The sequence below is a fragment of the Papio anubis genome, chromosome 9 (genome assembly GCF_008728515.1).
Source record: "Papio anubis isolate 15944 chromosome 9, Panubis1.0, whole genome shotgun sequence".
Taxonomy (NCBI): domain Eukaryota; kingdom Metazoa; phylum Chordata; class Mammalia; order Primates; family Cercopithecidae; genus Papio; species Papio anubis.
Window position 1 is genome coordinate 12373533 of NC_044984.1, and position 134977 is coordinate 12508509.

At 45.0% G+C, this 134977-nt stretch overlaps 3 protein-coding genes, 1 long non-coding RNA gene, 1 other non-coding gene and 1 pseudogene across 7 annotated transcripts; 4 read left to right on the forward strand and 2 right to left on the reverse strand.

Moving 5' to 3' along the window:
* Positions 1-9804: 9804 nt before the first annotated feature.
* On the forward strand, positions 9805-30981 carry GPRC5A (G protein-coupled receptor class C group 5 member A). The gene is made up of 4 exons (XM_009180249.4): positions 9805-10683; positions 25759-26687; positions 29406-29464; positions 29777-30981. The coding sequence occupies exons 2-4, from the start codon at positions 25766-25768 to the stop codon at positions 29861-29863; spliced, it is 1068 nt and encodes a 355-aa protein (XP_009178513.2). The 5' UTR covers positions 9805-10683; positions 25759-25765; the 3' UTR covers positions 29864-30981.
* Positions 30982-56330: 25349 nt separating this feature from the next.
* GPRC5D (G protein-coupled receptor class C group 5 member D) lies at positions 56331-68286 on the reverse strand. Of its 2 annotated transcripts, XM_003906025.4 has the most exons (4): positions 68192-68286; positions 65627-66566; positions 57991-58058; positions 56331-56605 (listed from the first exon to the last, which is right to left on the reverse strand). In XM_003906025.4, the coding sequence occupies exons 2-4, from the start codon at positions 66519-66521 to the stop codon at positions 56534-56536; spliced, it is 1035 nt and encodes a 344-aa protein (XP_003906074.1). In that variant the 5' UTR covers positions 66522-66566; positions 68192-68286; the 3' UTR covers positions 56331-56533. The 2 variants fall into 2 exon arrangements, with proteins under 2 accessions (XP_003906074.1, XP_009178514.1); XM_009180250.3 differs by lacking the exon at positions 57991-58058.
* Positions 68287-88591: 20305 nt separating this feature from the next.
* LOC116269065 lies at positions 88592-88682 on the forward strand. Its single transcript, XR_004176384.1, has one exon. It is a non-coding gene; the product is annotated as a small nucleolar RNA SNORD88 (small nucleolar RNA).
* Positions 88683-91104: 2422 nt separating this feature from the next.
* On the reverse strand, positions 91105-117922 carry HEBP1 (heme binding protein 1). Its single transcript, XM_003906026.3, has 4 exons — positions 117662-117922; positions 106492-106630; positions 104331-104511; positions 91105-91705 (listed from the first exon to the last, which is right to left on the reverse strand). Exons 1-4 carry the CDS (start codon positions 117737-117739, stop codon positions 91534-91536), a joined length of 570 nt encoding a protein of 189 aa, XP_003906075.2. The 5' UTR covers positions 117740-117922; the 3' UTR covers positions 91105-91533.
* On the forward strand, positions 96245-101455 carry LOC108580901. Its single transcript, XR_004176007.1, has 3 exons — positions 96245-96381; positions 96493-96887; positions 100160-101455. It is a non-coding gene; the product is annotated as an uncharacterized LOC108580901 (long non-coding RNA).
* A 1202-nt stretch (positions 117923-119124) lies between the features above and the next one.
* LOC101005643 lies at positions 119125-122470 on the forward strand (annotated as a pseudogene). The gene has a single exon (XR_634479.4). The product of XR_634479.4 is annotated as a 5-hydroxytryptamine receptor 7 pseudogene (transcript).
* The last annotated feature ends 12507 nt before the right edge of the window (positions 122471-134977 follow it).

Sequence of the window (134977 nt, forward strand, 5' to 3'; positions counted from 1 at the left end):
AGTACTTTGAGAAGCTGAGGCGGGTGGATCACCTGAGGTCAGGAGTTTGAGACCAGTCTGGCCAACATGAAACCCAGCTCTACTAACAATACCAAATTAGCCAGGTGTAGTGGTGCACACCTGTAGTCCCAGCTACTTGGGAAGCTGAGGCAGGAGAATCTCTTGAACTTGGGAGGCAGAGGTTGCAGTGAGCCAAGATTGCACCACTGCACTCCAGCCTGGGTGACAGAACGAGACTCTGTAAAAAAACAAAACAAAACAAAACACCAAAACCAAAACAAACAAAAAAAACCGAGATAGAAAATATTGTCATTTGTGCTTCTGTGATATTTTCCCTTTTTGGATAAATGATGATTGATTTATTCTCTACTCTGGGGATTGGCAAGCTTCATGTTAACTTCTATATCCTAACACTTGATATGTCACCAAACTCTTGTCTCACCATCAAAGTATTCCATTCCATCCCACTCAGTCACGCCAGCACAAGTGATTAGACCATGAAGTAGGAACGAGAATTATTGAGAAATCATTTCCATAATTCTGTTGGTGAAAGTAAGAGGTGTTTTTTTTTTTTCTTTTTTTTCCCTTTCTTTCTTTCTTTTGAGACAGAGTCTCGCTCTGTCGCCCAGGCTGGAGTGCAGTGGCATGATCTCAGCTCACGGCAACCTCCGCCTCCCGGGTTCACGTCATTCTCCTGCCTCGGCCTCCTGAGTAGCTGGGACTACAGGCGCCTGCCACCACGCCTGGCTAATTTTTTGTATTTTTAGTAGAGGCGGGGTTTCACCATGTTAGCCCGGATGGTCTCGAGCTCCTGACCTCGTAATCCACCTGCCTCGGCCTTCCAAAGTGCTACGATTACAGGCGTGAGCCACCGTGCCCCGCCAAAAGTAAGAGGTTTTAAAATTTTAAGGGATCATCCCAGTTTCAAATATTCACTCCAGAACTGATCCCATAAGCCTTTACAATGTTGCACCTTTTTTTTTTTTTTTTTTTTTTAATAGAGGTAGGGTTTCGCTCTGTTGCGCAGGCTGGTCTCAAACTCCTGGCTCAAGCCATCTGCCCGCCTCAGTTTCCCAAAGTGCTTGGATTACAGGGTGAGCCACAACACTGGGCTCAGTCTCCCAGAAGTTTTGATTTTTAGGTCTCTTTATCTTTGAACTGCTTCTTGCCCTTTGAGCGTGGCATCAAAATGATTTGGTAGTTCACACCATCTAATCTTATATTTTGAAATATGGTCATTTAATTTAGAGGAGAATTTGGTAATAAGGGCCATAGTTTTTTCCGATAATAAATACATAACAAAAAGAATTTTCAATGATATTCAAAGTCCCCGAAATTTTGGGATTGGCCTGGACTCTTCTTTCTTTCATATCCCACGTTCTAAGCCATTAACAAATTCTGTGGGCTTTATCTTCGCAATGTAACCGGAATCTTGGCACCTTTTATTAGCTCCAGGTACCGCTTTCTCCAAACAACCTTGGTCCCCAGCAAGGCGGCCTAGGCCACCCTGCGGGAGCACACCGCCCCTCCCCATCTGCTCTTAACACTGGAGGACGGAGAGGGAGCTTCCTAAAGCCTTAGATCACATCATTCCTCATCCCCTAGTGGCTTCCCGCCTCACAAAGAGGAAAAGCCAAGCACCTTTCAATGATTTGCAAGGCCTGCCTTGATGTGAACCCGTACCTTCCCACTGCCTCTCTCCACCCGCTCTCCTCCCACTCTCTCCCTCTACCCTCCCCTCCCTTTTCTAGGGCCTTCTGGCTGTTCATAAATACAACAAGCACAGGGCCCTGCACTGTGGGTCCTCTGCTCCGGGTGCCTCACCCTAGATATTTGCAAGGCTCTCTCCTCTCCTGCCTCCAGGTGTCTGCCTAAGTGTCGCCTTCCCACCAAGGCTTCACAGGCCACCCTGTGTAAAACAGCACCTGTCCCTTCAACCCTGCACTCCCTTTTCCCCCTGACTCTGCTTAACATATTTACTTGATTATTGTTTTCTTCCTTCCACTAAAATGTTAGCTGCATGAGGACAGAGACATTGTCTTGTTCACTGCGGAATCTCTACCTCCTGAAGAAGGCTCGGCACGTAAAGATTTTCAAAATACAGTTATTGAATGAATACATATCCTAGTCTCAAGCCAGGGAGTGTAGAACAAACAGGGAGGAGATAAGTAACCACAGAATCCTAAATATTCAGGTGTCTAAACCACATTTCCAAGACAGCTTCTTGCCCGGGTGCGGTGGCTCACACCTGTAATCCCGGCACTTTGGGAGGAGGAGGTGGGTGGATCACTTGAGGTCAGGAGTTTGAGACCAGCCTGGGAAACATGGTGAAACCCCATCTCTACAAAAAAACAAAACATAGCCAGGCGTGGTGGTGTGTGCCTATAGTCCCAACTGCTCAAGGGGCTGAGGTGAGAGGATCGCTTGAGCCTGGGAGGTCGAGTTTGCAGTGAGCAGAGATCATGCCACTGCATTCCAGTCTGGGTGACAGAGTGAGACCCTGTCTCAAAAAAAACAAAACCGGGGCCGGGCGCGGTGGCTCAAGCCTGTAATCCCAGCACTTTGGGAGGCCGAGACGGGCGGATCACGAGTTCAGGAGATCGAGACCATCCTGGCTAACACGGTGAAACCCCGTCTCTACTAAAAATACAAAAAATTAGCTGGGCGTGTGGTGGGTGCCTGTAATCCCAGCTGCTCGGGAGGCTGAGGCAGGAGAATGGCGTGAACCCAGGAGGTGGAGCTTGCAGTGAGCCGAGATCGCGCCACTGCACTCCAGCCTGGGCGACAGAGCAAGACTCTGTCTCAAAACAAAACAAAACCGCTTCTTATGCCTGGAAAGAACACCAACTAATTTTCAGACTGGAACCTTCTCCTGAAATGCTTCCCGTAGTCTGTTTTGTCATCCTTCAGCTTCCTTAGAATTAATTCTACTCTGAGTGCTCTTAGTGATTATTTTATTTTATTGAGATGGAGTCTTGCTCTGTTGCCCAGGCTGGACTGCAGTGCTGTGATCTTGGCTCACTGCAACCTCTGCCTCCCGGGTTCAAGTGATTCTCCTGCCTCAGCCTCCCCAGTAGCTGGGACTACAGGTGCACCACACCATGCCCAGCTAATTTTTGTATTTTTGCAGACATGGGGTTTTGGCATGTTGCCCAGGCTGGTCTCAAATTCCCGACCTCAGGTGATCCACCTGCCTTGGCCTCCCAAAGTGCTGGGATTACAGGCATGAGCCACCACACCCAGCCTTAGTGATTAATTTTTTTGTATTATATATCAACCTCTTTAATAGACCTTTTCTGAAAAAAACAACTTTATTGATGTATAATTTATATGTAATAAAATTCACCCACTTTGTTGGGTTTTGACAAATACATACAGCTGTGTAACAACCACCACGATAATGATACAGAATATTTCGATCACCCTGACAAGGTTCCTTTGTGTCCCTTTTGCAGGAAATTCTTAGCCCCCGCCCCAGATGCAGACAACCACTGGTTGAATTTCTGTGATCGCAGACTAATTTTTCCTATTCTTGAATTTTATATAAGCAGAAGCATACAGTGTGCAATCTTTTATTCTCCACGCAGCATGGGAGATCCATGCTTTTATTCTCCTGCTCCAGCATGACAGTTTTTGAGATCCATGTTGTGTGTATCAGTAGTTCATTCCTGTCTATTGCTAAGTGGAATTAATTGGCCCTTCTTTAAATGGAAAAGCCTCCCAGAAGGAGTCATAGGGAATCCTTTCAGCCCTTGAACCCTCTGGTATGAATGAGTTTTTTTGGTTGAGCAACCTATGAAAGCACAGGAGGCCGGGCGCGGTGGCCCATGCCTGTAATCCTAGCACTTTGGGAGGCAGCGGTGGGCGGATTGCCTGAGTTCAGGAGTTCGAGACCAGCCTGGGCAACACAGTGAAACCCTGTCTCTACTAAAATACAAAACGTAAGCTGGGCGTGGTGGCGTATGCCTGTAGTCCCAGCTACTCGGGAGATTGAGACAGGAGGATTGCTTGAACCCGGCAGGTGGAGGTTGCAGTGAGCCAAGGTCTGGCCACTGCACTCCAGCCTGGGTGACAGAGCGTGAAAAAAAAAAAAAAAAAAAGAAAGCACAGGAGTGTTTGTGGAGGCGGTGAGGCCTGACCAAGGGGAGAGGCTGGAAGGCAGTTTTGCCAGCTCCACCGCCTGTCTTTATGTGCCAATTCACAAAGCTACCTTCCTTCTTGCCTTTGGTGCCAGAAATCCAAGAGTGGGTGAGTAAATGTTATTGAAAATCTCCTAGGCCGGGTGTGGTGGCTCACACCTGTAATCCCAGCACTTTGGGAGGCTGAGGCTGGCGGATCATGAGGTCAGTAGATCAAGACCATCCTGGCTAACACGGTGAAACCCCATCTCTACTACAAGTGCAAAAAATTAGCTGGGCGTGGTGGTGGGCGCCTGTAGTCCCAGCTACTCAGGAGGCTGAGGCAGGAGAATGGCGTGAACCAGGGAGGCGGAGCTTGCAGTGAGCTGAGATCGTGCCACTGCCCTCCAACCTGGGCGACAGAGCGAGACTCTGTCCGTCCATCTCAAACAAACAAACAAACAAACAAAGAAAAAAGAAAGTCTCCTGAGTGCTAGATGTAAATTACATTTGATGCTCACCACAACCCTGTGAATTCATTGTGGTGAGTGCCCTTTCCTTAGATGAGGAAATAAACCATGATGCTGTTGAGGAGGGTTCAGGCCACTTCTTCCTAACTCTAAGGTTCAAGTTCACTCCCAATTACTTCCTCTAGGTCAGGCAAAGGCTTTTAAGCAGCAAGAACCAGAAGAACAGACTGATTTATGAGGCCTGATCAAAAATGAGGCTGAGGTATGAGCCTTCCTAGCCGCTGGCTCCCCTCCCTGCCCTGAGGCAGCCTCAGACAGAGGGCGAGAGAAGTCAGGGGAGATTCACGGAGCGGGAAGGAGAATCCCACAACTGCACTGGGTTTCATGTCACTGAACCAGTCTGGGTACTTCATGGGATTCTCTAACCCAGGCTTGGGGTTACTGGTAGCCCCTCTCTGGTTTCAGCGTGGGGGCTTCGGTTTATGAATTTCCTTGGAATTAAGACCCTGGGAATGAGTGCAATCTTAAAGTCCATCCCAGAAAAGGTAAGGAAGGCTGAGCTGTAACCACGGCGTTTTTAAAATAGGCTGATAACAATGAGAGGCCCCCTGAGAGGCAGCGCTGGGGCTGGCCAGCCTGCTGACTGCACGCGTTCCCTACAGACTGCATTCCGGGGCTTCAGGTGTCATCCCTCACTCTGCAGGCACGTGTTTGCCCTTTGCACATGCCACTCCTGTCCCCATTCCACCTGGGGGCGGGGGGAATGAAACCAAGGCATTGGAGATGAAGCCCTAGAGACTCCTGCTGTGCTAGGTGGACTCTTTTTAGCATGTCACATACTGGCATATGCAAAAATTTCAAAGGTGTACATTTCAAAGGTGTGTTGTTGCCGTAACAAAGTACAAAAAACAGGGCAGCTTGAAACAGCAAAAACACGTATTGCCTCATAGTTGTAGAGGCTGCAAGTCCAAGATCAGGGTGTAGGCAGGGTAGGTTCCTTCTGGAGGTGCTGAGGGAGAAGCATCCCATGCCTTCAGTCTTGGGTTCCTCGGCTTGTGGCAGCATCACTCGAGACTCTGCCCCTGTCTTCCCAAGGCCTTCTCTGTGTGTCTATCTCCTCTGTGTCTCTGATCTCTCTTCCTATAAAGACACCAGTTATTGGATTTAGGGCTACAGGAATGGCTCTTCCTCTCACACATGGCACTATGACCATCCCTACTTCATGCCTTCAGTGCCCTTCTGTTTCTAAGATGAGTCTGGGGTTCTAGACTCAAGCTGGCCACTGGCCACTGGCCAAAAAACCTCAAACTTTCTTTTTTTTCTTAGAGTCTCGCTCTGTTGTCCAATCTGGAGTGCAGTGGCACCATTATAGCTCACTGCAGCCTCGACCTCCTGGGCTCAAGTGATCCTCTTACCTTGGTCTCCTGAGTAGTTGAGACTACAGGTGTATGCTACCAGGCCTGGCTGATTTTTTTTATTTTTATTTTTGTAGAGATGAGGGTCTCACTGTGTTGCCTAGGCTGGTCTTGAACTCCTGGACTCAAGAAGTCTTCCTGCTTCAAAGTCTAGGATTACAGGTATGAGCCACTTTGCCTGGTCTGTGTTCACACTTTCTTAACAGGCAGGGCTGACACATGCCTCCGGGCATCCCCCTCTGCCTGAAATGCCCTTCCTGATCCTTACCCCTCTTCTCTTCTCCATCTGAAAAGCCTTAACTCATCCTTTAAGCTCCCCCTCCTCAGTAGGGGCTACTCTGAATTCTGGGGTGAGTAGTGACTGCAGCTTTTTGTGCCTGACCGTGGTCCCTGTGCATTTTCCTCGTGTGACACCTAACACAATGCGTTGCTTTTGTTTGATTACTGCCCATCTCTCCACCAGACTGAGCTTTTTTTTTTTTTTTTTTTTTTTGAGACGGAGTCTGGCTCTGTCGCCCAGACTGAAGCAGTGGCCGGATTTCGGCTCACTGCAAGCTCTGCCTCCGGGTTCACACGCCATTCTCCTGCCTCCAGCCTCGAGTAGCTGGGACCACAGGCACCGCCACCAGCCCAGCTACAGGCCCCAGGCTTCTTTTTTTTTTTTTTTGGGAGGCGGAGTCTAAGCTCTATCACCAGGCTGCAGGTGCAGTGGCGGATCTCAGCTCACTGCAAGCTCCATACCTCCCGGGTCACGCCATTCTCCTGCCTCAGCCTCCCGTGGCTGGGACTACAAGCCCGCCACCTCGCCCGGCTAAGTTTTTTGTGAAATTTTAGTAGAGGCGAGTTTCCTGTGTGTTGTAGCCAGGATGGTCTCGATCTCTCCTGACCTAAGTGATCCTTGATCTCGGCCTCTAAGTGCTGGGATTACAGGCTTGAGCCACCGCGCCCGGCCCAGACTGAGCTTCTTAAAGGCAGTTTTCTTTTGATTCTCCAGCATAGTTACATAGAAGACCATCTATAGTTGCTAAATGACTCACTCAATAAACGGACATTCCCTTCAGAGGATAAAGATCGAGTATGATCTTTCTCCTACTTCTGTTATATTCCCTATAACGCATGGTGCATAGGTGGCTCTCAAGTGAGTCCAGTATTGTTTAGTGATTGAATGGAAGAACCATTATTAGCAGGAACCTGGTGGGAGCTGTGGTTCACTCACACTAGCAGCTCCAATAAAGTAATAACCTAAGGAAACAGAATTCCCCTCCACCTTCCTCCTGCCAACTCAGGTACTTCTTATATGAGATTTAATTGAGGTCAGGGAGGGGAACAAGTAGCACCTTCCTCCTGCCAGTAAAAAAGCAAAGGGAGAGAAAGGGGAAGCCCTAGGCCTGAGATTCTGCAGCCAGGAATTCCAAGGCAGCATTAGGAAGGGGGTCAGGATCAGGACATTGGCAGAACTGTCTGTGTTCTTGCTTCATTCCTGCAATCAAGAGTGGGGTTCATGGTAGTGATGGTTGATGGGTATCAGAAGGGAAGGGGTCAGCAGGGATTGAGTTCTGGGACTTCCTGAATGAGGCAGACCCAGGCCCATGATCTTGGGCCATAGGCCCCCTAACCCCTGCCCACACTTTGCTGGCCTTGGAACTGAATGAAGGTCCTCTACATCATCAGACCAGCCTCTCTTTTTGGGGGAACAAGGCACCCTTATTGCAGGGCTGTCTCTTCTCCTCTCATTTCCAGTCTGGTGAGCTTTCTTCTGTGTTGCTCAACAAAGCTACCTGTCACTTTCAACCGGGTGACACTCTAAGGATGATAACTAGAGTTGAGAGTGAAACATGGGTCTCCAGACCCCTGTCCTACTGTTTCTTTCATTGATTCCCAAGAACCCTCAACCTTGGTCTCCAGACCATTTTAACAGGATGAGAGACCTAGGAAGTGAATGATTCCATCTACTGGTCCAGTCTTTCTTCTCCTCTGGGGCATCTCAAAATCACTCAGATACCCCAGAAGCACTCAGCTGTTCCACCTGCCCTAGTCCTCCCTGTCTTCTTCCAGAGAGCCAGCCCCCAGGGACACAGGTGCAGGGCCGGGACTAGGAGAGGCACGCAAGGGGCCTAGAGCTCAGAATTTAAAGGGGCACCCATTCTTAAAGTTGTGGAGCGCCTCCTTGAACTCTGTGCTCTGGGTGTGTCATGGCCTCATCTAGTCCTGGCTTTGTGCAGGCAGGTGTCTCCGTAAAGGGATGGGAGGAGAACAAGAGATTACGAGGAGAGTAAAAAGAGAGTACTAAGAGGACAAGGTGGGACATCCAAAGTCAATGGCACTACTCAGGATGGCTTGAGCCCAGGAGTTGGAGGCTGTAGTGAGGTATGGTGGCCTGTGAATAGCCACTGCGCTCCAGCCTGGGAAACATAGTGAGACACTGTCTCTAAGAATAACAACAACAACCAAACAAACAAACAAAGCCAATAGCAAAGTGAAGAACAATGACTGAAGACAGGTTTGGAACAAGCATCCCCACACATGCTCTCTCTGTCACACACCCTGGACCTGCCAGACAGACACCATCCAGAGAACAGTGAACAAAGGAAAGATCAAATACACTCACCACATTCTCATTAGGAGGACCTATGAGAATTAGATCCTCCTAATTAGGAGGACTCCTGGGGAGGGGGTGTAGAGATCCTAGCACTTTGGAAGACCAAGGCAGGAGGATGGCATGAACCCAGGAGTTTGAGACCAGCATGTGCAACACAGCGAGACCTTGTCTCTATAAATAATAAAAAGAATTACTTGGGAGGCTGAGGCTGGAAGATTGCTTGAGCCTGGGAGGTAAAGGCTTACAGTGAACCATGATGGTACCACTGCACTCCAGCGTGGGTGACAAAGTGAGAGTGTCTCAAACAAGATAAAAACAAACAAAAAAATTAGCCAGGTGTGGTAATGCACAGATGTGGTCCTAGGTACTTGGGAGGCTGAGGTGGAAGGATAGCTTGAATCTGGGTGATTGAGGCTGCAGTGAGCCGATGGTGCCATTGTACTCCAGCCTGGGTGACAGTGAGACCTTGTCTAAAAAAAGGAAAAAAAAACCCACAAAAAAATAAAAAACAAATGTGGCTTATGTTTGTGGCTTGAATTATAGTTCTATTGTACAACGGTAGTCTAGTTCAACTTCCTCCTTGAACAGATGAGAACCCCGGGGTCCAGAGAGAAGCCCTGACTTAGTGGATGGCACATGCTATAAAACACCGTCATTTGCAGTCCCACCAATCTCTCAGTGCCCACCTCACCTCTGCCAGACACACCCCTGGGAGCCCTGGGTGTGAAAGGGGTGGACTCGCAGACCCCTGGGCTGCGCATCTCAAAGGAGGTGTTCCAACACTCAAGGCACTGCCTGTGTTTTTTTGGGAGTGAAATAAAAACCTAACAACAGTGGGGTCACAGTCTCCAGTAGGTCACATTTTAAAAGCACTTTAGCCTCTGGAGACTTGGGGTGTGGGGAGAAATGGGGAGAAAGCTGGGGAGTCCTGGGTCTTCCCCCGTTTATTCATATGCAGAAAAATCCGGATTAGTTTGCCAAGCCCGCTGATAACCACCTTAAAAGCAGAGTCCCTCCTACCTCCCGCGAGGCATGGGGTAGAACCTGGCCTGAGCCCTGACACAGGCGGGCAGCCACTCCAGGATTGTTTGACACGTAAACAAAGCCAAGTTTCGGTCCGATTGGCTTGATCCTGGAAGAGGAGTGGGCAGTGGAGGGAGGGGAAACCGGGCGCCAAAGCAAATTTCTTCATTTCATAATTTCATCTGGCGCCGCGTTCCATCAGCCTGCAGTGTCGAGGCTTTAGGAGAGGCAGTTAGAAAAGGAGAGATACTTATCTCTCAGCCCCAGAGCAGCACTCGTGGTGCCTGTCTAGACTGTGACAGGTGGAGCTGCTGGGCTAACTACGGATCTGATGGGGAAGTTTTCCTTGGCTTTCACGTGGCTTTGGCTGGGGAGCCCTGAGAAAGTGGCTGCCTCCTTTTTCTTAAGCCTGGCTTCCCATAGGGCAGTGGCTGGGGGAGAGTGATGGAGAGAAAGGCTAAGTTAAGGGCCAAAGAAAGTGGAGGAAGGCTGGCTTGTCCCGCTGGACTTCACGGCGGAGCTGCTGCAATCTCGCAGGCTGGGCTCCTGCCCCAGGTGGATCCGAGTGCCTGCGGGGAGGCGGGTGTGGCTCCTCCGGGAGGTGACAGCTGGCGGGGCCCGTACGGATCTGGTCTGCTCCGGCTCCTCTGTCGTAGCCGGCGCCCTGGGACCAGCGCATGAGCACGTCTCAGAGGAGTCCGATGCGCTGGGTAGGGCCGGGTGGTCACCCCCGCCCCGCTTCCAGGGGTGACTGTGCCTCTGACGTCAGACGGCTTTTGGGTCATTCCTTGGCACCAGGACTTTATTTTCATAACAGCATGAAGTGCCGTGAAACTGGAATAGGCGTGTCCTCTGCCTGGACCCTCCCCCGCCCCTTGTCCCTCTGCTCACCCCTCGCTCCTTCCCTCCCTCCGGCGAGGGCCGCCTTTATAACAACTGCTCGTAGCGGGAGAGCGGGATAGCTGTCCGAGGGCGCCCCCAGCACTGAGGAGCTCGCCTGCTGCCCTCTTGCGCGCGGGAAGCGGTACCAAGTTCACGGCCAACGCCTGGGCGCTAGGGTAAGTGAGGCGCCAGGAGCGCAGAGTGCTCGGGCCTCCGGATTTAAACCGTCTGGGGAGAGCGGGGCCTTGGGAGGGGTGGGATAGAAGAGGAGAGAAATCTTGGTAATGGAATACAGTTGGCTATGAGAAGAAAATTCCCTAGGAAACAGTTCCTCTAGTTTAACAACTTAGTTTTTTTTTTTTTTTTTTTTTTTTTTCCTTTGCGGGTTTCCCAGACTAAGATAGAGGCGGAGAGCAAAGAGATGATCAGGGTAATAGTTTCTGCTCGGACACATTCTACAAACTTTGAGTAGGTGGAATCCGGCCAGGCAGGAGGTGAGCAGCTCTGGGATCACTCTGAAGGAAAAGAATAGAGGGAGAGAGATCTCAGAGGACCCAAAGGAACTGGGAGTGGAGGGGGAGTGGGAAACAAGGGGCAGGGGCAGGAGGGAGGACACGGTGACAGCTGCTACTTTACCCAGATACTGCAAAAAGCCCTTCTGAGTTTTGCGAATTAGATCTGGAAGCCCATCCCTTTTCTCTTGATGTGTGTGGCGGTCAGTTCCACTCTGGCGTGCCTTGAGTTGCTCAGGAACCTGGGACAGAAGGAAGTTGAATGTGCACTAAGAGCTCACCTTCCACCCACAACATTATAGAAAGGACTTGGGAATAGCGTAGATGCTGTTCAATCTGGTCCCTTAAACGTCCTTGGGGAAGGCTGGCAAATAGCTTTATTTTATTTTATTTTATTTTATTTTTTGAGACCATCTTTCCCTCTTGTTGCCCAGACTGGAGTGCAATGGCCTGATCTCAGCTCACCACCACCTCTGCCTCCTGGGTTCAAGCGATTCTCCTGCCTCAGCCTCCTGAGTAGCTGGGATTACAGGCATGAGCCACCACACCTGATTGATTTTATATTTTTAGTAGAGACGGGGTTTCCCCATGTTGGTCAGGTTGGTCTCGAACTCCCGACCTCAGGTGATCCGCCCACTTTGGCCTCCCAAAGTGCTGGGATTACAGGTGTGAGCCACCATGCCCGGCCACAAATAGCTTTAAACATCCGTGGGAAAGGCTAGCACACAGCTCTAAACATCCATGGGAAAGGCTAGCCAACAGCTGAAACCTGTTCAGAATCAAGAAATTTGAAGGACTTTCAATTCCTAACTTCTTTCCAGGCTGATTTTCTCCTCAGAGGCTTGTGTAAACAACACACCTGTTGAGGGGTTCGGCCGAATCAGCCACTGCTATGGGTTCATTCCTGACGGGGAACACTTCAGTCACTTCAGATACAATGGGCTAGGGACCACTGGAGGGGTGAGGGCAAAGGGGGCATACAATCTCCAGGTTTGAATGCCGGTGTCTGCTAGGTGAGGGAAGAAATGAGGAGAAGGAATGGCCAGGAGAGGGGCTACCTGGGAGACAAGGGGCCCCTCCAAGGGTGTGGAGAGGTGAGTGCTTCAAGGGCAGAATAGAATGAGCAGAACCCTTTTGTTTCCTGGGAAGAGCTCTCAGCCTTGAGTTAGGAAGACTGATTTCTCCTCCCAGGTCTGCAGGAACAGGGAACTGTGATCAGCCAAGGGGCTGGGCCTGAGTTCCTCATAGGGATCTTGGGGAGGCCCCCAATTTCCTCTCCTGTGTTTAGATTCTAGCCCCTCTCTGTCTGCACATGTCACCTTGGAAGTCCTCTTTAGAACTGGCTTTTTTGTATTCTAGTCTTTAATGGTAATCAAAGACTACAAGGTATGAAAAACAATTGTGACGGCGTGATTTTATTCTTCTCATTCTGAGTCCACTACTATTTAAAGTCCACAGATTAAGCTGAGGAATTCATATGGTGGTATAGTAAACAATAAATTGAATAGCATTTTTGCTTGAGGAGTCTTTGATTTCCTGAGTAGTTCAGGGTGTTAGTTTCTTCTTTTATTCTTATTTTTATTGCACTGTGGTCAGACTATATGGTCTGTATATGTTTTATTTTAGAATTCCAGATTTGCCTTTGTATTCTAAATCTGCTCATTTTTTGGCAAATGTTCCATTTGGCCCATGGACCATAGTTCCTATTAAGTAATCATAATAGAGTAGGGATGGCAAACTGTGGTCCATGGACCAAATATGGCCTATAGCCTCTTTTTGTAAATAAAGTGGTTTTTTTTTTTTTAAATTGTTTTTGCTTTTTTTGTGATGGAGTCTCGCTCTTATCTCCAGCGCAGGCTGGAGTGCAGTGATGAGATCTCGGCTCACTACAACCTCCGCCCTCCGGGTTCAAGCCATTCTCCTGCCTCAGGCTCCCAAGTAGCTGGGATTACAAGCGCTCGCTACCACGCCTGGGTAATTTTTGTACTTTTAGTAGAGACGGGGTTTCACCATGTTGGCCAGACTGGACTCAAACTCCTGACCTCAGGTGATCTGCCTGCCTTGGCCTCCCAAAGTGCTGGGATCATAGCCATAAGCCACTGCCTGTAATCCACTATTTTACTGAAACACAGCAATGCTCATTTGTTTATGTATCATCTATGCTGCTTTCATGCTACAAATGTGTGGCTTGCAGAGTCTAAACTGCTTCTAATCTGGCCCTTTACAGAAAATCTACGCTGATCACTGATATAGAGGATGTGAATTATATATGATTAGTAATGGAGATCTAATAAGATATGAAGACAGAGAATATTTCTATTAAAGTATCCATAGAACATTTACACAATTTTACCATGTTCTTATTCATATTGTATATTTTATCTTCAGTGTAGAGCATCCCTAATTATTGTAAAACAAGCTTTTTGGTCAATATAATGCCTTTTTACTTTGATTACAACTTTGTATGATATGAAAACCTCAACTTCTGCTTAATTATTTTACCTTGAATAACCTATTTAACTTTGTGTCTGACACATAATACTTATTAAATAAATATTATCTGTTAGTATTTCTTCTTTTTGAATTTATTTTCATTTCTTTCTGTTCTTTTGCTTTTAACTCTTGTGTATCTTTCTGTTTTAGGTTAGGTTCTTCTAGGTATGATATAGTTTAGTCTTTTTTTTTTTTTTTTTTTTTTTTTTAGACAGAGTCTCGCTCTTGCCCAGGCTGGAGTGCAGTGGCAAGATCTGCAAGCTCTGCCTCCCGGGTTCACGCCATTCTCCTGCCTCAGCCTCCCAAGTAGCTGGGAGTACAGGCGCCCGCCACCTTGCCTGGCTAATTTTTTTTTGTATTTTAGTAGAGACAGGGTTTCACTGTGTTAGCCAGGATGGTTTCGATCTCCTGACCTCGTGATCCGCCCGTCTCGGCCTCCCAAAGTGCTGGGATTACAGGCTTGAGCCACTGCGCCCGGCCTTTTTTTTTTTTTAAATAAAACAGTTACCATTTACATTTCTTGTAATAATAGTTACTTGTTATTATCATCTAATTTTAGGCCATATGGTTTGGTCATCTCCATCTCCTTCTACATTACATAGTATATTTCATATTTTTAGATATACTAGGCAACTGAGTAGATGGTAGTGCCATTCTTAGGGCTTGGAAAGATAAGCTTGTAAGGAGAGGTGATCAGTTTAGCTTTGAACTTGTTGGATCCAGTGAATATTACCCTTATGTATCAGAATAAGATATTTAAATGAAGGGATCTTTGAGAGCCTTAAGATAGTATACTAGTAGAGGGCTGGCATGGAGGTTCACACCTGTAATCCCAGCACTTTGGGAGGCCAAGGCAGGCTGATCACAAGGTCAGCAGTTCAAGACCATCCTGGCTAACACAGTGAAACTCCGTCTCTACTAAAAATACAAAAAAAAAAAAAAAAAAAAAAATTAGCCGGACATGGTGGCAGAGGCCTGTAGTTCCAGCTACTCGGGAGGCTGAGTCAGAAGAATGGTGTGAACCCGGGAGGCGGAGCTTGCAGTGAGCCAAGATCCCACTGGGCAACAGAGTGAGACCAAAAAAAAAAAAAAAAAGTAGTATACTAGTAGAGGACTTCACTTTATTTTCCTATTTTCTGGAAATTTCATTTCTGTGAATTCTGGGCATAAGAGATTTAGAAGCTATACTCAAAATATTAAGCTTTATTTTTAAAAAATGATTTCCAGTATTTCACTTTACATTCACATTACTCAAGTCTACATGCTTTGTTTAGAGTGACAGGAAGATGGTAATACGCCTAGGGAACTACCTGGAAGTGTAGAAATTAGAATGAACACCGTGGTTATACTTGTTTTGATCTGTCTGTGGTGCTATCATGACTTATTTTCTCTCATTATTACATAGAAACTCAATTCATGTTATTCAGATGTTATTCATAAGTTATTGCCATGATTAATCACTTTGATGTCATCAGAATTGGGATGGCTACCCAGAATAGGGGATCCTGGAGATTTCCCTGTAGACACTTTGCATTTATAATTAACCCTTTATCAAGGACAGAGGGATTTCTGTGGGACTTCTCCCTTAAAAGAACTCAGCCTGAGTAGAAATATGAGGATTAACATCAGCACAGATTCATCTTCAAAAAATTTTCCTCGCCATTACTCACACTTGCTAATAAATAACTTGCTTTGGGTAAATATTCAGCACTCAGTCTTAGTCCAAAGCATTTGATCACGAGGTCAGCAGTTCAAGACCATCAGCAATCACTGCATAGAGTACAGAGTAAGGGGGATACCAACAAATACAAGTTTGCTCTATTTTCTTAAGAAGCTTGTTTTCTGATAGGCAGCTCAGCACTGATATTAATTTGTAATATATAATACAGATATGGAAAAACTTGAGTGCCAAGAAATATTTAATTGTAAAAACTATGAAGAGATCGACACATTTAGAGTGCAATAGGATTTCAAATCCAGGTGTGATGGCTCATGCCTGTAATCCTAGCACTTGGGGAGGCTGAGGCGGGTGGCTCACTTGAGCCCAGGAGTTCGAGACCAGCTTGGCCAACATAGCAAAACCCTGCCTCTACTAAAAATATAATAATTAGCCAGGTGTGGTGGCGCATGCTTGTAATCCAAGCTACTTAGGAGGTTGAGGCACAAGAATCACTTTAACCTGGGAGGCAGAGACTGCAGTGAGCTGAGATCGTGCCACTGCACTCCAGCCTGGGCGACAGAGCAAGACTTTGTCTAAAAAAAAAAAAAAAAAAAAAAAAGGCTGTAGGATTAATAGTAATAATAATTCAAAAAACTCATGATAGAGGTTAAATCTTGGGCAAAGTTTTGCAGAAATACGGTAAGTGGATCATAAACAGGAGGGAGAGGATCTTTCTGGTTAGGAGAATAATTCATGTGTTGAGGCAAAGAGCACGAGAAGACCTTAAATGAACCCAAATTCCCTTCCAGACGGAAAATACAGAACTCCAGGAAGGTTTGCTCGCCTTGCATAGAGGTGGAGGGTTGCTTGTTTTGGAGACTTCTCAGCAAGCCAATGCTTGAATATATGGTGGTTTACATGGAGAGAGGTTGGGGCCAGGGAGAAAAGCTCTAGAGGTGATGACAGTGATTTAGAGGTGAAAAGGAGGATTGAATTATGATGATGACTACTCACGAAGAGCTATTCTTCCTGACCATGTGACACTGGACATGTACCTTACTCTCTCTCAGTTAGGTTTCTCACCTATAAAATGGGCTGTAGGAATGTTAAATGAGATAATGGTTGTAAAAGCATATAAATGACGGAACATGTGTAAAAAACACATAACTGCTCAGCATAGTGCCTGACTCATAATAGGACTCAGGAGGTGACCGTGGTTGTCATTATTCTTACTCATAATTACATCATGACTGTTATTACTACTGACTGAATGTAGCAATTCGAGAATACAGAGAAAATGAACATGCTAGCAAGTCACACATTTTCAGGGCTGGGCTGGTGCAAAGACACATTTTGACAGAATGGGAGAAATCCCATAGGAAGGGGGAAATCTCATAGGAAGGAAGACAAAGTCAGTTTGTCTTTGCAAGGTTCCAGGCCCTAGGTAGCTGGGATTACACCTACTTGGGAGGCTGAGGCAGATGCTCTGGGAAGGACTGCATAGAATCAGCATGGGCAACCTTCCAGGCCTAGTCATAAGCAACTCTAGACACTTTTCCCATCTCTCTGGTCATGAAGAGGAGTCTCAGGTTAGAAACCCAAAGCGGGAGACTCATCACATGTTCACGTTTGTCCCTGCACAGTGGTCAGTGCTGTGTGTCAGTCAAGGCCACGTCTAGGGTCAGCGCTGCTCCAGGAGCCTCTGGCTTTGTCCTTCAGGCGAGCAGTCCCCTGGTGTGCCTCTTCTTTCGACCCTTCAACCTTACCTCCAGCCCTGGCTTTTAGTTTGGATAGGAGTTTGTGGCACATATTCTTTTAATGACAGGAGATGGGGCAAGAGTGAGGATGAGGGGGAGAAAGAAAGATCTGGAAGTTTTGTACATGAAGCTCCCTATGTACGATGGGTGAACGGTGGAGCTGAACATGAGCTCAGACCACGTAGTTCAGCAGCGCGTCCTGCATTTTATAGATGAGAGGAGGCTTTGAGAGGTCAAGCGACTTACTTGTTCACACAGCCTGGCAGCTGAAGCCCCTTCTCCCTAAAGGGGAGGAGGAACAGAGGGCTTGGCGTTGAGCCCAAGAAGTGACTTATCCCTCATTTTCCTTTCCTCCCTCTTCCTCTTGTTCTTATTCTTCCCTTCCCTCTCCCCCCCTGGTTTTTTAAAGCCTTTCTTTTGAGGCTGGGCATGGTGGCTCATGCCTGTATAATCCCAGCAATTTGGGAGGCCGAGGTGGGTAGATCATCTGATGTCAGGAGGTCGAGACCAGCTTGACCAACATGGAGAAACCCCATCTCTACTAAAAATACAAAATTAGCTGGGTATGGTGGCGCATGCCTGTAATCCCAGCTAGTCGGGAGGCTGGGGCAGGAGAATCACTTGAACCTGGGAGGTGGAGGTTGCGGTGAGCTGAGATCATACCACTGCACTCCAGTCTGGGCAACAGCAGTAAAACTCTGTCTCAAAAAAAAAACATCAACACCCCCCCAAAAAAAAACCCCCAAAAACACCTTTCTTTTATGCCTAGATTCATTCCAAAAGGGCTTAAGACAGCAACAAGTGACTCCAGGGTCTCAGCTGTGGGCATCTTTGTGTTACTGGATGGCTGTGTGTTAACTGTTAGCAGCTGGAATAAGTGAAGAGGGTCTCGTTCTAATATTCAAAGTCCTTTGCTCATGCCCATGGCCAGAGGCTACTCATGCTGAAACATTACCATCTCCCTCCAAAGTGCAGGGTTTAGTCACTGAGTACTGGGTGGAGCACATGACTGGATCCCAGTTAATCCCTTCCTGCTTACCAGTAAAACCTCAGGATTCATGCTTTCCTGGGAGCCACCTGTGGCCACTAAGATAGGAGCGGGATGCCGACATGGCCAGGCGCTCCTAATCTCAGACCCAAAGTGCAATTTTTGGCAGCCCATGTGAGAAGGAGGGTGGGAGGAAGGGTGTTTAGACCTAAGGATAGCAGCCTGAGGGTTTGAGAGGAAACCAGGCGCAGCCCATCCTATCCTATCTCACGAGCAGCCCGTCCTCCTCCTGACTCCCCTTACGCCACACACCGAGCGCCATTCTCTTGCTGCCTCATCCATTCTGGTTAGGTACTTACTGAGCATCAGGTGCTAGGCAAGTGGCTGGGGAGAGAGAACTTTTAATGACTCAGTCTCCAGTCTCCGCCTGCACAGAACCTTTGAGTCTGGAGGGAAACACAGACTTACTGACAGACTGGGTTGTGTAACAAGCGCTATGGGAGGAAAAGCTGAGAGTGTCTGAGAGTTTATGAGATGTGTGTCTCATCAGACTTGGGCATCAAAAAAACCAAAAAACAAAAAAACCATCCTGGAGGAAAGGACATCTAGTCAAGTGGAGGGGTGGGGTCCATTTGGTCTTTATAGGAGCAAGTTCTTTGTTGACTGGACTCTAGATCTCCCTTCCTTTGACTTTGGTTACAAATAATATCCAAACCACACCACTAGTCTCATTCTCTTTTCTCCTTCCTGCTCCAACCCTTTGCTGCTCTCCCAGGCTGTTTCTCTAGCTCCAGACAGTTCATATTCCTAAATGCTGATCGCTTCTCTTTTCCCTCTCATACGCTGCTTTCTAGAAATCCTTTTCAGTTGTTCAGAAGCCTGTCCTTCTCTTCCAATCCCCTGGTGTCGTTCCCTTACGTGGGTCATTCTCTGGGCAACACAGTAACCTTTCAGTGCGGACTCGCTTATTAATAACTCCAGTGAGTTTTATTTTCCTCTGACTAAATTCAAAGTACTCAGAACATTTTAGACTTGTTAAGCAATCCCTGTCAGCTTAGGGATGGGGTGGGGGAGGCTAACAGAGGTATATTAAGAATGATAATTCCGGGCGTGGTGGCTCAGCCTGTCTAGCAGGGGAGGCTGAGGCCGGGGAAGTGAGGATCAAGGAACAGGAGATGGGGGCCATCACAGGCTAACAGTGAAACCCTGTCTCTACTAAAAATACAAAACTAGCCGGTGAGGTGGTGAGGCCTGGTAGTCCCAGCTACCAGGGAGGCTGAGGCAGGAGATAGAAGCCAAACCTGGGAGGCGGAGCTTACAGTAGAAGCTGAATCAGCGCCACTCTCAATCTGAGAGACAGGGCAAGACTCCGTCTCAAAAAAAAAAAAAAAAAGGCCAGTTTCAAACTAATTGGTGCATCAGTTAAAATTTACTAGAAGTTTCCAAGAGCAACTATGGAATAATTAGAAGATGTGAATCCTAGCTGCATGGTTGATGTCAGGGATTCTTGCAGATTTGATGAAGAGTATGGTTAAGGAGGGTTTGCTGTGTTTTGAGACATTCCCTAGGCTGGACGCAAGGCTCACACCTGTAATCCCAGCACTTTGGGAGGCCGAGGGAGGAGGATCCTTTGAAGCCAGGAGTTCAAGACCAGCCTGGGGAACATAGCAAGACTCCATCTCTACAAAAAATAAAGATTAAAAACATTAGCCAGGTGTGGTGGCATGCACTTGTAGTTTCAGCTTCTTGGTGGGGTGCTGAGGTGGGAAGATACCTTGAGCCCAGGAAGTCAAGGCTCCAGTGAGCCACAGTCACACCACTGCACTCCACCCTGGGCGACAAAATGAGAACCTATCTCAGAAAAAAAAAAGGGCCAGGCATTGTGGCTCACGCCTGCACGCCTGTAATCCCAGCACTTTGGGAGGCCGAGTGGGGCGATCACCTGTGGTCAGGAGTTTGAGACCAGCCTGATCAATATGGAGAAACCCTGTCTCTACTGAAAATACAAAATTAGCTGGGTGTGGTGGTGCATGCCTGTAATCTCAGCTACTCGGGAGGCTGAGGAAGGAGAATCGCTTGAACCTGGGAGGTGGAGGTTGCGGTGAACTGAGATCACACCACTGCACTCCAGTCTGGCAACAAGAGTGAAACTCTGCCTCAAAAAGAAAAAAAAAATACACATACTATTTATAGATAAAATTATATGGTGTCTGGGACTTGCTTAAAAATAGTCTAGGGAGTGGGGTAGGGGATGCAGACGAAACAAAATTGGCCATATAGGAATAATTTTTGAAATGAAGTGCTGGATACATGGGACTCTATTATAAAACTTTCTATAATGAAAGCAAGTTTTTTAAAAAAATGTTTAATATTTTAAAAATAGAGACATGGTCTTATTCTATCTCCCAGGCTGAAGTGCAGTGATGTGATCATAGCTCACTGCAGCCTCAAAATCCTGGGCTCAAGCAATCCTCCTACCTCAGCCTCTTGAGTAGCTGGGACTACAAGTGTGCCCCACTGCACCTGGCTAATTTTTACATTTTTATTTTTCTAGAGACAGTGGTCTCATCATCTTGCCCAGGCTGGTCTTGAACTCCTGGGCTCAAGAGATCGGCCCGCTTTGGTCTTCCAAAGTGCTAGGATTAAAGGCATGAGCCACTGCGCCTGGCCTAAATAATGTTTTAAAGCACTTCAAGAACTGTTTCTCCATTCCCGCTTGCATGATTGGGAGGTGGGAGGTGGAGGTGAAATTTGGGGAAATTGTTTACTTCTTCTCTTTACACCCACTGCCATTGCTCTTGTTGGATCCTGGTCTGTGGGTGCTGTAAGACCCCGAGACACAGCACCCTCTTCCGCAGCTGCACAGGAAGAGGAGCCTGTAGCTTCTAGATGGGGGCTCTGCCTTACTGTCTGTCTGTCCAGTACCAGAACTGTTCTTGAGGCAAACACCACATCAATCTCTGTCAAGATTTAGAGTCATCAGGTTCAAAGTCCCTCCTAACGACCAGGTAATTATGATTAACAGCTACTTGTCCACCAACAGTAATACCTGATGGGTGGGGAAGGAGCAGTTGGTAGGGAGGGGCAGGGAGAGGGAGAGATCAAAGGGAAGAGGGAAATACCTTTCCTGCTAGACATCGCCCTGGTGATTAATCTGCCGGGGTGTGGAGAGACTACAGTGAAGTGCACAGGGCCTGAGTTCCTTCCCCACGCGGCCCCTGAGTGAGGCAGTGTCTTCCTCTTCCACATTCACGGTGTAGCCTGGGAGAGCCCTCATACCTCCCCTTTCCCATGTCAAAGAGGGGATCAAAGAGGGGACATTTGTAGGCAAGGCGGATCAGACTTGGGCGCTTGGATTGCAGGGGCTGCCTATGTCTGAACCTCATTTGCCTTTTTCTCCTGTTTCTCGTTCTGCACTGCCCTGTAGAGGTATAGCCCATTCTTTGTGCTCTGCTGGTGGTAGCGATGGCTGTGGTGTAGATTCCAGGAGGCCAGACTGTGCAGGTGACAGACCCACTGTGAGGGAAGGTGGGGGGAGGCCCACGGCCATAGTGACAGGTGCCATCCGTCTCTCTCTTCTACTGTGGTAGGGAACGTGTCTGTTTCCCCCTTTGCCATTGAGTGCTTAGAGCAATGATCAGCACAGAGTGGCGCTTGGTGAATATCTGTTGAATGAATATTTCACACATACAATGAGTTAAAAACTTGGAAACCAAATTTATTAAAATTCAGGAAGATTGATTTAAGCTATATCTGGTGTCACTTTAAAACCTAACACACTATACATATTGTGATAATATATATTCATATGATATTCTTATGTGTATAATACATATTTATGCATATGCATATATTTTATATATGCATATATTATATATACATATGTGTATATTTTATATATATATACATATGTGTATTTTGCATGTATACATATACATATGTACAATCTTTTCCTACTTGCTATGTGAATTAAATAATTTTGGTAAGATGACTATCTCTTCCAACGGAAAAGATAATTTCGTGGGTTTTTTTTTGTTTTTTTTTTGAAGTGAGTTTCATTCTGCAATAAGCCCAGGCTGGAGTGCAGTGGCATGATCCCTGCTTACTGTACCTCCGTCTCCTGGGTTCAAGCGATTCTTCTACCTCAGCCTTCTGAGTAGCTAGGATTACAGGTGCGTGCCACTATGCCCGGCTGATTTTTGTATTTTTAGTAGAGACAGGATTTCACCATGTTGGCCAGGCTGGTCTCAAACTCCCGACCTCAGGTGATCTGCCTGCCTCAGCCTCCCAAAGTGCTGGAATAATAGGCATGAGCCACTGTGCCCGGCCAAGAAGGTTGTTTTTTCTGCTCTAAGGAAAGAGGCAGGATTCAGTGGATGCTTTGTATCTTTTCCTGCTTCCCAACCCAGTTCTTCCTCTTGTTTTGGATTTCTTGCTGCATCATCTCTGTCCCTCTTTAGGGCTGGAGGTGACCTCTGCGAGCCTTCTCTTCCTCTAACTCTGGCCTCTTTCCTGCCACACCATAGTTCTCTTCTAGTCCATTCAAAACTTTTTAATGCCACGTGAACAATCTCATTGGGAAACAAAAAAACTCAAGAAAAAATATTCCATGCATGGAACACAACAAAAGCATGGAACACAACAAAAAGAATAGTGTAGAAGACACTTAAAGAAGCAATAAAATAATTTGAATGACATTGTTGAGAAACTGGACCTAGAGCTATGTCTAGCCTTGTTGAAGCTCAACATCTTATTCAACATTGACTTTGGAATTTGCGAGCCACCTGTTTTGAGGAAATGGGGTCACTCCTTTCTCTTTTCCAATTTCCCAATTTATCTTCCCACTTGTGCCCTGAATCCTGAGGATTTAGATTTCCTAGGGGTATGCTCAAGGAGCTGGGTCTACAATTCACACGAAGGTTGTAGGGGCAGAGAAAGAAGCCTTTCGCCTGACAGATTAAGGACAGATATATGGGAAGTAAACTGTTACACGGCCAGTGGATTCCTGATGATCCGAGTAAGTAGATTTCTCGCTTTGTAGATGGTCTATTACTGGGATTTCCTATCCTCCTGGGCTGAACTAGGAGGATGGAACCAGGGTCATAATGAGGCATCTGATGAGGGCAGCGATAGGGAGAGAGAGAAAGAGAGGTAGAGAGGAGAGAGAGGATATCTCAGATCTCATTTTAAGGCTAATTTGAGAGGAGATACCTAGAATACTTGAGAGCTTGGGTCCTGGCACCAGACGACCTGGATTCAGATCCTGGCTCTGCCATTTCCTGGTTGTATGATATAGGGCATGTAACTTGACTTCTCTCTGCCTCAGTTTCCTCATCTGTAAAATAGGGATAATAGTTTTACCTCATAGGGTTGCTATGAAATGAAGTAAGTAATGTATACATAGAGTGATGAGAAGTCAAAATTCGAGGCTGGGCGGGGTGACTCAACACCTGTAATCCCAGCACTTTGGGAGGCCGAGGCAGGAGGATTGCTTGAGCCCCGGAATTTGAGACCAGCCTGGGTAACATGGTGAAACCCCATCTCTACAAAAAAAACACAAAAATTAGCTGGGTGTGGTGGCGCATGCCTGTAGTCCCAGCTACTCAGGAGGCTGAGGTCGGGGGAGGATGGCTTGAGCCCAGGAGGTGGAGGTTGCAGTGAGTTGAGATCGTGCCACTGCACTCCAGCCTGGGTGACAGAGCGAGGCTCTGTTCCCCCCACCCCCCCAAAAAAGGAGTAAAAATTGGAGCCATACTAAAAATGAGCATGTTAGCTATGAAGATTATTTTTTGTTTGATTACCTGCTGTTTATGTGCTATCCAGGACTTTCCTCTTTACAGGTAGCCAATTTAGAGCTGGTTATGACAGACGAGACCCCTTTCATAACTTTTTGGAATTAATGGAGCCATCTTTTTTTTTTTTTTTTGTGTGTGGCGCGGGCTCTCGGTCTGGCGCCCAGGCTGGGGGTCTGGGCTCACTGCAAGCTCCGCCTCCCGGGTTCACGCCATTCTCCTGCCTCAGCCTCCCGAGTAGCTGGGACTACAGGCGCCCGCCACCTCGCCCGGCTAGTTTTTTGTATTTTTTAGTAGAGACGGAGTTTCACCGTGTTAGCCAGGATGGTCTCGATCTCCTGACCTCGTGATCCGCCCGTCTCGGCCTCCCAAAGTGCTGGGATTACAGGCTTGAGCCACCGCGCCCGGCCAATGGAGCCATCTTTATACATCTTAAGGAGGAGGCGGGCGCGGTGGCTCCCACCTGTAATCCCAGCACTTTGGGAGGCCGAGGCGGGTGGATCACCTGAGGTCGGGGGTTTAAGACCAGCCTGGCCAACATGCAGAAACCCCGTCTCTACTAAAAATACAAAATTAGCTGGATGTCGTGGCGCATGCCTATAATCCCAGCTACTCAGGAGGCTGAGGCAGGAGAATTGCTTGAACCCAGGAGACGGAATGCCCAGCCTTCTGTAGAAAAATCTACCATTCAGGAACCATCCTAGGAGCCACGGAGTGAAACCCCATCTCACTAAAAATACAAAAAAAAAAAAAAAAAAAAAAGATTAGCAGGCGTGAGTGAGTAGAAAATAGTACCAGCTCCCTCGGGAGGCTGAGAACAGGAGAATCACTTGAACCTGGGGCCGGGCTTGCAGTGAGGCGAGATTGTGCCACTGCACTCCAGCCTGGGTGACAGAGCAAGACTCCATCTCAAAAAAAAGAAAGATACATCCAGATGACTCTGGCAGGAGACTAGGATGCTTACAAATAACTGGATCCAGGGGCCCAGGTAGAACAAAATTATGATTAAAGTGTTAACTTCAGGCTTAGATAGTTCCATGTTCACTAATTCCTAAGAAAACACTAGCAAAAAAATATCAGGATCCTGGCAGGTATTTGCTTAACATCTCTACTATATATATATATATATATATATATATATATATATATTTCAAGAGACAGGGTCTTGCTCTGTTGCCCAGGCTGGGGTGCGGTGATATCATCATTACTCACTGCATCATCCTTGAACTCCACAGGCTCAGCGGTCTTCCCACCTCAGCCTTTTAGTGGCTACAGGACTACGAGTCGCGTCTTACCATGCCCAGCTAATTTTTTCTTCTTTTTTTTGAGGTGAGGTCTTGCTCTGTCGCCCAGGCTGGAGTGCGGTGGCGGATCTGGCTCACTGCAAGCTCACCCTCGAGGTTCAGCCATTCTCCTGCCTCAGCCTCGAGAGTGGCTGGGACTGCAGGCCACGCCCGCCTCGCCAGCTAGTTTTTGCTTATTTTTGTGAGAGCCAGGGATTTCCATTGTTAGCCAGGATGGTCTCGATCCTCACAGCCTACGCTTGATCCATGGTCTGGCCTCTGAGGTGCTGGGATTACAGGCGGGCCATCCCGGCCCTAATTTTTCATATAAAGATGGAGTCTTGTTACGTTGCCCAGTCTGGTCTCAAACTTCTGAGAGCAAATGATCCCGTTTCCTCAGCCTCCCGAGGTGCTGGGATTATAGTAGCATGAGCCAGCTTGCGTCAGCCTGTAGAGTTTTTGAAATTAAGCTTTAAGAGGATACCTCTTCAGAGTGTTCAGGTTCTCTGGCTTTAAGGTAACTATTAAGATAATTCAACTGGGGGAAGGGACACATGAGATTTCTTCCTGTTCTTCAACAGGTTTTAGAATTTACTACAGGAGATAGGGGAAAGTTAGTAGCTTTACTTAATGTAGTAAGCTCAAAGTCAAAACCCTGGCTAAACATGCAAAATTGGTTTCCTAATTCTTTTTTAGTCTTCTATGTCTGAGGACTGTGTTAGGAGACTCACCACCTTCTCCCCACACCAACATTCCTTTTCTGCAGGTCCAGAATGGCTACAACAGTCCCTGATGGTTGCCGCAGTGGCCTGATATCCAGGTACCACAGACTTTGTGATAAGGCTGAAGCTTGGGGCATCGTCCTAGAAACGCTGGCCGCAGCCGGGGTTGTGACCTCGGTGGCCTTCATGCTTGCTCTCCCACTCCTCGTCTGCAAGGTGCAGGACTCCAACAGGCGAAAAATGATCCCAACTCAGTTTTTCTTCCTCCTGGGTGTGCTGGGCATCTTTGGCCTCACCTTCGCCTTCATCATCAGACTGGACGGAAGCACGGGGCCCACACGCTTCTTCCTCTTTGGGATCCTCTTCTCCATCTGCTTCTCCTGCCTGCTGGCTCATGCTCTCAATCTGACCCAGCTCGTCCGGGGGAGGAAGCCCCTCTCCCTGTTGGTGATTCTGGGTCTCGCCGTGGGCTTCAGCCTCGTCCAGGATGTCATTGCTATTGAATATATTGTCCTGACCATGAATAGGACCAACGTCAATGTCTTTTCTGAGCTTTCCGCTCCTCGTCGCAACGAAGACTTTGTCCTCCTGCTCATCTACGTCCTCTTCTTGATGGCGCTGACCTTCCTCATGTCCTCCTTCGCCTTCTGTGGTTCCTTCACGGGCTGGAAGAGACATGGGGCCCACATCTACCTCACGATGCTCCTCTCCATTGCCATCTGGGTGGCCTGGATCACCCTGCTCATGCTTCCTGACTTTGACCGCAGGTGGGATGACACCATCCTCAGCTCTGCCTTGGCTGCCAATGGCTGGGTCTTCCTGTTGGCTTATGTTAGTCCTGAGTTTTGGCTGCTCACAAAGCAACGAAACCCCATGGATTATCCTGTTGAGGATTCTTTCTGTAAACCTCAACTCATGAAGAAGAGCTATGGTGTGGAGAACAGAGCCTACTCTCAAGAGGAAATCACTCAAGGTACAGACACAGCCTGGCTAGGCAGAGAATCCCTTGTAGAAAGGTGGGGGAGAATCATAGGATGTTCTAACTGTAAGGAACATGCAAGATTTTCCAGATTATACTCTTGATAGACTAGGTAAGTTCCTTAAGGCTCAGATCTTTCTTAAAATCATCCAGCCTGTTAGAGACAAGTAGAACAAGAAGCTGGCCTCTGGATCTTTACTGAGTACTTTGTACAATTGGTGTAGACAGGGGAGAGCCCTCCTCACTTCCCCTTCCTTGTGGTGTAATTTCCTGTGGGGCAGAACACCTCAGAGCTTTCTGTGCATCAAAATAAGATGCAGCAAAGAAATAGAAAAGGGATAACGAGACAAATTCCCAGCAATAAGTAGGTGAGATTGTGTTTTTTGTAAAAGATAACGAGGCATTCCTTCCAGAAATGTAGAGCCTTTGTAGATTTCAGTGCATGAAACCAAGCCATGATTTCCTGCAGTGATCACAGAGCAGAGAAGGGAGAAAGCCCTTTTATCACAAACCAGCAGGAAGTCTCCTTAAAATTGGTAAGGATTCTGGTTTAGTGCAAAGAGCCACATTTTTTTGTGTGTGCTTCTGGGCCCATGGGAAGGAACAGATCATAGCTGACATACAAGAATCAAATGATTCAGGCCAGGCATGGTGGCTCACGCCTGTAATCCTAGCACCCTGGGAGGCTGAGGTGGGAGGATTGCTTGAGCCCAGAAGTTTGAGACCAACTTGGGCAAAATAGCAAGACCTCATCTCTATTAAAAAAAAAAAAAAAAAAAAAAGAATCAAATGATTTTGCTCTTGTCTGGAGTTGTGAGAAGCCAGATATTCTCGTGTTGTTTTCATAAGCAAAAGAGGCTAAACTGATGGCCAGAAAGTGCCCCTGCTCATAGGGACCTAATCATTGGTCTCCAGGGTTACCCTGACCTTTAAGTCTAATCACAGGGAGTGGGTGGTTTTGGGATAGGAATGAGGAACCTCCAAGGCCACGTTCTTAGCGCCAGCTAAAAATAGGTCTTTCCTTTGCTCTTAAGCCTGAGGTGTGGAACTTCCTGGTGCTACTCACTGCAACTGTGGTCCCTTTCTAGGGCACTTGGAAGTCTGAAGGGAGGTTATTGAACCACCCAGCCCCTCCTGTCTGTTCCGTGGCTTCACTCCATCACCTCACTCCTGGACTTCCTGTTCTCATTCACTGATGAGTCTTCCTTCCTTCCTTCATTTTATGGACCACTGTCAGCTTTCTCCCTTAAAATGCTGCTCTGGCCTCCATGCTTTGCTGCTCACTTTCCTCCCTGGGTCCCATGATCCACCCCATCCCATCAAATCCTTCCTGAGCCCTTCCACAGTTGGAACCAACAACCTCTGAAGCTTTCCTCTCAGTCCAGATAAACCAAGTCACCGCGCTTTCCTGCCTGTGCCCGTGCTCCAGGTGTGTCTGTCCTCTGCCTGGCGTAGCTGTCTCCCTCTTCTGCCCTTCTCCAGGATCAGGCGTTCCCCAGTTACCCCTGGTACTCATTCCACCCTGTGCATCTGTAGGACTTTGAAATGCTCTTATCAGTGTCTGTCTCATTGCATTGTTATTTATGGGCCTGTCATATGTTCCTCACTCTCCAGCGTCAGCTGCAAGGACGGATCATTCTGGTTAATCCTTATGTGCTTCACGATCTCTTACATAAAGGTGTTTAAGTGTTTACTCAGCAAATTGGGCAGGTAAATTTGGTGGGAAATAAACGAATTGCTTTGAATTGCATTCATGATGATTGCATGTGTTTATCCTTCTTTCCCAAGCCTCTGATTTTCCCCAAATACACAGAAAACAGTTGCTCATCAATCCTGCCTCTTCCCAAAGAAAATGATACAAATATGTACATATTTTCCTTGTCAGGCAGTTAAGGAAATAGGTAAATCCCCAGTGAGATTCACTGTAGGTACACCCCGGCCAGATTTATATCTGAAATGACTGGTTTTTATGACTTTTCTTTTCTTTTCTTTTTTTTTTTTTGAGACGGAGTCTTGTTGTGTCGCCCAGGCTGGAGTGCAGTGGTGCGATCTCTACTCACTGCAAGCTCCGCCTCCTGGGTTCATGCAATTCTCCTACCTCAGCCTCCCAAGTAGCTGGGACTACAGTCTCCCACCACCACGCCCGGATAATTTTTTGTATTTTTAGTAGAGATGGGGTTTCACCATGTTGGCCAGGATGGTCTTGATCTCCTGACCTCGTGATCCATCTGCCTCGGCCTCCGAAAGTGCTGGGATTACAGGCATGAGCCACCACGCCCGGCTTAATTTTTTGTATTTTTAGTAGAGACAGAGTTTCACCGCGTTAGCCAGGATGTTCTCGATCTCCTGACTTTGTGATCTGCCTGCTTCGGTCTCCCAAAGTGCTGGGATTACAGGCATGAGAGCCACCGTGCCCGGTTCATTTTCAAATGTGCTTTTGAAATGGTCCTAGGATGAGGTGGGGCTCTGGTGAAGTTCTGAAAAAGGGTGTCCCTAGTCATTATAGTTATTCATTCATTCAACCACTATTGTGTTTGCTTTGTGCCTGGTCCTAGGCTTGGGGACCTAGTCTCTCTCCCTGCAAGAAACTTAAGGTCTGCTGGAGAGATAGGCAGTTAAATGGGCAAGATGTCACATTGTGATCAGTGATACAACGGGGTGAACACAGGTGGGGGCCCCAGTGCTTTCATTTCTCCTCTCCCTCTGTTTCAGGTTTTGAAGAGACAGGGGACACGCTCTATGCCCCCTATTCCACACATTTCCAGCTGCAGGTACGTGATTTTTTTTTCTCCCTCTTCATCAAAGGCATTAGCCCCTCAGGAACACTGATCCTTTGGAAACAGGCGATATTGCCATTCTGATGGCCCCTAGATGGCCACTTGAAGGAATGATGGGTCTTCTTTCCTCTAATTGGCCTCATGGGGTTAGTGGGGAAGAAGGAGAGCTTGGCATAGAGAGGACTTGGGGGTGGGAGGCCTGGGAGAAGGGGAAGGAATTGAGACTCCTGCCCAGACTGGAGACCTGTTGAGATGGCAGGAACTGGAGTGGGTTTCACGATATGATTGTTTCTTTTTCATAACCAGCCTCCCCAAAAGGAATTCTCCATCCCACGAGCCCACGCTTGGCCGAGCCCTTACAATGACTACGGAGGAAAGAAAGAGGGCAGCTAACTCTGTCCTGAAGACTGGGACAAACACAGCTGGGCGGCAGATCCAGCGGGAGCTCAAAGGGATGTGGGCGAAATCTTGAGTCTTCTGAGAAAACTGTACAAGACGCTACGGGAAGAGCTTGCCTCCCTCCCACGTCAACCACAATTCTTCCATGCTGGGGCTGATGTGGACTAACACGACTCCAGTTCTTAGCGGCCTGTGGTGTTTTTTTTTTTTTTTTCTCATCCTTAGGATACTTCTTTTAAGTGGGAGTCTCAGGCAACTCAAGTTTAGACCCTTACTCTTTTTGTTTGTTTTTTGAAACAGGATCTTGCTCTGTCACCCAGGCTTGAGTGCAGTGGTGTGATCACAGCCCACTGCAGCCTTGACCTCCCGTGCTCAAGCAGTCCTCCCATCTCCGCCTCCCAAAGTGCTGGGACTATAGGCATGAGCCACAGCTCCCGGCCTAGACCCTTACTCTTGCTGTTACTTTCCATGGACTAAAGGTCTGGTCATCTGAGCGCACGTTGGCTCACACAGCTCTAGGGGCCTGCTCCTCTAAGTCACAGTGGCTTTTGTGAGGATTGCTTGGCCCAGAGCAGACCTGCACATCTGAACAAAAACAGCACAGGCCTGTCTCTCAACCCACTGGCCTGAATCTACACTGGAACCAACTTGCTGGCACCCCCGCTCCCCAACCCTTCTTGCCTGGGTAGGCAAGGCTAAAAGATCACCCTACATGTACTCATCTCTCTGGTGCTGCCCCACATTGGGCCTCAGCAGCTCCCCAGCACCAATTCACAGGTCACCCCTCTCTTCTTGCACCGTCCCCAAACTTGCTGTCAATTCCCAGATCGAATCTCCCCCTACGCTCTGCCAGGGATTCTTTCAGACCTCACTGGCACAGGTCCAGTTGCTCCTTGTCAGGAGAATTTGCAGATCATTCTTACTCTAAATTCCTGGGGCTACTTCTCTGTCTTGCACCCCAGCCTCTGTAAATAGATTTACTGCATTCACAGCTGCATTCTGTAAGAGGGCGTGGTCTCCTAACAGAGGAGTGTTCATTGTGTAATAAGTTATTCACCTGAGTATGCAATAAAGATGTGGTGGCCACTCTTTCACGGTGGTGGCAGCAGTTACCAGTAGTGAGCATTAGACGCTGGGGGAGAGAACACGGGCTGCCCTGCGAGCTTCATGTTGGAGCTGAAGTTCAAGTTCACTTCCTTTGGCTTTGTACTTGACCCTTCTTCATGTGTCTGTCCTGTTGCCTCTAAAACAAGTGTGTTTCCCCTAATTTTTGAGGTTGTCATTGGTGAGAGAGCCAGGATCGTCATGGGGCCTGAGGTTTTACTCCAGCAAGGCAGAGGAGTGGCAACCTTGGCTTGGGGTTTGGCAGCCCAGGAAAGGCAGGGAGGGGAGCTCAAAGCCGGTTTCATGTTTCACCCAAGGTCTAATTGTGGGAGAGGACAAATCCAGATCCCCTATTTGACAGAATTAGTTCACAAATGTCTCTCGGCAAAGACATGATACTTAACCATGATAATTGACTTAATCCGAGAAACAGCTCGGTAGGGCAGAACAATAGGAAATCTCTCTTTGGTTATGGAAAAAACATAATCCCTCTACACAGAAACTGAGTGACGTGTAAAAATGTGTAGCTAAGTCAGGGAGTTACTTCCTAAGAGCCTGACGCTCTGCTTTTCATCAAAAGGAAAAACCAGAGTGAGGCAGAGGCGAGGGAGGTGGAGGTGAACGGATGATGTGCTGAGTTAGGGATGTTTATATGCCACAAAGGTTTGGTTGGTAGGGTTTGCACTAAGATTAGCCTAGCTTTGTACTGAAAAGGGGGAAGGCCACATAGTGACACAGATCCGTCTGGTCTTTCCCAGGAGGTGTGACCTAATGAGGTTTGTTGTGAGAAGAAAGCAATGTGGTTTCACATATATTATCTATCATAGGCTAGGGACTCAAGAAATGCATATTCCCTCCCCACTTTCTTTCTTTCTTTCTTTCTTTTTTTTTTGAGATAGAGTCTCACTCTGTCGCCCAGGCTGGAGTGCAGTGGCATGATCTCGGCTCACTGCAGCCTCCGCCTCCCAGGTTCAAGCGATTTTCGTGCCTCAGCCTTCTGAGTAGCTGGGATTACAGGAGTGCGCCACCACGCCTGGCTAAATTTTGTATTTTAGTAGAGATGAGGTTTCACCGTGTTGGCCAGGCTGGTCTTGAACTCCTGATCTTAAGTGATCCTCCCACCTCGGCCTCCCAAAGTGCTGGAATTACAGGCGGGAATCACCGTGCCCAGCTTCCCTTTCATCTTTTCTTTCCTTCTCTGGTCTTCATACTACCAACAAAGCAAGGGAGGAGTAGTAAAAGGTAAAATCACAAAATACTCTGGATTGGCGTTTTTTTGAGACAGGGTCTAGCTCTATGGCCCAGGTTGGAGTGTGGTGGCACAGTCATAGCTCACTGCAGCCTCAACCTCCTGTGCTCCGGTGATTCTCCTGCCTCAGTCTCCTGAGCAGCTGGGACCACAGACATGCACCATCACACTCGGCTAATTTTATTTTTTCAGAGATCACATGTGGTTTGAGGGAGGATAGGGAGGACAGGGTGTCAAGAACAGCATTTTTACCAAGTTGGTATAAAAATGAAACAGGATCCAGGCATGGGTCTTTACACTGATAGTTACAGTAAGTTTTAAAATCTGAGCAGCAATTTGAATCACTTCTTGAAAACCAAACACAAAAAATATATTTTTTGTAGAGTTGGGGGTCTTACTGTGTCGCCCAGGTTGGTCTTGAACTCAAGAGATTCTCCTGCTTTGGCCTCCCACAAGTGCTGGGATTACAGGTGTGAGCTACTGCACCCGGCCTGCTTTCTTTTTAGGGAAAAGGATCTGTGGGAGCTTTTATCCCCATGACTGCCTTCCTCAAGTCAACCTCTTTCCCCAGAAATGGTATCATCTCTGGACTGTTGTTTCTCCTTCTTCCTTCTTCCTTTCTCCTCCCCCTCTCCTCTTCCTCCTTATTCTCCTTCTCCCCGCCCCGCCCTCCTCCTCCTCCTCCTCCTCCTCCTCCTCCATCATGCTCGGCTAATTTTTGTATTTTTAGTAGAGACAGGGTTTCACTATATGGGCCAGGCTGGTCTCGAACTCCAAACCTCCTAATCCACCTCCCTTGGCTTCTGAAAGTGCTGGGATTACGGGCATGAGCCACCGTGCCCTGCCCCATTGTTTCCCTTCTAAGAAACACAGTGGTCTCTGGAGCCCGCACAAGCAGGCCAGCCCTGCACTGAATGCCTGTTCTTGCCAGGTGGCCGAAGGTTGGTGCTCATTTGAGCAGTACCTGTCACCCCTCCTCCCCCTGCTGTGGATGTTAACTCATCTTCAGGTCTCACACCTTCTGCACATAAATAAGCTCTTTATAAAAATTATTTTTTTTACTCTTTCTTTTCTTTGGAGAGGGTACCAAAGGATTGCTATTCTGTTTAAGTAGGGACCGCTCATGGCCTGGAGGCTTTGGCATCTGAGAATCAAACTGGAGAAGAAGATTCCGAAGCCGTTATTGTCTCCATCCCTACCTGGGCTGAAATGGAATGTGCAAATGGAGTCCAGCCTGGTCCTTGGTTATTACCAGTTGATTGATGGCTGGGAGCCAAAGTGGCATCTCTTTGACCTAAACGGGCGATGATGAAATAAAACTCAACAGCCTTTCTCTCATCTTTCATAGTGAGATGCGAAATAGACCGTTTGTCTCTGCCTCTCATTTTAGACTGAGGCTGTCCAAAGCGACCATACCCCATGTTTCCACTAGATGGCGCTGACACTCCAGGCATCAACCTTCGGGGCCTCGGAGCCTTGCAAAGGCAGCCTCTTAAAGCCGCTTTCCTGTGTGGGGCACCAAGCTGAGCTGCAGACACCCAGTAGGCGCGAGGTAAATGCGTCCCATTTTAAGAGGCTTGTATTTATGAGCTCTTTGCTTCCTGCCTCCTACTATCTTTAAAGAATTGCTCTCCATCTCCTTTGGCAGAGTTCCTTTGCCCTTTGTCTTATTTTTGTGAAACCCTCCAAGGTATTTCCAGTCTATTTGCATGCAATCTGGCATCTTTATGGAGAACGGTCTCATATGCTGTTGTTGTTAACGTCGACTAGTATTTATGTGTAGAGAACACTGGCTGTTTGTCAGGAACAGTGTGCCAAAACAAAGAGTACGGCCCGGCCCTGGAAATGCATCAGCAAAACCCATTTCCCCCGTGCATTCATTCTGAGCTTCCTTCCTTCATTTCTAGACCTGTCATTACTGCTGAGAACTGGACTGTGCCCAGCTGACCTTTCCCTTCCTTGCCCTGCTGTTGCCGCCAGGGTCTGCAGGTTTGCCGCTGTTCCCGGCCCCAATCTGAAACATGGGATTATTTCAGAATTGGAGGTGGCAGCTCCAGAAAAAAAAAAACCCTTCTGGAGTGTTGACTGCTAAGATCCAGGAACCGGGAAATCAACCCCCAGTTTGTAGATTGCCCTCTTTGGAAATTCTGTGACCCAACCTCGTGCTGTTTTCTGGAATTCCTTCTATCCAGGGCAGACAGTGCTGTGCCTTTTTTAACTTCAGGATGTTCCAAGGATGCTGCTAGATTTGCGTGTGTGTGCCTGACTCTGACTTCTGCAACCTCCAGATTTCTTTCTTGACCCTTCAAAGTGGAACAGTCCAGTGACAAAAATTTTAGAGTTTGAGAAGGTCACAGAAATCCTCCAGTTGGTGCCTCCACAGTCTTCATTTTACAGAGGAACTCAGGCCTAATGGAGTTAATGCAACTAGATCAGGGTTTTGGTTCTGTGTTGTTTCTACCATCAGCACCTGTGTGCTCAGTTTTGGACACTTTTCCCAGAGAAGTCTTGGAGTAGAGAATCCTACTCAAATGTCACTGTATATTTTAAGTGTTCCTCTCCTTTCCCTTTGCCTCCCCCATTGCCTTTTCTTCCCCTGATTTCTCCTCTGGTCATCTCCTCTCCCTTCGGCGTGTAAGCCATGGGAAGGGGATCGAGGGGAGGACAGCTTCTGGTTAAACACAGGTCCCTCTTCCACATCAAATGAACGTTGGCTTCCTGGGGCAGAAGGCCTTCAAAGGAGGGATTGCAAAGCAAGGCAAAGAGTTCTGTCTTCATTTTCCCCACCACCATGAGATAGGACTGACGGAGAGGGTGGTGGGGCAACACTGCTTAATGGATGCATTTTCACATCATTTCAAGTTTTAGCCCTCATGACTGTATTTTCTAATCAGAGACAATAACATTTTAAATAAAACAACGATAAAGAAGTCTGAGTCAGGTGGTAACATTTGTTGTTTTCAAGCACCATCTTTTGATAGACTTGGTTTCATATCATAATGTATTCAAGGTTTCATCCAGTTCTTACATGCTCCCCTTTACTGAGATTTTCTTTAAAAACATTAAAAAATTTTAAAATGTAATTCTTTTTTCTTTTGAGATAGGATCTTGCTCTGTCACCCAGCCTGGAGTGCAGTGGTACGATCACGGCTCTCTGCAGCCTCGACCTCCTGGGCTCAGGTGGTCTTCCTCCTTCGGCCTTTCGAGTACTGACTGGGACCAGAGGTGCACACCACCACACAATGCTAGTTAAAAAAAATTGTAGAGACAGGTTCTCCTTATGTTGTGCAGGCTGGTCTTGAACTGCTGGGCTCAAGCTATCCTCCTGCCTCCGCCTCCCAAAGTGCTGGGACTGCAAGCATGAGCCACCATGCCCAGCCTGATATTTTATTTTCTATTCATCTTTTAACTTATCTCACAGTTGACCAGATTCAGCCAGTCTTAAGCTCAGGATCCAGTAAACAGTTAATTCTTCATTTTAATTATTTTTAAGACAGGGTCTTGCTCTGTCGCCTAGGCTGGAGTGTAGTGGTGTGATCTCAGCTCACTGCAGCCTCCATTTTCTGAGCTCAAGCGATCCTCCCGCTCAGCCTCCTGAGTTGCTGGGACTAGAGGCATGCGCCACCATGCTTGACTAATTTTTGAACTTTTTTTTTTTTGTAGAGACGGGGTCTCACTATATTGCACAGGCTGGTCTTGAACTCCTGGGCTCAAGCAATCCTCCCACTGTGGCCTCTTAAACTGTTGGGATTGCAGGTGTGAGCCACCATGGCCCCCAACCAACAGTGAATTCCTATTCACTTGTTTGTGTTATTGATTCCTTCAACTTCCCTGAGGCCCATAATGAGCCCCAAACCCACACCCATACCCCTTCTTTCTCTTTGCATGGAATTCTGGCTCCCTTCAGGGAGCAAATGCCACACCTGGGAGAGCCCTGTCTCCCCGTGCAGCTTCTGGGAGCAGGTGCCGAGGTAGTCCTTGGAGAGCCCTGCAGATAACTTGTAATGACTCAGCCAAGATGTTTGCCCTGAGCTCAGTGATTCAATCCAAGTCCAATCCAATCGTGGTCTTCAGCAGACAAGAAGATGACATGTTAGTGAAATTTCGTTGCCACATGTGCCACACCAAATTGCCTGGTTCCAGTTGCTTCTAGTGCAAGCCCCTTCCATATGATGATCTGTCAATCCTGCTGGGTTTATATCAACTCAATTCAGAAAACTCCTCTGGCAAGCCCATGTAGCCATGCTGTGAGCTCTGGGACATGATTGTAGGGGCTTAGCACCGTGTTTCCTGATTATGTAAAGCTAGTACCTTTCTCTAAGAAGAAATGCTTCCAGGCCAGTTCTTTTTTTTTTTTTTCTGCCAGGAATTGAAAGAGAAAAAGCACGTGTCAATTTTTAGCATATCTTTATGAACAAGGGAAAAAAGCAGAGATCATGACAATAGAGTTAGGTGGAGTCATAACTCAAACATTCAAGAAGAGATCCTTTACTAGATGGAAGTCTCTAGTGATGCACCGCAGGGCTGTGTCTTTGCATCTGTTTGGATAACATTTACATCAATCACTTGCATAAAGATAGAGCACATTTATCAAGTTTCGCACATGACACAAAATTAGGAAAGACTGAATAATAAAACCAGAATACAAATATGTTGCAATAAGCTGGAATAAAGATCCCAAACCAAGAATTTACCTTAATAGATGTAAATGTATTCATGCCATAAAGTACATTACATAAATACAAATTGGAAAGACTTGGTTTGACAGTAGTTTTTACGCAAAAGACCTGGTAGTTTGAGGTGTCTAGAAAACTGAGAAGGACCAGTGATGAGACAACAGCCAGAAAGTCAAAGCAATCGTAGGCAGCACTGACACAATTGTGAAGTCCAAGTCAAGGCATGTGCTGTTCCCATGAGGTACTACATCAGAGCATAAAATCCACATCTGTGCAGCTCACTCTGATGGAGGAGCTTCTAACGGAGGAGATATTTTCAGTATTTCATGACATGTAGAATGGCTGATGGGACTGGAGCTAGTTAACCCGGAGTGGAGGAGGTGTTGCAGGGACATGATCATCACCATCACTAACATTTACTGGGCGCTCACTCCGTGCCAGGCTCTGTTTGAAGTGCTTCATTTATTTTTGAGACGGAGTTTTGCTCTTGTCACCCAGGCTGGAGCACAATGGCGCGATCTTGGCTCACTGCAACCTCTGCCTCCCGGGTTCAAGCGATTCTCTTGCCTCAGCCTCTTGAGTAGCTGGGATTACAGGTGCCTGCCACCATGCCTGGCTAATTCTTATATTTTAGTAGAGATGGGGTTTCACCATGTTGGCTAGGCTGGTCTCGAACTCCTGACCTCAGGTGATCCACCCACCTCGGCCTCCTAAAGTGCTGGGATTACAGGCGTGAACCACTGTGCCCGGCCTAAGCGCTTTAGATACATAATATAATTTACTATGTATAAAAACCTCATGGGTTATTACTATTGTCACCCTTTTGTATTTAACACCTGCAGACACCAAAGCACCCAGGGGCTAAGTAACACCCAAGGCTACACAGCTGTCAAACGATGGGCTGGGAGCCAGGGCGGGGTGGGCTGCCTCCAGATTTCTTATCCATAACTCCCTGCTGCCTCCCCATCATTTTCAATAACGACTGCCCAATGGGTGGCTCTGTGGTTAGAAATTTTAGGGAAGCAGATTCCAGAAGAGCTTCCTGCAAAATAGCAGGTCCTTTCTTGGCTGGTGATGTTCAAGCTCAACGCTATTCAAATAGCATGCGCTCCATTCCTAAGGCAACTTGCATTCTAAAGCAAAGTTACGAAGAAGAGAATTTGTCTTGTAACACACAACTACCAGTGACATCCAATAATAATACTTATTAAAAGGGGAGGACACATCCTCCAGCTCTGCTGGGGACAACGTAGGGAATTTTGTCTGGAGCAAGGCGTTAGATAAGCTTGGAGCAGCCTGTAACTCTTAGGGTTTGGACTTATATTGGCGGAGTTGTTATTCCTCATATTTGAATCTAAGAGCCATAGAGGGTTCGTAGGTTGTTAGTTTTACTGGATAGTTTTCTTTCCCTAAGCCTCCAACCCAAACGCTTCCTTTGCTCTTTAGGTGAAAATGGAAATGGGATGGGCCTTCACCTTTTAGTGTTATGATTGGATGTCGATTAAAATTAAGGGAGCTGTGTGTTGCACGACAACTCCCTCGTTCAGAGCCTTGCTTTAGAGTGGGAGCTGCCATGGGAATAGAGCTCATGCTGTGTGTTTTTTTTTTTTTTTTGAAACAAGAGTCTCACTCTGTCGCCCACGCTGGAGTGCAGTGGCATGCTCTTGGCTCACTGCAAGCTCCGCCTCCCGGGTTCACGCCATTCTCCTGCCTCAGCCTCCCAAGTAGCTGGGACTACAGGCGCCCACCACCAAGCCTGGCTAATTTTTGTATTTTTAGAAGAGATGGGGTTTCATCGTGTTAGCCAGGCTGGTCTTGATCTCCTGACCTCATGATCCCCCGCCTCGGCCTCCCAAAGTGCTGGGATTACAGGCGTGAGCCACTGCGCCCAGCCAGTTCATGCTATGTTAACATGACTTTATTGTGGACACGGTGATGATCTAAAATGCTTTGCAAAGGCACTTGAATTTTGTAAACACCACTGTGTTCTGCCACCTCAGATACATGTAGTCAATGTCTGAACTATTGCTTGATTTTGTTCTTTAGACAAAAACTACTGTCTTTTTAAGGAAAAAAAAAAAAAAAAAAACTAGTCCATGATGTCTTTGAGGGTGATTAATTGCATAAGAAAGAACCCCATGATTCGTGTTACTCAGCAAAATAAAAAAGGCGTGTGCGTTGTACTTGGGTAGCACGAGTTTAGTCATCTGAGTCACAAGCCCATGACCCCTGGATACTTGGGAGCCAGAATGAGGGTCCAAGGGAGCATCTGACTGTACTGAACTAGAGGGAGGGAGAGGAAGGGGTGGGGTGCCAGGGCTTCCTTGGGAAGAAAGCATCAGAGTGAGGGTGAGGGGATGGGGAGTGAGAGTTTATAAGTAGGAGGAAGAGTTGTAAAATCAGACGCCTGGCAAAGTAATGAAGATAAAAGAATGTTAATTTAACTAAAGTTAAAATTAAGGACTTAAGAATCAGGAATTTGGCCAGGTGCAGTGGCTCATACCTGTAATCCCAGCACTTTGGGAGGCTGAGGCGGGCAGATCACGAGGTCAGGAGTTCAAGACCAACCTGACCAACATGATGAAACCTCGTCTCTACTAAAAATACAAAAAATTAGTCAGGCGTGGTAGTGTGCACCTGTAATCCCAACTACTCAGGAGGCTGAGGCAGGAGAATCACTTGAACCTGGGAAGCGAAGGTTGCAGTCAGATGAGATCATGCCATTGCACTCCAGCCTGGGCGGCAGAGCAAGACTCTGTCTCAAAAAAAAAAAAAAAAAAAAAAAAAAGAGAATCAAGAATTCAGGAAAATATTAAGTTACGATTCCCAAAAGGTCACGACCTGTGTGTGAAATTGGGCATATGGGTTTGACCTCATCATAGAGCGTCCTTCCAGTTTTTCCTCTACGTTTCCAGAATGCCCCGGCTTCATGAAAGATGGGTGACAAGGTGAGAAGAGGTAAGCCACCTAAAAGCCTGGAACCTGGCGTATAAAATTGGTGGTTCTTTTGATTATGTTGGCCTTCCCCTCCCCGCCCCCAAGGCCCTGGCTAGGTCCTCTGTACTTTCCTTTCTCTGACAAACCTGGTGGCAGTGCCAGAAACAATGAATTGGTACCTGTATATTTTTCCCTGGTCATCAGGGCTAGAGTCTACATGCTTGTCTATTGCATTTAACTTTAAAAGAAAACTAGAGTTTAGAAAGAAAAATGGCTGTTTATATATTCTGTATAATGGAGAGGTTTCTTTCTTTCTTTCTTTCTTTCTTTTCTTTCTTTTTCTTTCTCCTTCCTTCCTTCCTTCCTTCCTTCCTTCCTTCCTTCCTTCCTTCCTCTCCTTCTCTTCTTTCTCTTTCTTTCTTTTCTTACTTTCTTTCTCTCTTTCTCTCTTTCTTTCTTTCGTCTTGCCCTGTCACCTAGGCTGGGCAATAGCCTTCTGAGTAACTTGGACTACAGGTGTTTACCATCACACCTAGCTTTTTTTGATTTTTTGTAGAGATGGGGGTGGTCTCTCTACATGAAACCAGTGCCCTTGTATCCTATCACTGTATGTGTATGTGCACATTGTCATACCAAATAAAACTTTGCTACTGATTTCCATTCAAATCAGTAGCAAAACAAGGTTGTCGATTGTGTAGCTGAAAAGCAGTGCATGTCACCAACTGTCCTAGCTCACAGTGAGTGATCCATCCCTGTGACCTTGATTTTCATGATCTTTCATTTTTATTTACCTTTTATCTTTTGTACAGACAGGTTCTCACTATGTTGCCCAGGCTGATCTTGAACTCCTGGGCTCAAACAGTCATCCCGCCTCGCCTCCCGAGTAGCTGGGACTACAAGCTGGCTCAGATATAAGCAGGTAGTTTTTAATTTATTATTATTATTATTTATTGAGACCAAGTCTCTTTCTATTGCTCAGGCTGAAGTGCAGTGGTGTGATCTCAGCTCACTGCAACCTCCACCTCCCAGGTTCAAGAGATTCTCTTGCCTCAGCCTCCTGAGTAGCTGGGATTACAGGCGCGAGCCACCATGCCCGGTTAATTTTGTATTTTTAGTAGAGACGGGGTTTCACTATGTTGGCCAGGCTGGTCTCCAACTCTTGACCTCAAATGATCTGCTCACCTCAGCCTCCCAAAGTGCTGGGATTACAGGTGCGAGCCACCGCGCCCGGCTGGGGCAGGCAGTTTAATGCTGGGCTGCTCTGGCCGGGTAAGTCTTCAGGGTACTGAAATTTTAAATTTAGATTTATTTGTTGGTTTGTGTGTTTTTCTCTCACTATTATATAGTCTTAGAAGGACAGAAACTTGTTCTGTTTTTCCCAGTATTCCCTGAGCTTAGGACAGTGCCTGTATACATGGCTAAAATGAATAAACTTTTTGGGAGAAGGGTGTTTTTTTTGTTTTTTTGGTTTTTTTTTGTCACAGGCTAATTAGAATGATGGTCTTTCCCTCACAGAACACAGCTCTCAGGTTCCTCTCTTGTCTATTCTGGTGTCTTGAATGACAATTTGTCTTCAAATAATTTTGATGAATTCCAGCTGATCTACCATCAGATTTTTGTGTGTGTTTGTTTCCATATAAGAACACTTAAATCCAGTGTGATAAAAGCAACTTACAAGCCTCAGGCTTGGAAGAAAGGAAAGGAATTTTTTACTTCTTGGGCTGAATACATTTCATCATATCCTCGTTTATTTCCCTGAGGCTTTTCTTTGTCAAGCCTGGGAAAGTGCTGTTTCCTAGGAGAACCACACAAGAACAAACTGTAAATATGAGAAAAGAGAAAAGCATACCCCAAAGCTAAACAAAACAAAAAAACCCCCCAAAAACAATAAGAGAAGCATTTTAGATGGATTTTCCCCAAAGATTGATTGCATTGTTTTCCAAATGCATTTCTCTTCTTTCTTTAGAAAAATTTTTTTTTGAGACGAAGTTTCACTCTGTTACCCAAGCTGAGTGCAGTGGTGTGATCTTGGCTCACTGCAACCTCCACCTTCTGGGTTCAAGTGATTCTCCTGCCTCAGCCTTTCAGGTAGCTTCAGGTGCCCCCCACCATGCCTGGCTAATTTCGTATTTTTAGTAGAGATGGGGTTTCACCATGTTGGCCAGGCTGGTCTCAAACTCCTGACCTCAAGTGATCCATATGCCTCGGCCTCCCAAAGTGCTGGGATTACAGGCATGAGTCACTGTGCCCAGCGTAAAGTGCATTTTTTTTCCTAAACTGACTTGAACCAAAATGGATGAACAAGGACCCTTCAGATGATATACACCAAACTGGAAACAGATGAGAATGCCAGGAAATAGGCTCAGGGAGAATTTGTCTTCTTGAATTTTCAGGCATAAGCTGCTTTTGGCAATGTTTTCTCTTACACAAACAGGGTGAGTGTGTCCTGGATGAAGGCTGGGTGGGAACCCCAGGTCAGAGCAGATGTGGAACCGCGGCATGGGGGACATTATACCCCAAAGAGGTTGGGGTGGGGAAGAAGATGAAAAGTGAAAGACGAAAGTTCCCAGGGGCAGAAATAATTCACAAACTCTTTCCATTGATTCTGCCTTCTCAAGCCAATCACTTTCTCCCTTTTTGCACCAAATTGGGAAAGCCTGGACAGTCTGCTACAAATCAGACCAGAGCCTTTCGCTGTCAACAGAGCAGCGCTTCCTAAACTTATACTGTGTTAAAAATCACATGAGAATTTGTTAAAAATGCAGTGTTTTGAGGCCTCCTGGAGGTTCTGATTTAGTCGATCTGAGTCAGGGCCCAAGAATTTGTATCTGGAGCAAGTATCCTGGCGATTCTTCTGCTTGGACGGGGTCGGGACGAGGCGTCGGCCAGTCACCCACATTGTGTTTTTGCAGATCCACTAATCTTCCACGCAGGCTCCAACAGCTCCTTCCCGGCCTGGGAATCCAAATCCGCAGGAAGAATCAGGGTGTTCTCTTGGCTTATTCATTCAGAGCTGTCGTGTGTGGTTCTGCAAACAGTACTCAGATTAGTTCCCCTCCCCGTAGGGATCTTGCTGGAGATGCTCAGGGTTAACAGCGGAACTCCATATGGAGACAGAGGCGTAGGGGGAGCTTGGTTGGAGATGGGACAGCCTGCTCCACCACGAAGCCTGCTGAGGCTCTCTTCTTACGTACCCAGTGCAATCTCATCTCCCTGCACAACTTCCACCTCCACCTTTCAGCTCATCCCCTAATGTCTGCCTCTGTTGGAACTCCACACTCTCATCTTCATCTGTCTAGGGATGTTACAGTAGGTCGCTGTCAGGTATGAGCGGGGCGGAAGAGGGTCTGGTCCAATACCAGGAACCTCAGGTGACCATCAGGTGATGGTCAGGCGGCTGTTAGTCTGTTGCTCTAAAATAATAATTGGTCACAGCCGGCGCCAGGGAAAGACAAGCTCCCAGTAGATAGAAAACACCTGAAACGGGTGATAAGCAGCTTCCCGGTAAGATCTTAGGAGTTGGGGGAGTGGGCTCAAGCATGACCACTAAGAGGCAGAATGGCAGAGTTTAACTGGTATATGACCTTCTAGGGACATTCGACTGATAAGGGAAGAACGCCTCACGTGAGCATGTGTACAACTCCTGCATGCGTACAAACACACTGCGCATGCTCCCCTCCCAGGCGTTGGCAGGCCACACACTGCGCATGCTCCCTTCCCAGGTGCTGGCAGGCCGCTGCGTGGATGGACAGGCCACTCCAAGGGAAGAGTCAGAGGAGAAGGAACACAAGACTCCGGAAGCATGTCTTGTGCTTCATGACTTATAAAACCCTAAGTCAAAGGTAAGACTGTCCGCTTGATCTCTCAAGTCGCCCGCGTGGCCTCTTCCAAGTGTACTTCACTTCCTTTCATTCCTGCTCTAAAGCCTTTTAATCAACTTTCATTCCTGCTCTGATACTTGCCTCAGTCTCTCCTGCCTTACCGCAATATTTTTAAAAACAAAATCAATACCAAAAAGCCCATGATAAACAGCATATCAAAATCTTATAACACCAGGCGGTTTGGTTTGTTTTACGACCCTGCGTTATTGCAAGAGAGGAGCCGTTTCCAATCAGGCTTCGGATCCTGGGCTTTCGTGGGTGCCCTATCCCTGCCATGGATCTGCGAGGGTTGACAATGGGGTACAAACAGATTTGGCAATGAAAGGCTACACACACACACACACACACACACACATCTATCTCTCTCTCTATATATAGATATAGTTTGTTTGTATTTTGAGAGGGAAGAAAGGGAGATGAAAGAAAGGGAGGGCTTAAAAAAATTTTTTTGAGACAGCGTCTTGCTCTGCTGCCCAGCCTAAAGTGCAGTGGCACCATCATGGCTCACTGTTGCCTCAACCTCTCAAGCCACATCAATTCTCCCACCTCAGCCTCCTAAGTAGTTGGAACTACGGGTGTGTACCGCCATTTTTTGGTACTTTCTAAAAAATTTATTAAAAAAATATTTGAGACAGGGTCTTGCTTTTTTGCCAGGCTGGAGTGCAGCGGTGCGATCACAGCTCACTGCAGTCTTGACCACCTGGCCTCAAGCAATCCTCCTGCCTTAGCTGTCTGAGTAGCTGAGTTCACAGGTATGTGCTACCACGCCCAGCTAATTTTTTTGATGTTTAGTAGAGATGGGGGTCTTGCTATGTTGCCTAGGCTGATCTTGAACTCTTGGATTCAAGCAATCCTTCTGTCTTAACCTCCTAAAGTGCTGGGATTACAGGCATGAGCCACCACACCCAGCCTCTTGGATATTTTTATTAGATAATTTTTTTTTTTTTTGGTAGAGATGGGTCTTGCTGTGTTGCCCAGGCTGGTCTTGAACTCCTGGGCTCAAGTCATCCTGCCTTGGCCTCCAAAAGTGTTGGGATTACAAGTGTGAACCACTGTACCTGGCCTTTTTATTTTTGTTTTTGTTTTAAAAGAGAGAAGAAAGGGAGATGGGGGAAGGAGGCTTTATATATATATATATAAATTTTTAATTTTTATTGTTTTCAGGTGGAGTCTTACTCTGTTGCCCAGGCTTGAATGCAATGGTGAGATCTTGGCTCACTGCAACCTCTGCCTCCCAGGTTTAAGCGGTTCTCCTGCCTCAGCCTCCCAAATATCTTGGATTACAGGTGCACGCCACCACGCCCGGCTAGTTTTTTTGTATTTTTAGTAGAGATGGGGTTTACCCACATTGACCCAAGGTCTCAAACTTCTGACCTCAAGTTATCCACCTGCCTCTGCCTCCCAAATTGCTGGGATTATAGGCGTGAGACATTGCACCCGGCTGAGGCTTAATATTTTTTGATTGGAGACTTTTAAATGAGCTTTTTCCACTTGGTTCAAAGCATGGGAGGATCTTTTGGTAAGTGCACATAGGGACACACATGTTTGCTTCTGCTTCGCGCTCCAAGAGGGCCTGGCACAGCAGTGCTGACTGATGATCAGGCCTCTCCTTCCAGTGCTCTTCACACACAGACCACGTCTAGATTCCTCCTTTAGGGATGGAAGCCCTGTGGGTCAGAGCCAGCCTCTCCCATTGCTTCTCTCTTTGTCTATCTCTGCTCCAGCATAAGGAGGTCTTGCAGCTCGCTGAATGAGCCTTGGTTTTCCTTGCAACCTCACCTTCAGACAGACTTTTCTGACCTGCCTACCTGGGCCAAAGCAGTCAGTTGACTAGTTTGGGTTTTTTACACTGCACAAAGGTACCCAGCTGAGATGGTTGGGGTGGGGTTGGAATCCAGCCTCACTGCTGGCCAAGCCCTGGACCGTGGCCTGAGGTCACATCCTTTGGGGTGGGGGCACATTTTGAAATTCATCCACTCAGAGGGGGCACATGTTTCTAACTCACACAGAGACTCCCTGTGTGTGGCTGTTCTGAGTACCATTCCGGACGTCATCTGCTCAGTGAATTTCTACCCCCCACCAACCCCATGTAAGACAGAGTTTGAGCTTTTGACCTCCTTTGTGAAGTCTATTTTGCTCTCAGTCTCTTAGACAGAATTGCTTTTTGTCTGGGAGACAGAAGATTCTAAGTGCTTACTCTTGAGTTCTGTACTTACTTTGTGGCAGACTAGTGACAAACCATCAGCCGACCAGGCCCAGGTCCGGAGGCCACACTTCGAGGGCTCCACCTTAGACCGGCCCTCTGCTGCATGTGGGGTGACCTTCTACATGCTTTTATGATGGAAGCAAACTATCTCTGTGAATTGTAATTATGTGGACAAGCGTGGAGCCACATGGCTGGCAGAGCAGTCTGGCATGCATCAGTCAAGAGCAGGGCAGTTCTTCTTTGATCTAAGAATGTCTTTGAAGAACACTAGAATAACAGATGGTAAAGTAAAGTGTTCAGACGAGTAACTCCTTGCTTTACCTCAGGATACCAAAGGACTGGTTTAGTGGCTATGTCAGTCAGGATGGGCTGGGTTAGCTGATGTAACAAACAGTCCCAAGTGTCAGTGGCATAAAACAACAAAGCTTTATTTCTTGCGCATCCATCAGGGAACCCAGATGAATGCGGCAGTTGCCATGTGGAATATTGCTTACCACCATGGGAGGAAGGAAAAAGCCCACAAGGGTCTTGCATCAACAATTAACTGCTTGGGACTTGGAAGTGACATCATTTCTACTCACAACTTTTAGGGCAGAATTAGCGTTATCATCCCCCACAACCTCAAAAGGGGCAAAAGTGCAAACTGGCAGTGTACCCGGAAGACAAGAGAGTTTGGAAATATTTGGAAAACAGCACTTACGACTACCACAGTGACACGTTCCATAAAGTTGAGAGATTTTCCTAATTTTCTAAATAACCACCCCTACTAGTTGTTTTGGTGTCTAGAAAAATGAGTTGTCCACAGCAGGACACGGCAGCAACAACTGCAGCTAAAAACCAAAAGCACAGTCTTTTTTGAAAATCATGCAGTGACATCTCTGCCAGTAAATAAAGATTCTCATGGGGTATGTGTCTATTTTATGTTATAGAGGTGGCTCAGATTACGCTGTAAAAAACAGCAGAGCAATAGTGGCCCAAATGCAGTTTATTAGGTGAGAGTCTTAGCATCTTAGTAAAATATATATTATAATATACATGTATGTCTCTATGTGTGTGTGTCTGTGTATTTCATAATTGAAAAGCATTGGGTAATCCATCCAATGGATCGAATGGGATAGTGGATGTGAAAATTATTTGTAAATTGTAAAGTGCTATAAAGTAGAAAGCACTGTTTAAAAAAATTGTTGTTACCGTAAAAGATCAGGCATCTCATCACAGGGTCATCATCGGACCCTTATGATCTAAGATCTTATTCTGCTTTAGGTGTATACTCATTTCTTTTCATTTGCTTTTAAAACAAAACTCTAATTATAGCAGTGCCACAGTGAAGATTTTTTTTTTTTTGAATCGACCTTGCTTTTTTGCCCAGGCTGGAGTATAGTGGCATGATCTCAGCTCACTGCAACCTCTGTCCCTGGGTTCAAGCGATTCTTCTGCCTCAGCCTCCCAAGTAGCTGGGATTACAGGCTCCTGCCACCATGCCTAACTGATGTTTGTATTTTTAGTAGAGATGGGGTTTTGCCATGTTGGCCAGGCTGGTCTTGAACTCCTGACCTCTGGCGATCCACCCTCCTCGACCTCCCAAAGTGCTAGGATTACAGGCTGAGCCACCACGCCTGGTCAGCAAACATTCTTTTAATCTGACCAGCTATATATACTCAAACCAAAATTGAAAACCTCAGTTTTTCTAGAGATAAATTGTCCTCTGATTAATGCCACTGAATTAAACGTTGATAATTTTTTTTTTTTTTTTTTGAGATGGAGTCTCACTCTGCTGCCCAGGCTGGAGTGCAGTGGTGTGATCTCGGCTCACTGCAACCTCCGCCACACTGAGTTCAAGCAATTCTCCTGCTTCAGCCTCCCAAGTAGTTGGGATTACAGTCACCTGCCACCGCGCCTGGCTAACTTTGTATTTTTAGTAGAGACGGGGTTTCACCATCTTGGACAGGCTGGTTTTGAACTCCTGATCTCGTGATCCACCCACCTTGGCCTCCCAAAGTGCTGGGATTACAGGTGTGAGCCACCACGTCTGGCCAAACATTGAGAAATTTAAAAATTAGTTGCAGATAAAGTCTACACAAGTTTCTTCTACATACCAATAAAGCCTAGGTGGAAACTACAAAAAAAATGTTCCATTTGTAGCATATACTTTAAAAAGTTCAGCCCCCTCAATACATGTAGGTGGGTCTTGTTTTAGGAAGATGTGCACATTTTCAAACTCTTAAAACAGAATAGTTAAGGGGTGACTTGCACATTAAAAAGTTATTTTAGGCTAGGCGTGGCACCTCATGCCTCTAATCCCAGCACTTTGGGAGGCTGAGGTGGGAGGATTGCTTGAGGCCAAGAATTCAAGACCAGCCCGGGCAACATAGCAAGACCCTGTCTCTTAAAAAAAAATTGCCAGGTGTGGTTGTGTGCACCTGTATGTAGTCCCAGCTATTTAAGAGGCTGAGGTGGGAGGATGCTTGAGCCCAGGAGTCTGAGGCTGCAGTGAGCTATGACTGCATCACTGTACTCTATCCTGTGTGACATAGTGAGACCCTGTCTCTAAGAAATGCATAAATAAAATAGAAAGTAGTTAAAAAAGCATAATGTGCTCCCTCAGTGCATTTATATCATATAAAGAACATGTGAGTGAGTGAAAAATTATGTCAGTTCTACAAGTTGGAATATCTGTACAATTCTATGGATAGCTTCCTCTGTATGTATGTTGTAGCATATTTGCCATCATCTCACAATTAGTGGGCAATAATAGATGCAACTGAAATTCCTGCAGTTTAGTTGATCTTGAATCCTATGATGACACAGTTACCTCAAGAACCGTATCATTTGCCAAACCTAGACTTGATTTAAGTAGATACTAAATGCGATTCAAGTTCTATCGCGCTTGCACCTGTAATCCCACCACTTTGGGAGGCCAAGGCGAGCGGATCACTTGAAGTCAGGAGATCGAGACCATCCTGGCTAACAAGGTGAAACCCCGTCTCTACTAAAAATACAAAAAAATTAGCTGGGCGTGGTGTTGGGCACCTGTAGTCCCAGCTACTCAGAAGGCTGAGGCAGAAGAATGGCGTGAACCCGGGAGGCGCAGCTTGCAATAATTCTCAAAAATAAGTCTCAAAAATAAACAAAAACAAAAAACAAAAACAAAAACAAAACAAAACAAAGCAACAACAACAAAAAAGAAAAACCCAGAAAAGATATTCAATGGCACTTCCAAAGTGTACTTGGAAGCTCTTTTAGTGACGATTCAGGTGAATATTAGAAATTGTCATTGTGCTTGCCTCTCTGATCCAACAGTTTGGTTATTGCTGACCACCACGATGGCTAAAAGGTAGAAAGAAGACTTTTACTGGCGATATTGCTTTGCAAGCTGGAAAGAGAAAGTGTCCAGTGTGTATCAAAGGTGCTTTCTGTTCAAAGAGGGAAAGGATGGTTGGGTTTTACGCCTCGCAGGGTCTGTGTTACACACTAGAGTCATACATATTCAGCAGGTTTGGGGGAAAAGCTGTATATATATATACAGCTTTTTTTTTTTTTTTTAGATGGAGTCTTGCTCTGTTGCCCAGGCTGGAGTGCAGTGGCACAATCTCGGCTCACTGCAAGCTCTGGTTCCCGGGTTCACACCATTCTCCTGCCTTAGCCTCCCAAGAAGCTGGGACTATAGGCGCCTGCCACCACACCCACCTAATTTTTTGTATTTTTAGTAGAGATGGGGTTTCACCATGTTAGCCAGGATGGTCTCAATCTCCTGACCTCGTGATCCACCCGCCTCGGCCTCCCAAAGTGCTGGCATTACAGGCGTGAGCCACCGTGCCCAGCCTAGCTATACATATTTATGAAGGATGCCTAGTGCTTGAGCAATGGGTAAATATATATGTAACATACATCCCCTGTGCACTTTGGGGTGGGGTTTTAACATTAAAATGAGGTAGAATTTGGCTCTTTATGTCAAAAGGTGAACTTTATGACACAAAGACAGTTTATGCGCGGCCTCTACAAGCCGGCTGAAATTGGCTTAAGGTTTGCAGTTGTTTGTCAGAAAAGAGACTGTTTGTAAGTTTGATCCTCTGTCCAACAGAGTTGGAGTGGTCTGGGTTGTAAACCAGAGTTCAGATAATCTGCCTGATAGCTTCTATTGTTAGGGAGTTTAGTGAAAGTGCGATTTTGCTTGTAGAAATTTAGAAATTTGCCATGCCACCTGGGCCCCGAATCCTCGACCTCTAGGTAACACTTCGGTTTCTTTACCCTCAGGGTCTGTCTGGGTTGATAAAGGGGTGTCTGTTTTGGTTTCTCAGGTCACATCATCACAGTAATCCAGTCGCACGGATTTTCTTGAGACATTCCTGAAGGCAGCCCCAAGAAAGGCATTTTAATCATACTTTAACAATGGTTGCAATTTTGTGCCTCCTGATGTAAACACTTTGAAATCCTTTAAATAAATAAGTTCTGATATATGTTACTCGACAAACTTAATGTCACAGGTAGTGACTATCTGGGGCCAATGGCGTGGGTAGTAAACAAATTTATCAAGACAGTTGTAAATAAACGAAGGCAGATTTATTGAGAAGGAATGAAAATACTTTGCAAGGCTGCAACGGGCAGCACAGCAGAAAAGGATCTGTCTGCAGAGAGGGAGGGGCTGGAGGGAAGTTTTATAGGGTCTTGCTGGAGGGGACTATGTGCAGAAGGAGGTCCCCCAGCAGGTCCTTGTGCCCGCGGGTTGTTTGTGATTAGCTATCTCTCACAACAATCATTCATTCATTGATATTCCCCACCTGCCCCCCACCCCAACCCAGGGCCCCTTTCTTGTCGTTGTTTACCTATCAGGACTCCACACTTAATTCTAAATAAGCTATCTTTGAGGAAGAGTGGCAGATATGATCTCTTAAAGGCCTGAGCCATTAAGACATTTTTAACAGCTCCAGGAAAAGTCTGCCTTTATTCAGACGTCAGGTGCATTTTCTCAGAGGTCCAGGTCTCCATACGGCCACTGCGTTCATTGAGAAGCACCTCCCCCAAGTGCAAAATATTAGGCTTTGGGCCAAGGAAACTGGAAAGCTCTTTTCTAGTTTAATTCTCACTAATTGTGTTCTTTTAAAATAGGTGATTATGTTTAATCTGAGGAGGATGCCACAGTCACAGAAGTATCTGGTTTATATCATTCTGCCATAACTTAGGTTGGGCTTAGTTTATGACAGCCGTGTCTCCTAGATCATCAGAGAAAGTTTCCAGGAAAAGATAGATCTTGAATTGATTGTGGAGGAAGAAAACAAAGAAGAAGAAGGCACGAAGTTGGCGGATATAAAATACGTATTACTCTAAGCCTTTTAAATTTATGGGATGATCGTGAAATTTAATATGGAGGGAAATAAATCTTTGATGTTCTTTGGATCAGGAAAATATTGATATCATCAAGACGAAGGATATATTAACTCTACCCAGGCAAGTATTTTGTTAGCAGTATGCTCTAACCAGCTGAGCTAACTGGCTACATTATACCAGGCAGGCGTTTTAAAATAAAAATTTTAATTGATACCTTTTCTTTTGGATAAAGTAAATAAAATCAGAGAGATACTATCTAAAATATTTAAGATGCAAGATGAAGTGAGCCACCCAGAAGAAAAATTAAAAACAAAATATTTTAGAGAATATGTACCTATCAAATTATGTAACCTATTACATATAAGTAAATGAGCTTAGATGGTTGGGCATGATGGCTCACGTCTATAATCCCAGCACTTTGGGAAGCTGAGGCAGGAGGATTGCTTGAGCCCGGGAGTTCAAGATCAGCCTGGGCAACATGGTGAAATCTCATCTCTATCTTTTTTTTTTTTTTTTTTTGAGACAGAGTCTCGCTTTGTTGTTCAGGCTGGAGTGCAGTGGTGTTATCGTGGCTCACTGCAACCTCCACCTTCTGGGTTCAGGCGATTCTCCTGTCTCAGCCTCCTGAGTAGCTGGGATTATGGCACCCACCAACACACCCGGCTATTTTTTTTGTATTTTTAGTAGAGACAGGGTTTCACCATCTTGGCCAGGCTGGTCCTGAACCCCTGACTTCAAGTGATCCACCTGCCTTGGCCTCCTAAAGTGCGGGATTTCAGGTGTGAGCCACCATGCCCGGCCATCTCATCTCCATTAACAGCAACAACAAAAAAATTAATGAGTTTAGATCTTCAAATAATACTTGTCAAATTGAGTAATTGAGTACAATATGTTAACCATACATAGTTTTATGTTTTATTTTATTATTTATTTATTTATTTAGATAGGGTCTCACTGTCACCCAGGCTAGAGTGCAGTGGCATGATCCTAGCTCACTGCAGCCTTGAACTCCTGGGCTCAGGGTATCCTCCTGCCTCCTGAGTACCTGGGAAAATCTATTTTTAAAAGCAGGTTCCTCATGGATCTCTACTTAGAGAGTTCACAGTTTTTAGCTTTATGTGAATTGCTGCATAAACGTGAAATAAATTCAATTGTATTTTCACAAAAGTATTCCATAGCCTGGGTGCGGTGGCTCATTCCTATCATCCCAGCACTTTGGGAGGCGAGGCCAAAGCGGGTGGATTGCTTGAGCCCAGAAGTTTAAGACCAGCCTGGGCAACATAGCCAAACCCTGTCTCTACAAAAAATACCAAATTAGCTGGGTATAGTGGGGCGCACTTGTGGTCCCAGCTACTTGGGAGGCTGAGGTGGGAGGATAGCGTAAGCCACTGCACTCTAGCCTGGGTGATGGAGTGAGACCTTGTCTCAAAAAAAAGTATTCTTTAATTTTATAAAATTATGTTTTTATATTTTTCAGGATTAATTTTTCCTGTATTGGTTTCTTATGGTGCATGTTATGGCTTCCCCTGCTCCCCAGAGAACATCTCTTTGTCCACAGCTTCCCACAGAGGAAGCAGGTAGATGTGACCAAGTCTGTCCCACATAACCAAGCCAGGCACAGCTGAGAGGACCAGTGGTGTGTGCTGGACCCAAGGGTAACCAATCCACAGGCTGATTCAACCTAAGAGAAGGGCTGAATTATGGCATGGGAGAGAATCAGTCAGCTGGCGGTGGGCAGATAAGTGAAAATCCCCACAAAAAGAAGCAGAGTAAGTGTAGAAGTGACCGCGAGAGACAGCAAGCCTCTCCCAGTTCCTGACTGTTTACTCTCCATCAGGCCAGCCGAGAGGCTGTACTGTGTATCCTGAGGAAGTTTTGTTTCCCTGTCATATGTAACTTTAAAGTAAAACTCCAAGCTGGGCGTGGTGGCTCACGCCTGTAATCCCAGCACTTTGGGATGCTGAGGCGGGTGGATCATGAAGTCAAGAGATCAAGACCATCCTGGCCAACATGGTGAAACTCTGTCTCTACTAAAAATACAAAAATTAGCTGGGTGTGGTGGCATGCACCTGTAGTCCCAGCTACTCAGGAGGCTGAGGCAGGAGAATCACTTGAACCCGGGAGATGGAGGTTGCAGTGAGATGACATCACGCCACTGCACTCCAGCCTGGCTGACAGAGTGAGACTCCGTCTCAAAAAAACAAAACAAAACAAACTTCATTCCTGAAACAGCTTAAATGAGACATTTGCAACCTACAACCCCCCAAATCTAACTAATATGTAGTCTAAAGTTAGATAAAATTGTGGTGTAAATTTCAGAGACAGTTTGCTAAAAAGAGGTTCAATGTTAACCGTCATCAATTTTAGAAAAAAACATTTTGGGAGACGACATTAGGCCCTTGTATGTGGCTTCAATGGGTTTTTAAAAATTTGTTGACCTACTCTACAGAAACATATCCTGCTTGCAAAACAAAACAAAATTATGTTGAAGGTATCATTTTTACGATTATTAGGATAAACACCAGGAGGATCTGTTATAATAGTGTTCTTTCAGAACAGGTGGAAGTTTGCTGGCTTGTTTCTACCCCTCAAATTAGGGTCTTCATGTGGATGCCACCTAATCTATAGACCAAAGCATTCCTTAATGCTTAAACATTTTTTCTCCGTTTTTCATTATCAATAAGGGCAGTAGGTCAAACGTTTTGGTCATTTACCTAGGTCCTGGGTTGTCCTGATGATATTGCTTATGGCACAGATTTTGAAAAAGAGCAGCTAATTTTAGTGCAGCAGAAAAATATATGAAAGTGTTGGAACAGGTTGGGCACGGTGGCTCATGCCTGTAATCCTAGGACTTTGGGATGCTGAGGTGGGTGGATCACTTGAGGTCAGGGGTTCAAGACCAGCCTGGCCAACATGGTGAAACCCCATTTCTACTGGAAAAAAAAAAGTTAGCTGGATGTGGTGGTGGGCGCCTGTAGTCCCAGCTACTCAGGAGGCTGAGGCAGGAGAATCACTTGAACCCAGGAGGCAGGAGGCGGAGGTTGCAGTGAGCCGAGATCACACCACTGAACTCCATCCTGGGTGACAGAGCAAGACTCCTCTCAGGAAAAAAAAAAAAAGAAAACGTTGGAACATTGTGTAGAGATGAGCACTAGGTAGGGGTTTGGAAACCTGGATTCTGGTCTTGATTCTAGTGCTTAACAAGCCACGTTATATGGGGCAAGTCCCTTCTCTCTATCTGTAAAAACAAAGGAACTGTGTTCCTGAAATTCTCTGCATTGTATGATCTTCCACAACAAAAATGCAAGCTCTGCTAAAGCAGTGTCGTACGCCTTGTCTGGGACTGAGTCCTAGAATGAATGGTTCCTGGTACCTTGCAGATCTCAGGAAATATTTATTGCTATTGAATAACTCATGCTGTCCATTGGCCATAAAAAAGGCTCTCTTGCATGTATAAAGCCGTAGTTATTTTTCAAAAGGCTTTCAGTTAGCAGGCACTCAACACTTATGGGTCTGAAATATTTCATTGGTTCTCAAGGGGAACACACCTTACTTGCTCATACAGAAATACGGGCATGGAGGAGCCTAGTGGATGGGGAAGAAGACAGGCCTAGGAGTCAGAAAATCTGGCTCATCACTAATGACTGTGTGGCTTTGGGTAAGTCATTCTGTTCTCCGAAGTTCTGTTCTCTCATCTGCAAGGTGGGAGGGCTGACTCAGACCCCAGGACCCTTCTGGAGGCACACCTCTGACTCTGGTCCTCTTATTCTTGTAATAGATAACAAACAAGTATTAAAGGCAGATGAAAGGATTGAGAAGAATGTGGGGCTGATGAGGAACAAAGGCAAGACAATTAGCGCAGAGGCACCAGCTCATTAGAGACATCAAGACAGGCAGCCTATGCTTTTTATGTTCACCACGTAAAATCCTTTATGAGCATCTGCTGGGGTGGCTCTTCCTTTGCTGTTACTGGCTCAGCAAACAGTTCGTGCCCTCAGCCATGTCTGCTGCCCAAGTAGCTGTCACAGGGAGGTAGCACCAGGACAGGAAGCCTGCCAGCTTGCAAGTCCATGGCAATGTCTGTGTTCATTAAACAGCCCAATAGTGGTGACCCTGAGGATTCGGCTTTAACTTTTGTAGACAATTCTGGGCCCGTCGTATTTTGAGTTCCTTTACAAAAAAATTACTGGATACCTCACACTTGTTAGGATGACCACTGTAAACCAGAAACAGAAACACTCCAGGAAATAACAAATGTTGGTGAGGATGTGGAGAACGTGGAACTCTGTGCATTGTTGATGAGAGTGTAAAATGCTGTAGCCACTGTGGAAACAGTGTGGAAGTTCCTCAAAAAATTAAAAATAGAATTATCATATGATCCAGCAATCCCTCTTCTGGATATACACCAAAATAACTGAAAGCAGGATTTCAAAGAGATTTTTGCACATCTATGTTCATTGCAGCACTATTCACAATAGCCAAGAGGTGAAAGCAATCCCAAATGTCCACTGACAGATAAATAGATAAAGAAAAGGTGGTATAGACATACAATGGAATATTGTTCAACCCTAGAAAAGGAGATCCTGTGACATGTTACAACATGTGACATGGACCTTGAGGACATTATGCTAGGAAAGATAAGCCAGTGACAAAAAGACAAATACTGTATGATTCTATGACATAAGGTATCTAAGTAGTCAAACTCACGGAAACCAGAAGTAGAATGGTGGCTGTCAGGGGCTGGAGGGAGCTGTTCGATGGATTGAGAATCTCAGTTTTGCAAGATGAAAAAGTTCTAGAGAATTCACAACAGTGTGAATATGATTAACACTACTGAACTGTACACTTAAACATGGTTGAGATGGTGAAGTTTATGTTCTGTGTTTTTTAGCACAATTTAAAAATTGACCAGACACGTAACCCAGTAGTAAGCTGCTACTAACCTCCTTGTCACATTAGAATACCCTTAATTTCTCCAGACAGGGTCTTTTAGTTCTGTGAATAAGAGGCACCAATTCTTTCTAGCGTTGCTAAGAAAGGGAATTTTGCAGTTGCACAAATGAAGAAAGAGACACAGTCAAGGTAGGGTGGCCAGCAAGATTGTAATTATGCTCAAAAGGGTGGTCTTCTGGTGGAGGGTCCATGTGGATGGAGGGGTTAGGAAACAGAAGAGGGGATGTTCTGACTCTTCATTGGCAGCGTGACTCTGTGGGCCCTGGTGGCCTATCAGGGCTATACTACCCAGGATGGTCGGCTGGGTTTTCTCTACTCGTGTTTCCTGTAGATTTATACTCCTGCATCTTGCTGGGGGCTTAGTTTGGCCCGTGGGATGAAACACTCTTGTGTGGGATCAACAGTCTGGAAAGGAATAAATGTCATCATCAACTTCCTGACCAACAAAAGAAAAGATACTCTCCAAAGTTATATTTTTTGTTTTTGGAGACAGAGTCTTGCTCTGTCACCCAGGCTGGAGTGCAGTAGTGCGATCTGGGCTCACGTCAATCTCTGCCTCACAGGTTCAAGCAGTTCTCCTGCTTCAGCCTTCTGAGTAACTGGAATTACAGGCATGCACCACCATGCTCAGATAATTTTGTATTTTTAGTAGAGATGGGGTTTCACCATTTTGGCCAGGCTGGTCTTGAACACCTGACCTCAAGTGATCCGCCCACTTCAGCCTCCCGAAGTGCTGGGATTACAGGCATGAACCACTGTGCCCAGCCCTAAAGTCATGTTTAAAGTATTATTACCTCACCTTCATTTAACTGTTTGTCAACAACAAAAGAAGAAACATACTGAGCCTACCTGTACCAGGCTATCCCTCAGCCACGAACAAGAATCTTTTTGCAAGCAAGGTTCTTGAATAGCTGATCACTGGAAATTGAAATGAATCAAGAAACTCTTGGAGGGATAATAAAGATGTTTTCATTATGTAAATACCCTCCTGAGGGTTGATTAAAGCACATGATACAGCTATGGCCTGGTCCATGTGCCATTCTAGGAAAAGGCAAATTCTCAGATAACATACCAGAGGGATTAGCTTAGTTAGTGGCCTCATAAATTAATTGAAAAAATGATTTTAGTTACTTTTGATCCCCGTAATGTAAGAATTGTGTCCCAGTGTGATATTTCTGGCTATTTAGGTTTGTATGTCTTCAAGTCTTCACAGCCCCAATGTGAATTACCCCTAAACTACTCAGCAGTGCTCCCTCTGTTTTTGCCTGAAAGGATTAAAATTTGTTCATCCATCTGGGCATCCAGATGATGGTGACAGACCCTGCCCAGTTCTTAGGGCAGCCTGGGCTGCTGGAGCTAGACAGGGACTCAGAGAGGCAGTCAGTGGGGATCAGGTGATAGGTTCAGACAATCGCTACTAAAAGCAGACCCCGCACTCAGACATATTTACAATCCTGTATTGTCCCCGAGGCAAAATTCGGTGAGCCTGCTGCTCTTCACCTTCACACAAAAACTTCAAGCTGCCCTTTCTTTCCAGACACACGCACTTGCATCAGAATGCTATATTGTTGCTGGTGATGAAGACTGGGAAGGTTCAGGTGAAGGCTGTCTTGCGCCACCTGGTCTGGCTTAAATCTGGGTGGCTCAAGCTCCACATGCCTTTAGGGATGCTCCTGCCCTGCCTCTCCTCTCTCAGGTCAGTAAAGCCATTAGAAATGAAGCCTGAGGCTGTCCTAAGGAAGGAGTGCTTGCTAGGTCCCTCCTGGGTGAATGTAGGTGAGTCCATTTACCTGCGGCTGAATGGGAGTACCAAATGAAGTTAATGCTACATCCTCCTCAGCTCCATCACTGTCTCGGGCTGAAAGCCAAAGGAGGGAAGGGCTGCGTTAGTGTCCAAGAGTCAATCAGAAACAGCACATGAGGACTACAGGAAAACCCCACGGCTTGCAAACAGGCTCTTCACTCTTTAAAAAGGAATTCTGAGGCCGGGTACGGCGGCTCACACCTGTAATCCCAGCACTTTGGGAGGCCAAGACGGGCAGATCACTTGAGGTCAGGAGTTCGAGACTAACCTGGCCAACATGGTGAAACCCTATCTCTACTAAAAATACAAAAATTAGCCCAGCGTGGTGGTGGGCGCCTGTAATCCCAGCAACTTGGGAGGCTGAGGCCAGAGAATTGCTTGAACACGGGAGGTGGAGGTTGTAGTGAGCTGAGATCGCGCCGCTGCACTCCAGCCTGGGCAACACAGCGAGACTAAATAAATAAATAAGAGGAATTCTCAGTGGTGGCCGTTATTGAAAAAGTTTATGATTTAAAAGAGTGTATTTAAAGTTGATGTGGAAGGCATGGGTAGCGAGTGGGTGTTTAGGAGAAGCACACTGGTGTCAGAAGCTCACTAGCTCCGAGTCAGTTTCTGCTCTTTCAGTATTACCTGTGTGACCTTGGGCAGCTCACTCTTTTCAACAGTCCCTTTAGGCTTGATTCTCTACAAACTTGAATTCACTATTTCAAAAAAATTTTTATTTTGCCCAGGCTGGTCTTAAATACCTGGCCTCAAACCTCCCACCTGGGCCTCCCAAAGTGCTGGGATTACAGGTCTGAGCCACCACATCTGGCCTGAATTCAATTTTTAAAATTGGACATAATAAAAGAGATCACTTGAGACAACTTTATATTGTTGTAGGATCATCACAGACATAGGTATTTGTTTAATGGCTGTCTCCTCAACCAGCCTGTAAGCTCTGTGAAGACATGAGCTGTGCCTGTCTCTAAGAGCAGGCACTTGCTGGATACCTAGTTGTTTTTTGATGACCACAGACATAACTGTGTTAGGAGGGTTCACACTTAGGGGTTTCATGTTGAGTGGATGGACCCTGGAGAAGGACTGCTTGGCTCTCTCACTTGTGTTCTTTAACCTTTTTTGCCTTTTTTTGGCTTTGTTTCCTGATGGAACTAAAGAAGAATAATGACAGTCATAACAGTAAGTCTATCTCATAGGATTGTTTTGAAGATTCTATAAAAATGTTATATAAAGTCCTTGGAACAGGGTATGCTACATAGAAAACACTCATGAGCTATCCTTTGTATATGATTATTGGTGGTGGTGCTGGTGCTGCAGTTATAACAGATGCTTTGACATCCTCTTCCTAGTGGCTTTTAATTTATTTTTTCAAGGGGCTGATGCTGTGATACATGAAATGTTTATCTTTCCTTCATGGCAGAATTAACTGAATCCTTGGCTCGACTTCATTCCTTGTGTCCTAACACAAGGCTCCTTCACACTCAGTCTCTTGGGAACCAACTTTCATCCAACATTCTCATCAAACCGGATCATCAGTTAGAAAAGCCTAATTCGGCCGGGCGCGGTGGCTCAAGCCTGTAATCTCAGCACTTTGGGAGGCCGAGGCAGGCGGATCACGAGGTCAGGAGATCGAGACCATCCTGGCTAACACGGTGAAACCCCGTCTCTACTAAAAATACAAAAAAACTAGCCGAGCGAGGTGGCGGGCGCCTGTAGTCCCAGCTACTCGGGAGGCTGAGGCAGGAGAATGGCATGAACCCGGGAGGCGGAGCTTACAGTGAGCTGAGATCCGGCCACTGCACTCCAGCCTGGGCCACAGAGCGAGACTCCGTCTCAAAAAAAAAAAAAGAAAAAAAAAAAGAAAGAAAAAGAAAAGCCTAATTCTTCCAGCTCTAGCTATAGTTCATGAGTTTACCAAAAGGCCAAGTGTTTTTTTAATACCAAACCAGCACCACTGTGTGATAGGAAGTCTGAAGTGAGTAAGACCTTCCATTTATCTGAGGAGGAGGCAGGGAGGGACGTGATGAGCAGCATTTAAAGATGAGGAAAGGGAGGCTCCTAGGGCTTGAGGACCTTGGTTTGGTCTCAAGGTTGGTAAGAAGCAGAGTCTCAGAGCCTGGGCACATGAGGCCCGGTTCTGCACTCTTTCCACTGCCCTTTGCTGCCCAATGATGCTCCCGCTCCCTGAATTTGTTTTTTTAAATTTAAATTTAATTTTTTTTAAGAGTGTGTAGTGGTGCAATCATAGCTTACTGCAACCTTGAACTCGTGGACTCAAGTGACCCTCCCATCTCACAGTCTCCTGAGTACCTAGGACCACAGGTGTGTGCTACTATATCCAGCTAAGCTCTCTGAATCTTTATGAATGTCGTCATCCTTGACTTATCTGTCCTCAGACCAAACAAATCCTGCCTATAACCCCACTGCCTTCTTCCCTGCTTTAAGCTAGTTCTCTCTCTGTGGCCTGTAACTTGAGGGTGACAAAAAAGAACTTCCCATGAAAGAACAAACAGAAATGACACCACCTGGGACCATTTAAGTTGGATTTCCCCTGGTAAGGTGAGTGGGCCTTGAAGAAAAAAATGTTGAGAATTGTCAAAAAGGGCTATATTCAGCAGAAGTTGGAGTTTGCTAGGGAAACAACCAGAAGGGCTTATGTTTGCAGGAACAGTGTTCTCTTGGCTCATCTCGTTTTATACTCGTTGACCCATTTTTACATTATGCACACTCACTGATTATCTAATGCCTTCAAAAAGAATCATGTGAGGTTTGTCTGTAAGCATCCAACCACTGGATGGAAAAATGCCCACAGTAATGTGACTCCTTCCTTCTTTCCTTCTTTCTTTCCTTCCTTCCTTCCTTCCTTCTTTTCTTTTCTTTTCTTTTTTTCTTTTCTTTTCTTTTTTTCTTTTCTTTCTTTTTTTTAGATGGAGTTTTGTTCTCATTGCCCAGGCTGAAGTGCTATGGCATGAACTCAACTCACTGCAACCACCACTTCCCGGGTTCAAGTGATTCTCCTGCCTCAGCCTCCCAAGTAGCTGGAATTACAGGTGCCCAAGACCATGCCCAGCTAATTTTTTGTATTTTTAGTAGAGACAGGGTTTCACCATGTTGGCTAGGCCGATCTTGAACTCCTGACCTCAGGTGATCCACCCTCCTCGGCCTCCCAAAATGTTGGGATCACAGGCGTGAGCCACCACGCCCGGCCAACACTTTCAAATACAGATGGGTCTTAGTGTTAGCAAATATGATATAACGATATTCTAGTTAGTCTAAAACAGATAAGGCAGGCAATAATTAGAAGTTTTCCACTCATAAAACAATTCATAGCTGATATTCTACTCTATTTAAGATTTCTGCTCTTTATATCACATTTAAGATTCCTCAATTAAAAGACCTAGTGATTTTATTCTAATTATTTATTTTGGAGGTTACTTATCATTTATTCAGGAAGAGAAATATTCCAAAATTTACCAACTCCAAATTAAATATAAAACAAGTATTATATTCATCAACTAATTAATGAAGAATATGTTAAAAAATAACATAATCCCAGGAGCATGTAAATGGAAAGTAGTTAAACATAAAAATAGTTTCAGAATTATGTCTCTATTTTATTTTGCATTTTAATTGCTTCATTTCTTATACACAAATTCTTTACCCTAATCTTTTTGTTGCAGTTTCCTGTACCTAACAAGATGCTGAGCGTGTTAAATTTCAATCAAATGCTGTGAGAAGATGTATCTATATTTTTGGCTTAAGATTTTAGTTGAGACCAACTGATTTTTAAAAGTCCAATCAGTATTCAGCTTCTCAGGGACACACTTATAATACAGTGCAAATAATATTTATACCCATTTTTCTGGTGTCCTACAGTAATACGCCTGATTGCATTTTCATTCTCTATCCAGATGTTTTTGTATCTTAAAATTAAGTCCATAATCCACTTCAGAGGAATAAAGCCTAATCTTCTTTAGAAAGACTTCCAGGGAAATGAAATTCTTAATCCCCTTTGCTGATCTGTTTCTGTCTACCGACTCTTATTTTCGTATTTAATCTAAATCTCTCATGCCTCCGCATCCATTTCCACCCACTATCTTTAGTTGGAGATGGAAAACAATAAGACAACTGCCTCTTGGGGAGAGGTCTTCACACTTGTGAAATTTTCTTTCTTTCTTTCTTTCTTTTTTTTTTTGAGACAGAGCCTTGCTCTGTTGCCCACGCTGGAGAGCAGTGGTGCGATCTCCGCTCACTGCAACCTCCGCCTCCCAGGTTCAAGCAATTCTCGTGCCTCAGCCTCTTGAGTAGCTGGGATTACAGGCATGTGCCACCATGCCCAACTAATTCTGGTATTTTTAAAAGAGATGGGGTTTTACCACGTTGGACAGGCTAGTCTCTAACTCCTGACCTCAGGTGATCCGTCTGCATTGGCCTCCCAAAATGCTGGGATTGCAGGTGTGAGCCACTGAGCCTGGCCATACTTGTGAAATTTCCAGCTAGGGACCTCTTGTCCTACTCTTCTTTTAGCTGAATAATTCTGGTCTCATAACCCAGTGGTAAATTAAATAATTATGTGACTGGAATCACAGCTACAAACAGCATTAGTCAGAAGCGTCACATCACAAATGCATGCCTCATGGACTTGAACAAAATGTGTTTTGGGACAGAATTTTGAGAGAGAGCTTGGATAGTCTGGTAAAGCACATAAAGCTTAAGAATGACCATCTCATTCTCACTGTCTTCACCTGTCCACACAGGTCTGATGTTATAACCCTTTAATCATCTTTGTGGGGTTCTGCCGAGCCTCCCCAAGCTTCCCACACTTCTCATTAATGGATCAGTGGGTATCCTTGCTAGAGACTGACTGATGCTGGGTACAATGGCACGGTTGTTCTTGCTGACCACACATCTGTTTATACAGTACCGTGATTGTTTCTTGAGCAAACAAAAGCAAAGACAGTGGTAAGTTGTTTCCCTACTATCAGCTTATGACCCACTGTAACACTTCAGACGTTTCAAGTTATTGTTATTATACTTCTCTAGCTCTTACCTATTTTATATCTATTTGTGTGTTTTTCCTAGGTAGGTGGAATCCTGCACTTTTAATTGAGTTTTAATCGTTCCTTGAAATTTTGATATTTGTACTTCTTCTGGGTGACCTAAATTCTGATTTTACTTTCTGAGTTTAAGCTTCTGGTTATTTTGCCCAATCTTGGAGAGCAATTCCTTCCTTCCTTCCTTCCTTCCTTCCTTCCTTCCTTCCTTCCTTCCTTCCTTCCTTCCTTCCTTCCTTTTCTTTCCTTTCTTCCCTCCTTCCCTCCCTCTCCCCCTCTCCCTCCCTCCCTCTCCCTTTCTCCCTCCCTCTCCCCTTCCCTCTCTTCCTTCCTTCCTTCTTTCTTTCTTTTTTTTTTTAAAATTGAGACAGGCTCTCACTCTGTCACCCAGGCTGTAGTGCAGTGCTACAATCATGGCTCCCTGTAGCCTCATCCTCCCAGGCTCAAGTGATCTTCCCACCTCAGCCTCTTGAGTAGCTGGGACCACAGGCCTGTGCCACCATGCCCAGCTAATTTTTTGTAGAGACGGGGTTTCGCCATGTTGCCCAGGCTGGTCTTAAACCCCTGAGCTGAACCGATCCACCCGCCTCCCAAAGTGCTGGGATTACAGGTGCGAGCCACAGAGCCCAGCCAATCAATATGTTCTTTACACACTATTGATTTTTTTTTCCACAAAATTTCAAATTACATTGATGATGACTATCATTGGCAGACTATTTCCTGCTCAGAAATAGATTTTCTAACCTCGCTTGAGTAATAGGATACTCTTGGCCAAACCAGGAACCATCGTATTTTAGCAAGCCCTTGCTCTTCAACTGAGATATTCCTTTGAACCCTTTCAACTCTTTCCTGGTATTTTGTGGGGTATGGAATATTGATCATTACAAAGCTCAATGTATTTGGGTTTATTGTGAAACTCTAAGAATTTTTTTTGCTCTGACTTTTGTTTCCTGGAAACACACAGCAGCAACAAAGACAAACACAGAAAGTTTTATCTTCTAGTAAGAACTATGAGAAGTATTTTCAGGAAAGATTGACTCTGCAATTCTGCCACAAAACTCAGTGATGTGATTATGCATCACCAACAAGCAATGAAAAACTTTTATGGGAAAAAATGTGTAGTGTCAATTTCCAACTTTTGGTCAACTGAGCTGAAAAGAATTAATGGATGTATTTATCTGAACAGGATTTAATTTGAATGCGCAATTAGCCATAGATTACAGCTCAAAAAAAGTGTGTGTACTTAAAAGGAAGCTTATGTGAATTTTTTTTGAGCCTAGTGAACATTATGTGTGCTGTACAATATATAAAATAACATCATCGTTACACATTAGAAATAAAATGTGAGAAACCAGATGCCTATTAAGACACAAAAATTGATGTAAAACTATGATGTTGGGTTTTGGATAATAGCCCAGATGTTTCAGAAAAGGAATTAATGAATTTTGACATATTTCCAGATAATTGAAATTAGCCACTATTTCCCCCAGGTTGTTGGGATCCAAGCATCCTTGTTGCCATGGATAATATATTTTATTCCTTAACAAAGTGTAGTCAGGTGGCTTGAATAAAAACATGACCCAGAAATTATTATGAAAATGTCACATAAGCAAGTTACTTTCTTTCTCCTAATGATCACACATCTGAGTCTTTACTCAGAATTAGGATATAATGACTCTTCCTCTCGTTTTTTGTAAGCTTTGAAGGATTTTAAACAATAAATAGTTTGAAAAGCTGAAATCCAGAAGTGTTTGGGTTTTATGACTTTAATGAAGTAGTGAGTCCTATGAATCAGTTTAAGATTATGTTTGGGCAAATTAGCTTTGAGACAAATTTTTAAAATGTCCATCACTGCTGCCAGGATTGGCTTTTGCACTTGAAGGCCAACACATCTGAACTTAACATTAGATGTCATGCAAAATTGCATGGTTCAGGCCTAAATTAGGGCTGGTGAACTGATTTTTTTTTTTTTTTTAGACAGAGTCTCGCTCTGTCGCCCAGGCTGGAGTGCAGTGGCCGGATCTCAGCTCACTGCAAGCTCCGCCTCCCGGGTTTACACCATTCTCCTGCCTCAGCCTCTCGAGTAGCTGGGACTACAGGCGCCCGCCACCTCGCCCGGCTAGTTTTTTGTATTTTTTAGTAGAGACGGGGTTTCACCGTGTTAGCCAGGATGGTCTCGATCTCCTGACCTCGTGATCCGCCCGTCTCGGCCTCCCAAAGTGGTGGGATTACAGGCGTGAGCCACCGTGCCCGGCCTGGTTAACTCATTTTATAGTGGATGCCTTTCTTTAGCCAGTGTGAACGTTCAGAGTCATGCCCTCTTTCTTTGGGGCCTTTGATTCATGTATGTCTTGGTCTCTCCCCATAAAGCTCTATGCTTTGGAAGAATTCATAAAAATTTAACCTTGATTCTGGGAGTTTGCATTTCCATGCTTGAACTATGAAGCCACCCACCCCATATCTGACCATTTTCTTTCAGTTTCCTCTTGGCTCATCCTACTGCATGATTTCTCTCCTGCTTCTCCTGTAGGAGCACCTCCCTGCTCCCTGAATCCCCCAGAAAAGTACCTCTGGAGAGCTCCTGGTTCTCCACTTGAAAGCTGCATTGGTAGGCTGTGACGGGGCAGGCATGGCCTTGTGAAGGGCACTCTTGCCTACACGATCTGTAGAGAATGCAGAGCTCAGGGACAATGTACAGCAGCAGGAAAACCCATGCGTTGGTGACCAGGGCAATGCAGACGACCGGGTCGTCCCACTGGGGCTGTCGCTGGAACTGCGGGTTGCCTCTCAGGAGCATGGAGATCCACACCACCCAGATGATGATGGAGAAGAGTACAGTGATAAAGATGAGTCTTCCATGCTGCTTCCAGTTCTCACACGGGCCACAGAAGGTGGCTTTGGAGACGAAGAATGTGAGGGCCATCAGGAAGAGGACATAGACTAGGAGTACAACAAAGTCCACATTGAGCTGGTAGGGTGTCATGTGCACAAACATCATACCTCTGGTCATGATGAGAGTCACATACTCAATGGCAATAATCACCTGCAACAGACTGCAACCAATAGCAATGCACAGAATTGTCGTCCAGGAGAAGGAGACGCGACCCCGAACCAGCTTCACTAGGTTGGAGGCATGGGCTAAGAGGCACGAGAAACAGAGAGCAAAGAGAACCCCGAAGAGAAAGTAGCGTACGGGGGCAGTTTGCTGATTGAGCTGGATGATGAAGGCAAAAGCGAGTCCAAAGAGCCCCAGCACACTCAAGAGGAAGAGGAGCTGGGTGGGGAGGACATTCCACTGGCTGCAGTCTTGGATCTTTCGCATGAGGAAGAGAAATGCTAAGAGTAGCAGAATTGTGACCACGATGCCAAGTATTGCCAGGGACTCCAGAACGATGCCCCATGGCCCCTCAGAGTCACAGAGGAGAAAATAGTCTCCAGTGGACTCGATGCAGTCCTTGTACATGGTGACTTATGGGTGTAGACCTCACCAGAATGGTTTTCTGATGCCCTGCAGAAAAAGGATGAGACAAAATGACAACTCTGCATCTCTTAGGTCGGTGTAAAAGTAATTGCAGTTTTTGCTATTAAAAGTAATGGCAAGAAGGCTGGGCGCAGTGGCTCACTCCTGTTATCCCAGCACTTTGGAAGGCTGAGGTGGGTGGATCACGAGGTCAGCAGTTCGAGACCAGCCTAGCCAACATGGTGAAACCCCGTCTCTACTAAAAATACAAAAATTAGCCAGGTGTGGTGGTGCACACTTGTAATCTCAGCTACTCAGGAAGCTGAGGCAGGAGAATCGCTTGAACCCAGGACAGAGATCGCCCCATTGCACTCCAGCCTGGGTGACAAAGTGAGACTCTGTCTCAAAAAACGAAAAACAAGGCAGGGTATAGTGGCTCATGCTTGTAATCTTAGCACTTTAGGAGGTCGAGATGGGTGGATCACTTGATGGTGAAACCCCATCTCTACTAAAAATACAAAAAAAATTAGCCAGGCATGATGGCATGCGCCTTGTAGTCCCAGTTACTTGGGAGGCTGAGGCAGGAGAATCGCTTGAACCCGGGAGGCAGAGGTTGCAGTGAGCCAAGATCGCACCACTGCACTCCAGCCTGGGCGACAGAGTCTGAAAACAAAAACCAAAAACCAAAAAACACATAAAAAAAGGAATGGCAAGAACTGCAACTACTTTTGCACCGACTTAATGCCTACAAGAATGCCTATAGGGTGGTCCATGAGGGCACTCTAACATCTGTCATTCTGAAATGAAGACACCTGGGCATACGAAATAAATGTCTTTACCAAAATTGTTCCTAGGACACTGTCGAGAGCCTGAGTTACATTTTGTTTGATTCTTGATACTTATCTAAATGCTAAGTTTCCCCAGGGGAAGAAAATTCAAAGATATATGCAAACATAGTCTAAGGGGATGGGAAATGCCATCACACATATTACCCCAAATGTATAACAGTTTTATATAGGATGTCAGTAAAGGAAATGAGAAAGGCAACCTAAACCCCTCAAAACGATCTTGGCTTCATCCTGCTGGGAAAAGCTGAACAGACTTCACTTGATAATATGTCTATTTGTGTGTACTAATTTACAAGGCTTTTTGAAAGCTAACATAAAATCTTTTTCATAAAAGGAGGTGTATGAGAATGTTTGCATGATTGACGGAATTCAGTTATATCAGGCTCCAGAACAAGGACTGCCAACATCAGTGGATCATTGGATCGTTCTAGACACTGATGCACTGCTTGAAGGAGACAGGCAGATGAATTACTGGGAATAAAATTTCCCAGTAATTTTAATGACTGTTCCTTCTTTCAGTTCAATTCAAGTCAATCCAATGCAACAGGTTGTATTTAAACACCTATTATTTGTTCATCAAAGAATTGTACAAAATGGTCCCTTTCTTTAAATACCTTTTTGAACAGTTTAGTGGGAAAGTCCATGTCTTGACTGAGGACTGAGGTGGCCCAGGAAAAAGATCCCACATATTCATTTGAAAAAAAAAAAAAAATCTATTGCAATTGAATACCCCTTAGCTCTATGTCCCTTCAGTTATCTCCAGACCAGATGGCTGGAGTGACCCAGGTTTACAGCTGAGGGCATGGCCCCCCAATTCCAACTTACCTTCTCCGTGTCCACTCTGGAAGCTTAGGCTGTAGTGTTGGTGAGGTTGTAACTGCCAATGAGTAAGAAAGAGCCAACCTGAGCTTCTTTAATCTCTTCCCAAATGGGCGGAAGGACCGTAGGCTCTCACTGAGGTTCCGGCAGTATCTATAAAAAGAACCGGAAGGACAGAAAGACACACCTATTCCAGTTTCACAGCAACTTTTCTACAGAGATTTCCTTGGTGAGAACAATTCTTTTTCATTCTACTTCTGACCAGAGGCACCTTGGCCTTAGGGAGTGGGTGTAAATCTGAAAGTAGGTATAAATCTAGGCAATACGGCTTCCTCCCAGTGTATTGCAACATTTTCAGGGAAGCTACACAAGGCCCTCAGGTGACTTACACCAGGATACCTCATCCTTCTTCTGACCTATTCCCTAAAAAGCCATCTCTGGAGACTTTCCCACATCTTGATTTTGTTTGTTTGTTTGTTTGTTTGTTTTGAGATGGAGTCTTCCTCTGTCACCCAAACTGGAGTGCAATGGCGCGATCTCAGTTCACTGCAACCTCTGGCCTCCTGGATTCAAGCAATTCTGCCTCAGCCTCCCGAGTAGCTGGGATTACAGGCGCATGCCACGACATTTTGTATTTTTAGTAGAGACGGGGTTTCACTATGTTGGCCAGGCTGGTCTCAGACTCCTGATCTTGTGATCCGCCCACCTCAGCCTCCCAAAGTGTTGGGATTACAGGCATGAGCTACCTCGCCTGGCCCCCACATCTTGATTTTAATTCAAAAGAGCATCCATTCAACGAAGTACAGGTAATGAGGGTTTCACTGGGCCATAAGGAAGGGTGGTTTTGCCTACTACTGGCATTAAAATGGCCCAGTGGCAGGCAAAACTGTGAATCAGTCTGTGAATTTATGTCAAGATAAAGAACTGACAATTAAAAGTCACTGGCTGATACTGGAGTACATATTCCTTTTCTCCTATGGTGACACAAAATACAGCACAGCATAGTGTCCAGCCTACACCCACCAACCACGCCCCTGCCACCTCCAATTTACTCCTTGATTCTCTTCCTGAATAGATTTTTTTTTTTTTTTTTTGAGATGGAGTCTCCCTCTGTCACCCAGGCTGGAGTGCAGTGGCGCGAACTCGGCTCACTCCGTCTCCTGGGTTCAAGCGATTCTCCTGCCTCGGCCTCCTGAGTAGCTGAGATTACAGGTGCATGCCACCACTCCCAGCTAGTTTTTCGTATTTTTGGTAGAAATGGGGCTTTCTACCCCGTTGGCCAGGCTGGTCTCAAACTCCTGACCTCAAGTGATCCGCCTGCCTCTGCCTCCCAAAGGGCTGGGATTACAGGTGTGAGCCACCGCACCCGGCTCCTCAATATATGTATTTCGATAGAGAACTGCTGAACACCCCAAACCAGTGTCTGGTTTCAAGGTGCTTGTGATCTGGCTGTACCTTTCTTACCCACCTGTACTTCCTTCACGTCTCCAGGCTCCATGACTTAGCCCGCTTGGTTTTTCTCCTCTGGCTCACAAAAAAAATAAGTTCTCATCTGCTCACCTCTTAGGTGCTGTCGCTGTCTGAAACTGCCTTTTGCTTGATTCACGTTTATCCTATTTTTGACCCAAATTCTTTCCCTCCCTGTAGGATTTTGTTCATCTTATCTCCTCTATGACTCTTCCTGCCTTCCCTCATCATTCTAGCCCTCGCTGATCACCTTCCACCAGGAACTCTACAAGACTTGGGGTCTGTTCTGTTCAAAATTACAGAAACCCTATTTTCTGCCTATTAGTTAACTTACAAATACATATTAGATAATAATGAATTGAAACAAATGAATAATAAATGAGAAGTGCCTTGATTCATGTTATTTGAATTAATCTCATCTCCTGATTGGATTTACAGCTGCCTGGGGGTCAGGTTCCACATTTTATGTTCCCATAGTACCTGCTCCCATGTGGAGAACCTCCTGGGTGATGGATAATTCGATTAATGGAATAATTCTAAAGATAAAATTCCAGATCTTTCAGAAGGTCCTTTTAGCTGTGTGGTTTTTCAACAGACGTGTATTAATGGAAAATACCTGCAAATAAGTCAGAGACTTAACAAACCCTTGACAAAATCATTCTGAAGTGGTGCTCTATCTTTTTTGTTTTGTTGTTTTGTTTTGTTTTGTTTTTTGAGACGGAGCCTCGCTCTGTCGCCCAGGCTGGAGTACAGTAGCCCAACCTGGGCTCACCGCAAGCTCCGCCTCCCGGGTTCACGCCATTCTCCTGCCTCAGCCTCCCGAGTAGCTGGGACTACAGGCGCCCGCCACCACGCCCAGCTAACTTTTTGTATTTTTAGTAGAGATGGGGTTTCACCGTATTAGTCAGAATGGTCTCCATCTCCTGACCTCGTGATCTGCCCGCCTTGGCCTTCCAAAGTGCTGGGATTATGGATGTGAGCCACTGCGCCTGGCTGGTGTTCTATCTTTAGAGATTCCTTAACTTCAAAAAGCCATTTTCTCCTATGAGAGAAGAAAATTCTAGGGATGATAAAATTTTCTTACATCCAATTACACCTTAAGTTCCCCTTTACCTGCTTTGGGTGTAACAGCAGTCTTTCCAAAGCTGTGAAGGCTAATGCTTACATTAAGGGTAAAGGGATTTTTCTGATGATGAAATATGACTCGAAGAGCATAGTGAGTGGTGAAACTGCTGTCAGCAGAACCGCAGGAGGATTTTCCATTTACTTCTTCCAGGAGCACTATTTTGTTGATCCTGCACCTCCCACCCCCTTCCTGCTGTTAGTCATGGTTGTCATTCCTCCTCCTGGTGATGTTTTAGTTTTTGGTCTGCTTGTCTTCTAAGGAGATTCCTCTTGAGTTCCTGATGGCTTGAGGCCAGTGGATTTATGGGTTAATGACCACAAAGCCCTTTAAGCATCTTAGATAAAAGGATGTGTCCCAGGTATTAATTATTGTTATTTTAAAATCTAGCGTTATGGAATTAACCCATCTGCAGCTAGGCCTGAAGGATACGAGGGGCCTTTTTGCCTACACACATCCAAATTACTCACAGCTCATTTCTTTTGGCTTCTATGCTACAAAAACATCAGAACAAACAGCTCGGATATGGCTTTGATTAATCAAAATACACTGATTACAACGAGTCCAATAAAAATGGAAATAAAACAGTCAGGACATGAAATACCTTATGTCAAACACCTATTTATGTTGTTTCCTTCTCACATAAACAGAGCTGGAGGGAATGTTAAAGGTTACCTCGCCTAAGCCCTATTAATGATTAATAATAAGCAAGCCAATGGTACATGAGGAATTTAATAATAAGAAAGCAGAGGCCCAGAGATGAAGGGATGTGCTTACCATATGCAATGTTGAAGATGACAGCCAAGGTTTGTTGTCTCCTGGCCATATTCTTTTTTTTTTTTTTTTTTTTTTTGAGACAGAGTCTCGCTCTGTCGCCCAGGCTGGAGTGCAGTGGCGTGATCTCGGCTCACTGCAACCTCCACCCCCCAGGTTCATGCCATTCTCCTGCCTCAGCCTCCTGAGTAGCTGGGACTACAGGCGCCTGCCACTGCGCCCGGCTAATTTTTTGTATTTTTAGTAGAGACGGGGTTTCACTGTGTTAGCCAGGATGGTCTCGATCTCCTGACCTTGTGATCCGCCCGTCTCAGCCTCCCAAAGTGCTGGGATTACAGGCGTGAGCCACTGCCCGGCCTTCCTGGCCATATTCTTGCTGTTGTACCAGGCAGCCTTTCCTGACTCTTCCCACCTTATAAGGACTGGCTTTTAGGGAGACCTGAGCCCTTAAGCATGGTTTGATCAGAACAATAACAACAACAAAAAGAATATGAAAGTGCATCACATATTCTTCATCCTGCAGCTATCATGACTGGTCATGTGAGGACAGGCTGTGTGGGACAGAATGCATCGGTCAGGAGTGGCCCATTTGTTCTTTTGCTCACTGGCATCTCCAGGGATGGCTTCACGAGGGTGTAACCAGTGCAGTTGTATGGTGAACCCCATTCAGAAGGGCCCTGGGCTTGGAATTTGATACTCCGTGGTCGCCATATTGAAATTGTTAATACTTGCATCTTTTTTTTTTTTTTTTTTTTTCAGACGGAGTCTCGCTCTGTCCCCCAGGCTGGAGTGCAGTGGCTGGATCTCAGCTCACTGCAAGCTCCGCCTCCCGGGTTCACGCCATTCTCCTGCCTCAGCCTCCCGAGTAGCTGGGACTACAGGCGCCCGCCACCTCGCCCAGCTAATTTTTTTTTGTATTTTTAGTAGAGACGGGGTTTCACCATGTTAGCCAGGATGGTCTCGATCTCCTGACCTTGTGATCCGCCCGTCTCGGCCTCCCAATACTTGCATCTTTGAATTTGTGTTTGGTAAGTGAAGTGGGACAGGACACAGAAGCATGCGCTGAGGCTTGAGTCTTAACTCACAACCCACCCTGCCTTCCATGGCCTCCCCTCCTTCCTGAGACAGGTTCTTGGCCACCCACTCTATGCCACCATGTGGTGTCCTGGGTTGCCCGGCTAGCCTCCCCATTTCTGTGTCTGCTCTGTGACTACTGCCGCCCCTCACCTGGGCTCACCTGTCTGCCATGGGTTGGGACGGTGGGCCCTTAGAAAGTGGGAATTGACTTGTTCATTTCCAAGCAAGGCTGCATATTTTTTCTTTCTTTCTTTCTCTCTTTCTTTTCTTTCTTTCTCTTTCTTTCTTTGTTTCTTTCTTTCTTCTTTCTTTTTTCTCTTTCTTTCTCCTTTCCCTTTCTTTCTTTCTTTCTTTCTTTTTCTTTCTTTCTTTTTCTTTCCTCTTTTTCTTCCTCCTTCTTCCTCCACATCATTATTCCTTCTTCCTTCCTTCCTTCATGCATTCCTTCAGCCCTTCCTTCTTCCTTCATTCCTTCAGCCTGACCTTCCTTCCCTTCCTTCCTTCTTCTTCCTTTCTTCCTTCTCTTTCTTTTCTTTCCTTTCTTTTCATCAGGATGGAGTCTAGTTCTGTTCCCAGGCTGGAATCACAGTGGCATGATCTCAGCTCACTTTCACAACCTCTGTCTCCTGAGTTCAAGTCAGTTCTCCTTCACCTCAGTCTCCTGGTGGCTGGGATTACGGGCATGAGTACTTACCTTAATAATTTTATATTTTAAGTAGAGATAAGATTCACCATGTTGGCAAACTAGTCTTAGACTCAGCCTCAAATGCCTCCACCCACCTTGGCCTCCCAAAAGTGCTGGGATTACAGAGTATGAACCATAAGACCCAGTAGCCCTAGGCACTTATATTTATTTACATTTTGAAAAATCTCAAAGCTTCTCCTGCCAGCCCACAAACATCTGTTGAATTTCTATTCTTCAGGTATAGTTTTGATCAATTTTATATTAGGACGTGAACATTGTACAGTTTAATTTTATATTGATATAATGTTGAATTAGTTGTGAAGTGCCATAGCAATTGATCAGCAAATTGTTAAGACTCTCAACTGAGTATCACTTAAGAATGTCAGGATATCTTTTGGAATGGAAGTTATTCTACTTTTTTTTTTTTTTTCAGTTTGTAGCTATTATAACACTTTAGTTGAACTAGTATACATTCTCTTATACAGAGCTGCTTTAAAGAAGAAAGCAGATGATATAAAAATATAGAGGTACATTCAAGTTCAGCTTATTGACACCTTCACTATTACAGAATAATAAGAGGCAATGTTTTTTATGTAATTACAGTCTGATACAGATTGTGATTCAATTAAATCACAACACTGATGCTGCAAATTGCCAACACTTTTAGTCAGACCAGATGTGACTGACAAGACAATTTTTATGAAGAATTTGTTGTGCATCTGGAGGTATAAATCTGACAATACTGAGAAAAATGTTGACTCTAATAACAGTTTTTGGGCCAGGTGTGGTGGCTCGCTCCTGTAATCCCAGCACTTTGGGAGGCTGAGGCTGGCAGATTGCTTGAGCCCAGGAGTTCAAGACCAGACTGGGCAACATGGCAAAACCCATCTCTACAAAAAATACAAACATTAGTCAGTCATGGTGGTGCACACCTGTAGTCCTAGCTACTCAGGAGGCTGAGGTGGGAGGATCAGTTGAGCACAAGAGGTTGAAGCTGCAGTGAGCCGAGATGGTGCCACTGAACTCCAGCCTGGGTGACAGACTGAGATCCTGTCTCAAACTGCCTCTGCCAAAACCCAAAAGAGAACACTATTTTTTATTTTATTTGAGTTGCATTCTAAAAAGGAAAAAGGACACAGAAGACCTGATAGTGAAGATTATTTAAATGCGATTTTATAAAATATGCAAGGCTTAACAAAAATGACAGACTTAACATACTATTTATAAAAAAAAATTTATAATTGAAAGCTTAGGACCTTCGAAAGAAAAAAAATACCTGGAAATACAACATAATATCTTGTCAATAAGTCAAAGAAATGTTTCCAAAGGAAAAATACATATAATTGTTAAAAATGTATAAGTTGTCAAGTACTATTAATGAAAGAGCCATATAGTCACCTATTTAGTAGTGTATTAGGGGTAAAAAAGAAAATGGGTCATACAGCTGTCTAAAATTACTCTTCCAGGACGGATGAGATGGTACGTAGGAGTTTTTACGATAAAATGATAAATCAGCTGAAAAATTAAAAATTATACCTTTTAGTATCCTATAATATCTCATCCAATTTATACTATTACAGAACAATAAGATGCAATGTTTTTGAATGCAGTGACAGTCTGGTACAGATTTTGTGACTCAACTTAATGAAAGCACTGATATTGCAAGTTGCCAACACTTTCAGTCAGATCAAATATGACTGACAAGACAATTTTTATGAAGAATTCATTGTATTGTTTAAATTTTATTTTATTTTATTTTATTTTATTTTGAGATGGAGTTTCACTCTTGTTGCCCAGGCTGGAGTGCAGTGGTGCAATCTCGGCCCACTGCAACCTCCACCTCCCGGGTTCAAGCGATTCTTGTGCCTCAGCCTCCCGAGTAGCTGGGATTGCAGGTGTGTGCCACCATGCCTGGCTAATTTTTTTTTTTTTTGTATTTTTAGTAGAGACGAGGTTTCACCATGTTGGCCAGGCTGGTCTCGAACTCCTGACCTCAGGTGATCTGCCCGCCTTGGCCTCCGAAAGTGCTGGGGTTACAGGCGTGAGCCACCGTACCCAGCCTTAAATTTTATTTTACCCTCAACTGGATTAGATATAATCTCCTAGTTGGAAAAGTATATTGTTTATTGAACATTTTTTTTTTTAAATTTTTAACTTTTATTTTAGGTTTGTGGGTACATGTGAAGGTTTGTTACATAGGTAAACATGTGTCATGGGGTTTGTTGTACATAATATCTCATCATCCAGGTATGAAGCCCAGTGCCCAACAGTTATATTTTCTGCTCCTCTGCCACCTCCCACCCTCTCCCCTCAAGTAGACCCCAGTGTCTGTTGTTTCCTTCTTTGTGTTCATAAGCTCTCATCATTTAGCTCCCCATTATAAGTGAGAATATGTGGTATTTGGCTTTCTGTTCCTGTGTTAATTTGTTAAGAATAATGGCCTCCAGCTCCATCTATGTTCCGGCAAAAGGCATGATCTCATTTTATTTTATAGCTGCATAGTCTTCCATGGTGTATATGTCCCACATTTTCTTTATCTAATCTGTCATGATTAGATTTAAGTTGATTCCATGTGTTTGCTATTGTGAAGAGTGCTGCAATGAACATTCGTGTGCATGTGTCTTTACGGTAGAATGATTTGCATTCCTTTGGGTATATAGCCAGTAATGGGATTGCTGGGTCCAATGGTCATTCTGTTTTTAGCTCTTTGAGGAATTGCCATACATTGAATATTATTTAAACTGAAAAAAATGTAAAGGAATTATGAGTGTGGACAACAAATACAACCAGAAAATCTGGCAGAATTAATAAATATTGTTTAAAAAACTACTAACAGCCTTGGTTTATTCATCATAAGGCTTTGGCACCTGAAGAAATTTTACTGAACTTCACGGATTTATTGAAATCAAATGAGATGCCAGTGGGCAAAACTTGTAGAAATATTTTGTTCAGATATTGGAGCTGACATATTCACTTACCACACACAGTCAAAGTCCTGGTTTCCATGAGGGAAAAATAGTCAAAAATAAGCTTTAGATTTTGTTAAACTGAAAAACTATCTCATCTGACAAATATTTTTGGACATGGTATTTGGATAGTAAAAGTGCACATTTAGCTGATTTGGGGGCATTATTTTCCCCTTTTTTAAAAGACAGAGACTTGCTCTGTCACCTGGGCTGGAGTTCAGTGGTGCGATCAAAGCTCACTGCAGCCTCAAACTCCTGGGCTCAGGCATAACTGGAAATACAGGTACACACCACCATGCTCAGATAATATATTTTTTTAATTAAAAAAAATTTTGGCCCAGCGCAGTGGTTCATGCCTGTAATCCCAGCACTTTGGGAGGCCAAGGTGGGTGAATCATGAGGTCAGAAGTTTGAGACCAGCCTGGCCAACATGGTGAAACTCGTCTCTACTAAAAATACAAAAATTTGCCAGGCGTGGTGGCAGGTGCCTGTAATCCCAGCTGCTTGGGAGCCGAGATCACGCCACTGCACTTCAGCCTGGGACAGAGCAAGACCCCGTCTCAAAAAAAAAAATTTAGACCGGGTGTGGTGGCTCATGCCTGTAATCCCAGCGCTTTGGAAGGCCGAGGTAGGTGGATCTCTTGAGGCCAGGATTTCGAGACCAGCCTGGCCAACATGGCAAAACCATCTCTACTAAAAATAGAAAAATTAGCTGGGTGTGGTGGTGCACACCTGTAATCCCAGCTGCTCAGGAGGCTGAGACACAAGAATTGTTTGAACCCAGGAGGCAGAGGTTGCAGTGAGCCAAGATCATACCATTATACTCCACCCTGGGTGATGGAGCAAGACTCTGTCTTAAAAACAAAAACAATTAAAAATTTTTTCATGAAGACAGAAATTTGCTATGCCAGACTGGTCTTGAACACCTGGCATCAAGCAATCATTCTGCCTCGGCCTCCCAAATTGCTGGGATTACAGGCGTGAGCCACTGCACTCAGCTGTACAATACACTTTAATATGTTAAACACATTTAAGGAATCTAAAAGGCAGCAATTTTAAAAGGTGGCTGTAAGTATCATACATTCCTCCCATTGAGAGGTGGGATCTAATTCCTCTCCACTTGAATCTAGGTTGGCTTTAGTGACTCTCTTGTAACCAATAAAATGTGGTGGGAGTGAGGATGCATGAATTCCAAGGCTAGGTGAAAATTAGCCTTGCAGCTTCTGCTTCGGTCTTTTGGAATACTTGGTCCAAAGGCTCTTCCTAGGACACAGCTGCTGTGTTGTGAAAACCCCAAGCTGCATAAGAGACCACATATAGACTCTGGTCAATAGTACCAGCTGAGCCCAGCCTGCTAGCTATCCTTGACAAAGCACCAGGCATGTGAATGGAAAAGCCATCTGGGAAATTAATCGTCTTGTTCCAATTCTTCAATTGAAACTCCACTGAGCAGAATTTATGTGTATGTCTGTATGCAAGAATTATTCACATTGCTATCAGTTTTCCATATGCTGACTTTTATTTCTACAGAGTTTTAAAATAGCCCAGTCAAAATCAAAGGCACATATCCCTATAGGAAAAAATAGTCCCAGAGGCACCAGCATTCCATTGAAGGGATATTCATTCCTAAGTCTTAAAATTTTCCTTATAAAGGTAATAATTACGCTGCTGTATGTTCCCAACATTGTTGCAACACATAGAAGAGAACATTACAAAATCAGTTTGAGAAATAAAATTAGAGATATTGCTACATATCATTTTTCTTTCAAAGTCACAATGATTACTTTTCAGAAGAAAATACGAAGCTTGACAGAAAAGCATTCAATAAAAGATCTATTTTCTTTTCAAATCTCTGAATCAACAATTGAATTAAACCTGGTGAACAAAGAAGAGAATAACTGATCGTATTTAATTATTTTCTTTTATTTATTATTATTATTTTTTTGAGACAGGGTCTCATTTTTTCACCCAGGCTGGAGTGCAGTGGCATGATCTCAGTCCACTGCAGCTTCGACTTTCTAGGCTCAAGAGATCCTCCCACCTTAACCTCCCAAGTAGCTGGGACCACCATGCCTAATTTTTGTATTTTTTGTAGAGATGAGGGTTGCCATGTTGTCCAAACTGGTCTTGAACTTATGGGCTTAAGTGATCCACCCGCCTTGGCCTTCCAAAGTGCAGGGAGTATAGGCGTGCTCCACCGCGCCTGGCCTGTATTTAATTCTTATACTGAAGAATGATTAAAAGACATAATGTATATTACGTGGATTAAGACTGAAGAAAAATTTCAGTGCTACTATCATAACTGGTGCATTACTATTGTTAACAATTGCTACAGCCTATTTGTGTGAATTTTTAGGATTTCAACTTTGACTGGATTTTAAAAAGAAAGAAACTAGGTTGAACAATGTATCAGATGTACTTATTGCCTCAGGTATTCCACAGAACGAATTCATAAATGCTTTAGCATATCTGTCCACTAAATAAAAATCATGCCTACATTTCTGTTTTGTGTTATTTTGGATTTTTATAATCTATATAAATATCAATAAAATAATATGTGATATTAGTTTTGCTCTGCTTTTATTTTACATTGGTAGCAATGGTAAATATTATTTTGTGAAACATTTGAGGGGTATGTGTGTGTATGTGTGTGTGTGTTTGTCCCGGGTTGAATGTAAAATGTATTTCTGACGGGGGACTAGGGTAAAAGAAAATTTTGAAGCCAGTCATGGTGGCTCATGCCTGCAATCCCAGCACTTTGGGAGGCTGAGGCAGGTGAATCACCTGAGGTTGGGAGTTCAAGACCAGCCTGACCAACATGGAGAAACCCTGTCTCTACTAAAAAATACAAAAAATTAGCCGGGTGTGGCGGTGCATACCTGTAATCCCAGCTACTCAGGAGGGTGAGGCAGGAGAATCACTTGAAACCAGGAAGCGGAGGTTGTGGTGAGCCGAGATTGTGCCATTGTACTCCAACCTGGGCAACGGGAGTGAAACTCCACCTCAAAAAAAAAAAAAAGAAAAAATTTTTTTGAAAACACTAGTCGCATCAAATGAGCACTGACTTGGAGTCGGGCTTAATTTTGGATGCCTGCTCTCTGATCTTGGGCAAGTTTCTTGATTTTCTGAACTTAAACAAATGTTTCCTCTTCCCTGTGGCATATTAGCAGAAAGGAAAACCATCAATGATGGTTTTCAGGTAATTTGGTCTGAGCTGAGTTAAAGGGTTTTGAAAGCAAAGTAATGATATAAACCATATCTGAGGTTAAAAAGAGTGCAACTTACTTAAGGATTCTAATAATTTTATTTTATTGTATTTATTTATTTATTTATTTTGAGATGAAGCATTGCTCTGCTGTCCAGGCTGGAGTGCAGTGGTGTGATCTCAACTCACTGCAACCTCTGCCTCCTGGGTTCAAGCAATTCTCTTGCTTCAGTCTCCTGAGTAAATGGGATTACAGGCACGTGCCACCACACCTGGCTAATTTTTGTATATTTAGTACAGATGGGGTTTTACCATGTTGACCAGGCTGGTCTTGAACTCCTGACCTCAAGTGATCCACCCACCTGGGCCTCCCAAAGTGCTGGGATTACAGGCATGAGTCACTGTGCCCAGCCAGGATTCTAACAATTTCAAAGGATTTTTATATGTAATTATCAACATGCAAATTACTATGTTAAATTCAAGTATTAAGTCTACATATTAATGTAGTCCATTTATTTACTCTTAGACTCTCTCCCTAGAAATATATCGTTAGTGTTCATTCATCTGCTTGTTCATTCTTTTAATGACATTTTTTGAGCATCATTTTGTGCTGAGTACTGTGCTTGTGCTTGAGATACTACAGTGAACAAGACTCAGGGCCCACTACCTGTATTTAAGTTGCTTACCTACTGGGTGGGGTGGAAGGTAGGCAGGTAAGGAAAACATCAGTAGACATTCAGCGTATTCTGTGGGTTCATAGGCGCGGGGTTCAGAGAAGACCTTTCAGAAGAGATGTCTAAATCAGGTCAAGTGAGGTGTAGGAGAGCTCTGGATGGATGAAGTAGCCTGAACAATGTCTACAGCAAGGATGACCACAGTCTCTTCCCCAAATAACAAGTGGGTGAGTGTAGCGGGAGGATGGATAGGTGAGAGAGGAGGAGGAGGCCCTGTAGCCCGATCATCCAGGGAGGGTGTGGCTGTGTTGAGGGGTATAAATGTTATTCTGAGAGTAACTGTCTTTATTGTATTTAAGCTATAAAGTGCATTACAGTTAATATTCATTCATTCATTTATGCAACACATTTTTAGGGGCATCCATAGCTGCTCGTTGTGCTTAATGCTGTGGATATAGTGGTAAACAAAGCAGGCACAGTTCTTGGCCTCACTGAGCTTACAGTTTGGTGGGAGAGCAACCAATAGAACAACAAATAAAACGTGTGCATACATAATTACCAGTGTGAAAATGCTGTAAAAGATGTTGTGGTAGAGAATAATAGAGTGAGGGTCCCTCTAACAGGTTGGGTGAGGAGGGCCTCCCTGAGTAGGCACCATGTAAGCAGAGACCCAGAGGATATGAAAGATCCAGCCGTGCCCATGCCGAGTGGGAGGAAGAGCATTCCAGGTGGAGAGGGCAAGATAAGCAGGAGTCCTAAGCTGCCAAAGAGCATGGTGTGTTTGAGAAATACAGAGATCCACTGTATCTGCAGCAAGGAGGGGAGTAGTAAAGAATGAGCCTGGAGTAGGAAGTGGGCGTCAGATGACACAGAGAGCTTGAGTCCCAGGGAATGGAGTCTGATGCAACAGGAAACCGTGAAAAGGTATTGAGCAAGAAAGTGACAGCTTCTACTACAAAGATCAATCTGCTTCAGACTGTCTAATGCACGATGGAACAGCAGGCACTGAGAATGGATTAGAAAAGACCAGGGTAGGAAGCAGGAGACCATCTCAAGAGTCCGGGTGAGGTATGACGGTGGTTATTAGTCCCCCAGGGTCAGGTGGAGTGATGGAGAGAGACAATAAGATTCAAGAGACACTTTGGAGGTGGAATCTCTGTCTTGCTCGTGGTTGGGAGACAGAGAATGAAGAACGGCTCCTGGAACCCCAGATCTGCTCCACCAGCCCAGATCTTTTGCATCTCAGTTAGTAGCAAAGCCATTCTTCTAGCTGCTCAAACCAAGAATCTTGGTGGCATCTTGATTCCTCTCTTTCTTTCATATACAGTCCACCAGGAAATCCTGTTGGGTCTACCTTCAAAATATCACAGACTCTGAACACTTCTCACTACTTCAGTGACACCATCCAAGTCCAAGTGACCATCACCTCTTGTCTGCTTGACTGCAGGAGACTGCTAACCGGCCGTCTGCTTCTGACCTCGTCCGCCAGCCCCAACCCTGACCCCTTCACAGTATATGATCCAAAGAGCAGCCAGAGGGATTCTTGCAACACTTGATTTTGTCACTGCTCTGCTTGAAATCCTACAATGGCCTTCTCCATGTTATACAGGAAAATCAAAGCCTCTGAAGTGACTTCTAAGTCCTTACCAGATCTGCCCACTCCTGTCACCTCTCTGTGCTTCCCCTGGGCTCTCTGTTTCAGCCCCTCTGACCTCTAAGTTCCTCGACCGCACAGGCCCGCCCCGTCTGACAGCCTCTGCGCCTAGGAAGGGCTTCTCCCAGGTTGCATCTGGCCAACCCCCTTACTATTTTCAAGTCTTGCTTCTCCAGAAGGGCTTCCCTGGTCACATCGGCAGGAACTGCACACCACGCTCTCCATGCCAACCTCCGAAACACTGCCATTCTCTTCAGTCTACTTTTAAATTTTGCCATCGCACTTACTACTTTCTAAGACATAGTATAATATACTGTTAAAATTTACATGTCTATTATTTGCTATCTATATCCCCTACTCTACAAGGGTAAGGGTCTTTGTTTTGTTCGCTTACAAACGGAATTGCCTAGCACAGTGCTCGGCATACAGGAGAGGTTCAATGCATGTGAAATGAATGAACATGAGAGGGAGTCACAAATGTGTTAAGCCAGAGGGTGGGCCAAACACCACAACCAACGAGGCGCAGGCCAAAGCCTGGTTAATAGGGAGGAATTATAGGCAGGGGTCAGAAAAATGTATGTGGCCTCCCAAGTTCTCACTCCTGGCCAGGCAGGGCTGGAGGCACTGTAGGTTTGTGCTCCAGGAAACGTCCCCACTCTTTCCCACCCATCCCCCCACTTTACTTAAGAGAAGTTGGGGGGAGACAGGAAACAGCTGGCAGCCTGCTCAAGTGCAAATGTGAGATTCCCAAGGAGGGGGATGATACTGTTGCCCAGAGGAATATTCTGAGCTCAGATGATAGTCACATAGGGAGAAACATGATGCCTGAGGGCCGTCCAGCTAACAAGGAAGATGTCTCTCTATTCAGGGTGATTTTATGTTTTGATTTGAGCACATAGGTGAATGGTAGTGCTATTTAGAGATATGGGGAAGATGGAGGCATGAAAAGGAGGGAGGAAAAGTGTGCAGTGAGAGCTCAACTTTGGACGTGTTGTTTGAAGTATCTGCAAATTCCTTGTATGAATATGTCAAGTAGGTCACTGGATATACGCATTTTGAGCATCCGGATTTATTTCTGCATTTTTATACTTTTCCTCATGTGCCAACTTCCTGTTGGCATCCTAAGCAGGTAGCAGGCTGGTGGCACAGTCAGGACACCCCTCTTCCTCCTCATTCCTCACCTTTCTTTCAGCAATTTCATGCATTGGGAAACACATTCATTCATTTATCCATCCCACAATCATACACCAAGCTTTCACTATATACTGGTACTCGGCTGGGAACTGAGACTACAAAAATAAATAATACTAAACATCAGCACTCAAGAAAACCACGTCTAATTGGGGTTGGTAAATTAAATAGTTGAGATTTACACACTGTGAAGTATGTGTAACTTGAAGAAGAAATGAATATTTCCCTGACTCTACCTCTCTTCCTACTAGGAAAAGACCTCGAAAAGAGGGTGGATCTTATCCATTCCTTAGAAGCCCTTACAAATGGCACTTTTACAACTTTTGTCATGTTAAAGTCAGGAGCAATGGCTCTTGCCTATAATCCCAGCATTTTGGGAGGCCTAATCAGGCAGATTGCTTGAGGCCAGGAGTTTGAGACCAGCCTGGCCAACATGGTAAAGCCCCATCTCTACTAAAAATTCAAAAATTCGCCAGGTGTGGTGACACATGTACCTGTAATCCCAGCTACTTGGGAGGCTGAGGCATGAGAATCACTTGAACCCAGGAGGCAGAGGTTGCACTGAGCCTAGATTGTGCCACTGCACTCTGGCCTGGGCGACAGAGTGACTCTGTCTGAAAAAAAAAAAACCCAGAATTTTTGTTATGTTTTTGTATCAAAGAGGAATTATTCAGTGTATGTCTCAGCAGTTAACCCATTTCTTATTTCCGCATGCCTGAGGGTGACATTTTGAAAGGAGATGAGATGAAGAAAAAAATTAAGTCAAGAAGAGAGATGGGCTGTAAATAAATACTTAGGAGTCAATAGGTCATGGATGGTCACAGAACCCATGTGCACGATTTTCATGGTCATGGATGACCTGCTGTTGGGAGTGGGCGCAATCACATGATGCAGCCAGAAGAGGGTAGAGAATCCCCTCCTGGGGACACCAACATTTAGGGGTGGGCAGTGAGAGATGCACCTATGAAAGAAGTGGGGAGGTAGTGTGAGGCAGGCGCACCTGGAGAATGGCAGGTCACAGGTTCCAGAGGAAGAATACCAGGAAGAACGAGGGGTCTCAGTATTGATCAGTACAGAGGAGCTATTCAGCCTGATAAAGGCCAACTATGCTGGACTTCATGATGATCAGTTTTAGAGAAAGTAAATGTCAATGAGTAGAGGAAATGAGGGGGAAGGATGTAAACACTTTGTGTATAGTCATTTCTAAGGCAATTTATAGAGGTAATGAGAGAGCTGAGATGTACCTGGAAAGCAATATTAGATTGAAGGAAGATGTTTTTTGTTGTTCCAATTAAAGAGATGTGAGCATGAATTTATGTTGAGAAGGAGGAGCTAGAGGCCAGGGAGAGACTGAAATAACAAGGACAGAGTAGATGGTAGAATGAAATTCCTGAGGAAGTGAGAGACCTGGCCCCCAGCACAGGTGACAGGATGAGCTTTGGATGGAAGGTGGGACACCTGATCCTCTGAGTGAGGGAAGGAGGCAAGGGTGGTGTTCTCCAATGACCAAGAAGCCTCTTCTCCTAATAATTAAATCAACTCCCGTAAGTCCACTTCCTCCATGGAGCCTTTGCAGACACATCCAAGTGCTGAAGCTTCCTTTTGATTCTTAGAATGGTCAAGGCTTTGCTGGGCTGTGCCTCCAGTTTAGGGCCCCCCATCATAAGACACATTCTGCTCACACCGGCAGACACCCTGGTGTGAATCCACAATCTGCTAGCCCCTAAGAAAGGGCTCTAAAAAGTAAGCAGAGACAACAGGATCACAAACCTACATTATATATTCAGAAGTCTGTCATAGACATTATGTAAGAAGGGGCAATAGTCTTGTGTTTGTATTGGTGGCATAAGAATTTCTTTTAGCTGAGTTTTACTTTATGAGAGGAAACAAGGGCTGCTGATTTGACAAGCGGCAAATAGGTTGCTGCTGGGTATCTATGCTGCTTCTGGAGTTTTGATCTCATGGAGTTTGTTCATTTAAATTCCAGGCAGTGGCACATACCCTAGGGACACAGCGATTATATCACTGCCACTTTGGCTGAGCCATGGAGTAAATTATACAGGGATGAGGGAACAACCACCCAGCGTACTCACTGGTAGGTTCACACCCTGCCTTATTTCCTTTCTTGCCAGCCGGGGAAACCGGCCATTGAACTGAGCATTTAGTACTGTATTGCAGAACGGACAGGAGCATGGGCTCAAATTCTGACTCTGTCACAGATCATCTGTGTAGCCTGGAGCATGCTAATGAGCCTCTCCGACTGCCCCAGTTCATCTGTACATGGGGTAGAGATGATGGTGCTAGTGAACACCTCATAGGGCTGTGTAGAATACGTAACGTAGTTCATGTAACAAGTTTGCACAGTTCCTGGGATGTGGTGAATGCTCAATAAATATTAGCTATCAATAGCTCTCATATTTTAAAATTCCAGCCAATCTACATTAATAGAATGGAGCATCTATGGTGCACACATCCTTTATGCTATGGGTGTGGGGTGGGGATTGTAAATCATAGAGAAAATGGAGTGTTCCTGAAGGGAGCAAGGAAGAATTCAGACTTTTGAGCTGGACTCTAAAGGGATTGGGGATTGTAGGTGTGGGAGCAGTGTGAGTGAAGGCATGAAGGAGGGGTGGTGAGGAGGCTGCCAGGGGAACCAGCAATAATTCCAGTGCTGCTGGAAGGTAAGGAACCCAAAAGGGAGCAAGAGGCAGGATATGAGAAGAGCTGGGGTTTGAGACCACTCTTGAAACAACTTTTTTGGCTGGGCGTGGTGGCTCATGCCTGTAATCCCAGCATTTTGGGAGGCCGGGGTGGGCATATCACTTGACGTCAGGAGTTCAAGAATAGCCTGGCCAACATGGTGAAAGCCCATCTCTACTAAAAATACAAAAAAATTAGCTAGATATGGTGGTGCACACCTGTAGTCCCAGCTACTCAGGAGGCTGAGGCAAGAGAATTGTTTGAACAGAAGAGGCAGAGGTTGCAGTGAACCGAGATCGCACCACTGCACTCCAGCCTGGGTGACTCAGTGAGACTCCATCTTAAAAAAAAAAAAAAAAAAAGACTTTTTGATGAGGGCCTAATTAATTCATTGCCAAGGAGAGAGGAGGTCTTTTTACCTGAAGTTTGATTATGCAATAGCTCTTCATGGCCTACACCAATTCTTGCCATACCTTCAGCCCACTCAGGCATTTCCACCTTACACGGTTTGATTCTTGATTCTGCATTTGTGGATATTGTTTGGGTCTGTCCCCAGTTCCTCTAGAATAATGTTGCTATAGAAACAAAATTACTTCTAAAGAAAAAGGCCAGAGCTAGTTAGAAATATAAATTCAAAGGCAAGATCCATGGCATTCAATCAACTATATACCTACCAATGCGGCATGCTATGAAACTTTAATTACTGTGCTCATGATCAAAGTAACATTACTCAGGAGTGGAGAAGCCAAATGTAATTAAGGAGGTCTTTCTTAAACAAGTGATGACCAATTAACTCCCTGAGCTCAGCCAAGCCTTCCACTGTATTTACATACAGTCACCCTGTGGCCCTTAAACACTCAGACGAGCATGAGAATGTGGTGGTGTGCTGTGGAGCATCCAAAACAAATTTTACTGGGTGGTGCTCACAAAACATGCAAGGAATATTCATGCCTCAGGAAGATGGCTTCTGGGGGAGGGAAAACATCCTCATATATGCTAATCTGCAGAGGCAGCAGGTTTTTATTTATTTATTTATTTTTTCTGAGACAGAGTCTCGCTCTGTCACCCAGGCTGGAGTGCAGTGGCGCGATCTTGGCTCACTGCAAGCTCCACCTCCCGGGTTCAGATGATTCTTGTGCCTCAGACTCCTGAGTAGCTGGGACTACAGGCACGTGCCACCACACTTGGCTAATTTTTATATTTTTAGTAGAGACAGCATTTCACCATGTTGGCCAGGTTGGTCTCGAAGTCCTGACCTCAAGCATTCCACCTGCCTCTGCCCCACAAAGTGCTGGGGTTACAGGTGTGAGCCAATGCGCCTGGCTGAGGCAGCAGCCTTCAGGCTGTAGTCCTTAGCATTAAACCTAGAGTACAGTTTAGATTTTACTAATATCTGTATTCTTCTGGTTACTGCTTTCCAATTTACAATCTAAAATATTAGCCATACGCCCCAATCCAGGCCCTAGAGAGGAGTGAGATGGCGCCAGACGGTTTTTCCATCAGTATATTTTGGGAAAGATACTGACAAGAGGATAACTGGGAATCAGGAAAAAAGATTGCTTTACTAATCCACAGATGGACAATTAGAAATCCTAGCCTCATTGGTTCTGTTTTTCATTCTTAAGTCCAGAACAAGGATAAACTTCCTTCATTTCCCTAGCTTCGAATCCCTTTTTCTCTTAATTCATTCTATCACTATCATCCAGTCACCTGCTATGGCCTCCCTGTGGGTAGGGGACTGAAGATGCTTCCTCCCTTCCTCATCTTGACCATGCTCCACTGTTTTGGGTTTTCAAAGCGGGAGAGAGGAGAGATGGGGGAAGCAGGAGACACCATGAGGGGAGGCAGCTAGTGCTCCTGAGCCATGTGCCTTGGCTCAGAAGTCAGAATAGGCCGGGTGTGGTGGCTCATGCCTGTAATCCCAGCACTTTGGGAGGCTGAGGCAGGTGGATCACTTGAGGCTAGGGGTTCGAGACCAGCCTGGCCAATATGGTGAAACCCCATCTCTACTAAAAATACAAAAATTAGCTGGGCATGGTGGCACGCACCTGTAATCCCAGCTACTTGGGAGGCTGAGGCAGGAGAATCGCTTGAACCCGGGAGGCAGAGGCTGCAGTGAGCTGAGGTCACGCCACTGCACTCCAGCCTGGGTGACACAGCGAGACTCTCTCTCAAGAAAAGAAAAAAAAAAAAAGAAGTGAGAATATAGAATGAAAGTCTTTACGATCCTCTGCAATCTGGCCTCAACGCATCTCTCCAGCTGTTTCCCATCTTCCCAAACTCTTGACCTCAGGTATACACATCTTCACATAGTCCCCTTGCAAAAGACACTGTTGATCAGCTACCTCAAAGCCATTCTGAATATTCTTCTTCCTTGCTGCTCCTCACTATAGAGGCTACAAAGCCCAACACACACTATCCCTTGCAGCTATGGATGGCCCTGTGTGTTAGTTTTGGCCCATGAGATAAAAGTAGAACTCTGATGGGTTTTGGGAAGGCTTCTGTTTCTTCATAAAAATGGGACAGATGCAACTGATACAGCCTGTCCTCATCTCCCTAATTTCCTGCCTTGAACATGGATGAGATGGCAGGAGCTGCATCAGCCACCTTGCAGCCCTGAGGCAGAGAGAAAGACAAGCACAGAGACATCAACATTGAGCACTGAACCTGTCTCTGGATTTCTTACTATGTGGGAAAAGTAAACCTTCTTGGCTTAAGCTACTGTTAGTTTTCTGTTACAGTTTCGTGCATTCTTAAATGATAGATCCCTGAGCTAGGTGCTGGGCACACAATGGGGAACAAAGCAGGTATAGGGATCCTCCGTATCAAACTTACAGTCTTGTGTGAGAGAGACACACACACACAAAAGGAAATGAATAAGTTAAAAAATTACATCCCATGATGTCCAGCACTGGGCTGTGATCACTCCGGAGGACACAGCGTTCCTCAAGACCTTTGACACCTGGGGATCTGAGAGAAAAAGAAAACTAATTTTACTGTGGTTTGTATTATGAAAAAAGCAAAAATGTCATGGTATGATGGAGAACTATAGGGGCGACTGACTCTATTTTAGCTAGAGGGGCCATTGAAGGCCTCTTTGAAGAGGAGGCAGTTAAGTTAGGATCTGTAGGATGAGAAGACCTGGCCATTTGAAAAGGAAGTGAAAAGGGAAAGGCAGACAAAACAGCTAGTGCAAGGGCTCTAGGGAAAAAAGGGCTGCGTGTGTTCAAAGTCCACTGTGGCAGAAGGGTATTAAGGGAGAGATTGGAAAGAAAGAAGTAGTCAGAAGGTGCCAAATCACACAAGGCCTTGCAGGTCATAAAATGGAGTTTAAATTTTAGTCTAAGTGCAAAATAAGAATTTTAAAGCAAAGATTCTTTTGGAAGTTGTGTAGAAAATGTGTCCAAGGGGGCAGGAGCAGAAATGTGGAGACATGACAAAGGAAAAAAGGCGTTTGGGCTGGAAGGGGGATGGGAAAGTAACTAGGAAACTGATGGAAGATAAGTAACTGATGAAAGATAAGGGTAATTTTAGTAAGGTTTGTACAGCCTCATCTTGGCATTGACTTCCCATCCCTGGTGACAAGCATGTTCTCCTCTTCCTAGTACAACGAGAGCACCTTTCTCAGGGGAAATTTACATACTGCTTTTAGGTAGAAAAGGGGAGGGCAGACAGCACTTCCTGTATCTGCCATTTCTCCATTGCTTTCAGCTTAAAATAGCCAATTTGCCACAGTGGCATAGTTTGGAGCAATGCCCTGATCCTCTTCAAACCTTTTCCTCATCTCATTCACCAGTCACCAAGTCCTGTTAACCTCTTCTCTTGCTCCAAACTGTCTAGTTCTCTCCATCCCCACTGCCATGATCTAGTTTTGATTTAGTCTTGTGACCGGTCTCTCTGTCTCCAGTCATATTCTTTTTCCAGTCTATTTTCCACACTGTAGACAGAACTTTCTTTCTAAAACATAACAGTATCATGTTCCTGCTCAAAGCTGCCCATGCACTTTTCAATTTTCCTTTTTTACTCTGTTTTTTTTTTTTTTTTTTTGAGATGGAGTCTCGCTCTGTCACCCAGGCTGGAGTGCAGTGGTGCAATCTCGGCTCACTGCAAGCTCCACCTCCTGGGTTCATGCCATTTTCCTGCCTCAGCCTCCCGAGTAGCTGGGACTACAGGCGTCTGCCACCACGCCCGCCTAATTTTTTGTATTTTTAGTAGAGACGGGGTTTCACCATGTTAGCCAGCATGGTCTCAATCTCCTGACCTCATGATCCGCCTGCCTTGGCCTCCCAAAGTGCTGGGATTACAGGTGTGAGCCACTGCGCCCGGCCTCAGTTTTCTTAAAACAAAACTTAAACTCCTTGACATGTAATAAGACCTCTGTGGCTGCACTGTCGTCTTGGCTCCAAGTCTTCCCAAGTGTGGGAGCCTGTGGGACCCTCAGCTTCCTCATCTGTGTGTGGGAACAGCAGTACCTTCCTCACAGAGTTGCCCATGGAATAAGTGGGGCACTGCATGCAAAGTGCTAGGCATGGTGTCTGATAGTCAAGGCTGGGTGGCTGATGATTTTCACCCAGGAGCTTCAGAAATGGTCATGGCCCATCCCTCAGAAGACTGCTGAAAGGACTCCAGGAAAGATGATGACATATAGTTCTTGTTCCTCTCCTTAGGAAACCCCACTTTATGTCCAGTAAGAACTCTTCATGGTGAGGATTAAAGCTTATTTTTCTGTTTCCTACAGAAACAGCAAATAGGGTGTGGGTGGGTGCTAAGGTGGGTTTCTCCCTGAAAACCTGTCCAGCTGTCCTAGGGAGGGCTGCTGAGAGTGTGGGGCCCTGGCGCACCATGAGGATCAGAGTACCTTCTACACGCCCTGGGCCCACTGAGCGCTTCATCCTCCCCTGCTCACGCACGGGCTCTGCTCCAGCTCAGCTGCATCCCGCTTCCTGCTCACAGCCTTGCATCTGTGTCCTTCTCTGCAGGCCAAACTGCACTGTTTCTTTCATTCCTATCCTCTTCAGTTAATGAAACTGGACCCCAGCTGCTTCTCATCTCATCCTCCTGAACCAATCCTTCCGGCAGATATCGTGTCTTCAGGATTGTCTGTGCACCACAGCGCAACGATTTTTCTTCTCAGTCTGCTCTTGTTTCTCTTGGAACTCTCTGCAGATCACAGTTGCAAACATAATCCTCAACTTCTAATCACAGAGTGATACATAACTGTCATGGGAAATGTCTAGTTTAGGGATGGTGTGTGTCCTGGGATCTTCGGGTTTATATTCTGAAGGACTTAGGAGCTCTAAATGTAGGGTTCCTGCAATGGTAAACACCATCAATAGTACTCATACCTATATTACCTTCAGGACTGTAGAACCTTGGAAATAATTACACTTATGATTTGTCTCAGCTGTTTAAGTCAATGCCTTTTATTTTTAGTTTTTCTGAAGACAAAGCTGTTATAGGAATCACAGATGAAAGGCACAAATCACATTTCCCCCTTAATAACAAAATACAAATTCAATAATTTTAGAAAATCAGTTTTTAGTGACCCAGATGGCTGGAGAAAAGCTGCCAGGATTTTTCTAGTCTACCGCAGAATTTTCTAAATCAATGAGAAGGATGCTGCCTATCTTGGCTGTACTATTTCCCACCGTGAGAAAAGAGACTTAGTATATGGAACATGCTTTTTTCAGAAAATTGGCAGTAACTGACTTTGAAGGAAAGTTGGTTAAGTTGGACTTGCAGTTGGAACTTGGGAAGTACTGTCCCCTCCTGCCCCCTGAGGAAGGAGACACAGAGGCACGCTTCCAGGAAGTTCTTGGCTCAGTGGGTCACTCATGTCTTCAACAGCCAGATCTCATTGCGCCGTCCATAGGGCTTCATGGGAGGGTCATAACCAGTGCAGAAGTAGATGTCCCCCCGGTAGGTGGCTGTGCCCTCCAGGGCAGCACGCAGTCGGGTGGCTTGTGCTACGTAGTCTGCTTCCTTGGCATAACCACCAAACTGCCTGGGGGTTCAAGAGCAAGGACTGGTTAAGAAAGGACATGACCTCTGAGAGAGGGGGAATCTTTAGAAAAAAGAAGTCACTCACCACGCTTATTATGACAAGCATGCTAGAGTGGTAAGACTGGGGACTGAGTCACTACTTCCTAGATGGGTTGATTTTACCTCTCTGAGCCTCAGTTTCCTCATCTGTAAAAGGAGATAAATTTTCTTTTTCCTCCAAAGGTATGAGTGTTAAATGCAGTAATGGACGTGAAAAACTCTGATGCGGGGCCTGAAACGCAGTAGCCAAGTACAAATGTGAGCCTCCCTTTCTTTCTTGAAATATCCCAAGGGGACAGTAGGTTTGCTTTCCCAAAGGCCAAGCCTTCACCGTTTTCTCTGGCTCCCTCTACTGCCGGGTTGCACCTCTTTTCTGCTGCTCTGTCACCACCATGTGAAGGAGGAAGACTACAGGGGACTTTGGGCAGAGTTGCAGCAATGAGTATGGGAGTATGGTAGCTAACGCCCCTTCCACAGCAGAGCAGCTCTAGTGATTGAATTCATCACAGCAGTGACTTGTAGCAGCTTCATTCAAAAACAGAGCTAGGCTAGCCTGGGCAACACAAGACCCTGTGTCAAAAAGCAAAACAAAACAAAACAAAACAAAAAAAACTCAGAGCTAACAAAGGCAAAGACCCAAGGAAGACTTGGAAGGGCCCCACACAAGCTTTAAACATGCCCCAAATAAAGAAATCACTTCTCATAAATCCTTTCTTCTGCTCAAATCATGAAAGCCTTCTTTTTCTAGTAAGGAAAGAGACTGTTCCTAAATCTGGCATTTCTTTTGATGGCAGAAATTGGGGACAGAGAAGCAATAAAGTCTTTCTTTTCAAGATTATTATTCTCTCCCTTACGTCATCTGCTTCTGTCCCAAAATTCGTCTTGTAGCCTACCCTAAATATACCACTCTAAATCTGGGTTGCACTAAAATTTTTATTAGAGTCAAGTACATCCCGATTTCTAATGAGCTGTATGACTCAAAAGTCTGAATTTGTACCAGGCCAAGATTAGGCCAAATAATGCATTATTTTTGGTGGAGTCCTCTGAATCATGCTTTGCTCTTTTACAAGTGGTTGGTCATGCTGGACAAGCATTCAGCATGTTGACTGCAGGGTCACTGATGTGAACACCCAGGATGTTGTCTGTAATGGATAGGTGTTCTAACGTCTAGACAACAGCTACTGAACATGGATGAAACTGAGACCAATTTTGAATAGCAGAGGCTTGGTTCTTCAAGTATATTGAAGAGATAATAAGGGAGATGAAGAAAGTTGGGCTCTAGCTTCATTGAAGTTCAAATGAGAGGAAACTGGATTAGTAGACAGACGATAAACATTCAGGAAAGACTTTTTTCAGGCAATAAAAGACACGAGTTTTTTATGAACCATGTCTTTAGATTGAGAACCATTTGTCTGAAATGAAACAGGTGCTGGAGGTAGAAGCAGGTGTTGAGTGCTCTCTGCAGCCCCTACTTGGGCTGTGACACTGAATTGTTCTCTAGGTAAAGGGACAATGTTGGCTCTTTAAGTACTGATTTTGGAAAGCTCCAAAGGAGTGGTCCTCGAATGTCTTCCTTCATCAGTTAGAGGCAAAACGGCTAAAGTGTGCTCAAATCCTAGCTCTGCCCTTTCTAGGTCTTAAGCTAATTCTTTAATTTCTCAAATCTTCAGGTTTTTCGCTGGTAAAATAGGGATAGTGATAACATCAGTCTTTGAAGGCTACTGTAAAGATTAAAGGAGAAAAGACTGTGCAAACTGCTCATTGCAGAGCCTGTCACATAGTAAGCTCACAACAATCAGTAGCTATTATTGTTACTTGGCAATTTGCTCAGAACAGACTTTTCCTGACTCCAGGGTGAGGGACATGATGGTAACCTAAAGAAATATCACAGCCGGGCACGGTGGCTCACGCCTGTAATCCCAGTACTTTGGGAGGCTGAGGTGGGAGGATCATGAGGTCAGGAGATCAAGACCATCCTGGCTAACATGGTGAGATCCCATCTCTACTAAAAAAATACAAAAAAATTAGCCTGGCGTGGTGGCAGGCGCCTGTAGTTCCAGTTACTCGGGAGGCTGAGGCAGGAGAATGGCGTGAACCCAGGAGGTGGAGCTTGTAGTGAGCCAAGATCACGCCACTGCACTCCAGCCTGGGCGACAGAGTGAGACTCTGTCTCCACAAAAAAAAAAAAAAAAAAAAAAAGAAATATCATGTAGCCGAGTGTTGCGATGCATGCCTGTGGTCCCAGCTACTTGGGAGGCTGAGGCAGGAGCACTGATTGAGGCCAGGAGTTGAGGCTTCAGTGTGCTCTGATCACATCTGTGAATAGCCACTGCATTCCAGCCTGGACAACATAGTGAGACCCTGTCTCCAAAACAAAATAAAAACAAAAAATACCACTAAAAAAATAACAAAGTAATATTATGAACTGGCTCAATGAACAATTCTCACTTTCTCAATTAGGCCTACTCTTAAAATGTTTTGTAACCTTGTAACCCCATTCCCTAACCCCATCCCAATCTTCTTCCTATGTTTTACTTTTTCTTTCTTTTTTTAATGGCGCTTATCACCTTTTAACATACTATATAATTTACTCATTCAGTTTATTGTTTATGTTTTGTGTCCTCTGCTAGAATATAGGCTGCACCACGGCAGGGATTTTTATCATTTTTTGGCCACTGATGTATGCTGAACACCTAACATAGTGCCTGAACATATCAGACCCCTTGGTTAAATGAACAATTCGGGGCTAAACAATAAAAATGATGTCTTCAGCCTGACAGAGCTAAAGACGACAGCACTTAGGACATAGTGAGTGAAGTGTTTACGTAAGTCTCGCTCACTCATTTACATAATCAACATCTGAGCACACACTAAGGGGACAGCGGTGGGAACTCAAACAGGAGAAGTGGATCCACTGCAGCCAGATGCAAAGGCCTTGAAAGACATGCTAAAGAGTTTGAACCGGATCCTAGATGCACAGCTATACCTATGAAAGGGTTTTTTTTGAGACACAGTCTCGCTTTGTTACCCAGGCTGGAGTGCAGTGGCGCGATCTTGGCTTATTGCAACCACTTCCTCCGAGGTTCAAGTGATTTTCCTGCCTTAGCTTACTGACTAGCTGGGACTACAGGCACATGCCCAGCTAAGTTTTGTATTTTTAGTGCAGAAGGGGTTTCACCATGTTGGCCAGGCTGGTCTCGAACTCCTGACCTCAGGTGATCCACCCTCCTCAGCCTCTTAAAGTGCTGGGATTACAGGCATGAGCCACCACGCCCATCCTGGAAAGGGTTTTAAAGCAGAGGATTGGCATCATCCAATTGTGTTTTGGAAGGATCCCTCTGGTAGCAGTGGAGGGACAGGGGAAATGGCAAGGGGTTGAGAGATGTGGGGCCACTGGAGCCCAGGAACAGCCAAGTGCGAGATGATGAAGGTGCGAGAAAGGCAGATTTGAGAGGTACCTGTATGTAGAGGGAGGTAAGAGACAGGAAGGAAGAGAGGATTCTCCAGGGCTTCCAGTTAAGCCTCTGGGTAGAAAAAGATGCCGCTAACCAGAATAGGGATTAAAGGCCGAAGAGTAACATTAGGCAGGAAGGGCAGCTGTAGGGGTGTTCATGATTTAGTTTGGGGGGCATATGAATATTAAGGTCCCTCTGTGAAATACATTCATGCAAAAATTATTATCTAAATGTGTGTCTGACCATGTAAAAACCTCCTTAGGCTTGGGACAGAACTGGAGTCAGAGATACTGATTTGGGAAGGAGAAGGATCTAGTGACAGAAACTTGGGAGTGCCCAGCAAGTAGGTACTGGCTATCATCATGGTAAGAAGCGACATGTGGTAGAGACGTTGTGCAAACAGCAGGCCAGAAGCTTGCTCCTTAGAATCCTAATATCTAAGTGGTGGGTGGAGAAAGAGGACAGGGCAAAGGACAATGAGAAGGGGCTGAGAAGCAGAAGGAAACCCAGCAGAGAGTGAGATGGAGAATGTCATCATTCAGGGATTCCTATTCACTCTGGGAAAACCCTCAATTCTTTATATTTATTCCCAGGCAGACTGAAATGCTGGTAATGCAGATAAAATTTTCCCTATTGCTTCATCATAGAATCCTTTTACTGGAAAACAAACCAACTGGGTGGGCTACGGGAACAGATACATGAGTTCTCCTCTCTGCTAATTTAACCAACCACACTGACTCCCATCACAGAATCACACGAACAAGCCAGAAACCAAACCCTACCAGGAACCCCCTGGTGTATGAAGGGAGCCTAGCTCTGGCTGACTCTGCTTGTATTCGTAGACACTTTGCCTCATTGGTTCCTGCCTCAGTTTCCAATCTGGACATGGAGCACAGTAACAGTGCGTGCGCTTGAAGGTGAGTTAAGAAATGCTCATAAAATGCTTTGAGCCCCTAAAAGAAATAAACGTGAAGTCTATACATTATTTTTGTAAGCCTGTGAATATGTCTCTATCTATAAATGCCTCATCTTGAAAGAAGCTCTCCTCCAGGGCAGTGCTTTATCTCACCCAATGTCAGAGCTCAGTATTCCGAATAAAGCATTTGGTTACCATGGGAACTGAGGAATCTCAAACATACACACACTCCTGATTCCAGAAACACAAAAGGAGCTGACTCAAAAGGTCTGGAAGAGTTAGAAAGGGGAAAGATGACACAGGCAATAGCGAGGGCTAGTGGAGGGAAGTGGGGCTTGCGTCCAAGGAAGCAAAAAATCATAACGCATTATCTTTCAGGGAGTGTCTGGTGCAGGCATGCAGGGAGGAAGAATGACTCTGAGCTTGACCACTCAACTTCGAAACTTTAACAATCAATGGATCAACACACACTGGTGTACGGTCTGCTGTGCATGCAGCCCTGTGCTAGGCAAAAGAAGTGTCAGAGCAGGAACTGACAGTCTCGCTGCAACAGGAAGACAGGCTTCACACAATAAGCGTTTCATTCAGCCAGGCTAGACCCCTGCTTATTGAGTTGAACATCACCGAGCACAAAATGCAAGCCAGATACCATAAGAGCTGTAAGGATGATAAGACGTCTTTCCACCCTCGAGAGCTCGAAGTGTGGTGGTCGGGAGAGAAACACACAGAAGGATTACGCTGGCTGGAGGGAAATGCTGGAATGAAGGTGGAAGGTACATCCAGAATGTTCTGGGGGTGAGGAATAGCGAATGACGGGTTCTGACTTAGAACACGAAGGGAAGGTATTAAGAAAGAGGTGATATTAAGCATTTATTGAGCATCTCTACCTTTTTTGTGTATGTGACCTTGTTTGGAAATAGAGTATCTCTTCTTGATGCTGGCAATGAACAATATGACAACCTTCTGTCCTCACAGAACTTCCAACAAACAGAGGCTGGGGAGGGTTGAGAGGAGCTGGGGATGTATGAGCAAAGGTCTGGAAGTAGATGTTGTGTCCGGGGTGGGAGTCATGTTGGGTGGGGGCGGGTGGAACGCTCTGAGATCAGGTCGACATGGGAGTGGTGCTGTGTGTGGAGGGTAGTCAGTGCCATCATAGGGCATTTTGACTAGGCTTTACTGCCTGGTCAAACATTTGGGACCCAAAGTTGACCCACCCTCTCCTAGTGGAAATGAAGCATCTCATTACTAACTGGGTTTTTGTTCAAACCCCAATATCTGGTTGGATGGGCCTGAGGCCCCCAGCCAGAGCTGAGCAGCCTCTGGGGAGGCTCAGTTTCTGAGCAAAGACAGGCGACGTGATCAGTCCTGTGCCTTAGGCAGGTGGTGATAAAAGGACACTTTAGAAAGGTCAGAAATGGGAGAGCTGGGAGTCAATGCCATGGCCATAATTCAGGCAAGAGATGATGAAGACCTGTGTAGATGCAAGGGAAGGAAGGGACAGCTGGGAGCTGATCAGGATGAGCCAATAATTAGATGTAGAAGTGAAGGAGTCAGAATGACATTGGAACAGCGTGGGTAGGAGGAGGGAGGGGACCATCACTAAGAGAACACAGAAAGGGATCTGATTTTGCGTGGAAATCTGCACTATGTTTTGGACATGCTGATTTGGGAGATTCTTGAGGAGGATTAGGTGGTGATGCCTCCTGGGAGCTGGAAATGTAAGGATGGTGCTTGGGAGAGAAGGCAGCACGAGACGTGTTGACCCGGGCATCATCCACAGAGAAACAGCCTGAAGCCCCTGCCTGGTGGGAGTTTATAAAAGACTTACGGGATAACTGAAAGCTGTAGGGGGAAAGAAAATGGCGATTAGTTAGGCTGAGACACAGAATCTTATCATCGGCAAGGCTTTTAGAGGTGAAGTGGCTTAAATATTAGAGATACTTAATAAATGTTTGTCAAATTGAACCAAACTTCCCACCTAGTGCAAATGTCACATGGCATAAGTGTCACCCGTCTATCCAGATGGCACTTGAATTCTTCCAGGGGCAAAGACATTACTTCATGACATCCATTTTACTGTTAGACACTTAAAATAGTTCCTGGTACAGAGTAAGTGAAGAAGGAATCCACTATCTTTCGAATGAAGGAATGAATGAGTGGGTAAACCACATTGTCTCAGGCTCCATGCTAAGTCTGATGGGATGACAAGACATTCAGGGGAGACAGACAGAGGTCAGGCTGGAGAGTTACCAACATACTGGTGACAACTGAAGCTATGATGGGGACCAAGATCTTTATGGGAGAGAGCAGAGAGAGAGAAGCACAGGAGAGGCAAGGATGAAGCTCTTTTGTTCATGTATCCATTCACCAACTTGTTTTTGTTTTTTATTTAGAGATGGGGTCTCATTATGTTGCCCAGGCTGGTCTCAAACTCCTGAGCTCAGGTGATCCACCTGCCTTGGCCTCCCAAAGTACTAGAATTACAGATGTGAGCCACCGTGATGGCCAATTCACCAACTTCTTATTGAACACTTGTGTTTTTTTTTTTTTTTTTTTTGAGACGGAGTCTCGCTCTGTCGCCCGGGCTGGAGTGCAGTGGCCGGATCTCAGCTCACTGCAAGCTCCACCTCCCGGGTTTACGCCATTCTCCTGCCTCAGCCTCCTGAGTAGCTGGGATTACAGGCGCCCGCCAACTCACCTGGCTAGTTTTTTGTATTTTTTAGTAGACACGGGGTTTCACCGTGTTAGCCAGGATGGTCTCGATCTCCTGACCTCGTGATCCACCCGTCTCGGCCTCCCAAAGTGCTGGGATTACAGGCTTGAGCCACCGCACCCGGCCTGAATACTTGTTATATTCTAGCCAAAGGCCCTACCCTTGGGAAGCTTGCATTCTAGTGGGGAGAGGGCGATAAATAAATGAGTAGATAGAGATATATAATGCAATTGATTATAAGTGAAGCAAAGCAAAATAAAGCTGGATAAAGGGACAGAAAAGCACAGGGGGCTATTTTCAACAGCAAGGCTGAGCAAGTCCCCTTTTAATCGAAGTGAGGGGGCAAAGCAAGGGTGCTAAGACTGAAATCCCTTGGCCCCAACTTCCTGTGGTTACAAACAGGGTTGAATTGTCTAGGAACATGGGCAAACACTGGTCTGTAAATCTCCTAAGTGGTAACGTGGGAACCCCCTAAGGGTTTAGCAGTTGAGCTCTTTCTTCCAAATTTCTCTTTCACTAGGCTGAACTTCCCAAGATGCCAGTGGCCTCCATTGGGGCCCGGTCATTTAGAGGGAAAAGTGACATCAGCAACCTAGGTGCTGACAGCTGACAAAGTTCTTTCAAATGCATAATGAAACTGGCCTTCACAATCATGCCTTACAAATCTTATTTTATAGATGAGAAAACTGAGGCTCAGAAAGATTAAACAACTTGCTGCAAGTTATAAAACTCATAATTATTGGAGTTGTTGAGGTTCTAACCCAAGTGTATCTGCAGTAACTTTGACTTTTTTATTGTTAATTCTAATAAAACTTGATCAAATTCTCAAAGGGAGGTAAAGTTAGGAGGAGAATAGGCTAACATTTACTGAGTGTCTACCTCATGTCTAGGATTGAGTAGGTATTTACAGATATTATCTTATTTTATCTTCACAACACCATAAAAGCTAGGTACTCATGCCCATCTTACAGATGAGGAAACTGAGGTGCAGTAAGGCTGGCAATACACCAAAGGTCCTACGACCACTGAGTGATGAACTGGGTTGGAGCATAGGTTACCCTGAAAATAAACTCCTGGTTTCCAACTTTTTCCTTTATATCTAGACATTTCATTTAAACCCTGAAAGTTTCATTAAGACCATCAAACTTCTCCTGCTGTTGGTCCCTATTGAGAACCCGGTGCTGAAATGAGCTGAAAAGGCCAAACTCTAACCTAAGTGCATAGAGAAAGGACAGTAGTCTGAAGTGTTGCGGCTGGTCTAAGTGTGAGGATAATTCTATTGCCTCTTGTGAATACTAAACATATTCTGATAGTGCTATTTTTTTTTCACAGCATTCTATTCATCTAAAAGCTCCAGTAATTAACAATGCTAATAAATGTATAATTCCTTTGTAAACATCTCTTCACAAGGTCATAAAGAAGGAAGACTGAATGAAGGATGCCAGGCTTTCATTTTAGAATTAATTTTGTCATTGAATGCACTCACTGCATTATTTGATAGAGTACTTTTGCATTTGAAGTAGTACATTTGCCTTCCACCATCTCATTAACATTGCTTTCAACAGAATCAGAAATAACACAAATCACTGCAGGGTACTTTTGAATGCTCATTTGACTATGCAGTGACATCAAGTGGCGAGTTGAGGAATGACCATATGCTGTGTGAGAACTCCATGTTAAAAATTCCATGGAGCCAGGCTGGACACCACATTTGGCACTTTCATCTGTTTAGATTTCAGAGAATCAAAAGGAAATGGTCACCGACCTGCCTTTGATAGTACCCTTTAAATAGATACCCCTTCCCACCATAAGAAACCAGCATTCCTTAGAGAAATGGCTAATTCCAGCTCTGGGGCAAGAAATGCTAAGATGTGCTCAAAACATCTCATTATACCAGAAAGCCAGGGAGCCATCAAAGACTACTAGAGTTGTGTCAAAAGGACCAAGAAACCAAATTGAAGAGGCTCCCACTGGCCAACAGTGGGGCAATTAGAGCATCAATAAGAATAATAACTGCAACAAACTGAAACATATCAAATATGTTTAAATTCATACCTTTATAATTACACTCAAAAAACAAAGATGCAGACCACCTCACCTTGAGGACGTTACAGAATGAAATTATCATTCTGAAAACTGGTAAATAAAGAGAAAGTATCAAGCAAGCATGTATCTGGCTTTTTCTATACGAAATAAAGGAAGCCAAATAGTAAATGAGGGGAAGTTTCTCTTTACCGAAATATTTCAGGTAATAAAAGAAGAAGGAAAAACAGAGAACATTATCATTGTATGGCCTCTAATGGAACAAGACATCTAGGCAATGATGAACTAACATGACTCAATCAGGGACAATCAGAAACTGTGGGCCCCTGAAGGAAGTAAACACCACTACCTAGGAAATATTCTCACCAAAACTTCAAAAACTTGAATCTGATCCAGCCTTTAGTTTCAACTACTAATTTACAGGCAATACAGGGCTTGAGGGATGTGGTAAAATGTCACAGAAATACAATCAGCAAAATCCAGTACACATAATAATAGGACAAATGATCCACAGATGGAAAGGAAGAATGTAAAGGTGTGTTGGTAAAGAAATTCACAGATTAATAAAAGCTTAAAAATATACCATCAGCCAGGTGTGGTTGTGTGCAACTGTAGTACCAGCTACTTGGGAGGCTGAGATGGGAGGATTACCTGAGTCCAGGAGTTCGAGGCTGCAGTGAGCTATGATCACACCACTGCACTCCAGCCTGGACAACAGAGCAAGGCCTTGTCTCTTAACAACAAACAACAAAAAAGTACTGCAAGATCTGACTTGGATCCAGATTCTAACAAAATATTAAAACAAATGATGGCCGGGCGTGGTGGCTCACGCCTGTAATCTCAGCACTGTGGGAGGCCAAGGGAGGTGGATCACAAGGTCAGGAGTTCAAGACCAGCCTGGCCAAGATGGTGAAACCCCGTCTCTACTAAAAAACTACAAAAATTAGTCAGGCGCGGTGGCAGGTGCCTATAATCCCAGCTACTTGGGAGGCTGAGGCAGGAGAATCGCTTGAACCCAGGCAGCAGAGGTTGCAGTGAGCCGAGATCGAGATCGCACCACTGCACTCCAACCTGGGCAACAGAGAAAGACTCTGTCTAAAAAAACAAAAAAAAAAAAACAAAAACAGGCTAGGCGCGGTGGCTCACGCCTGTAATCCCAGCACTTTGGGAAGCCGAGGTGGGTGGATCAACTGAGGTCAGGAGTTCGAGACCAACCTGGCCAACATGGTGAAACCCTGTCTCTACTAAAAACACAAACAATCAGCCAGGCATGGTGGCACATGCCTGTAGTCCCAGCTACCCGAGAGGCTGAGGCACAAGAATTGTTTGAACCTGGGAGGGAGAGGTTGCAGTGAGCCGAGATCATACCACTGCACTCCAGCCTGGGTGACACAGTGAGACTCTGTCTCAAAAAAAAAAAAAAAAAAAACTAAAACAAAAACAAAAACAAATAAGATATAGGGGAAATCCGAGCACTGAATATTTTATATTACAAATTCATGAATTACTATTAAAATTTCAGAAAAAATAAGGTATTGCGATTATATTTAAAAAAAAAAACTTTAGCAGTTACCTGAAATATTTATGAATGAAATAATATAATGTCTGGAATTTGCCTAAAAATAATCCAGGGTAGGGCTGGGTGAATGCTGTGAAGATACACAGGACATGGAATTGGCCTTGAGTTGATCACTGCTGTTGGTAGGGGGATGGGCACATACGGTTTCAAGATCTTATACGCTTCTACCTTTCTATAAGTTTGAAAATTCCCATACTAAACAGTTAAAGACAAAAGAAAACAATATGTATCCACTCATTACCCAGGGTCTGGTAAAACAAATGATCAGAAACTAGCCCCATCTGCTTGAAGTCTTAACGTGAACTGATTCAATCATGTCTGTCTCATTCCTTACGAAATAAGAATGAACAGACAGAAGGGGTAATTGCCAAAACCTGCTTCAGGTCATAAACATTAGGTAACATATAAATAGTATCTTAGTAAATAATGAAAGATATTTAACAATAATCCTATAAGGTTACACTACATGCACACACACACACACACATCATATATAGGAGGTTATATTATCAGCACTTAACAAATGCAAAAGCTAAGTCTTAAAGCGGCTGAGTAACTTCCCAAGCATCATCCTGCTAGTAAGCAGTAGAGCTGGAATTCAAATAAAATATAAGTTCATTATATTATACCTGCTGCTTCCCAAACACAGGAAACAGAATGGAAAAGACAAGCAGACATCTAACCCAGGGCACAAGATTTAAGGAGGCGCTCACTCTCAGTCCCCATCCTGCACTTGGACAGCTGTGAGAGTGAGTGCTTCCTTCAATGCTGCACCCTACGTGCTTCTTTACCCTAGGAAAAGATAATGTTAAGTTAATTTGCTTTCTTCACACCCTCTGAAGGGAAGCTGGGAAGTCCGAATGAGGACTGCAGGACAAGCACAGGAGCTGAGGCTCTGGTGCCAGCTCCCAGCTGCATTACATTCACTGTCCTCTGGGGGGCCCTGCAGTCACCTGGCCTAGGACTGCACACAGCAGTGAAGCTCACATTCTCAGAACATTTACACAGCTCCAGGGAAAATGGTCCCACCATCAGGTGCAGCGTTGCAGCAGGGCAGCCAAGTTTGGAGGTCCCTGAAAGTGGACCAATACTCAGTACAGTGCAAGATTATATGTATATGAATTTTTCAGGAGGTTGCTCCCGAGCAGAGCCAAACCACCTATGGTTACTTCTGGTGAAGATCCTGGTCTTCCCCTGAGCCTGGTTTGGTGCCTGTCACATGGGAGGATTTTAACAAACGTGAGGAGTCATCAATGATCTAGAAGAGACTTGGTTTCTGAGAGCAGGTTGGAGCTCGAGGGACAGAAACTAGCAACCATTTGCACCTGCTATTCTCTATAGTCAAGGGAAAATGACCCCACATGAAGTCCTGGAAACAGGACCAGGATGACAAGAGAATAGATGTGTGCTCTGCTCAAAGGACTACTGCCCAGGAACAACAAGGAGGGTGGCAGCCCAGCTCTGGCAAATATTCCCTGCTCTCTGGCATTAAAGGGAGTGTGGGGTAGAAATCAGGTATTCCTCAGCCCTTTATGCTTCCCATGTGTCCACGAATCCAGACCGCGGCTTGACTTAAGATATTTGCTGAGTCTCCTAGAACCCTGCTATGGCTAATGTAGACATTCACTGTAAACTTAAACAAGGCTTAAGCTCTATCCATGAATTTGACAACTGGCCAAGGCATTTATTCTGATAAAATGCAAATGTGTGTGTGCTGCAGCCTGAAGAAATTAAAATGAGAAACTGTTAGGATTCAGCATTTCCTACTTAAATTAATTCAGCAACCATAAAAATTTGATGCGAATGCTTGCTAGAGGGGATGTAAGGAGTGGTATGGGAATCAAGCGCCACCCATGGATGCCCGAAGGATCATCTCCTTACATGGAATAGACAGTGATGCCTTCCCGTTCCTCAATCTTAACGCTTTTGTCACTGGGAGCTGGTGGGTCGCTTTGAAATTGGTTTGGAATCCGGAACCAGACTTTTAATTTCTTCTGCAGAGAGCCATCTTCATTGGGGAACACGGCAAAGGAAATAGGGACTGTCATCCCCATCCCAATTCCTGAAAACATAAAAACACAGAGTGAGGCAGGGATCAGAGACAGAGCTTGCTCAGGGCTGTGGAAGACACATTAGTTCCATTCGTCTTTCAAGGCGGTATTTTTTGTTCTTGAAATTAACAATGAACATTTCAAGTGTTAAAAATACATAGAAATACATGAACATCTGTTATTTGTATACGCTGTTGGTTGGAGTATAGTGGTACAACTCTAAAAAATGATTTGGCAATATATAGCATGACTGTAGATTATCAGCCTCCCTCCCTCCCTCCCTCCCTCCCTCCCTCCCTCCCTTCCTTCCTTCCTTCCTTCCTTCCTTCCTTCCTTCCTTCCTTCCTTCCTTCCTTCCCTCCGATATAGTCTTGCTCTATTGCCCAGGCTAGGGGGCAGTGGCGTGGGATCAGCTTGCTGCAAACTCTGCCTCCTGGGTTCCTGGGTTCAAGCGATTCTTGTGCCTCAGCCTTCCGAGTAGCTAGGATTACAGGTGCACACCACCATGCCCAGCTTATTTTTGTATTTTTAGTAGAGATGGGGTTTTGCCATGTTGGCCAGGCTGGTCTTAAACTCCTGACCTCAAGTGATTTACCCATCTTGGCCTCCCAAAGTGCTGGGATTACAGGTGTGAGCCACCATGCCTAGCCAGTATTTAATGACTGCCTATTTAAAATATCAATCTAAAATATGGAAAAGGCTATAGGTAATAAGATATTCATTACAGCAGAATTATAAATTCAGTTCAGAACAGGAATATGTCTATGTGAATTACAGACACATGACGCCGTATAACATAGCTAGGAATTATGCCTAAGAAGACTCTTGGGCACTAGTGGAAAATAATTATGAAATAATAACTAACAGAAGCAGGATATGTAATTGTAGGAACACTAAGATTACATTAAAAAGCCCTAAAAAATATATTCAAAAGACAACATTGATTGTATTAAACGGGGGAATTAGGGAATACTGTTTTGTTATTTTCAAGGTTTTCTTTAGTGAGTTTCATAATTCTTATACATATTTTCATCTAAAAAAATGTTAAGACAGTATTAAGAAGGAAGAGATTTCTTCCTGACCTCCTACAGGTTAACATATCTTCCAAAGCCTGATTACTTTAGTCCTGGTAAATTTTTTTTTTAAAGCATTTTTATTAAGTAAGTAAAGGAATAAAAGAATGGCTACTTAATAGGGCAGCTTCTAGTAAATGTTACTAAGGCTAATACATGTTTTTAGCTCTTTAAATTATCAGCTTGAGAAATATCCTAAAAATTAAACACAACATCCCTTTTTTCCCCTTGCTTTCTGGCCCGTTTTTGTTTTGCAGTGATTCCAAAGTGCTACCCAAATTAGAGGGCTTCTTACGAGTCAAACTCATTTTAAAATATGGTTTACATCTAACAGGTATATCTTTCATGAGACTTCAGGCTTATCATTTTAAAAGTAGAGAGGTGGCCAGCATGAACTGCCAAGTTTTTAAGAGCGGGATAGGCTAAGAATTCTCAGACCCTTTGTTTGCCAGAAAGGGTCTGGAACCTCACTGCCCACTGAGCCTAAGGACCCAGCAGAATCTGAGCTACCAGGGGCTGACTCTGGGGATCTCCAGCCTGATGCTGGCCTTGCCTTGTGCTGTAGCTCAGCTTACTGTGGGCACACGTCACCTAGTCAACCACTCCAAAGACAAAATAAGCACTGCAAGGTTAAAAAATATATAGAGCATATAGTCCCACACCTGGGAGTGAAGCAGGAACTCAGAGATATTGAGCAGGAATGCCTTCAACTGAGGGACAGGCTGGGCTGATACCAGAGCGGTTTCCCCAGATTCCTGCAATAAACTGCTTGTTCACATAGTGCAGGAGGTTCACGGGTCGCTGAAACAGGTCGCTACAGGTGCCTTATAGCCTCTCACTTGTGTTTACCACTGATGAAGTGAGACCTTGCAAAGCTGGCCCCCAAGACCAAGAGCCACGTCCTGCAGGGGTACTTACCCTTGTCATTGGTGCCCCCCGCATACTTTGCGACCTTGGGCATTGCTTCCCGTAGAGCCTCATCCACAGGCTTATCTGTCACTTCTACTGTGGCAAATTTGCCTCCTTCACAGGCCCTTTCTTCATAGGAGACTTCTTCCTAGCGAGAGAGAGAAGGCACAGTGTTTAAGAGTTACAAAGTAGCAACTTGCGATGTCTCTAGAAGCAGTAACAGAAGGCTGAAAATCTTTCCTCTGTGGGTATGGCCATAGAGCAGAAGGGACAGGCCTGAGTATGAAGAGCCATGAGAAACAGGTTCTGGGATTCTTGTAAAGAAAACATTCAAAGCAGGAAAATCTTATACTTGACATTCTTGGGGAGATAAGAGAAGATATTGCATCCTGAAAACCAGAATGCTACAAAAATGGAACACTCAGAGAGCGAAAGAGCTGTCAGAAATTAAAAATCTGGTAACAGAGAAGAAAAATTCAGTAAATAGGTTGGAAGATAAAGTTAAACAAATAGGAGATCCAGAAAAAAATAAAAAAAAGAAAAACTTGGAAGGGAGGAAACAAAAAATACAACGACCACAATCCAACAAAACTGTGAAGCCCCCAAGATTAGGTTCATTCTAGTAGGAGGACTGCAATTCAAGAAGAATCAGAGTTCAGTTGTCCCTTGGCATCCTTGGGGGATTGGATCCAGGACCTCTATAGATACCAAAATCCATGGATGCTCAAGTCCCTGATAAAAAATGGTACAGTATTTTGCGTAAAACCCACACACATCCTCCTATATACTTTAAATCATCTCTACATTACTTACAATACTTAATACAATGTAAAACCCAAACAAACAGTTGCTATTCTGTGCACACACACACACACACACAAACACACACACATATATATTTTATTTATTTATTTATTTATTTTTGAGACAGTGTTTCGCTCTGTCACCCAGGCTGGTGTGCAGTGCTATGATCGTGGCTCACTAGCCTCGACCTCCTGAGCTCAAGCAATCCTCCTACTTTGGCCTCCTGAGTAAGTGGGACAACAGGTGCATACCACCATGCCCTGCTAATTAAAAAAAATTTTTTTTTGGTAGAGTCTCCCTATGTTGTCCAGGCTGGTCTCAAACTCCCGGGCTCAAGCTATCCTCCTGTCTTGGCTTCCCAGTGTTGGGATTATAGGCATGGGCCACAATGGAAACCGCCTTTGCAAAATTGTAAGTGAGGAAATTATGACAGTAAAAGAAATCAGACTTCACTGACTCTATCTTGTTTCTAACCCTTAAGCTGTCCTTGTGGGATTCCTGGGCATAGGCCGAACTAACTGTGGGAAGGAATTCAGTTCATGGTTTGACTCTGAAAGAAAATTGGTAACAGCCCTTTCCCAATAAGACCCCTTCTTGCCTGGGGTCCAGTCTGACTTTGCAGGACTAACAAATTAGCTATAAGATTAGAAATTACAATTTAGAGGTCATGCAGCCTCTAGCTCCAAGAATCTGAACCTCCTCAAATTGCTCCTGGGGATAACATCACTATTGTAAAATCTAAGATCAGTGTTTGAGATATTTTCCAGACTCTGCACTCGATGGATCAGCTGACACCACTCAGACCAGTAATCTGGCCCAGCCAGTTCTGCCATTGCACCGAAGAACAGAAGACAGCAAGAAAACCTAACATCGACTCCCCCATGATTCCATCTCCAACCTGACCAATCAGCACTCCCCACTCCCTAAGCCCCTACCTGCCAAATTATCTTTAAAAAATCTCACCCCCGAATGCTCAGGGAGACCGATTTGAGTAATAATAAAACTCCAGCTTCCCGCAGAGCTGGCTCTGCATGAATTACTCTTTCTCCATTACAATTCCCCTGTCTTGATAAATTGGTTCTATCTAGGCAGCAGGCAAGGTGAACCCAACAGGCAGTTACACTACGCTTGGCCTCTACTGTTGATTTATGTATTTTTTATTACTGTATTGCCATTTAAAAAAAATATTTCCCATCTGTGGTTGGTTGAATCCGTGGATCCAGAACCCACAGACAGGAAGGGGTGACTCTAGTTCTGTTCACACCGCGCTCCCAGACACAGCATATCCTCTCCCAAACTCTTGTCTCACTAAATCACAGCCTCCCAATCTGCTTAATGCTCAGCTCCATTGTCTCCTTTCACGTAAATCCTTCTTTCATCTCCGCATCACCACTTTCTGCATTGAGGCCCTGTCCTTGGACTGTCCTTTCCCTGGTGTTTAGACTCATTATGGACCTCCACAGTTCTTCAGCACACCTCCTGCTCCTTGCCACATGATCGCTCATATAATTTAATTTTGTATTCCTGGACATACTGTAAGGAAGTGTTCTTCAAACTTTGAAAAGAAATTACAATCCACAAGAAGGAAAGCATTTTTTACAGGCTGTCTTATCATGAACATACACATAGTTAAAATAAAGTTTCACAAAGTAATGCTTTACCCTTATGGATGAGATGCATCCTGGTTCTTGTTGTTGTTGTTGTTCCTTCCCCTATCCTGTTTTCTTCTCTTCTACTCTACTGGAGTGAATTTTATTCTATTCCATTAGAAGAAGAAAAGTTGGTCTGTGTTAATTTTACCATCTGATAATGAAACATTATTATAGTTTTAACAATCTGCAATAAAGCCTTTATGGGCAGAAACTATACCACAAAGCTTTACATGTTAGAAGTGCAACAGATATTTATTTGATTAAGGTGCTGTCTCTCCTAATAATGATTATGAAAAACAGACACGTGGTAGGAAACCTGGCTGCCCTAGATTGGTCAAATAGGTTTCCATATAATATCCTAGACTGACGATTCTCAACTACGGAAGAGGGTGTGACTCCCGGGGGGACAGAAGGTGTCTCTGGAGGAAGGCAGGAGTGTAGGGTTGTGAGTGGCAAGTGTAGTCTCAATGAGCATATTTAATATTTCTTTTATTTTTGAGACAGAGTCTCACTCTGTCACCCAGGCTGGAGTGCAGTGGTGTGATCTCTGCTAACTGCAACCTCTGCCTCCCAGGTTCAAGCAATTCTTCTGCCTCAGTCTCCTATGTAGCTGAGACTACAGGCACGCGCCACCACTCCCAGCTAATTTTTGTATTTTTAGTAGAGATGGGGTTTGCCACGTTGGGCAGATTGGTCTCAAACTCCTGATCCCAGGTGTTCTGTCCACCCTAGCCTCCCAAAGTCCTGGGATTACAGGTGTGAGCCACTGCGCCCGGCCTTAATATTGTAATTTTAACCCTGAGTGCCAAGTTCCTACTTAACCCCCACTTCACATGGGGTAGAGGAAATTGCGCCAGACCAGGAATCATGAGGCAGCAAGTCAGCCTTGACTTTGGGGCACTGTGCCGAATCATTCTGAGGCTGCTGTGAAGCCCTCCATCTGGTGAATCTGACACTTCCAAAGAGCCTTCAGTAGCAAACTGTTAAGTAAACTTAGGGTGTTTTGCTCTTTCTGTTGCAACAGAGAATTCCAGAATCCCCTTTCATTTAAGTACACACCTACTCTTGGCACTTGTAATGTTTTATATTCCAGAAACACTATCTTATGAATCACAGAAGTTCAGAACTTAAACTGGTTTTCAAGTTTACCTAATCTAACTAATTTTATCAAGGAGAAAATGAAGAACCAGAGAGAGACTAAGTTGCTCAAAGTGATGTAACTACCGAATGGTGAAACTGAAACAAAAATTCCAGTTGCCAAACTCCAGTGTACTTTAGTCTCATATTCACTGCAAGTTTCTCTATAGCTATGGGGGGTGAAGTGAGCATTTAAACCTCTCTTTCTTTTCTTTATCCTCCTTCTTTTTTTCTTTCTTTTCTTTCTTTCTTTCTCTTTCTTTTTCTTTCTTTCTTTCTTTTTTCTTTCTTTCTCTTTCTCTCTCTCCTTCCTTCCTTCCTTCCTTCCTTCCTTCCTCCCTCCCTCCCTCCCTCCCTCCCTCCCTCCCTCCCTCCCTCCCTTCCTCCCTTTCTTACAGGGTCTCATGGCTGCTCAGGCTGGAGTGCAGTGGCACAATCTTGGCTCATTGTAGCTTCAACCTCCTGGGCTCATGTGATCCTCCCACCTCATCCTCCTGAATAGCTGGGATTACAGGTGTGTGCCACCATGTCCAGCTAATTTTTTTGTATTTTTTTCTGTCTTCTTTTGTAGAGACAGAGGTTTCACCACGTTGCCCAATTCTGGTCTCAAACTCCTGAGCTCAAGTGACCCACCTACATCAGCCTCCCAAAGTGTCTTAGCTTTTTTTTTTTCTTTTCCTCTCTCTCTCTCTCTCTCTTTCAGATGGGGTCTTGCAATGTTGCCTAGTCTGTAACCTCTCTCTTTAGCCACTGTGTTAGACACTGTGGGCGGACAGTTGTATGCCCGTGTCAAATTCAGAACAGAGGTATCAGAAGTCATTTTAGGCAGTTACTTCTTTTACAAACGGGAAAACCAAAGACAAGATCTCACTGGAGAAAGAGCTAACTGGCTCTTTCCTTTCGTCTTTCTTTTCTTCTTTTATTCATTTAACCAACAACTACTGAGCATCTACTATGTGCTGAACATTGTTCCAGGTGCTATAAGACAGAGATGAAAGTCTTGGTTCCTGATATCAGGATCGGCATGGCCTAATAAGGGAAGATGCCAGGAAAACAGAAGATTATCATCTGATGACATTTTTAGGGGGCGAGGAGTGCCAGGGCAGTATGGGAACACAGGAAAGGACCACTTAGGTTAGTTTAAGGGGCATGGGTGCATGTGATAACATGTTTGGGGAGGTCAAGCTGACTTTGAGGTGGTTACAGATCACCCACTGGACATCCAGTCATGACTTCATTGATTCATGGAATAAGCATTATCGAAAACCTTTGCCAGGTGCTACAGATTTGGAGATGAATATGATAGGGATACTCAGGAGGGTGGTGAGGAGAATTACACAAATTATTGCACAAGGCGGTAAATGCTCTGATCATTTGGGGGAGGAGACTCCAGGCAGTGGGTACCCCAGGAGTAAATGAGGAGAGGTCAAGAACAGTATGCTGACTGTGGGTACAAATAGTACAAATAGTTGTGGCTGGAGCAAAGACCATCCAGCAGGACACAAAAAACGTGTTCTGGCAGGGTCCAGATCTCAGAAGAACTCAGACGCTGTCGTGGGAGTTGGATTTTGTAACCATTCGTCCAGTGATGGTGATTTGATAGCGAGCCAGTTCATCTACCCTACATTCGTTCAACTGACATTTGTGACCAAAATCCTATGTTACAAAACATAGGATTTTGCAAGTATGTCTGGGTCTTGAATGGAGGGTCTCTGCAGCAGAAAAGAGATCTATAAAATGGCACGAGCCACCTGGGCATTCGGCCTGTTCTCCAGGTAGAAAGTCCACAGCAAGGAAAGAAAGGCTGCCAAGAAAGGACTCCAGCTCGACTCGGAGAGCCAAGTCCCCCATGATACACCTATCATCCTTTAAGGCTTGGCTCATCTCCACCACCTCCTTCTCCTGAGTGATCTCTCCTTTCTAGGAACCCCTAATGTCAGATAACTCTAGAGCTGGAAGGGGTCTTATGTGTCCATCAGTTCACCTCCTCCTGATACAGATGAGCAAACTGTCCATTGGGCCGTTGGACATACAGCTCTGGAACTTAGCAAGGGACTGGCATAGAGTTGTAAATCTGGGAGTCATCAGCATAAGGGGAGACTAGAGCTGTGAATGAGGTTGGGATTGTCCAGAGAGCATATATAGGGCACTCTACACCAATCTGTGTTAATTAATCCCCTGCCTAAAGGCATTCATTCACCAAGTTCTTAACCTGCCCTTGATGACGCAGACACCACTGAGCTTGTACCCATTTTGCCAGCCACACTCACAGCACCTGTTCTGCAGCCTTCTGCTGTTTCCTTTGATGCCACGGTCATTTCCACACCAGGGCCTCTGTGTCTGCTGCTCCCTCTCCCTGGAGCATTCTCCTCCTGCCTTTGCCTGGTACCTCCCTATTCATCTAACAGGCTCCAACCTAAAAGTTATTTCCTCAGAGAGGATCCTGACTTAAAATAGGTTCCCTATGATGTTCTTACCCACACTGTACTTTCATAACACAATCCTTCTTGTCATTACAATTAAATGATGTGTTAAACTCCCACCCATAAGCCCCACAGGGTCAGGACTGTTTCTCTTGTTCACCGTTCTATCTCTCTGTACGTAGATGTACCACGTCTTGCATATTGTAGCCACTCTACAAATATTTGTGAGAAAGGAGAGATGCAGAGTAAAACCTAGTTTTACTCTAATGACAAGGAATACAAGAGCCAAAATAGGTGGGCAGAGAGATGAGGACCTCGTCTAATAGGATCTCCTGGAGAAAAGCTGGGCCACAATGCATTAAACCAGTTCCAGTGCAGGGACCACTTGTTTTCATAGCATCTGTATCCATAACTACTCATTTGAACCACGGGACCACTGTGAAAATTCAGGCTTGAGAGACGGAATTGTAAAACTATTCTAGTTCTCCAGGGAGCTCTATTTAAATTTATTTAACTAGAATTCTCTACTGCTGTAGAGAATAAGGCAGCTAAGCTAACACAGTCTTGATTCTTAAAATTTAACATCTTTAGTGCATTTGCTTGTGACATGGAACACAATAATAGCCCTCCTTCACCCCATCTCCATTAGTCTACGCTCCCAATCAGTTCCTAGATAGAGATTTTGGCCTGTGGCTACAAAAATCAATTTTCAACATTCAATGGGAACCTTGGTCAAGTTCAAGTCCCAGACAAAGGTCTAACAAGAATGCCTCTGGCTATGGGATTTGCAAGTCCTTTGAAAGGTCAGTTCTTGCCACTTCATGTAGTCGGTATACATGCTAATGCTGGAAGCCTGCTTTCTCATTACAAGAAAATACTGATCATAATAATTAACCTGACAGAGTACTTTCTATTTGTCTGGTGTTATTTTAAATGCTTTACATGGATTCATTCGTTCAATTTCTCCAATAACACTGTAAAGAAGTTAGTGCTTTAATCTTCATTTTCAGATGAAACTGGGGAACAAGAGGTTAAGTAACATGCCCAAACTGCAGTGGGTGAATAGTGGAGCCAGGACTCAAAGTCAGGCTATCAGGTCTTAACCTGTGTGCACAGGCCAGACACAAATCTGATAAGGATGTCAGTTACTAATATCAGTCCTGCTCTGAGCATCCAAAGACCCACCCAATCTAACACAGAGAGCTGTCTATCCTTCTCCCTCCTTGAGCAATTAAGAAGGCACCTGATAAGGTCTGCAGCAGTACTGGCCTTCCTGCCAAGTACTTGGAATCAGTCCTGAACATCTGGTGAGCCTGAAGCCCATGCTATATGGGGAACATGGTATGCCATCATTTGCCCAGGAGAGTGGACAATAGTTTCTGACTCAGGCTGTTTCCAGGATAAAAGATAATTTCAGGGAGAGGTTCTCTTCAAAAATAATACCCTTACGTTTGTATATTTAAAAAAAAAGATTTACAGGCTGGGTGCTGTGGCTCAAGCCTGTAATCCCAGCACTTTGGGAGGCCGAGACGGGTGGATCACGAGGTCAGGAGATCGAGACCATCCTGGCTAACATGGTGAAACCCCGTCTCTACTAAAAAACGCAAAAAACTAGCTGGGACGTACAGGCGCCCGCCACCACGTCCCAGCTACTCGGGAGGCTGAGGCAGGAGAATGGCTTAAACCCGGGAGGTGGAGCTTGCAGTGAGCTGAGATCCGGCCACTGCACTCCAGCCTGGGGGACAGAGCGAGACTCCATCTCAAAAAAAAAAAAAAAAAAGATTTACAAGTATCTATGCATAATTAATTAATTTCCCATTGGCATTGTTATTCTCATCTTAGAGTTGAGGAATTCAAGGGCTCACAGGGGATATTAAGTAACTTACCCACACTTTACCGTAAAACTAGGGGGAAGCTAACCATTTCCATCTCCAACCAAGTACTAGTATTGAACAATTTCACAATTGGTTATCTCATTTGACTTCAAAATAATCTATTAAGATATGAACTATTATTTTCTCCCACAATTAGCTTCAGAGGGGCTAAGTTGGCCTGTGACCACACAGCTAGAAATAATGAAGCTGAGATGAGCACTGATATAATGCTATTACTATATTTGTAGAATGTGTCTACTACTTTACAAAATGTCTTCATGGTTTTAAAGAAATTAATATTTATAGTAACTCTGGAAATAGATGGAAAAGATATTTTTATACCCATTTTACAGCTGCAGAAACTGAAGTTCATTTGGGTTAAATGATTTGCTTCAACCTGGTACTAATATCCCATATGGCCCCATATTCCCATCAAACGCTGAGAGAAGATGCTTATTAGGGAGTTCTCCTTATCTTAGAGGCCCCAAATTAACGGCAGGTGACGTTGCATCAATACGAATCAAACAGGAAACAGAAACTACCAGAGTATTTAGAGCAGAGGCACCTCAATGCAAGGAATTGGTTACATAGATAACAGAGGGACTGAGATGCCAGCAGGGAACAGACAGGCAACCTAGAGGTTAGTAAGCACCCTAGGAGACATAGAGGGAGGATTACCTGTTACCTAAGTTCAGATACCTAGGTTACTGGGTAGGAGCTAGAACCACGGTGGCCTGTGTAGCCAAAGCCGAAGCCACAGAGAAGGTCCTAGTAGTATGGCTCTGATGGAGTGGAGAAGGAGAAGAAATACTCTGGTTTCTCCCCTCTTATCTCCCAGTAGTGACTCCCACTGAGCAAACGTAGCTGGCTGCCAGTTGACATTTGACCTGGCAAACAGGCTAAATGGGTCAGTTTCCACTCCACAGGGAGATAGCAGAGCAGGGAATGGGTGAGGAAGGAATCTGAGGGTACATGCTACGAACCAGTCCAGACTCTCCGCCTGTGTGGGCCATCATCATCAACTCAAAAAGACAAAGTGAGTCCCATTCCATGACAAAAAGCAAGAACACGTGGATTCTTAAAGTGTGAGAACCACAGGAACCTTCATCAGGGCTGTTAGGAGAAAGGCTGTGAAAGTTTTGAGCAGGGCAACTACCTGATGGGGAGGCCAGTGATGCTGCAGACCTTACCAGGTGCCTTTTTCATTGCCCAGGGAGGTGGATAGACAGCTCTGTGTTGGCTTGGGTGGGTTCTCTGGATGTTCAGAGCAAGACTGATATTAATAACTGGCATCCTTATTGCATGTGTGTCCAGCCTATGCACAACTATGTCAGTTGCCCTACTCAAAACCAAAGCCTCACTCCTAACACTCCCTATTCCTCACTCCCCTTCCCTGCTTGCTTTTCTTCACAGCACTGATCACTATCTGATCCATGATACATTTTATTTGTTCATTAGCCAATAAAACATAAGTTCCATGGGGGCAGAGACTTTTGCTGGTTTTACTCTTTTATCCTGTTGCCTAGAAGAGTGCCTGGCACATAGCACTCAAAAACTAGTTGTTGTTGAATTAATTTTAAATTGGGTGATTTCGCATAAGAATCTGGATACATGGTTTTCCTTAAGAATTTGGCAACAATGTTTCATATCATATCACTGCATAGCAACAAGTGGCTGGAACTGCCCTCTATAGATGGGGACCTGAGTTCACTCTCTGATTTGCCTCAGTCCCCACCATGCCTTATAGCCTAAAACAGCTAGCACCATCCATTTCCATTACCTGCCTGGCTGCTGCAGGTATTCAAATGTGGGACCTCTGATCAGGGCTAAATTGTTCATTCTACATAGAGTTGGGGAAACAGAGATTAGAACAGGTGAAAGGTCTTTGGTTGCTCAAAGAGTTCAGATTAGAGTCTAATTGAGGGCTTTCGTGATATGAAGATCATTGTACTAGGTATCAGAACTTGGCCCCCAGGCAATACAGTCCTTTCACAAATGAGGCATCGTATTGGGAGCTCTATATACAGCTGCAATGTTCAAACTACCTGTCTACAGGAGATTATAATCTAGCAGCACTCTCCTTGTTTTCAGGGGTGCAGCCCAGTTAGCTCATGTTAGCACTGATATAAATTTGGGGGAAGACAGCAATTATGCTCTCCTCACTCATTCTGTATTCTAGGTACCCAACTCCAGTGGATCTAATTGGCCAAAAGCAATGGTACAGCTCTGGGCCTTTGTGCATGCTCTTCTCTGTTGTGTGCACTCCTACATATCCCTGAGGCCCAGCTCAGGACACTCCACTGAAGGCCCCATCATAGCCCCCCCGCAGAATTGACCACCCCTGTGCTCCCTGCCTAGTGCATTTATTTCTATTCTGCACAGGTCTTGTTCTTTTACACAGTAGTCCCCCTTATCTACAGCAGATACCTTCCAAACCCCCCAGTGGATACCTGAAACTGTGGACAGAACTAAACCCTGTATCTACTATGTTTTTTCCTATACATACATACCTATGATAATGTTTAACCTATCAATTAGGTACAGTAAGAGATGAACAACAATAATAAAATACAGCAGTTACAACAATATGCCAGCATTGCTAAGTTTGCACTTTGGGGCCATTACTAAGTAAAATAAGGGTTACTTGAATACCACCACGGTCGATCCGATCACCACGCTAGCTACTAAGTGACTAAGGGCGGGTACTAGAGATAGGAGGCTGACCTTGAACAAAGGGGCATTCCGGTCCCAGGAATCAAGATTTCATCCTGCTATGCAGAATGGCCGGAAACTTAAAACTCAGGACTTTTGTATTTCTGGAATTTTCCATTTAATAGTTATGGACAGCAGCTCACCACGGGTAACTGAAACCGGGGATAAAGGGGGCTACTGTCCTCAGTACTCTAGTACTTGGGAGTTTCTTGCCACACTCATTTCTGCAACCGAGTGTCTCTCAACAAATCAAACTGTTCGGAATGTTTGGAATATTTAAACGAAAGAACGCATTCAACAGGCAGTGCCCAATTCCCCAGGTTGGGATTCTCTCCTTGGATCAATCTCTCCTGTCTACCCCCCTCCTCCCACCACCGGCTGCAGGGGGACCTCTCACTCCTTTTCTTCCCAGTCCAAGTGCTGGGCAGTGGAGAGCCGCACTCGTGACAGACACCAGAACGAACCTTCGATAGCACATTCCTGCCCCCACCTGCCCCTCAGCACCCGCTACAGTCCCGAAGAGGGTGGGGGTGGGACGCAGCAATCCTTCAGGTCCTCGGCAGCCCTGAGGGCCTACCTTGTCCCCTTTGCTTAGGACCTGCCAAGGCCACGTCTCTACGCTTCCGAACAGCGAGTTCTTGATCATGCCCAACATGGTGTAGCCGAGACGCTCCCGACGCACGGGAGGACGTGAGGTGGCGGGGGCGATGGAGCACCACCGGCAGCGACCACCGGCTGCAGGGCGGCGGGGCGGCGGGGCGGCTGGGCGGCGGGGCGGCGAGGCGGCGAGGCGAGAGGCGGGGCTAGAGGCAGGGGCCAGAGGGCGTGGTAGAGGGCGGGGCGACAATTCAGCAGGGCGGCGAGGCAAGGGGGCGGGACGGCGAGGTGAAGAGGCGGAGAGGGAGGGCGGGGCGGCGAGGCGAGGCGAGCGGGCGGAGAGAGGGCGGGGCAGTGATGCAAAGCGCGGGCAGCAGGGCGGCAGGGCACCAGGGCGGCAGGGCAGTGAGGTGAGGACGCGAGGCAGCGAAGCAAGGGGTAGGACCGGCGTGGCGAGCCGCTGGGCCGTGCTCCGCCTCCTTTCGGGCTTTCCGCGGGTGTCTGGGGAGGGAACCCAGCAGCAGGCCTCAGGCGGTACCCCTCCGCCGACCCCTCCTCTTATTCTGAGTCTAACCTATCCGCTGGGGCTCTGGAAAGCGATTCTCGCCTGGAGTGGCTTTAGGCAGCGGTGGTGGGGAACATCCTCCCTAGGCCGGTCCACCGCCGCGTCCTCTCTCAGGTGCCTGGGCTCCAATCTCCGAGTCCCGGGTTGCTCACGCTTCTTCGGTCCTCTACCGAAGGCTCGATGCCGCCGGTACAGCGGCGGCCAGGCTCCCTGTCTTGGTAGCCGTCCCTCTACCCCCGCCCCATGACCTCTTCTAGACCATTGAAAGAGCATCCAAACCACTTTCCTGCTGCCACTCTTTCCCACCATCTCTCTAAATCACAGTTTCCAGGTGACTTTTCTAAGCATGACTTTTCTCGTTCATGCCTATTAAAAAATCTTCTCACCAATTTTGTCACTATTTACTGGGTTAAGTGCCTGCTTTCTGTCAAGTATTTTACAAATATATCTCTACTCCACACACCACCGACAAGAAATATTTTGGAGCCATTTAAAAAGGAGGAAACGGAAACTTCTGCCGCTGCCTGATCCTCCATTGCTTCGAGCCGCGCGGCTGCTGCGGGCTGTGGAGCCGCCTGCCGAGCCGCGCCGGAGCGCCAGCGAGCCCGCGCGTGCCCGGCGTCCGTCGGGGTCCGAGGCCCCTCCCGCAGGGAGTCCCCGCTAGGCAGCGCTCCCGCGTTTCACGCAGCGGCCGGGGGTCTGGGACTGGCGGAGCCCGGAGGCCGAGCCTGGCGCTCCCCAGCAGCCCGCGCAGGCCTCAAGCTGGGCCAGGCGGAGGTGAACCCGCGAATTGAAGCCCCGGGGCCGAAAGCCGGAGCCTGTGGGGGCCGGGGGGGGGGGGGGGGGGGGGGGGGCGGCTTCTTGGGCAGCGCCGCACGGCGGCGCGGTGATGGATGTTAACAGCAGCCACCCGGACCTCTACGGGCGCCTCCGCTCTTCCCTCCTGCCAGAGGTGGGGGGCAGGCTGCCCGACCTGAGCCCAGACGGTGGCGCCGACCCGGTCGCGGGCTCCGGTACGCCGCATCTGCTGAGCGGAGTCCTCGAGGTGACGGCCAGCCTGGCGCCCACCTGGGACGCACCCCCGGACAATGCCTCCGGCCGCGGGGAGCAAATCAAGAAAGGGCCGAGAAAGTTGTCATCGCCTCAGTCCTGACGCTCATCTAGCTGCTGACGATCGCGGGCAACTGCCTAGTGGTATCTCTGTGCGCGTCAAGAAGCTCCGCCAGCCTTCCAACTACCTGATCGTGTCCATGGCGCTGGCCAACCTTTCGGTGGCCGTGGCGGTCATGCCCTTCATCAGTGTCACCGACCTCATCGGGGGCAAGTGGATCTTTGGACACTTTTTCTGTAACGTCTTCTTCTCCATGAATGTCATATGCTGCACGGCCTGGATCTTGACCCTGTACGTGATCAGCATCGACAGGTACCTTGGGATCAGGAGGCCTCTCACGTACCCTATGAGGCAGAATGGGAAATGCATGGCGAAGATGATTCTGTCTGCCTTCTCTCCGCCTCTGTGACTTTACCTCCCACTCTTTGGTTGGGCTCAGAATGTAAATGATGATAAGGTGTGCTTGGTCAGTCAAGACTTTGGCTACACGATTTACTCCACCGCAGTGGCATCCTAATCTTCATGTCCGTCATGCTTTTCATGTACTACCAGATTTACAAGGCCTTCAGGAAAAGCGCAGCCTAACACAGGTTCCCCGGCTTCCCTCGAGTGAAGCCAGACAGCAGCAGTCACCCCGAATGGCACAGTGAAGTTCCAGAAGGAGGTGGAAGGGTGTGTAAACCCGTCGAGACTCCTCAGGCATGAAAGGGAAAATATCTCCATCTTTAAGCTGGAATAGAAAGCGGCGACTACCCTGGGGATCATCGTCCGGGCCTTCACCCTGTGCTGGCTACCCTTTTTCCTCCTCTTGACAGCCAGACCCTTCCTCTGTGACACTGCCTGCAGCTGCATCCCACCGTTAACGGAGAGGATATTTCCATGGCTGGGCTATGCAAACTCTCTCTTTAACCCTTTTATGTATGACTTCTTCAACCGGGACCTGAGGACCACCTATCACAGCTGGCTCCAGTGCCAGTACCAGAAAATCAACCGGACACTCTCTGCTGCAGGCATGCATGAAGCCCTGAAGCTTGCTGAGAGGCCAGAGAGACCTGAGTTTGTCCTACAAAACTCTGACTACTGTAGAAAAAAGTCATGATTTGTGACTGAAAGCAGGATAATGGAGATGAAATAAACAAGGCAAAATAGAGGTGGAAACAGAAGAAAGTCATTTGCCAAGACTGCAGAATGGAATGTGGCTTCTGTCCTTTCTTAGGATGGCTAAAACGTGACAAACAGGGTGACCTGATGTACAAAATATCTTATGAGGGAGATGGTGACCTCTCCTTTTTTCCGTGGATCAGTGTTATTTTGTGTTCTCAGTTTAAGATAGCAGATCATCTCAGCAGTAAGCACATTGACAGAGTTGAGTTCCAGAAAGGAAGCAGTTTCAGGTTCTTAGCACATGTCCAAATCCATGCAAGTGCAAGAAAGTTCCAATGCACACTTCCCATGCTTCGGAGTCTAGGTCTTGTGGTGAATATTCGGGAATCATTCATGAGACAGAATGTATTTTGTTGTGTGACAGAAGGGTTTACCAAGCAAACCGTGGTAAGCATAGTATTGAATATGTTGCATGTCCATGTTAGAAAACAGAACCCAGTCATCAGCTAATACAAATGATTTCCCAGAGCAGTGTTTGTTTCAAGCTTCTGTCAAACAGTTTGGCTTTTCTGCAGGGTCCCTGTAACTTCCCCACTAATGTACTTCTTTGTTAACTCCCTTATTGTTATGGTGTAGCTCAGGAACAGGTCTCAGGATGGAGAGCAGCATACAACCAGAGCAAAGCTTTTTCTTGTGCTCTGAAGGGTCCTGAGACGTGAGGGGGATGCCTTCCATGAGGATTTTTATCTCAGTGAAGTGCGAGAGCTACCCAACTGTATTGTCATTAACATGATTATTGGCATGTTTTTGACTCTCATTTTTCACAAGGGTGCAGTGGGGCCATGGACCATCCCACAGGATGGTCCATAACTGTAAGTTATATAGAGAAAGTGTGGGAATAATGGGTTGTCCATGAAAAGTTGTGATGCTTCTGGAGATGGGGACATAAACATGTTCATTCTTGTTGAGCAGCATTGTATTAAACCAAATTGTGTGAAGCGGAAGTCACCTGAACCACTCTTGGGAAATGCTCCAGAACACCAGTCTGTTCCTTCTAGATACTTTGTTCTCTGTATTTATTTTTATTTTTTATTTTAAGGCAGTGTCTCACCCACCCTGTCTCCCAGGCTGGAGTGCAGTGGTGCGATCTCGGCTCATTGCAACCTCCACCTCCTGGGTTTAAGTAATTCTCCTGCCTCTGCCTCCCAAGTAGCTGAGATTACAGGCACCTGCCACCACACCTGGCTAATTTTTGTATTTTTAGTAGAGACGGATTTCACCATGTTGGCCGGGCTGGTCTTGAACTCCTGACCTCAGATGATCTACCTGTCTTGGCCTCCCAAAGTGCTGAGATTACAGGTGTGAGCCACTGTGCCTAGCCTGTTCTCTGTATCTTAAATCAATTGTGTGCCAAAGCAATTCTGTCCCGTGACTCCCACCCCTACCCAGCAACAAATGGTAGACATGAAGGGCAGGTAAGGGAACAGAAAAGGTCTCTCTGCAGATATATATATATATATATATATATATATAACCAACTGTGTAATAAGTATGAGCTAAGGAGACAGAAAGTAGATGAGAAAAGAAGAGTACCTATACCTACAAGGGGAAAAATGAATGCAATCCTTTATTTGATAAGAGATAACTGAAAGAGAATATTATTTTTCTACAATAAAGCAAGCTGCCCTCTCAGGATAAAGTGGAATTTCGACACGGATTATGGACTTCTTCCAACTCTCATTGACATTGCTTCTTACCACACATGGGGAAGGGCTGCCTTTCCTGAAATGGGAAGAAGGCACTGTCCTTTCAGACAAAGCTTGTACACATTCCTGAACTGCAGATTTGCTAATGTGACCGTATATACTTATATTCATAATTAAGTGATTATTTATGATCAGATACATATTGTCAAACTTGAAAATGTTTTATCATATTACATCAAATAAAGTCTATTTGTAGATGAAAAAATTAAAAATAATAAAAAAGGAGGAAATTGATGCTCAAAATAATTAAGTAACTTTCCCAGGCAACAACTAACGTGTGGCTTGGTGAGGATTTGAACTCATGTCTGTGGTGTCAGCATCCATAATGCTTTGTACTCTGTCACTCTGGCTTTTCCGATCTGTATCTACATCTACATATGGCACTGCTTTCCAAATACTCTCTGAATGTTCAGCTTCCCCCTTGGACTCACTCCTTGAAACTGACTTCTTTGAAAGTGTCCCTCAAACACTGTGTCCATGAACACTGTGTGGTCCTTCTGTTTGACCTCTCTTGTCGTCTCATTTGTTCTAATATTCTGCCTACATGAGGATTCTTTCTCTTTTCTTTCTTTTTTTTTTTTCTTTTTTTTTTTTTTGAGATGGAGTCTCGCTCTGTCGCCCAGGCTAGAGTGCAGTGGCGTGATCTCTGCTCACTGCAAGCTCCGCCTCCCGGGTTCATGCCATTCTCCTGCCTCAGCCTCCCGAGTAGCTGGGACTACAGGCGCCTGCCATCACACCCGGCTAATTTTTTGTATTTTTGGTAGAGACGGGGTTTCACTGTGTTAGCCAGGATGGTCTCAATCTCCTGACCTCGTGATCTGCCTGCCTCAGCCTCCCAAAGTGCTGGGATTACAGGCGTGAGCCATTGCACCCGGCCTCTCTTTTCTTTTTTGATACAGGATCTCACTCTGTTGCCCAGGCTGGAGTGCAGTGGCACGATCTTGGTTACTGCAGCTTCGAACTCCCTGGCTCAAGTGATCCTCCCACCTTAGCCTCCGGAGTAGCTGGGACTGCAGGTGCACACCTAATTTTTCTATTTTTTATAGAGACAAGGTTTCTCCATGTTGCCCAGGCTGGTCTCAAACTCCTAGGCTCAAGCAATTCGTCTGCCTTGTCCTGTCGAAGTACTGGGATTACAGGTATGAGCCACTTTGCCCAGCCTATTTTTCTTTTTTTGAGAGAGGATCTTGTTCTGTTGCCCAAGCTGGGGAGCAGTGGTGCGATCATAGCTCTTTGCAGCCTAGAACTCCTGGACTCAAGCGATCCTGCCACCTCAGCCTCCCGAATACCTGGGACTACAGGTGTGCAACACTACTGCCAGCGAATTTTTAATATATTTTTGCAGAGGAGGGAATCTCACTATGTTACCTCTCCTGGTAACATAGTTACCAACATGGGTACCATAGGAGCTCAAACTCCTATCTCAATTGATCCTCCTCCATCAGCCTCCTAAAGTGGTTAAATTAAGCCAAACTGCCTGGCCTTTATGAGGATTCTTTATGCATTTTTTACCCATTGGTTGCATTGTCATTTGAAATTGTTAACCTAATTGTCAGACTAATTTGTGGCAGATGCCCTAAACCAGAGCTGAGGGACTGCCCGCTGTGTTTTCATCCTGAGCAAGGGGAAGTTGAGCCGGAGCCAGGTAGTGGCAATCAATAATAGTGATACTGTTGACCTCTAGCTTTGTGGTAAAAGATATTAACTTTATTAACTCCAGACAAAAAAAGATTTGCCCTTTGACAAATATTTGTTCATTGCTATAAAGTAAATTGCCATTTAATTATTTCATAGTTCCTTGACTCTAAGATGCTATTGATTGTAAGAGAGGCCCTGTTATTTTATGTGCCACCAAGAAAGAAAACAAATGCTGCTAAGTAAACTATGACATTCAACTGATTTTAAATGCATCCAGAGACTTTAAAATGTGAAATATCATGCAGCTTGGAATTCATCAGAGATTCTTAGGTTGCCTTGTAAGGGTCTCTGAGTATTTTTGTCTGCTCACAACCGTACCTCCTTTATAACAAACTAATCTTTTAAAAGGCAAGATCTATTTTTCTTTAGCATTTCCATCACTAGCCACACTCAGAGGTTGCTCAATAAGTGTGGAATGATTTAAAAAATTCTTGACATTAGATCTAGTCATCTATTTTAGTTACTAAACTATATACAGTGCAATGGGCTCTATTACTCAGTATGGTCAAGTAGCAAAAACATTTGGAAATCAGAAAACAACGGGTCAAAAAAGATCTGGATTCCAATCTGGCACTGTCCTACCAGTGTAACGAATATTTCTTCTGCAAATTTCCTAACCTCTGCAGAACTCTCTTTCTTTCTTTTTTTAAATTTAGAGACAGGGTCTCGCTATGTTGCCCAGGTTGGTCTCAAACTCCTGGGCTCAAGTGATCTTCCCACCTCGGCCTCCCACAGTGCTGGGATTATAGGCGTGAGCCACTGCACCTGGTTTCAGAACTCACTTTCTACATCTGCGACACTGGGGTAACAATGCCAGCTCACAGTGCTGTCAGGAGGATTAAAGGAGTCCAGGCAATAAAAAGCACTGTGTACACTGTTAAGGACTAGATTCTCCTGACACCCATGGTCAAGTTTGTTCTGCTACCAAGAGCTGAACATTGCTGCTTTAAGAGCATTGTGGGGAAGCATCATTTTAGAGTCCAGATTATTTGGTGTCTTGCTTTGTTTTTTAGATGGAATCTTGCTCTGTCTCCCAGCCTGGAGTGCAATGGCACGATCTCAGCTCACTGCAACCTCTGCCTCCTAGGTTCAAGCGATTCTTCCGCCTCAGCCTCCGAAGTAGCTGGGATTACAGGCGCACGCCACCACACCCAGCTAATTTTTGTATTTTTAGTACAGACAGGATTTCACCATGTTGGCCAGGCTGGGCTCGAACTCCTGACCTCAGGTGTTCTGCCCGCCCCGGCCTCCCAAAGTGCTGGGATTACAGGCATGAGCCACCGTGCCCAGCTATTTGGTGTCTTCCTTTATCCAAAGAATTTGGTATGCTGTGAGACATTTTCCTTTGCAATTTATTAGGTATTATGATTGAATACTGTTGAGAGTGTATAAACCGAAAGAAAAATTCTAAGCCTCCCACTCGACTGAATGGACCCCTCATCTCCGCCAAGGGAATTCCAAAGAAACTGAAAAACTAGTTCAGTCCATGATGGGAAGTGGGGGTCCCATCATGCCTCATTACACTCACCTCCTTTTGGAATTCAGGCACAACTGACCAGCATTAACATTAAATCTTAAGGCTGAAAAAACAGACTCTGTAGCATTGAGTTACCAAATCCTAACCTTGTATAGCATCATATGACAGATAGCATATTTCTGAAAGAAATAAAAATATTTTAGAGGCCAGGCACGGTGGCTCATGCCTGTAATCCCAGCACTTTGGGAGGCCAAGGCAGGCGTTGATTTTGGAGGCCAAAATTACCTGAGGTCGGCAGTTCAAGACCAGCCTGCCCAACATGGCAAAACCCCATCTGTACCAAAAATACAAAAATTAGCCCGGTCTGGTGGCTCATTCCTGTAATCCCAGGCTGAGGCACGATAATTGCTTAAACCCAGGAAGCAGAGGTTGCAGTGAGCCGAGATTGCATCACTGTACTCCAGCCTGGGCAACAGAGTGAGATTCTGTCTCAAAAAACAAAAAACAAAAAAACCAAAAAACAAACAAATAAACAAAAAACCAGGTATGAATAAGAACATGGGTGGTTAGACGTATCTCCCATCATAAGAGGAGAGAGGGAGGAAAAGGTGGGTGTCTGCCTATGTACTTTTGGAGGTTGGAGGTGGCAAGTTGTGGGAGCTCCTATCAGAAGGCTTTCATTTTCTCTGTGAAATAGGTTATGAGAATGATGGAACAGGAAGCAGGAGAGAACAGTTACCACCATTCTTTCCCTATAGGCAGGACATGGGCAAATCAAATAATATTTGGCAATAAGGCATCAGGACACAGTTGCATGTAAAACTAAGCAGGTCGGAATTTATTCTCAAGGTAACGAGGATCTATTCCATTAAGATTTTTACATAGGGTGGCTAAATAATTAGTGTTTCTGCCTCAGTTTGGCAGTAGTATTTTCTGGTGCACCTGAGACTCTTCTAAGTCCTGGCCCAAGAGTATAAGGCTCATAGAGAGGGGGTATCTCCTCCTCATTATCCCCTCTCTCCTTTGTGCAGTCTGCACAAGGACTGCCTTCCCAGTCAGTTTTTTTTTTTTTTTTTTTTTTTTTGAGATGGAGTCTGGCTCTGTCACCCAGGCTGGAGTGCAGTGGCGCGATCTTGGCTCACTGCAACCTCCACCTCCCGGGTTCAAGTGACTCCCCTCCTCAGCCTCCCCAGTAGCTGAGATTACAGGCGCCCGCCACCACGCCCGGCTAATTTTTTTATATTTTAGTAGAGATGGGGTTTCACCACGTTGGCCAGGATGGTCTTGATCTCCGGACCTCATGATCTGCCTGCCTCAGCCTCCCAAAGTGCTGGGATTACAGGCATGAGCTACCGCGCCTGGCCCCCAGTCAGCTTTTTAAATTTTTGCATTCCTATATTTTATTTTTAAGTGACATTCAAAATTGTATATATTTATCATGTACAGCATGATGTTTTGAAGTATATACACGTTGTGGATGACTAAATCTAGCTACTTAATGTATGCATTCCCTCATAGTTATCATTTTTGTGGTGAGAAAGCTTAAATCAACTCTTTTAGCAGTTTTCAAGAATATTTTGTTATAACTATAGCGTCCATGTTGTACAATAGATCTCTTGAACTTCTCCTTTCTATCTAACTGAAATTTTGTATCACTAAACATGACCCCAATACCTACCCCTCCCAGCTGCCCCAGCCCCTCCTAACCACCGTTCTACTCTCTACTTCTATGAGATCAAGTTTTATAGCACCCACATGAGTGAGATCATGCAGCATTTATTTTTCTGGGCCTGGTTTATTTCACGTGACATAGTATCCTCCAGTTTCATCCCTGTTGCAAATGACAGGATTTTCTTACTTTTTTATGGCTTAATAATATTCCATTGTGTGTATATACTGCATTTTTGTTATCCATTCATCTGCTGATGAACACTTAGGCTGATTTCATATCTTGGCTACTTACTTGAAGTACTGTTCATTAAGCAAAGCCAATAGCTTGGCTTGATTGATTCAAGTACTGTGAATAGTGCTGCAATGAACATGGATATGCAAATATCTCTTCAACATACTGATTTCATTTTCTTTGAATATAAGGATACCCAGAAGTGGGATTGTTGGATCACATGGTAGTTCTAATTTCAATTCCATGAGGAACCTCCATACTGTTTTCCAAACACACAGAGGATGGAATTTAGTGGCTGTACTAATTTACATTCCCGCCAGCAGTGTGCAAGGGTTCCTTTCTCCACATCCTTGCCAACACTCATTGTCTTTTGTCTTTTTGATAATAACCTCTCTATGAGGTAGGAGGTGACATCTCACTGTGGTTTAAATTTGCATTGCTCTGATGATCAGTGATGTTGAGCCTTTTTCATATACCTGTTGGCCATTTGCACCTTCTTTCGAGAAATGTCTAGCCAGGTCCTTTGTCTATTTTTTTTTTTTTTTTGGGATGGAGTCTCGCTCTGTTGCCCAGGCTGAAGTGCAGTGGTATGATCTCAGCTCACTGCAACTTCTGCCTCCTGGGTTCAAGTGATTCTCCTGCCTCAGCCTCCTGAATATCTGGAATTACAGTGGCACACCACCATGCCCGGCTAATTTTTGTATTTTTAGTAGAGACAGGGTTTCACCATGTTGGCCAGGCTGGCCTTGAACTCTTGACCTCAGGTGTTCTGCCTGCTTTGGCCTCCCAAAATGCTGGGATTACAGGCGTGAGCCACCAGGCCTGGCCTGCCTTTAAAAATTTTTTAAATTATTTATTTATTTTTTATTTTTTGAGACAGAGTCTTGCTGTGTCCCCCAGGCTGGAGTGCAGTGGCACAATCTTGGCTCACTGCAACCTCCACCTCCCGGGTTCAAGTGATTTTCCTGCCTCAGCCACTTGAGTAACTGGGATTACAGGCATGTGCCATCATGCCTGGCAAATTTTTGTTTGTTTGTTTGTTTGAGACGGAGTGTCGCTCTGTCGCCCAGGCTAGAGTGCAGCGGCACGATCTCGGCTTACTGCAAGCTCTGCCTCCCATGTTCATGCCATTCTTCTGCCTCAGCCTCTCCAGTAGCTGGGACTACGGGTGCCCGCCACCAGGCCCGGCTAATGTTTTTTGTATTTTTAGTAGAGACGGGGTTTCACCGTGTTGGCCAGGTTGATCTTGAACTCCTGGTCTCAAGTGATCTGCCCACCTTGGCCTCCCAAAGTGCGGGAATTTTAGGCATAAGAGACTGCGCCCGGTCATATTTTAAAAATAAGATTATTTGTTGTGTAGCTATTGAGTTATTTGAGTTCTTCATACATTTTTTGGTATTAACCCCTTATCATATGTATAGTTTGCACGTATTTTCCCCTGTTTTGTAGGCTGTCTCTTCACTCTGTTTTTTGCCCTGCAGAAGTTTTTTAGTTTGATGTAATCCCATTTGTCTATTTTGCTTTTGTTGCTTGTGCTTCTACCAGCATTTCTCATCCAGGACAGGGCACCTCCCAAGGTGTCTGACTGTGGACATGCTCCCCTCTTCAGGGTGGGGCCACTCCTGGCCCACAGTGGTGTGCTTTTTCTTCTGTCTCCCATCAGAACACAGGGTACCAGCAATATTTACTCACTAAGAAATTGTTTCCTTTCATCTTTCTTTCTAAATTATAAAATGAAAAGTCACCTTCTTTAATGTTCAACATTTCTGGATGTCTGATTTGTTTAATTGTATAAACAATTTATAGATTTAAATTTACTGATTTGTGTTAAACTTATTCACCACTGTTTATTTATTACCTACCCAGTTCCCGGGTAGTCTATGGGGTTCTAAACTGTAGCAGTGAACAAAACCGACGAAAATCCCTGCTTTATTGGAGTTTACATTTTGGTGTGGGAGATAGGCAGCAAATAAACACATTCATAAATAGATAATAGGTCAGGTGGTGTTTGTTGAGGCCGACGTATGTCAGTGTGCGCCACTTTAGATAGGGTGGTGACATTTCAAGAGAGACTCCCCAAAAGTGAGGGCATCACTGAGAAGATAGCCAGGGAAGAAGTTTTCAAGTCAGTGGGAAAGGCACGTGCAAAGGCCCTGAGGTGGGAGAGGCCAGTGTGGCTGGAGTTGACTGAGAAGGAAAAAGTTTACAGGCGTGGGCTCCAGAACCAGGCTGCCTCAGTTCAAACTCCTGCTTACAAGTCAGGTCACCTTGGGCAAATTATTTACTCTCTCTGTGCCTCAGGGTTCTCATCTGAAAAATGGCAATAATGATAATATGTACCTCAGAGGCTTGTTATGAGGATGAATAATTTCTAAGCACTTAGAACAGGGCCTGGCACATAGTAAGTGCTCTAAAAGTGAATCTTAACCTAAAAAAGGAGAAGAATGATGAAAAATCCAAATTGAAGCAACTATTTCGATATCATGAAATTACTAATCTACATTCTTTAAAAATGTCGATGTCTTAAAAGACAAGAAAAGGCTGAAGAATTGATTCAAATTAAAGGAGACTAGAGAGACACGACAACTGAATGTCATCTGTGATTATGAGCTGGACCCTGTGCCAGGAAAAAATACTCTAAAGAATATTAGTAGGATTAAATTGATTAAATTAGAATACAGACTGTAGATTAGACAAAAGTATCATATCAATATTAAAGTTCCTGACATGGATAACTATATTTTCGTTGTATAAGAGAATATCCTTGGTCTTAAGAAATACACACAGGGGTATTAAGGGGAAAGGGAGACATGATATATGCAACCTACTATCAAATGGTATAGAGATAAACTGTGACACACACACACGCGCACACACACACACAGCCTACTTCTTTAACCTAATATGTTAGTATCCTTCTCCTAGTTTCCTATACTGTAGTCACGTTAGTCTCCTTGGTATTCCTTAACAAGTATGTTCTAGATCAGGATGTAGGTATTCACTGTTTCTTTGCTTAGAATTTCTTCTCCCAGAAATTGACTTGAATGGCTTCTTTCATCATTCAGGTCTCCAATCCCCTTTTCTAAGAGAGCTTCCTCGACTCCCCAACCTAAAGTGTCCCCTCTCCCTAGAGCGCTTATCATTATCTGAAAATAATTAATTCATTTCTATGCTTCTTTTCCTTTTTGTCTTTTTCTTCCCACTAAATTGTACATGTCGTAAGAGGAGACATCTTCTAGATCACAACTCCATCTTCAGTACCTAAAATAGTGCCAGAAACATAAGCTCTCAATATATATTTGTTGAATGAATGGGATGGGATAGGGGTGGGTTGTTGTGGGATAGGAGAAGACTCTAGGAGGAAGGTCAGCAGCATGAACACAGTTATTGGAGAGACTGTGTGTGCATTAGTGTCTATCATTCCATCCTACTACAGGTGTAACTTTTTAAGAAGGGAGATACGTTGGCCGGGCGCTGTGGCTCAAGCCTGTAATCCCAGCACTTTGGGAAGCCGAGACAGGCGGATCACGAGGTCAGAAGATCGAGACCATCCTGGCTAACACGGTGAAACCCCGTCTCTACTAAAAAATACAAAAAAATAGCCAGGCGAGGTGGCGGGCGCCTGTAGTCCCAGCTACTCAGGAGGCTGAGGCAGGAGAATGGCATAAACCCGGGAGGCGGAGCTTGCAGTGAGCTGAGATCCGGCCATTGCACTCCAGCCTGGGCGACAGAGCGAGACTCTGTCTCAAAAAAAAAAAAAAAAAAAAAAAAAAAGAAGGAGATACGTTTAAAAGAGGTGGGGAGGAGAAAGAGAGAAAGCACAAAGAGGAAAAAAGTATAAGATATGCTTATTTGAAACTTAGAGGTTGATCATAATCAGCACTTTTAGAGAAAAAGAGGAATCAAAGGAGAGGAACTTTGTTGACATGTCCAAAACAATTGTAATGTCAGCTATTTCTTTCCTTTTTTTTTTTTTTTTTTTTTTTTTTTGAGCCAGAGTTTTGCTCTTTCACCCAGCCTGGAGTGAAGTGGCTCAATCTCGGCTCACTGCAACTTCCGCCCCCCAGGTTCAAGCAATTCTCCTGCCTCAACCTCCTGAGTAGCTGGGATTATAGGTGCTCATGACCACCCCTGGCTAATTTTTGTATTTTTAGTAGAGAGAGGATTTCGTCATTTGTCCAGGCTGGTCTGGAACTCCTCACCTCAGGTGATCCACCCACTTCAGCCTCCCAAAGTGCTGAGGTTACAGACGTGAGCCACCACGCCCAGCCTAATGTCAGCTATTTCTTTTTGATGACATGATCCACATTAAAATTGTATCTAGAACAGTAAAAGGAGCCAGTCTCCAATGACATCCACATGGGTGTATTGTCCTTTATTTTGGAAAATTCCCCTTCCATCTTTACTTAGTACAATGTTGTAAGTTTCCCACTCTATTGGGATCGGCACCTGGATGTTGTCTTTGGCTCTCTTCATCCTTACATTTTCTTTTTTACCTCCTAAATTCTCAATTCTTTGTGATACTTCTCTTATATTGCTCTCACATGTCGACCTATGATGTGGGTCAGTGTTTCTCAGTGTGCTCCTTGCATCTGCTGTACCACTTGGAGAGCCTGTTAATTATGCGGATTCTTTGGCCCCAAATCAGAATCTCTGAGAGGGGGCAGCAGGGAAACTGTTAACTTTTAAAATTTTTCATTTTTTTAAGTAAAATATACATTTCAAAAATTCAAAATATACTAAAGGATATGAGATAAAGAATTTTTCTCCTAGACTCTGTTTCTCAGCTACCCTTTTCCCTTTCTTAGAAGTATGCATTGTTGCTTTTTTTTTTTTTTTTAAAGGCAGGGTCACACTCTTTCACCCAGGCCTGGAGTGCAGTGGCACGATCTTGGCTCACTGCAACCTCCGCCTCCCAGGTTCAAGTGATTTTTGACTCTTAACCTCCCAAGTAGCTGGAATTACAGGCGCATGCCACCATACCCAGCTAATTTTTGTATTTTTAGTAGAGACGGGGTTTCACCATGTTGGCTAGGCTGTTCTCAAACTCCTGACCTTAAGAAACCACCTGCCCCAGCCTCCCAAAGTGCTGGGATTACAGGTGTAAGCCACCGTGCCCAGCCTAAAAGTATGCATTGTTATATTACTTTCATATATATTTTTCCAGAGTTTTTTCGTGCATAGACATGCAAATACATGCATATATTTTTCTTTCTACTTTCTTATTACACAAATGATAATGTACTATGCTTATGATTTCTGTAAATTGTTCTTTTGTTGTCATGTGCCAATATATTTTGGAAATCATGCCATAGTGGTATATGAGGAATGATTCACGTTTTTCCCAGCTGTATGGATTTTCATGTATGGATGTGCCATAAATACTTAACAAGGAGCCTATCAATGGAGGTTCGCATTGTTTTCAGTCTTTTGATAATAGGAACAATATTGCAATGAATAACCTCTGACATGTATCATATCCCACTTGTATAAATATACCTGAAGAAAATTTTCCTGGTCCAAAGAATATGTACATTTAAAATTTTGACAGATAGTGCTAAATTATTTTCTGTATAGATTAGTAAACTCACCAGTGAAAACATCTGGGCCTTCGGATTTCTTTCTTGGAAGGCTATTAATTATTGATTCCATTTATTTGATAGAAATAAAGCTATTCAGATTATTGATCCTTATGTGAATTTTGGTAGTTTGTGTCTTTCAAGCAATTGGTCCATTTCATCTAAATTATCAAATTTGTTGGCATAGAGTTGTTTATAGTATTCTTTTTTCTCCTTTTAGTACCTATGTGATCAGTAGTGATAACCCTTCTTTTGTTTCTGACATTGGTAATCTGTGTCTCCTCTTTTTTTCTTGGTTAGTTTGGGTAAAGGTTTATCAATTTTATTGTTCTTTCCAAAGAACCAGTCTTTGGTTTTGTTGATTCCTTCTATTGTTTTTCTGTGCTCAACTTCATTGATTTCTGTTCTAATTTTTATTCCTTCTGTTCCTGTGTTAGGATTAAATTGTTTTTCTTGCTCTAGTTTCTTAGGTGGAAGCTTAGGTTATTGGCTTTACATCTTTCTGTGTTTCTAATACATGCACTAAATTTCCCTTTAATCACTGTTTTTGCTGCACCTCACAGATTTGGATAAATTGTATTTCCATTTTCATTTAGTTCAAAATATTATAAACTTCCCATAAGAGATAAGTTGTTGAGCCTATATAACCTAAAAACTGACATATTTGCTGACTACCTGTGCTTAGAGAAAACGCAGAGAGCAACGTGAGGCTGAAGTTGTGGAAACAACGGAGCTTGCAAACCAAGAAAGTGGAACAGGTTTTAGGTTAGCAGGGAAAGGCGAGAGAGAATTCCAGCGAAGAGTTCAGATAGTAATTCCTATTGGGAGAATGTCTATTTGGAAAGCATTTTATTTTAAATCTATAAAATACATGACAAAATTACCAATTTAACGTGCAATTATGGGTATTCGTAATAATATTTTCTTTCTTTTTTTTTGGGATAGAGTCTCGCTCTGTCTCACCCAGGCTGGAGTGCAGTCGTGCGATCTTGGCTCACTGCAGCCTTTGCCTCCTGGGTTCAAGCAATTCTCCTGTCTCAGCCTCCTGAGTAGCTGGGACTATGGGCGTGTGCTACTACTTGACTAATTTTTTGTATTTTTAGTAGAGACGGAGTTTCACCATGTTGGCCAGGCTAGTCTCGAACTCCTGACCTTGGGAGATCCACCCACTTCAGCCTCCCAAAGTGCAGGGATAACAGGTGTGAGCCACCGAGCCCAGCTCTTAGTATTTTCTGATTAATGACTGTAAGAAAGTGCTTTAAAATAGTCAAAACATACCTTTTAAAGCCTTATTCTTTGAGCCTTATTCTTTGACCCATGTGTTACTAAGAAGTGTGTTGTTTAATTTCTAAATATTAGAGGGATTTCCTAGCTATCTTTCTGTTACTGATTTCTAGTTTAATCTCATTGTGGTGTGATAAATTCCTTTGTATGATTTCTATTCTTCTAAATTTGCTAAGGTGTGTCTTATGGCCCAGAATGTGGTTTTTCTTGATGAATGTCCTGTGTGGGCTTAAGAATAATGTGTATTCTGCTGTTGTCGAGTGGAATAATCTATAATGTTAATTAGATCAAGTGATTGATAGTGCTGCTCAGGTCAACTATATCCTTACTGATTTTCTGCCTGCTTGATTTATCAATTACTAACAGAAAGCTGTTGAAGTTTCCAACTATAAATAGTGGATTTGTCTGTTTCTCCATTCAGCTTGGACTTTGGCACATTTAGGATTGTTATGTCTTCTTGGAGAATTGACCCCTTTATCATTACAGAGTGCTTCTCAATAACAGAAAAATTTCCTCATTCTGAAGTCCGTTTGTCTAATAAAATCTCAGTATTCTTTGATTCGTCCATTCAGTTATCCATCTCTATTTCCTTCCTTCCTTCCTTCTTTCTCTCTCTTTCTTTCTTTCTTTTTCTTTCTTTCTCTTTCTTTCTTTCTTTCTCTTTCTTTCCTTTCTTCCCTCCCTCCCTCTCTCTTTCCTTCTCTTTCTTTCTTTCCTTCTTTCTTTCTTTCTTTTCTTTCTTTCTTTCTTTCTTTCTTTCTTTTCTTTCTTTCTTTCTTTTCTTTTCTTTCTTTCTTTCTTTCTTTTCT

Excerpts from the sequence above, each read along its gene's own strand:
- GPRC5D (XM_003906025.4), bottom strand. The coding sequence starts at position 66,521 with ATGTACAAGGACTGCATCGAGTCCACTGGAGACTATTTTCTCCTCTGT. Across the intron at positions 58,059-65,626 it reads GAACCAGGAGCTCTCCAGAG|CCCGAGACAGTGATGGAGCT; the intron begins GTACTTTTCTGG and ends TTTGGCTTTCAG. Across the intron at positions 56,606-57,990 it reads GTACTCCCATTCAGCCGCAG|ACTGTTGATCCCACACAAGA; the intron begins GTAAATGGACTC and ends ATTCCTTTCCAG.
- GPRC5A (XM_009180249.4), top strand. The coding sequence starts at position 25,766 with ATGGCTACAACAGTCCCTGATGGTTGCCGCAGTGGCCTGATATCCAGG. Across the intron at positions 26,688-29,405 it reads TCAAGAGGAAATCACTCAAG|GTTTTGAAGAGACAGGGGAC; the intron begins GTACAGACACAG and ends CCTCTGTTTCAG. Across the intron at positions 29,465-29,776 it reads CCACACATTTCCAGCTGCAG|CCTCCCCAAAAGGAATTCTC; the intron begins GTACGTGATTTT and ends TTTCATAACCAG.
- HEBP1 (XM_003906026.3), bottom strand. The coding sequence starts at position 117,739 with ATGTTGGGCATGATCAAGAACTCGCTGTTCGGAAGCGTAGAGACGTGG. Across the intron at positions 106,631-117,661 it reads TCCTAAGCAAAGGGGACAAG|GAAGAAGTCTCCTATGAAGA; the intron begins GTAGGCCCTCAG and ends CTCTCTCGCTAG. Across the intron at positions 104,512-106,491 it reads GGGGGGCACCAATGACAAGG|GAATTGGGATGGGGATGACA; the intron begins GTAAGTACCCCT and ends TTATGTTTTCAG.